Source organism: Carcharhinus amblyrhynchos, chromosome 9 (assembly GCF_965287045.1).
Source record: "Carcharhinus amblyrhynchos chromosome 9, sCarAmb.v2.hapA, whole genome shotgun sequence".
NCBI classification, from domain to species: Eukaryota; Metazoa; Chordata; class Chondrichthyes; order Carcharhiniformes; family Carcharhinidae; genus Carcharhinus; species Carcharhinus amblyrhynchos.
The window spans coordinates 73,150,642-73,272,537 of record NC_137332.1 but is presented as its reverse complement, the minus strand read 5'-3'; the positions used below and the strand labels follow the sequence as shown (position 1 = coordinate 73,272,537).

The 121,896-nt window shown below is 42.4% G+C and overlaps 1 protein-coding gene and 1 long non-coding RNA gene across 3 annotated transcripts; both read right to left on the bottom strand.

The window, feature by feature from the left end:
* Positions 1-775: 775 nt before the first annotated feature.
* Positions 776-91,199, bottom strand: LOC145347939 (ral guanine nucleotide dissociation stimulator-like 1). Of its 2 annotated transcripts, none has more exons than XM_080195926.1 (26): positions 91,072-91,199; positions 77,514-77,627; positions 66,182-66,390; positions 63,089-63,166; positions 56,897-56,968; positions 54,178-54,252; positions 53,302-53,376; positions 52,867-52,938; positions 48,959-49,030; positions 48,010-48,084; positions 45,896-45,979; positions 45,231-45,308; positions 40,824-41,017; positions 36,362-36,495; positions 33,656-33,871; positions 31,438-31,541; positions 30,402-30,486; positions 26,239-26,328; positions 24,786-24,872; positions 22,055-22,087; positions 21,361-21,482; positions 19,010-19,099; positions 11,299-11,488; positions 9,402-9,803; positions 4,106-4,220; positions 776-3,385 (listed from the first exon to the last, which is right to left on the bottom strand). In XM_080195926.1, exons 1-26 carry the CDS (start codon positions 91,183-91,185, stop codon positions 3,291-3,293), a joined length of 3,075 nt encoding a protein of 1,024 aa, XP_080052052.1. In that variant the 5' UTR covers positions 91,186-91,199; the 3' UTR covers positions 776-3,290. The 2 variants fall into 2 exon arrangements, with proteins under 2 accessions (XP_080052052.1, XP_080052053.1); XM_080195927.1 differs by lacking the exon at positions 91,072-91,199 and adding an exon at positions 78,591-78,680.
* An 8,109-nt stretch (positions 91,200-99,308) lies between these two features.
* LOC145348414 (uncharacterized) lies at positions 99,309-109,191 on the bottom strand. Its single transcript, XR_013887937.1, has 5 exons — positions 109,141-109,191; positions 104,661-104,710; positions 103,155-103,250; positions 100,137-100,210; positions 99,309-99,382 (listed from the first exon to the last, which is right to left on the bottom strand). It is a non-coding gene; the product is annotated as an uncharacterized LOC145348414 (long non-coding RNA).
* Positions 109,192-121,896: the final 12,705 nt, after the last annotated feature.

Here is a 121,896-nt window from a genome sequence, read left to right as displayed (position 1 = left end):
GCATGTCTTTCAGGCCGTGGGAGGAAACCAGAGCATCCAGAAGAAACCTGCACAGACACAATGAGAACGTGCACGTTCCACACAGTGACCCAAGCCAGGAGTCGAACCCAGGACCCTGGTACTGTGAGGCAGCAATGCTAACTAACTGCTATGGATAGTCCGCTAAAAGTCAGTGCTTGCTTAATGTCTCTCTCCCCAAGTAACTTTATGTGCCAGATAGCCATCTTTGTGATTTTTCCCCTACACATGGCAACCCACTTTAAATCTGAACTACCTAGCAGTGATAAAAAGATGGAGCTGGGAAGGAGAGATTGAGAATATACCAAAGGCAACAACAAATCAAAAAGTTAAAGATTTCAGCACGGGATGGGGCAAGATATTAGAAAAATGGGAAATGCCGAAGCTGGCCATTCAGTGTTCACACCACAACTTGTACATGATTAATGCAGAAGGTTAGCCATTTTGCTTTTCAATCGACCACTGGATCATGATCGGCTGTTGCAAAAACATGAGAACACTGCAGTTATCAGTCATTGCCCTTGGTTTCTAGAATAGGACTGTCCATAATGCCAGATGGCATGGTTCACATTAAGGTAAACTCTCAACTGAAGTAGATACATAACATATCTGGTCTTATCAGGTCCTGCCTTCCATTTCAAAAGAAAGAAGCATGAAGGTTTTGAAATTTTAGAAACATTTTATTTAAAACAAATTATGTGAGGAATACAGAAAATATTTAAGTGTGCACTTAGAAAAATATACAAATAATGCAGATGATTTCCTCTAATACCTGTTGCTGGCACAGATGTTGAACCTTTTTAGTGACAAGTGGTCTTGTGTAATTGTGCCTGATTAGTGAATCCTATTTCAGGGCAGCAAGTGATTGATGGGAGGCAACAAGAAAAATACATGGACCTCCAAAAATTAAGTGGTGAGTTCCCTAAAGCCCCCCCTCACCACAACTCATAGGCACGTCAATTCATGTTGGGGGAAGGATACTGGAGCATCATGTGTGGAAGACGCTTGAAATGTTAAAGTGCTTCAGCACTTGCCTTTTCTGGTGGTTAATTTATACATGTGCAAATCTGAATTTGATAGAAACCCAAAGACTGTTAAGACATTCTTGGCATTTGTTGCTACTTTCAAGGGTTTTTTTTGGGGTAAATCTAATGAGTGAACATATATAGTCAGTGCTGTCCTATACCTGAGAAGTGATTACATAAAAATGAAGCGGTCAATGAATTAGTGTCTAATTTATGCTCTGACTACTAAGGTCTGTAGATTCACACAGAAAGGATATTGCTTATTCTTTTAGTATTGTAGGCTAGCCCACAAAATAATGGCAGTTCTAAGTAATTGAATACAAGATAAATGAGGGACAAAAAGAAACAAGTATTCATATCTCAGGTGATCTGGTCCCTTCTGCAGCTTTTAAAGATTTTTTCCCAAAAAGGTTTACATTTACAATTACATATACACAAAATAATAATTCAGTATAAATCTAGTATAAAGCTGAACATCAATTCAAAACAAGTGCAATATCATTGGTAGTACAAACAAAGAACAAAGAACAGTACAGCACAGGAAACAGGCCCTTCTCTGACAACCCTTTTGTTCCTACCGTATGAATAAAATACCTTGGGATTCTCCTTTATCCTGTCTGCCAAGAACATTTTGTGACCTCTTTTTGCCCTTCTAACTTCCCGTTTGAGTTCTTTCCTACTTTCTCTGTATTCCTTCAGCGCTCTGTCTGTTTTCAGTTGCCTGGACCTAACATACGCCTCTCTTTTCCTTTTGATCAGATCCTCAATTTCCCTGGTTATCCACGGCTCTCGAATCCTACCTTTCCTATCCTTCCTTTTTATAGGCGCGTGCCTGTTCTGCACCCTTATCAACTGTTCCTTAAAAGACTCCCACATGCCCGACGTGGACTTACCCTTGAACAGCCTCTCCCAATCAACGGCCACTAATTCCTGCCTTATCCAGCTATAGTTAACCTTTCCCCAGTTTAGCACCCTACCCCAAAGGATAACACTCATCCTTGTCCATTACTTTCCTGAAGTCAACAGAATCGTGGTCACTATTTGCCACATGTTCCCCTACTGACCTGACCGGGCTCATTTCCCAGTACTAGATCCAGTATAGCCCCCTCTCTAGTTGGGCTATCTACATATTGTTCCAAAGAACTTCCCTGTGTGCATTTTACAAATTTCTCCCCATCCAGACCCTCAGCCCTAAGCACTTTCCAGTCTGTATCAGGGAAATTAAAGTCTCCCACTACAACAATCCTATTTTCTTCTGCACCTATCCAGAATCTCCTTGCATATCCGTTCCTCCACTTCCCGTGGGCTGTTGGGTGGCCTGTAGTATACCCCCAGCATAGTGATTGCACCCTTCCTGTTTCTGAGCTCCACCCGCAGTGACTCATTACATGACCCCTCTAAATTGTCCACCCTCTGCACCGCTGTAATATGCTCCCTAACTAATATTGCTACTCCCCCACCTCTTTTAGCCCCTCCTCTGGTTGGCACAACATCGAGGGCCGAGGGCATTTAACATTTACTGCGCTGTAATGTTCTATGTTCTATGTTCTAATACCCTGGCACCAGGGAGGCAGACTACCATCCTGGAGTCTCATTAATAATAAACTATTCCATAATTTCTTGCAGTTGTCTTCGTTGAAGGCAAGTTGATGCTGTATATTCCAGAAGGTGGATAAGCTGCTGGAAAAATAAAGAGGGAAGGCAGGAAACGTGTGCTGAAGAGCTCAAGGGCCAATCCAACTACTTTCATTGAAGTAGTCATCATTCGGCCAATTAACTAGATGGCAGTTGGTTCACTGGTTACAAAGTGATTGTGGAGGAACCCCAGGCCAGCTCATTTGCAAATAGTCACACAATTCATATATAACAAAAACATTTTCCTCTTCCACCAATTCCAACAAGCATATGATCTTCATCAAGTCTGTAGCTCTCCAACAGACTCTGGTGACAGGATCCAATCTGACAGTCTTCTTTCAAAAGGGCTGATGTACAAAATGTTTCAAAAGCAGACAAGCATGCGTTCAAGTGTTTGGACAATGCTATCCATAGTGTCCAATAATTTAAGTAAAATACTGTCAGGTAATTTATTCACATATATTGCAGGGTTTTTCAGTACTAAGTGGTGTTTTGTTTAAGCTTCGACAGGTATAGCTGTGTGAAAAGTGGCACTCCTTACAGAGTAACCTTGCTTAGTCTATGCGCTGATTTGGGTAGTGTCAAGCATGACTGGATTTGTAGCTTAACCTGTTATCTGCAGGAGTACCGGTTTCTCAGAATAAAGTAAAATTTCCCAGAAGGGTCCAGAGCAGAAAACACATTGGCAGTGTCTGGAATCACAAGCTCTGAAAAGCAAAGGAAATGTATAAGGTTATTTACACATGCATTTTGATAGTGCTGATTGGCTCAGTAGAAAACTAGAAGAAACCCCATTCAATTTTCTTGTTTCATTGCTAAATTGCCAGAGGGCCAAGAAAAGGCAGGTAAAAAGGCTTTCAGTTTCAAAATAATGATTCTTGCATCTTTTCTCCCCCCACAGAATACAAAGCTTGAATTAGAATGAATAAACCAGAATAATGTCGACTATTTGCAACCAACTCCAGCTGTGCATCCTTCAACACAATATTGCTTTCAGAGAATTGGTTGATATTCGTTGCTTTCATTAGGTCCAGGCAATTGTTACTTATTGAGGAATGTAAAGTCAAATTCCTCCAAGTTGGATAGAAAGCAAAATACTGCAGATGCCGTAAGTCTGAAATAGAAACACAAAATGCTGGAAAAAACTCAGCAAGTTCGGCAGAATCTGTGGAGAAAGAAAAAGAGTCAACATCAAGTCTGTATCACTTTAACTCATTTTTCTCTCTCTACAGATGCTGCCAGACCTGCTGAGTTTTTCAAGCACTATTTTTGTTTCTCCAAGTTGGATCCAGCTGAGTGAAACTGGATCTATTCAATAATAGGAATATGGTTTTTCCAAGCTTTTTGGTGAAACATAAAGAAAACACCAATCTGCTGCCAAAAGGTGGCTACTTATCATAAATTGAGATACAATTCCCATCTCTCACCTTCATCTTTTGAGATGATCTGTACGAGCTGATAATCATCCATCAGTTCTGGTTCAAGGTTGTGCTTGGACATGGCTCTCTGGATAATCACAGGTGTCCTATCTCCATTTGTCACCTAAATAGAAAAAATATTTACTTTTCTTTAGGAATAATGAAAAAAGTGCAAGCCCTTAAAAAATGGCTGTTTTCACTCAGTAGATATATAGTGGCATTGTATTGAATACTGTACAAATTACAGAGAAATAATATCCATCTCTACAACTGTAATGTCTTAGGACTGGTATTGCAAAAACTTGCCTTCAATGCACCAAAATCCATTTGTGAGGAAACATGCTTAAATATCTAAGAGAAACAGAGCCCAGTGTTTCACCACAAAGATTCCTGGGCAAACTTACCTATATTTGTAGTTTAAAGCAAATAAATTTGTCCAAAACAAAATCAATTTAAATGCTCCATTCTTTTCCCCTATACCATTTGCTTACTTTTGACATTTATTGCTCATAGAGCTAAAAGCTCAATACTCAATCTGACATATAATATTAGTTCATGTTTATCTAAAAGTGATTCATAAAAATGATTGCGACATTAAGCAACATTTAGTCCCTGAATGGAGTTCAGAAACTTAATATTCACCTCAAATTTTGAATCACTGGACTTGCGTAGGTAAACAGGATATTGAAGTGACCAAAATGTACCGCAGTGTTATTTTTTTAAAAACAACCTCCTTTCGGTTTTTGTTCAGTCCTATGTTACATCTGGAGCTCATTTCTCCCAGCTCAAGTTTGAGCAGTCCAGCAAATGGCTGATCCCATGAGATGAAGTACACTGGCAGATCTGGGTATTTGTTTGAGAGAATTGGGGAGTTTTCCCAATTGAGAGACTGTGCACGCTTTTCTTCTTTTAAGCTGCAGGCCATGGTTTACAAATTCAATTTTTCCAGCCCCTCAGAAACAAAGCTCTTCGTAAACATATAAAAGAGCAACAATGTTACAGTACAAGATCCCATCAATTTGCAGTTGTCGATACCAAGGTTGACTTATCCGAGAATTACAACCTTTTGTATCTCTTAATCTGCAGATTCAGTGGAATCATTAAAGATCCTCCCATTCCGGGATGAATTGCAAGACATTCAAGATATTGTAAATTGACAAACTTGCACTTCTGATTCATGATAATATCCTCTAGCATAAGAAAGGGATGATCTACCATTCATAAGAATGAATTTCATGCTGTCATTTAGTAGCAGAACTCTTGGGGATGGTCAGTTGCCCAAGGGCAAGTCCAGTGACTGGTGCAGACTTTGATCTCACGCACCACTCTGATTAACCTGTCAGGATGCATATCAGTGAAGATGTGCTTGGTCTCCTGAGATTGCTCCATATCTACCTTAGCAGCTCCATCCTCATGACAGACTATCAATTTGAACACTGAAAAGAATTTACTTGTGTCAGTTTCAAACATGGCAATGTTATGTTATGAATTCACAAGCTGGATCTCTGTCAGTTGGCATCACACTTACAGCATAGTCAGAGTGTAATCTGGTGAAGACAGATAGAACAGAGAAACATATGTTTCATACATTCCAAGATTCCTGTTATTCTTGGTGGGATTGGTACCTTATGATAGAAAAGTTTCTGCATACATCTTTGGAATCAGAAAGCCTCTCCCCCATTATGAAAGACTATCACAATATATTCTGAATGCTTCTGTAGAAAATGATTAAACTTGTGTGGATCTTTCTGATGCAGTTGGAGGATGAGAAAGTAGGATCCTGAACCTGTGTCCTCTGTTTGAACAGAGGGGAGCATGATAGGATGAGAGCAAAATTGGCGAATGTAGATTGGGGGTGCAGATCGGCTGGTAGGACGGCTGAAGAACAGTGGAGGATTTTTAAGGAGATCTTTTTCGGTACTCAGCAGAAATATATTCCAATGGTCAAGAAGGACTGTAGGAGAAGGGATAACCAGCCGTGGTTATCGAAGGAAATAAAGGAGAGTATTAAATTAAAAGCTGATGTGTTCAGAGTGGCTAAAAATAGTGGGCGATTAGACGATTGGGAAAGATTTAAAAATCAACAAAGAATGACTAAGTAGGTGATAAAGAAAGGAAAGATAGAGTATGAAGCTAAACTGGCACTAAATATAAAAAATGACAGTAAAAGTTTTTACAAATATATAAAGAAGAGGAGGCTGGCTAGAGTGACTGTTGGACCCTTGGAGGACGAGAGGGGGGATTTAGCGGTGGGCAATGAGGAAATGGCTGAGGCTTTAAATAAGTTTTTTGCCTCGGTCTTCACGGAGGAGGACACGAATAGTTTGCCGGATATTAAAGATAGAAGGATGAGGAGTTGAGGGCCTGAATGCAATTACTATCACTAGAGAGGTAGTGCTTGATAGACTAATGGGACTGAAGGTGGACAAGTCCCCAGGACCGGATGGAATGCATCCCAGGGTCCTGAAAGAAATGGCAGAGGTGATAATGGATGCCTTAGTAATTATTTATCAAAATTCGCGGGACTCCGGGAAAGTGCCGGAAGATTGGAAAATGGCTCATGATACTCAGTTGTTTAAAAAAGGTAGCAGACAAAAGGCAGGGAATTATAGGCTGTTAGTTTAACATCTATGGTTGGAAAAATGCTAGAATCTGTCATCAAAGAAGAAATAGTGAGGCACCTAGAAAATAATGGTTTGATCAAGCAGACGCAGCATGGATTCGTTAAGGGGAAGTCGTGTTTGACGAATTTGTTGGATTTCTATGCGGACGTGACTAGTGTGGTAGACAGAGGGGAACTGGTGGATGTGGTGTTTTTAGATTTCCAAAAGATGTTTGATAATGTGCCCCACAAAAGGTTGCTACAGAAGGTTAAGGTGCACGGAGTTGGGGGTAAGGTGTTAGTGTGGATAGAAGATTGGCTGTCTAATAGGAAGCAGAGAGTTGGTATCAATGGGTGCTATTCTGGTTGGCAGTTGGTGACTAGTGGAGTGCCATAGGGATCGGTGCTGGGGCCTCAACTATTTACCATTTATATAGATGATCAGGAGGAGGGGGCTGAGTGTAGGGTGACAAAATTTGCTGATGACACAAAGATGAGTGGAAAAGCAAATTGCGTGGAGGGTGTGGAAAGTCTGCAGAGGGATCTGGATAGGCTGAGCGAGTGGGCGAGGACCTGGCAGATGGAGTATAATGTTAGCAAGTGTGAGGTTATCCACTTTGGCAGAAATAATAGTAGAAGGGATTATTATTTAAAATGTGAAAAGCTGCAGCATGCTACGGTGCAGAGGGACCTGGGGGTCCTTGTGCACGAGTCGCAAAAACCCAGTCTGCAGGTGCAGCAGGTGATCAAGAAGGCGAATGGAATGTTGGCCTTTATACGGAGGGGGCTAGAATATAAAAGTAGGGAGGTCTTGCTGCAACTGTACAGGGTACTGGTGAGGCCGCAGCTGGAGTACTGTGCGCAGTTTTGGTCGCCGCACTTGTGCAAGGATATATTGGCCTTGGAGGGAGTGCAGAGGAGGTTCACTAGGCTGATAACAGAGATGAGGGGGTTGGCCTATGTAGAGAGACGAAATAGACTGGGTCTGTACTCGTTGGAGTTTAGAAGGCTGAGGGGGGATTTTATAGAGATGAATAAGATAATGAAGGGGATGGATAGGGTAGAGGTAGAGAGATTCTTCCCGCTTAGAAAGGATAACAGGACTAGAGGACCTCAAGATAAGGGGGGGAGCAGTTTAGATCAGAGTTGAGGAGGAACTTCTTCACTCAAAGGGCGGTGAATCTCTGGAATTCTCTGCCCGTTGAAGTGGTGGAGGCTACCTTGCTAAATATATTTAAGTCACGGGTAGATAGGTTTCTGATAGACAGGGGAATTAAGGGTTATGGGGAGAAAGCAGGAAAGTGGAACTGATCCACTTCAGATCAGCCGTGATCTTATTGAATGGCGGGGCAGGCTTGAAGGGCGAGATGGCCTACTCCTGCTCCTATTTCTTATGTTCTTATGTTCTTTCTCAAAGGAAGTAGATTTTAACTAACCCAGTCTCTGTACATTTATGGCAATACTGATTACAAGTCCAATCTAGTAAACCTTAAATGGGGCAATTCCTTTCAGCATTCATGAGGCATGCTGCATTGCAAATTTTCAGTTTGAAACAATAATTTAATTTGTTGACTTTATTCAATCTCAAGTGAAAAATAATTTCTACAATAGCTCAACCAAACTGGGTCAGGAAGACTGCCCTGAACAGCAGCAGAATTGAAATAGTTTCAACTTCTAATGGTTGTCTCGTCTTGGGTGCAATATCAGACACGAGGTATGTCTACAACTAATATGTATAATTAATTGTTTGTACACACCCGAAATGTCTCAGTCCAAATGAAGATGATAGGCTAAATTCCTCCAATCAGATCTGGAGATTGCATATCTGTTTGATATAGTTAATTGCCATCTTCATCGTTTAGGAAAAAATGTGTCAAATGACAGCTGCATGTATCTGTTTGACTAACTTCACTAAATTATTTGAGTGACTAGAGGATTAGTACAAAGATAGGTGAGGTACTTAAGATTTTCAAAAAGATGTTTGCTAAAGTACTGCACAGTACAAGCAACATTGAAGCCACTGGGATGAAAGAAGCAGTGGCAACATGGATACAAAATCGGTTAAGAGATAAAAGCAGTGTGATTAAACAATTATCATTGGTAATTAAATTGTACCCTTTCACCACCTCCATTTTTGCTTTGCTCTCTTCTATTCTCTATCCTTTTAAATTCCATGCAAGCCCCAAAGGAATGCCTGGCAAAAATTAGTCAATTAGCCAACAGGAGGACCAGAGCTACCCATAGTTAGTCATGCGGTAATCAAGTGACTTAGATTTCAATTTGTATCTCTTAACTGCATTGTTGCACAAGGGGTGAGGAAATAGTACAAATTAATCACAGCTCACCCCTTAAATAAACATATTAAAGTGCTACATCTTGTTGTGTTCTGTATTGTTAATGAATAAGGACATTTAAAAAAAGGCTCCAAACTCACACAAAATGCGACAACATTCTATGAAAAAGCTGAAATGGTCAGAGCGCACAGGAATCAAAAGCTTCAGTGACATGGAAAGTAGACAGTGAAGTAGCACTGGTCACAGTCACACAAGTCATCTTGAGTATGACTGTGCAGTAACAAATGGTTCCGAGGCCAGTTTTTGCCCTCAAAGATAAATGTCCTTTTGCATTTCTGTCTATACTGGCAGAAATTAACAACCTTTATACAGCATGAACATGAATAAAGAAAACAATCCACATACTTACCAAAACGCTTTTGTATAGATTTCCATCGTCATTCTCTAGGCTGACCCAGATGATACAGCTGTCTTCATTCGGCTTGTCGAGCATGGGACCTGCATTGTAGGAAGTGACTGAGGCAAAATGGTTGTGAACCATGGTAGGGTTGGGAAGTGGCGGTGATACTGAGGACCATGCTACTGGTAGCCACAATCCTGGCGGCCACGATCCTGGCAGCCGCCATCCTGGTAGCCACAATCCTGGCAGCCGCGATCCTGGTAGCTGTAATACTGCCGGCAGCGATTCCGGCGATGGCGATACTGACGATGCTGGCGATGGTGGCGGCGGCGATACTGGCGGCGGCGATACTCGGAATGTAATTCCCGAGGAGGAGGAGGTGTCCGCAGAAGAGAGGGATTCAGATGATTGCTGAATTATTTTAGAAAAAAATTGCCAATGATTATATTTCAGACAGGTCCTTCTTCCCCGTTACATCTATTTGGACACAAACTTTCTGCCATTCCCTCAGAAGAGGGGGCATTGCGGACACAACAGTTTGGCCTTGAGGAATGCACAATTTCGAGGTAGTTATACTGAAATCCTTGTGATTCTTCCCAGCTAAAAATCAATGCTGATGAATGATACCATCTAATGTCTACTAGTCGCCAAGCCAACATTGGCAGTTATCATTTAGCACATATGTATAAGTGCCCGGTGGGCCATTACATTCAGATATTTAAGCTATGCTTAAATCGTCAAATAGTCCCTTTGGGATTTTGGTTTACACACTGTTGAGCACTCCCATACTCACAGGAATGTTATCCTGCCTGCCTCACCTGGTTCCTCACTTGCAGCACCCACTGACACTGATTGAAATGAAATACATCCAGTGGTGATGCTTTGTGCAGGTGGGGCAAAGCACCAGAAAAGGAGACAAGAAGGCACAGAAAGATAGAAGGGAATTAAAAGCCAAATCACTCTAATGCAGATCTTGAGATGCAGGGTACTGGCAATGCAGTAACATTATTGGAGAGATGGAATACAAGGACTGAAAAAGGAGAATCTATAAAGAGGGAGGGTATTTTAAAACTTCTGAATTACTGAAATTTCCAAGGAACAAGTCATCAACATATTCTACTAAAAGTGACGATCCAGGTCATTGATAATCTCCCAAGAAATATCACTCACCATTGGAGAATATGCTGAAGAATAACTAAAGGTCAAGTGCAGAAAAGAAACAAAGCAGGCAGTCAGGAGGGACTCTGATGTACAAGCAGAGCTGCATTGCTTTGTTGCTATTGGTGGAGTAGTTTGTTAGATTTTGATCCAAAGTGCTGTTTTTGTGGACTACACACTTGAAGTTGTTATGGTCACAACAGCCCGTGTGTTAACTTTACCATAAAAATCAGCCTGCGCTATCAAAGATGTTTCAAACTTAAATTCATGATATTGGTTATTACTGTGACGTGGATCTGCCTCTGTACATATTTAATAAAATCAATGCAAAAGAAGCTCGTATTTCATATGAACAAAATCAGTTTGCATTCCATGCAGTTAATTATAAATCTTCTGGCATCTGATGGCTTTATAAACAACATGGGTTGAATTTTGTTGAGACTGAAGTCTCACCTGCAGATCTGAAACTTTGACCAGTGCTGTAATCTGGGGTTGCATATTGCAGGCAGAAGCCAATTATGAGGCTGTCACCTTAAATACATTCAAATTAAGGACAATAGCTTGTTCCCAAGAGGTGTGTTAGCTCAATCAGATATTATGTGCCCATGAAGAAAGGCATGCTGCGTTTGGGCAGGCAGAACCAGTGATCAGGTTAGGTGTTGGTGAGCACCCTTGTATCCCATTGATAATCAAAGTACAAAGTACAAAGAACTCCCACAATATGTTTTGTGAGAAATGCCTCTGTCACCTTTTTCTGGGGTCCTTCTTGAGCGTAAGCGTACGAAGTGCAGGGCTCTTCACTTTCCAAACTGCTGGAATCTGATGAAACGCTGACCGACTTGATGCTCTCTGCTGAATTCCCACTCTCGGGGGGTTTAGGCTGGTCGGAGCACTTAGTTGAAGTGCCATTCTCATTAACATCTCCTCCTAGAAATAGGCTGCACAAAGGAAAAGGATCGGTCAGTAAAAATACTAAAAGACTATTAAAAGTCATTGCATTCTACAGAAAGAGTTTACAGCTGATTAAAGTGGCACTTGGTTACCCAACAATGGCCCAATACATGGACATATTTTGAAGTAGTGGTACATACTCTTTCCCACCCCATGGTTGATTATGCAACTTATTGAAATAAGAACAGATGAATGGCATGTTGCAGTGGTCACTGCTGCCTCAGCACTGTTGACACTGACAGTGGTGGCAGGGCATACATCAGAGAATTCTGGCCTGAGTTGTCCTTTGAAACCTAGAAAAATTCTTCCAAACAGGGTTGACTTGTATGGTAAAGCTAAAGGTGAACAGTGCGGCCTCAGTGGTCGCCTTCTTTGTCATTAACCACATGGGGTCTACTACATTATAAACCCGCATAAAATCTTCACAACACAGCCCATATTGCCTGTCTGATTTCTTGTGCAGCACTATATGTATCGGAGGGAGAAAAAATGCATTTATGAGGTGAAAAATTGAGGCCACTAATATAAGCATAGCACAATAGGACTGAAAGTACAAGCGTTATGGAAAAACCATGACTTTTGAAGCCAGAAAATAGGGTTGTCTTATATGCAATGTACAGCAAAGGGCTTGTTTTGTCATATTTAAACAACAGATTTTGGATGGAGAGCAAAACAGAATCCAGTCACTGAAGCTGACAAATCTCAGTGTAGAATACCCAGGAATTGCCTGTCACCCTATGTTCTCCATTGGTTCTGCAAGATTGCAGTGTTATCTATATGCAAATTAGTGAACTTCATACTATTAGTCTGTGCAAAAACTCCGGAAAAGTTTATTTGTTGAATGAGTTTTTTTTAATGATAATCTCAATAATTACTGCTAAATATCCTCAGACCCCAAAAAGCTGGTTATTTTTTGCAGAATGTCTGGTTTCGTGTGGGGGGTGGTGGTGGTGGGGAGAGAGGAGTTTGCAGTGTGGATCTGATGCATAATTAATTCCTCACTGAGATGGAGGTAGGAGAATTGCTCCCTGAAGTCCCTGGGCAGTAATTGCTTCCTGCGGAGATCTTCCCTCTTTTGCTGGAAAAATCCATGAGGTTTTTTGTTTTGTGTGTTCAGATGACACTGCAGCCTAGACTTTTCAGTGTATTATTCCAACCCTGCTATTACTCTCTTGTGTGAAAATCTGGTATTAAATATTTAGTGCACAAAATTTCCCAATGTGTACTTAATAAAATTCATCTTTCAGAAAAAATTAAGGGCAAATCACTTACTTGATAGAAACTGCACAAAAAACTTTTACAAGGATGTACACAGGAACTTGCATTTACATCCCATCTTTATGGTGGTTAAATGTTTCAAAGCACTTCATTGTAGTCGGGCAGATGGCAGATAAGATTTCTGGAGGCTCATGGTGGGCACACACAGAACAATTTAGGATGAAGGATCTAACATGCCGAGGAGTCTTTTGCCAATTGTTATGTGGAGGGGAGGATGGAATTCAAAGATGATCAGAAACAAATCAGCAGAATCTCTGTACAGGTCCCCCAGGGCCAGAGAAAATTACAGAGCTAGGTATGGGCAAAGGAACAGAAGGATTCCGGGAAGTAGGATAGGAAACCAGTGGAGGTTGGTGAGAGTATGATTCAAAAGGAATCAGAAAACAAGCAACAGATTTTGAATGAGATAAAGTTCAGGGATCACATAGTACAAGGGGTTAAGGCATCTGAAAAAGTGACAAAAGCATGAATGAGGACTTCAGTGGTAGAGGAGGCACATTTTACATGTAATGTTGGTGACATAGAACATAGAACATTACAGCGCAGAACAGGCCCTTCGGCCCACGATGTTGCGCCGACCAGTTACAAAAACAATGACCCACTAGCCTATACCAATCCCTTTTCGTCCATAAACCTATCCAGAGATCTCTTAAACGCCCCCAAACTAGACGCATTTACAACTGCAGCAGGCAGGGCATTCCAATCCTTCACCACCCGCTGGGTAAAGAACCTACCCCTGACATCCGTCCTGTAGCTACCCCCCCTTAATTTAAAGCCATGCCCCCTCGTGCTAGCTTTCTCCATCCGAGGAAAAAGGCTATCACTATCCACCCTATCTAAACCTCTAATCATCTTATATGTTTCAATAAGATCCCCTCTTAGCCGCCTTCTTTCCAACGAAAACAACCCTAAATCCCTCAGTCTCTCCTCATAGGACCTCCCCACCATACCAGGCACCATCCTAGTAAACCTCCTCTGCACCCTCTCCAACGCCTCCACATCCTTCTTGTAATGCGGGGACCAGAACTGCACACAGTACTCCAAGTGTGGCCGCACTAGAGTAGTGTACAGTTGCAACATTACACTGCGACTCCTAAATTCAATCCCCCTACCAATAAACGCCAAGACACCGTACGCCTTCTTAACAACCTTATCTACTTGATTCCCAACTTTCAGGGATCTATGTACACACACACCTAGATCCCTCTGTTCATCCACACTATTCAAAGTCCTCCCGTTAGCCCTATACTCGACACATCTGTTGCTCCTACCAAAGTGAATTACCTCACACTTCTCCGCATTAAATTCCATCCGCCACCTCTCGGCCCAGCTCTGCAACCTATCTAAGTCTCCCTGCAGACTATGACACCCTTCCTCACAATCTACCACACCTCCAATTTTGGTGTCATCAGCAAATTTACTAATCCACCCAACTATACCCTCATCCAGATCATTAATAAAAATTACAAACAACAGTGGCCCCAAAACAGATCCCTGAGGCACACCACTCGTAACTGTACTCCATGATGAATATTTACCATCCACCACCACCCTCTGTCTCCTATCTGATAGCCAATTCCTGATCCAACTTCCTAGATTACCCACAATCCCATACATCTGCATTTTCTGCAGAAGCCTACCATGGTGAACCTTATCGAACGCCTTACTAAAATCCATGTATACCACGTCAACTGCCTTACCCCCATCCACCTCTTTGGTCACCTTCTCAAAAAACTCAATAAGGTTAGTAAGGCACGACCTACCCGCTACAAAACCATGTTGACTATTTCTAATCAATTCATTACACTCCAAATAACTATAAATCCTATCCCTAATAATTTTTTCTAAAACCTTGCCCACAACAGAAGTAAGACTCACCGGTCTATAATTCCCGGCAAAGTCTCTGTTCCCCTTCTTAAACAATGGGACAACATTCGCTATCCTCCAATCCTCCGGGACTACACCAGAGACCAATGACGACCTGAAGATCTGAGCCAGAGGCTCTGCAATCACCTCTCTAGCCTCCCAGAGAATCCTAGGGTAGATCCCATCCGGACCAGGGGACTTATCTATTTTCAGCCCCTCAAGAATTTCCAGCACATCCTCTTTATCAACCGTAATACTGTCTATTTTACACCCCTGCAACCCAATGTCCTCCTCAGCTATATTCATGTCCCCCTGCGTGAACACCGAAGAGAAATATTGGTTCAATACTTCTCCAATCTCCTCTGGTTCCACACACAACTTCCCCCTGCTGTCTGTAACTGGCCCTAATCTTGCCCTGACCAACCTTCTGTTCTTGACATACCTATAGAACGCCTTAGGATTCTCCTTAATCCTATCAGCCAAAGTCTTCTCATGTCCTCTTTTAGCCCTTCTCAACTCACTCTTCAACTCCCTCCTAGCCAATCTAAAGCTTTCTAGTGCACTATCTGAGCCCTCCAATCTCATCCTAACATAAGCCTCCTTTTTCTTTTTAACCATCGACTCAACTCTTTTAGTGCACCACGGTTCCCTAGATCTACCAAATCCACCATGCCTGACAGGGACATACCTATCAAGGACTCGCAGTAGCTGCTCCCTGAAAAAACTCCACATTTCAGACGTGACAGTTGTAGTGATGCAAACATGTGTAAATATAAAACTTGGAACAGACTCAAGCCAAATGGTCTCCTTCTGTACCATAAGTGGCTAACTCAAAATGAGCCTTAATGCCTGGTGTCCTCATATTTGCAATTATAAAAACCAGGGCTATATTTCCTTGTATTTAGACAATCAAATGATTTGATCAAAGTTTAAAGGGGAACTGTGAGGTAGACAAAGTAGTATTTTTGTTGGCTGAAGAAGTTCAGACTGCCTAAAAATTAGAGTCAGATCTGTCAGGAGTGAAATTAGGAAACACTTTCATATGGAAAGGAAGACAAAATTTGGAAATCTCATTCAAACAGAGACATAGAAGATAGGAGCAGGAAGAGGCCATTTGGCCCTTCATGCCTGCTCTGCCATTCATCACAATCATGGCTGATCAACCTAATCCTTTTTTCTCCCCATAAGCTTTGACCCCACTCATCTCAAAATGAGGGTTGATGCTGGATCATGCCAAAGGTGAGGGGGGTGGGGGAGGGAAGAGTTTGATCACAAATCAGCAATGACCTTACTAAACAGCAGAACTCAGGCTCAAGTAGTTAATTGCTTAATTGTAGCGGATCCTATAGTTTAATGTCTAGGAGGTGAAACTGGGTTCTGTGATATTGTGGATCTGAGTTCAACCTGAATTAGCAGTGGATCAGCATGATGGGAGTCACAGTTGAAGTGCAGGATGTAGACAGTCAGATGTAGTCAAGCTTTAAGAGGCTCTCTCTCATCTGTGAACTCATGTCAAATAAGCAATTAGACTGTATAGTCAGTGTCACACTGTGCAAAACATGGCAGTGTACAGGATCCCAAGGACATCAATTAATATCGTTTATGTTGGAGGAAGGATATATGTTGATAAAAAGTCCTCAGCTGCTCTTTGAAGAGTACCATTGGATCCTTCACATTTGAGAGAGTAGATGGGGACCTCCTGTGGAAAAGTCTCATCTGAAACTGCACTTCTGACAGAGCAGCACCTTGTCGAGCATTGCACTGAGAAAAATCAGCGAGATTATACGCTTAAATCTTTTGAATGAAACTTGAATTTAGTTCTCTGACTGGGCTGAGTCAAGGCTAACAAATAAGCCACATGAATGCAATTAATTTTAATAGGAATCAATGCCATCTGCCATTAGACAATCAGAGAAATAAAATTGTCACTATAAGTAGCATGTTCTTACTAGAGCCAGATGAAGCAGAACAAAAATGAGACCCATTCCTAAAAGGTTCCAAATGCAATATTGTGAAAAGCTCAACGACAACAGTTATGGCAGTGTTCTGGCATGATAGGACCAAATAGGCAAAACACAAAACATCTAACTGACAGTTAATGCTGTTGCACAAAACTGTTGGCAAATGTAGTGGGCCATGTTCAGTATGTCATTAGTTAAAGAAAGCAACAGCCAAAATTGTTCAGAACTTCTGAACAGGCACTCACAGCATTAGTCAATAATTTGCTTCAAGGATCTGCAACAGTGGGAATGACTGAATATGCCCACTGGCTGCTCCAATTTTTCATTCCCTGCAGCTTGGTCCATGGAAATAAGTATAAATACCAAAATAGCTGCTGTGTGACACAGATGGCTGGATGCAAACAAAAATGATTTAGCACTACAGGTGCCTGGAGTTGACAATAGGCATTAAGTATTATAGGGGAAGCAAGAAAAGACAGTTTAGAACCTGTGACATCAAATAAAGAGTGTTCATTCTGGTTCTTGGAGCGTGACAACAACTAAGCTACAATAACCAACATAATACAGGCATCAAAAACTCAATAGCCGAATTTGCAGATGACACAAAAATAGGTGTGACAGTAAATTGCAATGAGGAAGAAAGAACCTTAAATGGTTACAGATGGGTTAGGAGAGTGGGCTAAAATGTGGCACATGGAGTTGAATGTGTACAAGTGCGAGGTCGTGCATTTTGGTCAGAAAAACAGGAAGGTAACTTATGACCTAAATGGGGAGAGACTTCAGGATGCTCTGATGCAGAGAGATCTGGGATATCCCATTCATGAATCACAGAAAATTAGCATGCAGGTACAGCAGATAATAAAGAAAGCAAATGGAATGTTGCCATTTATAGCTAAAGGAATAGAATAAAGACAAGGAAGTGTTGTTGCAACTATACAAGGCATTGGTGAAACTGCACCTGGAGTACTCTGCACTGTTTTGGTCTCCTTATTGGAGGAAAGATGTAGTGGCATTGGAGGCAGTTCAGAGGTTGTTCACTAGATCGATTCTAGAGACGAGAGGCTTGCTGAATGAAGAGAGATTAAACAGTTTAGGCCTATACTCTCTGGAATTTAGAAGAATGAGGAGAGGTTGAGAGGAATGAGGGGAGGTCAAGAGGAAGGGCTAGATGGCCTACTCCTGCTCCTATTTCTTATGTTCTTATGTATACAAGATGATAAAAGGTTTGGATAAAGTAGATATGGAAGAGATGCTTCCTCTTGTGGGGCATTCTAGGATGAGAGGTTACAGTCTTAGGATAAGAGGTAGCAAATTTAAAACAGTTGAAGAGAAACTACTTCTCACAAAGGGTTGTGAATCTGTGGAATTTGCTACCCCAAAGTGCAGTGAATGCTGGGACAGTGAGTAAATTTGAGGAGTTAGACAGATTTTTAATTGGCGATGGGTTGAAGGGTGATTGAATGGCGGAGCAGACTCAATGGGCCGAAGAGTCTAATTCTGCTCTGATATCTTATGAACTTATAACATGCAACTAAAGCCAACCCAATTATATAGAAAGATGATATACCAGGCAATCAATATATGTTTCTCTGCCTTGACTTCAATATTCTCTATGACCAAAACAATCACAATTTGCAATACAGACAATTTGCAAGGTACAACACAGTAGGAAGGAATGATTCTCCCTCAACCTCCACATTGTTTAGTCCTTGCCCATGTGGAGATAAATAAAAGATGGTGCTTTACTGCGACAGGGACAATCTGAGAACAAAATATCTTTGTAATCTTGATGCACACACACTTGCATGTTAATTTGTACATTTGATCTTCAAACATGAATCACCAGTGATAGAGTTGCAGATTGATTTGTTTTGCTGTTTGCTGATCCGCATAACAGTAAACTTTAAAGAACATGGAATGTAGATTGGATTTGCATTCAAATAATCAACTAAATTCAGTTTTTATTATGTAGGCATACAACTATGCTCAAAGCCGTTTCATTTTAATCCATTTTTGAGATTCCTCCTCTCAGTGCAAATTTGAAAAGGTCTAGCCATTTATACACTGGCTATCATTTGATACATAGGAATTGCTAGGCAAGACTATCTGGTCCAATCAAATGATACAATGATAATGAAGTCATTGATTAGTCATTAGCAATCAGCCTATGTCAATTAATCGACAACAGATATAGGCTCGAGGCGAAAACAACCCCCAACGGTTATCACATTATCTCAAACTAAATTTTATCAACCACCGAATCTTCACACTCCAGTAAAACAATATTGGCCACAAATTAAAATATACATTCATGGTGTAGCTGATGCACATCATGTCTGTCTATTGGTGCTTATTTCAAAGAAAGCAACCAGATGAGATACCTTCTCTGTTTATGATACTTACAGGCTGAGGCATTTCGCTATACGCTTTCTGAGTTTTGGTGATGTGGATCTAACATCAGGAGTTGCCTCTGGCTCACAGGACACACGATAGCTGCAGGATGGCAGATAAACATATTTCACACAAGGTCCATTTAAAAAAAGTGATGTCTTTGCTTAATATTCAATATTCATTAACTTAATATTTTGAAAAACTCATTTGTACAAACAAAATAATTGCACAAATGATTAATTTGCTTCCAAAAGGCACTTATTTTCAGGCAGGAGAACACTGCACTTTGATTAATGATTAACTGCTGGTTCTCGCTACTGGAACTGCAGTCTTTTGTACTGCATGAAATGCAGATGGAAATGAATTTAACTTCATGTGTCAGACATTCTTAGAAGACAGCCACCATTACCATCGTAGCCTTTTTGTGGGACACACTGAAGGGAACAAAATCTTCCAACCTGAACATGAGGTACAGGAAAATAAAGCAATAGTAAGTGCACTAGTTAGCATTAGGCTGCAAAATCGCCAGCAGTTCCTGGCCTTATCTGTATTTTCACATGAAGGTAAAGTCGACATAGTCCCAGATGACCAAAGACTACTTTCCCCTTGGATGGAGAGTATTGAGTGGTGGTGATTTAACCAGAGGATTACCACACCTTGGGCAACAGGCAAGGTTGAGAAGGCAAGGACTTCATTACTGACCTCAGCTAATATCGGAATTGGACCTGATCTGTTGCTGTTGCTCTGCATCACTAACCAGCCATCTAGCCAACTGAGTTAAACTGACCCATGAGTGCACACAGCTGATGGTGGGCAGCTACCCATTGTTAATGCAAGGAGTTGGTCCATCATTCACTGAGTGACTAACACTCATGTGCTAGGAGTACAGATACCAAAATGAGGAGCAGATCTTGTTGACTGGCAATGATGGGAACAGACAAAACATTAAAAGGGCAAAAGTTTGTGCTGCCAATGTTTCGAGTGCAATCTTCCCAAAATCAACCAATCCATTCCAAAAAGGAAAATAGTAAAAGCTTCCCCCACCCACAAAATGGCCATACTCCCAGCTCAAATGAATCATTCCAGGTAATGGCTCAGCAGGTCTGTCTGCAGCCTGAGGTGGTGTAAAAGGTGCAAGAATATTTAAGCTCATTTTTTGTTCATTTACTAAGAAGCCAACTGTTGCAATTCAATGCAACTATATAAAAGCTTTCTACAAGTCCATTTCAATTATTTCAAATCCCAGGAAGAGGATGAGATATTGATTAAACTTTGGGGTTTTTGAGATAATTAATAAAACAGCAGTACATCAAGGAATACTTTGAGGCAAATATTTTGTATAAATTTAAACAAAAAAATCACTTTCCAAAATGCTGGCCAATTGTGTGCGATAAAAGTCAGTGGTGCACAAACATGTTTGAGCAGAAACTTCAGAAAGTAGCACAGTTTACATCTGGACCAGCAGATGTGTTCAAAGTAGAAACTCAAAACATGGTTTCTGAATCAGGGTCTCATTTTTTCCTATAACTATTGGCTTATTCGTTTGGTGCATGTTACTATATACTGATATAAAGACATGAATATGATAGCAGTGTTTGTGCATCTACCCAAAATGATTTGGTTGAGTGAGTGGAAAAACTGGCAAATGGAATTGAACCTGAAGTGCAAGTTGATGCAAGGGAATAGGAAATAAACGGGAGGGGTAGATGAAATGCAATACCTCGGAGTCCATCCCACGGGTCGCTGAAGGTGGCAATACAGATGGTTATGATACAGAAGGCATATGGAATATTTCTGTTATTGGACAAGATATAGATTGCAAAAGCAGGGATGTAATGCTGGAACCTATATAAAACACCAGTTAGGCCACAACTCGAATTATGTACCGTCCTGGCTGCCATGTTACAGGAACAACATAATTCCTCTGGAGTAGAGGAAATTTACAAGAATGTTGTCAGAGCTTGAAAATTGAGGCTATGAGGAAAGCCCAGCTCCCCCTAACGGAGAGGTCAATTACCAGGGGGCACAGATTTAAGGTGATTGATAGATGGACTTCTCCACCCAGAGCATGGTGAGTGTCTGAATTCTTTTTGGTAGAGGCAGATACTTTCAGGTTATAAGCCTGGTACCTTTTTAAATTAGTTAGGCTACGGACCAGTTGCTAAAATGTGGGATTAGAACAGGCGGCTATTTTTTTAAAAAATCTTTGAGCAGGCACAAACAAGATGGGCTGAATGAACTTGTGTGCTGTATGGTTCCCATCACAAAAATATTTATAACAGGGAACTGTCAAGCTCACTAATGGTGGAAGATTATACAATCATTGATGGTTTGATCAGCACATGCTTGCAATACCCTCTTACCTTTCTTTGTCAGTCAAGTATTGTTGACCGTGAAAGCATTTTAAAAACTTCTGGACTGGATTGATGCTGTAATTGTTGCAAGCAGACTGCAACAGTTTAATTTGTGATATTACCTCAAATTCCTAAAAAGAACATGGAAAGAAACATTGGAAGTTGAGATTTAAAACTACTATAATTGCTGCTGCTTTACCGGAGTCATTGATTTTAGAATAGTGCCAAAACTATTTTAAAACATTTTGTTTGCTAGATTTGATGCATAGTGAAACTGTGCGTGCCTTTTATATGCTCTGTTTGAGACCAGTACTTTCTACTCACCTGACGAAGGGGCAAACCCCAAAAACTTGTGGGTTTACTGTCAAATAAACTGGTTGGACTTTAACCTGGTGTTGTGAGACTTCTTACTCAAATTAACAGCACAGACATAGGCTATTTGGCCCAACTGGTTGTGCGCTGGCATTTATGCCTCTCCTGTCTTCATCAGACTGCAAACATTCTCTTATTCCTTTTCCATGCATTTAGCTTTCTCGGAAAGACAACCATGTCAAGTTCCTCCTTCATCCAATTTTTAGTGACTTTTATGTTTCAGACCTGGAGTTTTGGATTTCTGCTTCCAAACCCAATAACAGAGGCATGCTCCCCATCCCCCCCAAATACAACTGTCGAAGTTTTGCTTGGTGCAATAATTTATACTAACCTTCCGTCTCTTCTCAAAGTTGATCAAACCATTCTATATGAGACAAACAAGAACAGCAAAAATTAATTTGACTTGTCGAACAGTCAGATCACACTACAAGATTGTGAACTTGAAAGGATACTTAGGAGTGAAATCCAAGTCCTGTAAACCTGGCTCCAAATTAAAATGTAGCTGTGTACAACACAAATAAATGCATTGCACTGACAGGTCATTATTTTGCAAAATTATACAGAATTCTCTACTGCAGTCAAATTTGTAAACACCAAGTTTATTATACAAGTAGGCAAGCTAGGGGAGATAGTGGCAAGCGCTGCTGTCTCATAGCAACAGGGACCTGGGTTTAATTCCCGGCTTGGGTCACTGTGGGGAGTCTGCATGTTCTCCCCCTCTCTGCATGGGTCTCCTCCAGGTGCTCTGGTTTTCTCCCAGAGTCTGAAAGACATGCTGGTTAGCTGCTTGGGTCAAGTTAAATTCTCCCTCAGTGGAACCGAACAGGTGCCAGAGTGTGGCGATTGGGGGATTTTCACAGTAACTTTATTGCCGTATTATCGTAAGCCTATTTGTGACATTAATAAACTTAAAGTTTAGAATGCAATGGAAAACAATGTCCAATTAACAGAATCTTACCTGCGCAAATAAAAAGTGTGCAATTTATATAACATTTTTAGGCTACAAAATAAATCGGGCTACACACAACTGGCTGCTTTGTGAATAAGCTGCATGCAAATCACCAAGTGATTGATCCATAGTACAAAGCATCAAATCAAAGCCGTGCATGTACTGTCTTTAATGTGCTTCATTCATTCGTCTCATTAATTCTTTCATTGTCTTTTTGATTCCCATCTCCAAGCAACTTGCACTACAACTGTAATCATAGCAAAGAAAAAATCTCAACATGTTGTAAAGGAGGCTGGCTAGAGTGAATGTTCGACCCTTAGAGGATGAGAGGGGGGACTTAGTGGTGGGAGATGAGGAAATGGCTGAGGCCTTAAATAAGTTTTTTGCCTCGGTCTTCACGGAGGAGGACGCGAATAGTTTGCCGGATATTAAAGATAGAAGGATGGTAGGAGTTAAGGCCTGAATGCGATTACTGTCACTAGAGAGATAGTGCTTGATAGACTAACGGGACTGATGGTGGACAAGTCCCCAGGACTGGATGGAATGCATCCCAAAGTTCTGAAGGAAATGGCAGAGGTGATAGTGGGTGCCTTAGTGATTATTTACCAAAATTTGCTGGATTCCGGGGAAGTGCTGGAAGATTGGAAAACGGCGAATGTTACGCCGCTATTTAAAAAAGGTAGCAGACAAAAGGCAGGGAATTATAGGCCGGTTAGTTTAACGTCTGTAATTGGAAAAATGCTTGAATCCGTCATCAAAGAAGAAATAGCAAGGCACCTGGAAAGGAGTGGTTTGATAGAGCAGACGCAGCACGGATTCGTTAAGGGAAAGTCATGTTTGACGAGTTTATTGGATTTCTATGAGGATGTGACTAGTGAGGTAGACAGAGGGTAACCAGTGGATGTGGTGTTTCAAAAGGCGTTTGATAAGGTGCCTCACAAAAAGTTGCTTCAGAAGGTTAGGGTGCATGGAGTTGGGGGTAAGGTGTTAGCGTGGATAGAGGATTGGTTGTCTAATAGGAGGCAGAGAGTTGGTATCAATGGGTGCTATTCTGATTGGCGGTTGGTGACTAGTGCAGTGCCGCAGGGATCGGTGCTGGGGCCTCAGCTATTTACCATTTATATAGATGATCTGGAGGAGGGGGCTGAGTGTAGGGTGACGAAATTTGCTGATGACATGAAGATGAGTGGAAAAGCAAATTGCGCGGAGGGTGTGGAAAGGCTGCAGAGGGATCTGGATAGGCTGAGCGAGTGGGCAAGGACCTGGCAGATGGAGTACAATGTTAGCAAGTGTGAGGTTATCCACTTTGGCAGAAATAATAGTAGGAGGGATTACTATTTAAAGGGTGAAAAGCTGCAGCATGCTATGGTGCAGAGGGACCTGGGGGTCCTTGTGCATGAGTCACAAAAACCCAGTCTGCAGGTGCAGCAGGTGATCAAAGAGGCAGATGGAATGCTGGCCTTTATAGCGAGGGGGATAGAATATAAAAGCAGGGAGGTCTTGCTGCAACTGTACAGGGCACTGGTGAGGCCGCAGCTGGAGTACAGTGTGCAGTTTTGGTCGCCGCATTTGCGCAAGGATACTTTGGCCTTGGAGAGAGTGCAGAGGAGGTTCACTAGGCTGATACCGGAGATGAAGGGGTTGGACTATGAAGAGAGACTAAATACACTGGGTCTGTACTCGTTGGAGTTTAGAAGGATGAAGGGGGATCTTACAGAGACGTATAAGATAATGAAGGGGATGGATAGGGTAGAGGTAGAGAGATTCTTCCCGCTTAGAAAGGATAGCAGGACTAGAGGGCACAGCCTCAAGATAAGTGGGGGGGAGCAGTTTAGATCAGAGTTGAGGAGGAACTTCTTCACTCAAAGGGTGGTGAATCTCTGGAATTCTCTGCCCGTTGAAGTGGTGGAGGCTACCTCGCTAAATATATTTAAGACACGGGAAGATAGGTTTTTGACAGACAAGGGAATTAAGGGTTATGGGAAGAGAGCGGGAAAGTGGAACTGATCCACTTCAGATCAGCCATGATCTTATTGAATGGCGGGGCAGGCTCGAGGGGCTAGATGGCCTACTCCTGCTCCTATTTCTTATGTTCTTATGTAAAGAGACTTACATCAATATAATCTGGAAGAGCAGTGTCCAACATAATTAGATCAGTTAAGAAAGTCCCCAGGTAGGGCACAGTTCCCTGCATCACACCCTATAAAAGAGGAGCAAAATTGTTTAATCCATTTTAAATGCATGTCACATTTCCTAAACATACTATCCATACTTAAAACCGCTCCCTTTTGTATGTAACTAAATCAGTTTGCAACCTGAACACTTGAGTCTATTTAATTACAGATCATACCATGGGATGGAAAGCTAGAGCTGGATCTCCCATGTTGAGTTGATCAATATCAATCACTTGAAGGTTGGGAATTCTCTCACATATCAGGGGTTATAAATAGATTACCCATTCTTGCTAATGGTGAATATTTAAGTGATAAGTAATTATGTACAAAACAATAATAAAAATGTAAACAGCGTTGGTCAAATACAACATTTGCCAATATTAACCCCAAATTACCACTTAATTGTAAGTGCAGGCAAAACATTATATTATCCTCCATCACTTTAGTTTCTTTTTCTCCTTTGTTACCAGAAATTCATGGCTGGAACTTCTCTTCATATGGTGATCTCGAGGATAACCTTTGGTATCTTATTCTATCAAAAGGCACTGCAGTCCTTAAATAATGATCAGATATGCAGCTTTCCAGAAGGAGCTAATGGTCAGCTATCAGCAGTGCCAACTAGTTGTGTTATTTTATAGCAGAAAGAACACAAGTAACAACTAGAGTAGACCCTACAGCTCCCACCATTCAATAAGTTAATAAGTGACTGTCTTCAACTCCACTTTTTGGCTTGATTCTTATCTCCCTTGATTTCCTGAGTTCAAATCTATTGATCTTCAACCAAGTGTCCACAGCTCTTCCGTGTATAGATTTCCTGCCAAATCCTCAACCTTGCATTTCACTGAGATTCCATCTCATTCTTCCAATCCAGTGCATTGACCTGCAAAATCTTTCACAGGATTATACATCCATCCCCAGAACTAATCCATTCAGCCTAACAGACTTGAGCTGACACTAATTACCTATTTCTGTACGGAATTTAGTTCTTTCTTCCTTATCCTAAAATAGGTGACCAAATGGGAGCCCCAATTTCTACCCTTGTGAACATCAGTATACTCAGCAGTGATTGAGTCAGAATACTGCCTTTACCCTTTAGACCATGACGAAGATTCTGCCCATACTAGCTTTGGATCATCTTAAATGTGGAACAATTTAGATCTCAAATGATACATTGGTTGTCAATACATGATTATATTTATAAACATCAGCACCGTCCCAATAATTATAGCTTTTAAAATGCAACCAGTCAAACAGCAACAGTGGCGTCCTCATTGGAAATAGAAAGGAGAAATGGTTAATAGCCTCATTTAGAGCAAAGAATTACGTAAAGATGAATCACTACTTGAATTCAATCTGAGAACTGTTAAGTCTTGGAATGACTAGATGACACACCATTTGTTTCTGCATCTGTAGCCATTTCTGACCCCGCTTTTGGTTATCTTTCACACGGCTGTCAAGGTTTGCAAACTTTAAAGTTTCTTCCTGAAGATTTAGGAAAAAAATCAATTATGAACTCTGGCCAATGTGACACCAAGTGAGATCTTAACCCCAAAGCCTCGTGTTTTTATAAATTACATAGCAAATCTGAAGGCTTGTGCTAACATGTTGGGCAAATTCCAATTTCAACCTGCGATATTTTGAAGTGAAACTGCAATTTATCCCATATTGAGAACCAAATGAACACAAAAGCTGATCATTAATGCCAGTCTCAGATTAGAACACAAATGAGAACACTTTCTGGGTGATGCACTCGAGACTGGATCGCCTGTCGACGGCAGAATTAATTGCTCTAATTTTGCGGCGTGATGTAATTGAGGGCATTTGAATCGCAAATTCTGTTTGTGATTTTGTTAGAAAGGTCTGTTTCTGATTGCCCTCGAGGTGGTGGCAAGCCATTCTCTTGACAGCTGCTAGGCCATTTCAGAGGGCAGTTGAGTTAACTATATTGCTGTGGATCTGGAGTCACATGTAGGGCAGACAAGATAAGGATAACCAATTTTCTACCCTCAAGGACATTTGTGAATAAGATGGGTTTTTACAACAATCTGATAAATTCAAATCAATAGGCATGAAACTAAATCCCTAGTTTCTGTGGTCGGATTTGAACTCATTTCTTATATTTGCAGGTGCCACAGGCAGAGAGTTGGAGAGAAAGGAAAACCACACCTTCTTTTACAGCTCTAGTTGTCATAAAGCAGGCAAGTTTAAAAGGTCCAGCCACATTGGGAAAGACATGGAGAAGGTAAGTTTGTAAGACAAGTGGGTAGAATTGGGGAGCAGCAGGATGGGGGTTGGGTTGTCGATGGTGGGGCTCAGAGTGAATATTGTACTTTATAGTTATCCAGAAGTTAGAAGTGGTTTTAATTCTGACTTCTTCTGGGAAACGATTATAAGACAGTTGGAACCAAAGTTTGCTATTTATATTGTACTTTTGGATGGCTCCCATTGCAGGGTAATTGCAGTTTGAAATTTTTACCTAGGGTTTCTGGGTGGGGCTGGGGGGTGGGGGAATTCCCCAGCAGACAGTTATGAATCTGTGGCATTCCCTGCCCAGTGAAGCAGTTGGGGCTACCTTGTTGAATGTTTGTCTTTAAGGCAAGCATAGATAGATAGATTTTTGAACAGTAAAGGAATTAAGGATTATGGGGAGGTGGAGCTGAGCCCATAAAAACATGAACCATGATTTTATTGAATGGCAGCTCAGGTTCAAGAGGCCAAATGACCTACTGCTGCTCCTTTTCAAATGTGCTTATGGATCAGGGTGCCTGACAGATTAGTCCTAACAAAAATATTACACAGTCCTCTTCGAATTCAGAAGACAAATGCTTTGACTACCTCCAAAATTGATTAGGAATTAAGCAACAACCCATGCTTGATTATTTTCTGCTCTGTACACAATGAAGCATGTGGGATAATTTGGCACCTCGAAATTTATAATGTAACTAATCACTTTATCAGTTGGAGAAATTAAGCATATTAATCTATGAGCACAAACCATGAGCGCAAACATTAGGAGAGTTTGCTGAAATTTTGATTCAAAATAAAGCTTTTCAGAACATTCCTCAAGTTAGAGAGAAGCAGGGAGAAACAAGTCAAGGATGAGGTACAAAGTTGGACTTAAGGCTAGTCAGAAGTGGGGTGTTGGAAGTATCCAATCAAATGTAAAGATTAAAAATTGCAAGGACACTGGGACTAAGTTGATGTGGGACACAAGATGCTGCAAAGAAACAAGTGGTCTTGGTGATGGAGTTCATGTAGGATATAGGTCTAGATAAAACAGAAAGCCAAAGTTTTTCCACTGTCCAGTTCAGTCTGAGCAAAGGAGGGAGCTTACGGCAGGAGTGAGAAACAATGGCTTCCTGATACCCAAGTGATGATAAATATGCCAGGATGTACTATTGTATGTACAGATGACATTGGAGTGCCTTAATATTTTTTAAAACAGCACGAGACAAACTGAACACTTCCTGCAACCCACAAGTTACGAATTTTGGGATTGTACCTTCTTCTTGACTAATATGTTGACCATTCAGCCCAATTATTCAACTGAAAATATGCAGGAAAATATACAGGGAGAAGCAAAATCAGGTTTAGGCCTCCTGCATGTCATTTACTAGGCCAATCAGCTTAATCAAGTAAAAAACAACTTTGGAAGCACTTCAAGATAAAATCTGTATCTAATTTGGGGGGTACAGTCCCCCAGAGATGGACAAATGCTTTATGAGATCACCATTTTCTTCAAAACACAAGTATCAGTGTTGATTGTTACAATATTAGCATAGATTTACTGCCTCCCATCCTATTGGACACTAATTCAAATCAAAGAAGACATGTTTGAAAGGGAGTGCCTGAGAGTGGGGAAATAAAAATGCTCCTCACGGAGCCAAGCACTAAAAACAGGCACGGTGGTGAAAAGGGTAGAAGGAGAAGAATGTAGCTGCAATTCCTAGAAGTGCAACAACATGTGCTTGAGCTGAATCATGTTCTTTTAGAAAAGGCAAAATCCATTCAGATGAACTGAATTATTGTCACACTGCCAAAATCTAGCAAGCCAATAAATAGTCACATCAACTTTGTACAACCACAGCATGGCATTGCAAAATCATGTCAAACACATATTAAAACAGGCAATCCTGTCAAACCCCTCAATTTGACCGAATGCATTTTGGTCCTTCTCAGATACCGAGAGTTAGGTGTTGCAAGCCCTATCCAAAACATGGTGAGTGTGCATTCCTAGTTGGGCTTGTTTTTTTCTGGTGGAGGACTCTGCTATACTTGGCTGTCCACTAGAACTTTCAAAAATATCCTGGCAAAATCATTAACAATCATCCAATATTCTTGATAAGCACATCAGAGAAAAGGAGTTGTTATTCAACTGGTCTTAGCTCTCAATGGGAGGCAGGCAAGGAAGAGATAACAAGAGTTTAGGTCAAATATGTCCCTCAAAAAAACTGGACTAACAAATCCAGAGCCACTGGCTGTCAAGAGGCTTAGGAGAAAGAAAGAAAAGGAAGCTCTTGACAGATACCAAAGGCTCAGTGCTATGAAGAATCTAGGAGGAGTAAAAAAAAAGTGTACAGGTGACCTTAAAAAGAAATTAGGAAAGTAAAGAGAGGGCATCAAGATATTGGTAAGTAAATCAAAGAAACCCAAAGACTTTTTCAGAATACATTAAGAACTAGTGCAGATAAAAGAGCAGGACTCACTCGAAACCACAAGGGTGTGGAATAGTGGGGGTGGATATTCCTATGGTTCTAATAATAGTGGCAGGGTTTGGGAACTCACTGGTATTGACAAGCGATCCTCTAACTACTTGCATGTACACCTATCAAAATTACAGATCAAGAGCTGGAAAGTGGGATTAGACTGATGGCTACAAATCAGCCAGTATGGACACAATGGGACGAGTGGCCCCTTCATCACTGTAAATTTCTATGTGTTAATATTTCAGTAATTCAGTATTCCTGGAGTACGTGGCTCTCTTAAAACAAAATAAAAGCACAATGTTTCCAGATGCTGTGATTGGTGTCTGTTTTGATACAAACTATATGAAATTAGGTCACTATAATTTGAAATATAACAAATAAAGCAATCGGATTACAAATTTGCCCCAGTTCTCATGCAACAACTAATCCTTATTATAGAGGACAAACAAGAAAAACAGGTAAAAATTTAACAAATAAATACTTAAGGGAACCAATCGAATCTGTAACTCTTCCACTTTGGGTTTTAATTACATGCCCTCAGTGCACAAAGCAAAAATCCATTGGCACAAGTCTCACTTTATCCTTCAAGTTCAAATTTCTAAGATATACTTAGGTTGTATTCTTGGCAGCATACCCACATTAAATGTTTATTAAAAAAGTTAGCATCCGACAGGCTTTAAATGCTTAAGCCAAGCCAGACCACCTAGTACACTTATTGCTTCATTGGTTGACAACATTCACATGCAGTCAGCCACTAGTTTAACTCATTATAGATACTATTTATTACTTACTTTAAAACATTGAACAGCTCACTAAAATAGATCCATTGAGCCACATGCAACATCTTACCTTCATTAGCAGGTCTCTACTTGTCACAGAATTATTTTCATTGAAGGATATATCTGAAAGCTCATGAAACATTGATGTACTGTGCCTAGTCAAGAGAATGAGACAAATTACTCATGAGGGAATAGAAGGAGATTAACTAATGGCTGCCAAGGACTCCAACATCTACAAACAGGTAACAAATACAATGGAGGATGATGAGCATTTTGGGAGTTTTACAGAATTTAATGTTAATGAATCGGATTAGCTATCCTTTGGCAAATATTATTGGCAGCAAGAGAAACTGCCAAGAAACTCAAAAATGCAAACAGGATTAAATTGTCTGCAGCACAGAGATAAAAATTACATGTGTATGCTCTCAAGGGTTTATTGCACTTCCTCAGGAGATAAAAGACTGACTTTTCTGTACTTCCAGCATTCTAAATGAAATCAATAAAGAGAAAAATGCTGGAAAATCTCAGCAGGTCTGGCAGCATCTGTAAGGGGAGAAAAGAGCTGACGTTTTGAGTCCAGATGACCCTTTGAATGTTCAGCTCTTTTCAGATTCCAGCATCCACAGGAATTTGCTTTTATCCACCGTCTTATATGGCTGGCACAGCATCATTCTAGGCGAATTGTGGCAGGTTTTATCTAAGAGCAGATCAGTTTGGGAGCACAATAATTTAAAGTTCAAGCTGAACAGCTTTATTAAGAATCGGAATTCCTACAGTGCAGAAGGAGGCCATTCAGCCCATCCAACCTGCACCAATAACAATCTAATCTAGGTCCTAACTCCATGGATTTATCCTGCTAGTCGCACCGGACACCAAGGAGAAAAACCACGCAGCCACAGAATGTGCAAACGCCACAGTCACTCAAGGCCTAAATTGAACCCAGGTCCCTGGCACTAGCCAAAGGAAGATCAATTCTGACAATTAGCTAATTATTAGGAGTGCACAGCAAGTACCTCTGGTAGTCTTACTGACACACGTAGAACTTGCTATCCAGTACTGTATGTTTATCAGAAATATTTCACAGCTACTGTGGAAAAGGAACTTACTTTGATATGAATGCCCAAGTCTTCTTCAACTTGAATATTTGAGTTGACTGCATTGCAGACACAATCGCATACAGAGATGAAAAATTCTTCAAGATCCTACATTCCTGTTGGAAAACAAAGGAGTTCTGTGTAAGTAACAGCAGCTCCCATTTGCTGACAAGAACAGAAGTTCGGCTGTGAAAATAACAGCAGCAAAAACAAATTACAGAAAAACATTGTCACATTTCACGCTCGTTACTCCCTTATTTTTCCTCTACCACACTCTCTTCAGCTGTGGTCAGATGGTGTGTTTCAGAGGAAGAGGGGGAAGGGGGGAAGAGGAGAGGGGAAGGGGGAGTGGGGAAGCGGGGAGGGGAGAGGGGAAGAGGGTATGAGAGGGGGAGGGGAAGAGGGGAGGGAAGAGAAGAAGAGAGGGGAAGCCTCTGCCCATTTTGTTAGGCTGATGAATTGGTGACAAATATTGTAATTTCTAACAAAGAGTAAAAAGGGTAGTACAGGCAGCACAAGATAATCTTTTAAAAAAAACATATAAATCAGAAAATTGAGTACATTTTTATTGACTACATTTTGACTAAAATAAAACTGTTGATATCCAAGTTAGCTGATCTCAACTAGGATAGCAGCAGCAGTGCCCACCATACACTTGACTCTACAAAAGGAAGCGGGAGAAATTAAATCAGTCATAATTCCTGCTCCCGAGGGCAGGAAACAGGATCTGGGACTGTTGCCAGGTTCCAAAACCACCTGGTTGAGAGGCTGGGTGAGGGTTTGTGAAAATGTGTGATTTTTATGGAAGTACCCACTTGAAAAAGGCATGGAGACAGGGATCCCAGGCAGGCTTTCAAACCTAGAGGGGCATCAGCCTTCCAGCTCGAGGGGAACAGCCAGCTGTTGCCAAGGATAAGTAATAGAAGGTGTTTCAAAATGGAAAAAAAAACAAAAAATCCGATTTCATTATAGATAAAGCAGCAAAGGCCACCAACAGGATGGGACTGCCTCTACAGGGTGGCCTTTGGTTGTGCTAGTACCCAGTTAGGCAGGGAGGACCTGTCTGCCTACCTGGAGTATACATGCGAGACTGCCACTGGGTGTCTGCCAGGCTGCAGCCAATTGAACTGTACCTGTCATGTTGTGAAACTGGAGACCGAGTGGAAAATCTCATTTAACCTCCTGTCAATGATCTTAAAGAGCGCAACCAAGGTGGGCACCCTTGCTGAGCCTCAAACCCACCTTCCCCAAAATGAGCAGGAAAACAGAATACCAAACTGGCACTGATAATTTTAGACCCAGTCTGCCTCTATTGCTGACCTAAAAGAGGACCTGCTCCCAATCTCTTTTAATCCCCCCATCCCCTGCCTCTGCGTGTGATGAACAGCCAATTTGGAAGATGCTGGAGGGAAGTCACTCAGGCATGGGGTCATTCACCAGCAAGAATTGATGGAAAGGAAGAATAAAATATAAACATTAATTACAGCCAGAAGGGGAAGGGATGCAAAGTACAAACTGTAATACTCAACTTCATTGCGGAAATGCAATTAATAACCTGAAATCAGTTTGCATTGTTTCTTCACGTGACTTGTTAATATTCAAATACAAGCATTAGCAGAGGCATGACCTGTTAGGTACATAACACCAACCTCTTCCTCTTTAGACATCCTGCAGCTTTATTAACTATTTGATTTCGTTGAGGAAAAATAAAGCCTAGGTTGAAAACTGGGCAGAGGTCTTGACCCAGAGCTCAACCAACAGTGGCTTTAGATCTTTAAAAACGCAGGGCAGTCACATGGCCGCCATACATTTCATATAATTAAATGATGCCAGATTGTGATATGACTACAGGATCTCTAATGCACAGGAGCTGGCAAACAGCTTCTGTAATAGGTACTGCAAATTAAGAAGGGGCTGCTTACTCAGCTTACTCTGTTATTTGCAGCCAAAGGATACAATGTTCAGCACATACTGGGTTTTGTTTACAAAAGCAAATTATACTGATTTCACCTTCCAAACTCACTGTGGGAATTATGATTGCCATAATTCAACATTCTACAGAAGCAATCAACTTTTCTTTGTCAAAAACCTACCTCACTGCTCCTCCCTCACCCACTATCCATGAGGTTTTCTGTACTTGTTAACACCCAACCCAAATTGCTTGCATGCGGCCTTCCACATCCCTGTGGGATTTTGCCTTTTGCATAGAGATCGATAGACAATGTCATACCTGAGCAATGTGAATCCACTTGTCAATTATTTTAGCCCTCTGCTGTGGTTTCGACTGGAGGTCCTTTAATATGGTACCAATGACACACTTAGTGACGAGATTGAATTGAGTGATGGTAGCCTGGACTGTAGGTGCTAGATGTTTTATTTCCTTTTTGTCCCGTTGGGACCAGATGTATCCCAGGCAATGATGGGGGACCACCTTTTTGAACAGGTACTGATCAAAAATAAAAATGAATACTAAAGATGTTTTTACTACCATAGACCTTTTGAACACTAAAGTGCAAACAAAACTTGCCCAGGTAATGGTCAACCAGCTTCACTGCTTTGTACATTTAAAACTAAAATACAAAGGTTAGACAGTGACAGTGTATAATTCTCACAGATATAGGCATTAGTGGAGTGAAACATGCAGGATCTGTTCAGCTGCCTGCTAACATTGGATGGTGTATATATGAGTGGCTAATCCAATACCACATAATTTGCACCACCACCTGAGACAAATTTCTACCCCATAAGTGAGTGACGGATTATTTTTGACCAGATTATCTACTTTACAAGAGCCTCTCACACACCAATTAAAATATTTGGTAACACTTAATGAGATCTTCAAATTAAAAGGTGAGAGTGAACCACAACAGCTACAACTATATTACTCAATCATATGGAGATGGGATTCAAGACATAGCCAGAAACAAGGGGCAATATTAGGAAGGTTTACTAAAACCTTAGTCAAAGATGTATGTTTTAAGAAAGGCCATAGCAGGAAGAGGCAGAAGAGATTTGGGGAGGAAATGCAAGCATGGAATATAGGCAGAAAATACTAGAGTTGGAGAAGTAGTGAATTTGTGCTGATAGGATACAGTGTCAAGAGTTTTGGAGGAGCTCGTGAAGAGTTTTGGATATGGAAATGAAAGGCATGAACAATGGCTTCAGTGGAAGATTGGTTGTACTATGACCAAAAGCAGGCAGTATTAGAATTGAACTGAATTCTTTGTGCAATGGGGTTAAAAGTGACACTTCTGCATGCTGTAGACAGTTTGTTTTTAATCAGAGATAGTGACTGGGAAAGCATGCAGTTTCTAGTGCCAGCTGAAGATGGACTATGCCTCCATTCTCCTCCATGATCAATGCTGGGAAATTTATGGCTTGTTCATGCACAACTGAATGAACTGCCAGTCTAACAATGCAAGTGACAAGGCGAAAGGTCAAGAAAAATGGCAGAGAGGTAGAGTTAGGCATCAAAGTGCCTGTCGAAGCTAACTCCCATGTCTGCAGATCATATTGCCAGAGGCAGCATGTAGTTGAAGTAGGTGAGTGGGTTCAGGGTGCTAAAGCAGCATGTACTTTATTACCTGGATCCAGTGATGTTTGGAGAGGAGAATAGCTGATCTGGACTAAAGGAAGCCAATTTATAGAATGTGTTACTGTTAAACAGCTGCCCTCTCCCAATATTCTAAAAAAGTAAGATGTCCTGCATAGACTAGGCATTTCAATTAAACAGATTTCTAAAACATTTTATTTTGAGACAACCATAGGTTGCAATTTTAACGTAACTTGTCAAGATGGGATTGGGCAAAAGACTCATTTTACAGCCTATTTGCACCCTCCATTAGCATATGTTAAATTGGTCTCATCATAAATGAGAACATTGAATACAGCAGTTGGGACGTGTACATGACATTGGTAAGGCCATACTTGGAATACTATGTACCATTCTGGTCACCCTATTATTATAGAAAGGATATTATTAAACTAGGAAAAAAGTGTAGAAAAGATTGACTGGGGTGGTACTGGGACATTATGGTTTGAATTACAAGGAGAGGCTGGGACTTTGTTTACCTGGAGCAGAGGAGGCTAAGGGAGATCTTAGCGGTCTATAAAACAGGGGGGCACAGATCAGGTAGATAGTCAACATCTTTTCCCAAAGTTGGGAAGTCTAAAACTAGAGGGCATAGGTTCAAGGTGAGAAGGGAGAGATACAAATGGGTCTAAAGGGGCAATTTCCCTCCCCCTCCCACTCCCCCAAAGTGTGGTGGGCATCTGGAACGAGTTGCCAGAGGTAGTTACATGGGTAAGACTGGTCGAGTGGGATATGGGCCAAACATGGGCAATTGGGACTAGCTTAATGGTTAAAAGCTGAGTGGCATGGACAAATTGGGCTGAAGGGCCTGTTTCCATGCTGTAACTCTCTAGGTTACTCAAGCGGACTGGTTGCACTTTGACTGCTATACACCATGAAAAATTTGCCAAGCTTTTTCCATGCAAGCCTGACTTGTATCAGTGTTTATCTGAAAACTAAAAAGGAAACTACACTGGTCTGCTCATATTTGTTACCATTTTTATGTCAGCTGTGAACATTGCAGCTTTAATCCTGCAATACCATTACACAATGCAGAGAAGTTTAACAGGAGATGTTAATAATAAAGGGGTTTTCAGTCACCCCCAAGGCTACTTGTTTCACATGACTTTCACCTTCAGAGAAACAAAGTTGAAGTTTTCATTGAAAGATATTCCAATCTTGTTACTGAGGTCACATGTCAAACATGCTCTGGTGTCTTAGACACTGCATTGTGTGTGAACTCAGTTATAGTGACTGCTAATTATGTGAAGAGAAATTGGATCACTGACTGCCATCCAAAACATCACACGCAGCATAGTGGGCAACTGGTCCCTACAGAATGGCCCCAAGTCCACGTTTACTCACAGCATCCATGTATGTCAGCTGCTCTGCAACAATGTCTGACGGGAAGGAGAGGATGTCCTGTTTCTCATCAACTCCCCCTATCTCTACATCCCCTTCCTCTCCCAGTCGGAAAGTGATGGTTCCATAGTTACTATCTGTACAATTGAAAGGAGACATTTATTTTGTGCCCAAAGTTCATGGCACTTAACTAAAATTTCTAAAAACAATACACTTCTCAAATATGCACAATTAGAAATCTAGCACTGGTTTAAAATGTTCTTACAGCTGTATTTTTTCAATCTAGATTCAGTGAAATTAATCTTCAACAATGTTACAGTCAAAGTCTCTTAATGGAGAGCACTTGAGTAGCAAGAAAATATTTATTGATGTGTTCTCATTCAGCAGTCCTGATAGATGGGAAGCTAATCTGTGTCTGAGTAAATCTTCCACCACACTTAGTATGTTCTTATTTCAAAACTTTGTCATAGAGCAAGTCACAGAATGTAATAAAGATACCATTGATAGCAACAGCTAGAAGAAATTGCCAATAGGTCGTAATAAATGCTGCCAGGCAAAAATCAGATCATAGTGCATCTTCCTCTTCAGGTTGCATGATGTATATCTTGCACTTGTGTATTCTGTAATCATAACGCCTCAAATTGGTAGTGCAAGGAGGGGGCAGGAAAAGATTGGGGTTAGAGAAGGAGAGGGAAACATTTCAGAGTCCTTTCCAGAAACACTGAAAGTTCTGGAAAAGCCTTTCTGATACTTTGACAGATACAGGCTTTACAAAAGGTCAAGACTGAAATGGAAAATAAGTATCTGGCACCACAACAAAAAAAAAGACCCTCTTCCAGTCAATGTCAGCACAACACTCAACTCTGATTCATTTTTAAACAAGCTTAGCTTAATTATAAATTCAGAATTCAGAAACAATTTCAAAAAAATGAGAAAGGAAACCCAAATGAATTTCAAAACCACTGGGCATAACTCTGCATGAACCTATGGTCAGCGGATGTTCTGAATTAGTTTACTTAAGAATGCCAGTAATGTGAAAAGCTTTACACAATACACATAAATAAACTAATTCACAACACCACACCATTCGGAAATGATTCTTCCAACCTGGCAGAATACTCAATTGGAGTATATGTGGGTAAAACGGTGTTCCTGTAACAACATGTATTGCATGTTGGTGATTACAATTTGTCAATAGTGTTTTTTTTAAGATCTGGTAATCTTTAAAATATCATTGTACCAAGTTCATTAATTCCATTACAATCCAGTGTATAACTAAACCTTTTTATCTTTCAGAGAGACTGAAAACCTTTATCTTTTGAGTTACCATTGAGTTGTAGAGTAGTTTAACTGGCAGTTATCAAAGTATGTTCATGTAGATGTTTCAAAGTGAAACACAGGTCAACCATTTGGCCAAAGGTGACGGTGCTGGTTCCAACTCTCAAATGGATCCATTAGCTGCAATCTCATTTCTCAGCACTTCTCCGCCCAGCAAATTGTAATAATCCATGCACCAATGGTTTTCTAACTCCTTCAGTGTTTAAACGTTGCACAAAAAGCTGACTGGAGTATTTCCAACATAACAAATAAAACTGATTCTTTTGAATGGAGGTTCGAAGTGAAAGTGGCTCTGGTGCAATGTTAAAAAGACAAATGCTAGAATGCTCAGCAAGACTGGCAGTGTGTGGAGAGACTGCTTCAGATCAATGACTTATCGTCGGAATTAAGATTTTTCAGGGAGGAACAAAAGGAAAGGGTGGCGAGGAGAAATAAACAAAAGATTTTGATGCAATAGCGAGAGTGATAATGTGTAGAATAAAGAAACAAAAGCTGTGTCCAAGTGAGGGATGAATGATATAGCAGTCATCCAATTGCAACATAATCAAAAACAATTCAGCAAAAAAAAGGAGTCACAGGCTATTATCCAAGTTGTGTGTTGAGTGCTATATTGTGTGGAGATGTGTGGAGATCAGGTGTTGTTCCTTAACCTGTATCAGTCTTCATTGGAACATCACAGCATGCTATGGACAGAAAGGTGGGAGCAAGGTGGTGAATTGAAATGACAATTGACAGGATACTCACGGTCATGTTTCTGCAAAGTCATCACCCAGTTTGGCCCTCTCTACTGAGCAGCAAACAGTGTTGGTAGAACACTGATTAATAGGATCACCCTGCCCATGCCTTCCACTGGATCATTTTTTTTTGCCAGCTTGATACCACCACCAAGTACATCTTCCCCTGCCCTCCTCTCTCAGAGTAAAAGTAATATCATTGTTTCACCTGGTAAGAATGGCTGGGGTCTTGGATGTGGAGAAAGGAAAAGGTCAAAGTACAGGTGTAGCATCTCCTGTGAATACACAAAAGTGCTGGACATGTGTTAGTGGTGACTGGAATACTGAAAGGGGAGGGCAGGGGAAGATGTACTTTGTGGTAGTATTAAGCTGGAGCTGGCAAAAAAAATGAGAACGATCCGGAGGAAGGCAAGGGCAAGGTGACCCTATTAATTACTGCTCTGGAAGGAGGGAAAGGGGTGAGAACAAAAAAAATGTGTGAAGTTGACTGGGCACAGTGAAGTGGTCGATCAACCACTCTGGATGGCAATCCTGATTTATGTCAGAAGCACTGATGTGGAAGGTTGCATCAGCAGAACAGATGTAACGGAGTCAAAGAAACTGGGAGAATGGAATGAGTCCTTACAGGAAATTGGAAAATTTTCAGACTGGAGGCCAATTACCAGCAGTGTACCACAGGGATCAGTGTTGGCTCCTCTGCTATTTGTGATCTTTATTAATGACTTTGAGGAGTGGGCTGAGGGTGGGTCAGTAAATTTGCTGATGACACCAAGATTGGTGGAGTAGTGGATGAGGTGGAGGGCTGTTATAGGCTGCAAAGAGACATTGATAGGATGCAGAGCTGGGCCGAAGAATGGCAGATGGAGTTTAATCCTGAGAAGTGTGAGGTGATTCAATTTGGTGGGGTAAATTTGAATGCAGATTACAGGGTCAACAGCAGGATTCTGAGGAATGTGGAAGAACAGAGATCTTGGGGTTCATATCCGTAGATCTCTGAAAGTTGCCACTCAAGTGGATAGAGCCGTGAAGAAGGCCTATAGTGTGTTAGCGTTTATTAACAGGGGTTAGAATTTAAGAATCGTGGGGTTATGCTACAACTGTACAGGACCTTGGTGAGACTGCATTTGGAAAATTGTGTGCAGTTCTGGTCACCTCACTATGAGGATGTGGAAGCATTGGAGAGACTACAGGATGCTATCTGGTTTGGAGGGTAGGTCTTATGAGGAAAGGTTGAGGGAGGTGAGGCTTTTCTCTTTAAAGCAGAGGAGGATGGGAGGCGACTTAAGAGGTTTATAAGATGATGAGGGGGATAGATAGAGTGGACATTTAGAGACTATTTCCTTGAGTGGATGTAACTGTTATTAGGGGGCATAACTATAAAAGGTTCTTGGTGGGAGATATAGGAGGGATGCCCGAGCTAAGTTCTTTACTCAGGGGTTGGGGTGTGGAATGGGACTGCCTGCTGTGATAGTGGAGTTGGACACTTCAGGAACTTGCAAACAGCTATTGGATAGGCACATGGAGCACACCAGAACTCTTGGGAGTGGGATAGCTTGATCTTGGTTTCGGACAAAGCTCAGTACAACATTAAGGGCTAAAGGGCCTGTACCGTGCTGTACTGTTCTATGTTCTATGTAGAAAGCAGTGCAAAAAATGTAGTCAATGTAGTTGTGGCAAATATTAATTGACAGGCTGAATCCAGAAACTGGATTCATCTCTGATTCTTCCTTCCCTTGATTTTTCTCAGAGATGAACCTGGTGAAGGTGAGAGAAGGGTGGAATTCAAAAACAAGGTCCATTAAATTTCCCAGATCATGGCTGGAGCAGTCATCAACATACAGGAAAAATGAGATAAGGGAGGGGCCCCATGTAGGACTGGAAAAATGAATGATCCACTTGGTCCTGCAAAAACAAAAATGCAGTCATAACTAGGACTCACGCAGTTAATTATTTGGAGAAAGTGAATGGAGTTGACGGAGAAGTTGTTCAGAATTAGGACAGGCTTGCTCAGGTATGGTAAGGTAGTGGATGGGTCTCCATTCGAGGAAGGAGCAGAGAGCTCTGATATTGTTCTGGTTTTGGCACAGTGGGAAGGAAAACGGGGTCGTAGAAGGATTGGAGGTCCATAATTCTGATGTTATTTCATGTGTATGGCATAAATAAGTTTTGAAAGATGAAATTAAAATAAGCTTCACACTAGTATTTGCAATCACGATAAAATATTTGCAACCATCACCCACCCACCCCAGTAGAATTTCCTGGCCTTGCTGAAGTCAGTGGACTTTTGAACAGTTCATCCTATTTTCTGGCCCCCAAGACAGTAAAATTCCATTCTACCTCTGTTGTTTTGACAAGCAGTTTTTATCTTTGCAATGCAAAAATTAATATCTTACTGTCAAGCTCCTGTTCTCCTGATTCTTCCTTCTGAAACTGATCAAGGAGGTTCTGTGCCTGTTGCTCAAGCTCAGATCCTGGCATCATCTGCCTCAAGTAGGCAATAACCTTCCAGAGGCGTGTGTAATTTGGAACTTGGCGGAAGTCTTCTGAGCACTGGTCTAGCCAGGCTCGTAGAATTGAGACTGTAGTACTGGAAATAATTATACAAGTGAGTAACTGTCCATCAAGCAAAAATTAAGTTAGTAATCTGCAACTTTAAACTTTGTAGATCAAACCTGTTTTTGAATGTATTCTTCCGACATGGGTCATACCAGCATTTCTTTGTACCTCTCTAGTTAACTGACAGCAAGTGGTGATGAGCCACCTTCTTGAACTGCTGCTGTGTGCTTGCTGATGGTACTCCCATGGTGTCATCAGGCTGCAAGCTGCTGAATTTTAACCCAGTGACACTCCAGGATTGAAGGTACGTCAGGATGTGACATGTCTTTGAACAGAACTTTGAGGGCTGCTGTTTCCAAGGTATTTCTTCTTTGGGGAATTTCACTGATTCAACCTCCTGAGGCTCATCAAACAAAGCCAGACAAACCAAAGGAGACAATTTTTCGAAGAGCTTCTTAAAAAGAGAAAGATGGAGATATTTAAGGGGAAGGATTTATTCAGCTGAGATACACAACAGACCATACTTAGTGGAACATGGAGCTCCAGAAGAATTTTAGGGATTCACAAGGATGAGAGAGAAAGGAGGCCTTGGAGAAATCAGAATTATTCAAAAAATCAAATTCAGGCATTGGTGAAGCAGAAAACATTTGGGTCAGCAAATAGAGATGGACTGAATTCCAGATGAGATTAAGTTTACAAAGGGGAGTTTAAAGTAGGAGTTGTTTTTTTGTAAAGACTAAAGTGAACCATTCTTCTTAAAATAACATACAATTTATACTGAAGTCATCAGTTTTTCATTAGGAAACTCTCCTACAAGTCTGCACTGTTTGCTACATCTGAGTGGAGGTTGGTTTAGCTCAGTTAGCTGGACAGCTGTTTCAATGCCAACAGCACAGGTTCATTTCCCGTACTGGCTGAGGTTATGCACAAAAGCCCCACCTTCTCAATCTTGTCCCTTGCCTTAGGATCTTCAGGTTAAATGTTTGAGAGGGAGAGCAGCCTATAGTCATTTTGGACTATGACACATTACCTTTTTTGCTCCATTAATTGAAACAGAAGGACATGCCTTTAAAAGTTGCACGCATCTGTTCTCAGTAACTCCATATTGTGTGGACTACACGCATGCACAGACTCTACTAAGACTAACCAATTTCATTCTTATTAAAATGGGGGTGGATGGGGGAGGTGGCAGTGGCTTGCTGTGTCACATGCAGTAATAGTCTTATGCTGTTCGATAATGAGATGACTCATTCTTAGAAATATTTTGCACTGCAGGGACAATTTTTACTTCATCTGTATTCAGTATGATAGCGTTCAGATCACAAATTAAATCCAGGGATAACTGTTCTTTCAAATCAGTCCCACAACTGGTGGCCTAAATTTTTAAGGATACGGAATCAATTTAAAGTGAAGTACTGGAATTTTTGGAAATATCAGTAAATTCCGTCAGTGAAGTCAGCTGCATGACCTGAACCTTGATAAATGATAGTTTTTAAACATTTGCATAGGAATTCCAGAGTTAAGGGTCAAAACAGCTGAAAGCACAGCAAGACAAAGGAAATCCAAGATGCACAAGAGGATCAGAAATCTCAGTATTAGGTTCAAGAAAAATATCAGAGATAGAGAGGGGAAGAATGCCATGGAAAAGTTACATATATTTCAGGTAGTTACCTTCACTAGAGGAAACAATGGCTTTACAACTGAAATTAGACCACAGGAGGAAACCAGGATGATTTATTGCACCAAGAAATTCTTGCCTGGTATTGCTCAAATCAAGTAGTGTAGGCATTAAAAACACCTAACCAGTAATCCTCAAAAGATATAAGAAAGAAACTCAAAAGATCACAACCATAAAATTTTATTCCAGCAACAAAATACCCAGTTGGGAATAAGTTAGAGCTAAAGAGGCTCTACCCTGCTGACTCATTATGGTATAATTTAATCAGTACCTGCAGCTGAGAAAATTTGGCCCAAAGCACTAATCTGTGATCCCACTGGAATAAAACCCCTGTTCACAACACATAATTAACAAGGGAGTATATTGCCACTGAGTCATCTGAAACTTCTGTTAAGATTCAATTACTCAACAGCATTCCTTTCAGTACCCAGAATGGTCGCTTCTGAAAGCCAACACTGAAAATACTCAAGACTGTGGTGACACTGGAGAAAAATGCAAGGACACAATAGGACTGGAAATAATTGTAATCTTAGGTAATATTTCAAATAATTATACACACAGTATCACAGAACTCTGCATATTTTTCTAAGTAATCATCCAGTGCCCTCTTGAATGCCTCGATTAAACCTGCCTCCACCACCCTGCTAGGCAGTGCATCCCAAATCAATGTGAAGGTGTTTTCTTCCTCACATCACATGCTTCATTTGCAAATCACCAAGTTTGTGGACTTTGTGCACTTTCCTCCAGTTCTGTGTTTTGAGGCATCTGAGTTTTATTGCACTTTCAATGTCAACTCCATCACAAACCTCTGCCTCTCCCTCCTCTTGAAAGACCTTCCTTAAAACACCTGTTTTCAAACATGCTTTTAGTCATTTTTGCAACTTTGTTCAACAGTGTTCCTATGAAGTATCTTGGATGTTTCACCACATTAATGTCATTTAAATACAAATTGTTCTTGGTATTTGCTTAACTAAACACAATGCCAACAGTTCAAAAATCATGGTACTGTGGAAAACAAAGGCAAGAGTTTCATACTGCCCTCACTCTACCCAAAAAGGGTTGTAGAGATCAACTTCCTAAGTAACTGGCCAGCTAGCACATTATCTTAATGTGATTTACGCTTTCCTCAATGAGGAATCAGCAATATTTTGGCCCCTTCCTGTTTCATTATTGTGTATGCACATCCTGGTACAATAAATAGGACTCACATAACATTCATCCAGAACAGATGTAGTCTCCTGTATTAGTTTCCCCAATCTAAAATGAGTTAGTTAGGGGGTTGGAGGATTTCTCCCTCCCTCATGCCTCAGATTTTGATAAACTTTTTTTTTGCTCATTCCAAGAGGTCACAGATCTCTTGGTGGGGTTGGCATGGTAGGTACTGCAACAGTTAGGTTGAGTATAGGGTTTTCTTCTGCGTACCATTTTCAAACATGTACAGAGATTGATGAGTGGTTTCTTTTGTGTCAGTGCATTCCTGTTGGAATTGCTTGCTATTTCATTGCAAGAGAAAGCATTCCTAGAAAACTGTCTTTCCTCCAAACTGACTATTTCTCTTTATAATACAACACAAACATGCTTTTCAATTTGATCACAAGCAGATTTGTTTTTTGCTCCTTGGTCTTTCAGGTCATTCTCACTAACCAAAGTGACAAAAGACAATATTTCCACTCAGAAAAAAAACAAATTAGTGAGCAAGCCATAAACCGAGAAAAGAACCACTGCCTGAGTACAGAAACCAAACTCCAAGTCCACTACTCAATCTTTTTTGATGCCTTTTCTTTCTTTCCTGTTAAATAGCTCAGAGTTTAATTGAAAAGTTGTATTGATCAGAATACCCATGGGTTTAATCCCAGGTCTCAACTCAGTTAACAGATGACTTGGTCCACTGCCATAAAATGACCTCAGCAAAAATCGGTATAGGTCAAATTTTTTTAATATATACAGCATTCCCACCAATCGCCAATGTATTCTGCAGCATTGTATGTGATACTGCCTACAGTCAAATACCCTTGGCAGGTCTCAACTAACATGATTCAAACAATTGGAAAAAGTACTTGACAGCATTAATTTAGAAACCAGCTGGACAAATGAAAACTTAGTGAGAAGTCTACCAAGGTAGGATACCAGGAACAAGTGACAGTTCAGATGAATGATTTCACCAGATGGGCAATTTATTTTCTATTAGAACATTCACAAGAAGTTTGAAGTATATTGTAGAGAAGCCAAGGTTAAAGAGGGAAACCAACTTAATTATACCCTTAATGCAAGGTCCAAAAATGTCAATCCAAGATAAAGTCACTCAAGACCTTGATATTGTCAGCCAATCAACCCAACTCGAGAGTTTCAGACATTTTGTGCTGATGTATATATTTTTTAAACTCTCTCCACCAGTTTTTCTAATGTGACTGCTATGGTCTGGAATGGTGCTCACTTCACTGCAATGAGATGTCCACATGGGAGAAGTTTCCACATAATCTTACAGAAACTGCTGGCTCTCCAGTAATTTCACTTCATCGCATTCTGAATGAGGCATTTGGTGATTACATATTAGTTCAAAACTTACTTTTTGAGCCCTGCTGTCGGTTCTGGAAAACTTGTCTGGAAAATTTTATCATCGTTTGAAGTGCCAAAGTTTTCGCATCTGCAATTGATCACAAAATAAATCTTTAAAACGTTGCACGCATCTACAGTGGTGGTTAGTTGTTCAAAGCAACCCAAACAATCAATTATGCATTTTGGGACTTGGATCAGCTCATTTTGTTGAACAGGTTGCACTGCAGATGTATCGCTGTAATGGATGGTGATTTCCTTTTTCCCCTTCAACCTTTCGCAGGAAGTTTATAGGGCATTGCCACAAGGCTGGAGGGCCAAGGCAATTGGGACTGGGGATGGGTGCAATGGGGAGAGAGGGGAGAGAAGGTGGGGGGCATCCATTTCCCCAATATTTCATCCTTGCTGCATAGTCCATGAATATTAAACTGAGGCAAACAACTCAAGACTTTGGTCATTAAAATTGCTTACTATTTAATAAACACGTTTTGCACTGACAGTTTTCTCGCATCTCTTGAAATGGTGCAAGTATTATGTGATTGCTGTTGTCAGTTAATACACTGCAATGGAATGTCTTCAAGGAAATTCCTACGTTATCTTACAGGAATCGTCAGCAATTTCCCTTCACATTACATTCCGGATGAAGCAGAATTGAGTCACACATCAAATGCAACTTACTTGCTGATTATTTCGCTCATTCCTGGTGGACTTAGATTTCCATCTTCCTCACAGTTTGGACTGTCATAGTTTCCGTGACTGCAACTGGTTTTAAAGCACAAAATGAACAAGACTTTCATTCACAATTAAATCCAAATCTGAAGATTCAGTATTTCAAGCTTGGCTCAGTGGGTTTTAAATAGATCACGCTCCAAATATATAATTAAACTAACATGGTGATAAAATCTTAATTGTTCAAAATTAAATCACATTTTTCGAAGTAACTGTTACCTTTAGCCCAGAATATCATTTCTAAGTGCTTTCCCACTAACTAGGTTTATCTTCACACCTTTCTAACAAGGTTGTAACTTCTGCAATTCTCAGGTGCTCTGGCGTTATTGCTGTAATTAGGATTGGACAGTTATGGACAAGTTATTCACGTTCCACTTGCACTTGTTCCACTTGTTGTGGACAATTTTGCAGGTTCCACTTGCACTTTAACTATCCTTGGATGTCTGGTAAATCATGAAGACTAGATCATTGTTAAATAGCCAATCTTTCTAATACTTCTCCAACCAAACCCAGTTCATCTAGTGCCTCAATTACCTTCTCTTTCATTTGGACAGCATTTTCTTTGGTATAGACTAATGCAAAGTGCTCATTTAACGGCCATGTCCTTTGCCTCCATGTATAGATTCCCCATTTGATCCCTAAATCACTCTTTTACCATTCACATGCCTGTCAAGGACTGATTCCTCTCTGTTTGTCACCAATTTCTTGCTCTCATTTCCTTTAATCAAAGGAAATTCAAGTCCAGAGACAACATCCCATTCTCTCAACTCTAACAAAAAAAAACTCAAGCTCTAAACGGACCATTCCCAATTCAACCCTCAAACATAAGCTTCCAACTCAACATTTGACCTGGAGCTTCAGTGTATATAGTATTGTCCGTGATATACACTACTCAGATTCAAAGCTTAATTCCACATTATTGCTTATGGGCTGTTTAAAAGCTTTTGCTAATAACTTTGTTTTCTGTTGTATGATGAGTTTAGAGCTTAGGTAAAGAGCTACATAGATCAGAATAATCCTGGGTTTAGGTCTCCAGTGAGTTAATCGAAGTGATCCAGGGAATTAAAATGACCCCAACAATCTTGAAAAGAAAAAATAGGTACCTATGGTTTTTATTCATCTATGAATTATTCATTATTACATGAGAGATGCAATCTGCTAATAAATGATTACATTTGAAAGTGTTTTTTCTTAACACAAAGAATCATCAGTTTGGACTATCAAGGCTTCCCTACCTGCAATTTGCCACAAAGCCCAAGTCAAGTCATTTTAAGCATCTAGACACCATTGCTTGCTCACCATGAAAAAACACTATTTAAAGTTTTGATCAGCTGGTTTTGTTAACGGCCACTCTCCAGGTGCATGACTGCATTAGATGGCGGTTTTTGAAACTTTCACAAGTAGTGTGGCCGGGGATGGGGGTTAGAAATAGTTGAGGTAAACAGAATTCTGGATATTTATGTTGATGCAATTTTATCATGCATACGCCATTGAACATCTTCACAGTTGGACTGTTCTCCTTGGCGTGGCAGCGGCTAAGAGGAGATCGAATAGTTACGTCCAAAATCATGAGGGGGCTGGATAGATTAGATAAGAAACTGTTTCTGTTCATGAAGGGATCAAGAATGAGAGGGCAAGAATTTAAAATGATTTGCAAAAGAAACAAATGTGATGCAAGGAAAGAATATCACACAACGGGTGGTTTGGATCTGGAATACACCATCTGGAATTGTGATGGAGGCAGGTTCAAACGAAGTGTTCAATGATTACATTATAAACAATGTGCAGGGAAATAGGGAAAAGGCAAGACAATGGCACTAAGTCATAATGTTCTCTTGGAGAGCCAGGGCAGTCACAATGGGCTTCTGCTGCAGTAACAACTTTTAGAGGCAATCCAGCAGTTTAACATGATAGATATGGTCTGGAATGGTGTTTGCTGCACTGTTATGGGAGGCCTCCATGAGAAAGTTTCTATCTAATTTTTTTTAAATATAGGGATGGCAACAGTTCACAATCTTGTATTCCAAATGAAGTAGAATTTAGTCACATCAAATTAAACTTACTCTCTGATTAGTGCACTTGGTTCTGGTGAACTTAGATTCCCATCACAGTTTGATTCGTCAAATTTTCCATCGCTACTATTGATTATAAAGCACATGTTAAGTCATTTCAAACAAAGAACTTGCAGCCAGGTCAAATGATTTGAAACAAAAAGCTCTTCAGTCTTGCCACATCTAATTGTGAATAGTGGTGGCCAATTAAACAACTCACTGGAGGAAGTGAGTTCACAATTATCCCCATGCTCAAAAATGGGGACTCCCAGCACATCTGTGTAAAAGACAAAGCAGAGGAAGCATTTGCAATAACCTTTGCCCAGAAGGGGTATAGACAAGCTAGGTAGTCAATATCTTTTCCAAAAGGTATGGGAGTCTAAGGTTTAAGGTGAGAGGGGAGAGATGCAAAAATGTCCAAAGGGGCAGCATTTTCACACAGTGGGTGGTGAAGTGTTTTCTTACTCACAAGCTGCCAGAGGTAGTAGTAGAGGCAGGTAAAATTTTATCTTTTAAAAAGCATTCAGATAGTCCCAAGTAAAGCTTACATTAACACTACAATTAAGTTACTGTGAAATTCCCCTAGCCACCATAGTCTGGCACTTGTTCAGGTCAATGCACCTAACCAGTACATCTTTCAGAATGTGGGAGGAAACCCATGCAGATACAGGGAGAAGGTGCAAACTCCACACAGACAGTGAGTGACCCAAGCCAGGAATCGAACTGGGTGCCTGGTGATGTGAAGCAGCAGCAGTGCTAACCACTGTGCTACCGTGCCAGGACCTCAGTCAGTTCCTTTCATGTGATTGCTATGGTCTAGATGGTGTTTGCTGCATTATTATGTGCCTTTATGAGTAAGTTTCTACATTAGGTACAGGAACTGCTTGCTCCCCAACCATTCACATTTACATTGCTGTGTTCTGAAAGAAGGAATTGCTGTCACACATCAGATTAAGCTTACTTTCTGATTACTGCAATGGTTCCTGGAGAAACACGATTTCCATTTCCCTCACCATTTGGACTGTCACAGTTTCTGCAGGTGCAAATGGTCACAAAGAAAAGTGATTTTAAACAAACGCTTTCATCCACAAGTGGCCATCATTTAAAAAACAGGAGACTCTGGGATACAATATTTCAACCTTTGATCAGCTGGTTTGCACTAACGCATCACCTTTTATTTTGTACCAATGTATTTTTCATTTAGAAATGTCAAGGAATAAGACAAATGCAGAGAGAGTCAGTAATGTGATTGTTGTGGTCTGGAATGGTTTTCACTACACTATTATATGAAGCTGTTCCTACATGATTCTTACAGGAAGCGCCAGCAATTCTCTTTTACACAGATTCTGAATGAAGCAGAGTTTAGTCAGAGATTGGATCAAACTTACTTCTTGACTGAGTTAATTTCTGATGAACATGGCTTACTATCTTCCTTGGAGTTTGGACTGTCAAAGTTTTCATAGCTGTGGTCATAAAGCATATCATTTTATGGAAGTATTTGCATTCAAAATTAAACCTATTAAACACCTCCCACACCCTTAAACTGAAGATGCAGTATTTCAAGCCTTCATCACCTGGGTTTATCAAATATCCTTCATGGCCTGGCAAATTCCTCACTATTATAATCAAGCTGGGGAATCAACCCTAGTTGAATGAAGTGTGCAGGAGGACAAGTCAGGAGGAACACCAGACTGACCTAAGTATATGTCGTAAGCCTGGTGAAACCACAACATAGGACTTTTTGCTGCCCAACAGTATAAAGAGCAAAATGATATACTATGGATCAGAGACAAGCTCTGCAGTCTTACCATATCTAATCGTGAATGGTCATGGACAATTAAACAGGCGGAGGCGGGTCCACAATTTCCCCCATTCTCAGCGCATCTGTGCAAAGCTGAAGCAGTATTTGCAATAACCTTTGTCCAGAAGTGCTGAGTGGATGATTCATTTTGCCCTCCCCAGTGACCCAAGCATCATCTGTGCCTGTCTTCAGCAAATTTGATTCACTTCATGTAAAGAAACATCTGAAGTCACTGGATACCTCAAAGGTAAGGACCTCAAAAACATTACACCAATAGAATTGAGGATTTGTGCTTGAGAATTTGTTGTGCCCCTATCCAAGCTGTTCCAATCGAACTACAACACTGGAATCCACCCCATGTGGAAACGTGCCCAGGTAGGTTTTGCACTCAAGCAGCAGCCCAGCAAATCAACCAGCATAACCTGCGCACAATGTTCAGTTTGGATTCAGTCATGGCATCAAACTTACTACTTGACTGAGTTGTTTTCTGAAGAACATGGCTTCCCATCTTCCTCGCAGTTTGGACTGTCAAAGTCTTCACGGCTGTGGTCATAAAGCACGTCATTTTAAGCAAGTATTTGCATCCAAATTAGACCGATTGAACCACCCCCCGCCCCCTGTTAAACTGAAGGTGTCATATTTCAAGCTTTCATTACCTAGGTTTGTCGAACACCCTTCATGGCCTGGCAAATTCCTCACTTTTTTAATCAAGCTGGGGGTCAACCTTGTTGAATGAAGTGTACAAGAGAACAAGGAACACCAGACTGGCCTAAAAATGTGAGCAAGCCTGATGAAACTACAACACAGGGCTATTTGCTGTTGAACAGCATAAACAGCAAGGTGATTGACTGTGGATCAGAGCCAAGCTCTGCAGTCTTGCCATGTCTAATTGTGACTGGTGGTGGACAAGTAAACAACTCACTGGAGAAATGAGTCCACAATTATCCCCACCCCCAGCACATCTGTGCAAAAGACAAAGCTGAAGAACCATTTGCAAAAACCTTTGCCCAGAAGTGCCAAGTGGATGATCCATTTTGGCTTCCCTGGTGACCTAAGCATCATCAATGCCAGTCTTCAGAAAATTTGATTCACTTCATGTAATAAAGAAACATCTGAAGTCATTGGCATCCTCAAAGTAAGGACCCCAAAAACATTGCACCAATAATACTGAAGCTTTGTGCTTGAGAATTTGCTGTCCCAGTCCAACTACAACACTGGTATCTACCCAAAAATGTGGAAATGTGCCCAGGTAGATTCTGCACACTAAATGCAGCCCAGCATATCACCATCCCATCAGTCTACTTTCAATCAGGGAAGTGATGGAAGGGGCCATCAGCAGTGCTATCACACAGCAGAACCTGCACACAAATGTTCAGTTTGGATTCAGTCAGGCTCACTTAGCATCTGGCCACATCACAACTTTAGTTCAAACAGGCACAAAGAATGAAGATCAAGGGGCAAGGTCAGAGTGATTGCCATCGACATCAAGGAACCAAGGCAATACTGGAATCAATGGGAAATCAGGGGTAAAACTCTCCTCTGGCTGGATTTGCAACCAGCAGAAAGGGGTGATTTCAACCATCACCCCTTGAAATTCAATTGCATCATTGCTGATTCCCAACTACCTCTACCATGGGGGTTACAATTCATCAGAAACAAAACTGGACCAGCCTTATAGATATTGCAGCTATAACAGCAGGTCACAGGCTGAGAATTCCGCAGCGGGTAACTTGCCTCCCGACTCTCCAAAACCTATTCAGGATATACAAGTCACAAGCCGGGAGTGGTATGGAATACTCTCCCCATTGATGAGTGCAGTTCCAATAACACTAGAAGCTCAACACCAAGACAAAACAGCCTGCTTGATTGGTACCATATCTATCACCTTCAATATTTACTTTCTCCATCAGTGACAGCAGTGTACATCAGTGGCAAGATGCACTGCAGCAACTCACCAAGGCCCGCTTCAACAATCTTATTCACCCATGACCTCTACCATCTAGAAGGACAAAGAGTTAAACAGATGGAACACCACCACCTTTCGAGTTTCCTCCAGGTCATTCACCATCCTGACTTGGAAATATATCATCATTCCTTCACTGTTGCTGGGTCAAAGTCCTGGAATTCCCTCTCTAAGAGCATCATGGATGTACGCACACTTCAGGGACAAAAGCAATTCATAGCGGCAGCTCACCACCATCTTCTGGAGGGCCAATAGGGATGGGCAATAAATGCTGGCCCAGCTACTGATGCCCACGTCCAATGTATGGATCAAAAAGTAGCCAATTACTTGCTATCTACACAGGCAAAATGCCCACCACTTGTGGAAATCAGCAGGTAAATCCTGCCTATTCTGGAGGCAACCTCAGCTGCAAGAGATGGTTACTGAGGTGACATCCCAGTGATTGGACAGGCAGCTCTGGTGACCAGGCAACACCATTTATTGGTCAGGTCCATGGCAGCAGGCGACCACCAGCAACATGTTGCCCTGGGTCCAATGCCACTTCAGAACCAGCAGCAGGACTTTGCCATCACCCACAAAACCTCCCCTTTTCTCTCTTTCCTCCCCACGTCCCCTCCCCCCAAACACCCATGAAAAGTTAAAAACTACTTCTAGGAGTAATGCAAACATTAGACAAAAATAAATATTAGTCACAAGTAAAGCTTATATTAACACTGCAATTAAGTTACTGTAAAATTTCCCTCATCACCAGAGTCCGGCACCTGTTCAGGTACATCTAACCAGTACATCTTTCAGAATGTGGAAGAAAACCCACACAGACACAGAGAGAAGGTACAAACTCCACACAGTGACCCAAGCCAGGAATCAAACTGGGTCCTTGGCACTGTGAAGCAGCAGTGCTAACACTGTGCTACCGTGCCAGGACCTCAGTCAGTTCCTTTCATGTGATTGCCATAGTCTAGATGATGTTTGTTGCACTATTACATGTTTTTATGAGCAAGTTCCTACATTATCTACAGGAACTGCTAGCTCCCCAACCATTCACATTTACATTGTGGTGTTCTGAATGAAATGGAATTGCTGTCACACATCAGATTAAACTTACTTTCCGATTACTGTAATGGTTCCTGGAGAAACATGATTTCCGTTTTCCTCACCATTTGGACTGTCACAGTTTCTGCAGGTGCAATTGGTCACAAAGTAAAGTGATTTTAAACAAATGCGTGCATCCACAAGTGGCCATCATTTAAAAAACAGGAGACTCTGGGATTCAATATTTCAACTTTTCATCAGCTGGTTTGCTTTAATGCATCATCTTTTGTTCTGTACGAATGTATTTTTCATTTAGAAATGTTGAGGAATAAGACAAATGCAGAGAGACTCAGTAATGTGACTGTTGTGGTCCGGAATGGTTTTCACTACACTATTATATGAAGCCCTTCCTGAATGATTCTTACAGGTAGAGCCAGCACCCCAGCAATTCCCTTATACACAGATTCTGAATGAAGCAGAGTTTAGTCAGACATTGGATCAAACTTACTTCTCGACTGAGTTAGTTTCTGAAGAACATGACTTTCTATCTTCCTCGCACTTTGGACTGTCAAAGTTTTCGTGGCTGTGGTCATAAAGCAGGTCATTTTAAGCGAGTATTTGCATTCAAAATTCAACCCATTAAACCCCACTCCGTCCCCTTAAGCTAAAGGTGCAGCATTTCAAGCCCTCATCACCTGGTGTTGTCGAACACCCTTCATGGCCTGGCAAATTCCTCACTTTTATAAGCAAGCTAGGGGTCAACCCTAGTTGAATGAAGTGTACAAGAGGACAAGGAGTACCAGGCTGGCCTAAAAATGTGATGCAAGCCTGGTGAAACTACAACACAGGGCTATTTGCTGCTGAACAGCATAAACAGCAAGGTGATAGACTGTAGATCAGAGCCAAGCTCTGCAGTCTTGCCACATCTAATCATGAATGGTAGTGGACAATTAAACAGGTGGAGGCGGGTCCACAATTTTCCCCATTCTTGGCACATCTGTGCAAAGCTGAAGCAGCATTTGCAATAACCTTTGCCCAGAAGTGCCAAGTGGATGATCCATTTTGGCCTCCCTGATGACCCAAGGAGCATTGATGCCAGTCTTCAGCAAATTTGATTCACTTCATGTGATAAAGAAACATCTGAAGTCACTGGATACCTCAAAGGTAAGGAACCCAACAAGATTACACCAATAGTATTGAGGATTTGTGCTTGAGAATTTGCTGTGCCCCTATTCAAGTTGTTCCAGTGCAACTACAACACTGGAGTCTACCCAACAATGTGGGAATATGCCCAGGTAGGTTCTGCACACAAGCAGCAGCCTAGCAAATCACACAGAATAACCTGCACACATCAGTTTGGATTCAGTCATTGCATCAAACTTACTTCTTGACCGAGTTGGTTTCTGAAGAACATGGCTTCCTATCTTCCTCACACTTCGGACTGTCAAAGTTTTCAGGGCTGTGGTCATAAAGTAGGTAATTTTAAGCAAGCATTTGCATTCAAAATTAAACCCATTACCTCCCCCCCCCCGCCTTTAAACTGAAGGTGCAATCTTTCAAACCTTGATCAGCTGGTTTTGTTGAACAGGGCACACCCTTCATGGCCTGGCAAATTCCTCACTATTATAAATCAAGCTGCGGGACCAACCCTAGTTGAAAGAAGTGTACAAGAGGACAAGCCAAGGCTGATGTAAAAATGCGGTGTTCAACTTGATGAAACTACAACATGGCTATTTGCTGCCCAGCTGCATAAACAGCAAGGTGATAGACTGTGGATCAGACCCAAGCTCTGCCGTCTTGCCACATCTAATTGTGAATGATAGTGGACAATTAAACAACTCACTGGAGGAAGCAAGTCCACATTTATTCCCACTCCCAGCACATCTGTGCAGAAGACAAAGCTGAAGAAGCATTTGCAAAAACCTTTGTCCAGAAGTGCCGAGTGGATGATCCATTTTGGCCTCCCCGGTGACCCAAGCATCATCGATACCAGTCTTCAGCAAATTTGACTCACTTCATGAAATAAAGAAACATCTGAAGTCACTGGATACCTCAAAGATAAGGAACCCAATAACATTACACCAATAGTATTGACGATTTGAGATTGAGAATTTCTGTGCCGCTATCCAAGCTGTTCTAGTCCAACTACAACACTGGAATCTACCCAACAATGTGGAAATATGCCCAGGTAGGTTTTGCACACAAGCAGCAACTCAGCAAACCACACAGCATAACCTGCGCACAACTGTTCAGTTTGGATTCAGTCAAGTCACTTAGCTCCTGGTCACATTACAGCTTTAGTTCAAACAGGCACAAAAGAAATTGAAATCAAGAGGCAAGGTCAGAGTGACTGCCATCAGCATCAAGGAACACAGGCAATATTGGAGTCAATGGGAAATCAGCGGAAAAACTCTCCAGTGACTGCAAATGTACCCAGCAGAAATGAAGATGGTTGCACTTGTTAAGTCTGTCAGTTCACCCCAGAACATGTCTGCATGAGTTCCTCAGGTGAGTGTGTCCTTGGCCAGCCATCTGCAACTGCTTCTTTCAATGACCTTTCCCCATAAAGTCATAAGGTCAGAAGTGGGCATTTTGCTGATGACTGCACATGATTCAGCACCATTTGTGACTTGAATCCAACCTTGAAATTCAATTGTATTATCATTGCTGATTCCCAACTCTCTCTATCCTGGGGTTACAATTCATCAGAAACTAAATTGGACCAGTCTTGTAGATATTGCAGCTCTAACAGCAGGTCAGAGGCTGGGAATTCTGCAACAGGTAACTTGCCTCCTGACTCTTCAAAACCTGTTCAGTTTCTACAGTCACAAGTCAGGAGTGGTATGCAATACTCTTCTCCCCATTGATGACTGCAGTTCCAACAAGAAACTCGACACCATCCAAGACAAAGCAGCCATATCCATCACCTTCAATATTCATTTCCTCCACCAGTGACAGCAGTGTACATCAGCTACAAAATGCACTGCAGGAACTCACCAAGACCTACTTCAACAATCTTGTTAGCCCATGTTCTCTACCACCTAGGAGGACAAAGAGTAAACACATGGAGCGCCACCACCTCCCAGGTTTCCTCCAGGTCATTAACCATCCTGACTTGGAAATATATCACCGTTCCTTCACTGTTGCTGGGTCAAAGTCCTGGCATTGCCTCCCTAACAGCACCATTGATGTACCTACACTTCAGGGACAATAGCAATTCAAGAAGATAACTCACCACCATCTTCTCAAGGCAATTAGGTACAGGCAATAAATGCTGGCCCAGCTAGGAACACCCACATCCCATGTATGGATCAAAAAGTAGTCAATTACTCACTACTTCTGCAGGTATTTTGCTCATGCCAACCATGCTCACCACTTGGGGAAAACACCAGATAAATCCTGGCCTATTCTGGAGGCAACCTCAGCAATGGCCACCAGTAGCACTGAACGTGTGTTTGCTGAAACATCCCAGTGATTGGACAGGCAGTTCTGGAGACCAGGCAACACTATTTATTGGATCAGGTCCATGGCAGCAGGCGACTACCGGCAACATGCTGCCCTGGGTCCAATGCCACTTTAAAACCAGCAGGAGGGCTTTGCTTTCACCCACAAAACCTCCTTCTCCCTCTCCCAAAACACACGGATAAAAAAAGTTAACTGCCTCTAGGAATAATGAAAACATTAGACAAAAAAATTATTTGTCAGAAGTATAGCTTACATAAACACTACAATTAAATTACTGTGAAACTCTGCTAGTCACCATAATCCGGCACCTGTTAAAGTCAACGTACCTCCTAACTTGCACATCTTTCAGAATGTGGGAGGAAACCCACACAGACACAGGGGGAATGTGCAAAGTCCAGTGATCCAAGCCGGAAATTGAACCAGGTTCTTGGCATTGTGAAACAGAAGTGCTAACCACTGTGCGACCGTGCCAGGGTCTCACATTCCTCTCACATGGTTGCTATGGTGTTTGCTGCACTATTACATGCCTTTATGAGCAAGTTCCTACATTATCTACAGGAACTGCTAGCTCTCCAGCCATTTACATTTACGTTGTCATGTTCTGAATGAATTGCTGTCACACATCAGATTAAACTTACTTTATGACCACTGTAATGTTTCCTGGAGAAACCCGATTTCCATTTTCCTCACCATTTGCGCTGTCACAGTTTCTGCAGGTGCAATTGGTCACAAAGAAAAGTGATTTTAAACAAATGCTTGCATCCACAAGTGGCCATCATTTAAAAAACAGGAGATTCTGGGATTCAATATTTCAAACTTTCATCAGCTGGTTTGTTTTAATGCACCATCTTTTGTTCTGTACCAATGTATTTTTTATTTAGCAATATTGAGGAATAAGACAAATGCAGAGAGACTCAGTAATGTGACTGTTGTGGTCTGGAATGGTTTTCACTATGCTATTATTTGAAGCTCTTCCTAAATGATTCTTACAGGTAGAACCAGCACCCCAGCAATTCCCTTTTACACAGATTCTGAATGAAGCAGAGTTTAGTCAGACATTGGATCAAACTTACTTCTCGACTGAGTTAGTTTCTGAAGAACATGACTTTCTATCTTCCTCGCACTTTGGACTGTCAAAGTTTTCATGGCTGTGGTCATAAAGCAGGTATTTGCATTCAAAATTCAACCCATTAAACTGCACCACCCCCCCCCGCAACCCCCAAGCTGAAGGGGCAATATTTCAAGCCCTCATCACCTGGTGTTGTCGAACACCCTTCATGGCCTGGCAAATTCCTCACTTTTATAAGCAAGCTAGGGGTCAACCCTAGTTGAATGAAGTGTACAAGAGGACAAGGAGTACCAGGCTGGCCTAAAAATGTGACGCAAGCCTGGTGAAACTACAACACAGGGCTATTTGCTGCTGAACAGCATAAACAGCAAGGTGATAGACTGTAGATCAGAGCCAAGCTCTGCAGTCTTGCCACATCTAATCATGAATGGTAGTGGACAATTAAACAGGTGGAGGCGGGTCCACAATTTTCCCCATTCTTGGCACATCTGTGCAAAGCTGAAGCAGCATTTGCAATAACCTTTGCCCAGAAGTGCCAAGTGGATGATCCATTTTGGCCTCCCTGATGACCCAAGGAGCATTGATGCCAGTCTTCAGCAAATTTGATTCACTTCATGTGATAAAGAAACATCTGAAGTCACTGGATACCTCAAAGGTAAGGAACCCAACAAGATTACACCAATAGTATTGAGGATTTGTGCTTGAGAATTTGCTGTGCCCCTTTTCAAGTTGTTCCAGTGCAACTACAACACTGGAGTCTACCCAACAATGTGGGAATATGCCCAGGTAGGTTCTGCACACAAGCAGCAGCCCAGCAAATCACACAGAATAACCTGTGCACAAGTGTTCAGTTTGGATTCAGTCAATGGATCAAACTTACTTCTTGATTGAATTGGTTTCTGAAGAACATGGCTTCCTATCTTCCTCACACTTTGGACTGTCAAAGTTTTCAGGGCTGTGGTCATAAAGTAGGTAATTTTAAGCAAGTATTTGCATTCAAAATTAAACCCATTACCCCCTCCCCCCACTTTTAAACTGAAGGTGCAATCTTTCAAACCTTGATCAGCTGGTTTTGTTGATCAGGGCACACCCTTCATGGCCTGGCAAATTCCTCACTTTTATAAATCAAGTTGCAGGATCAACCCTAGTTGAATGAAGTGTACAAGAGGACAAGCCAGAAGCAATGTCAGGCTGACCTAAAAATGCATCTTCAACTTGGTGAAATGACAACACAGGGGTATTTGCTGCCCAACAGTATAAACAGCAAGGTGATGGACACATCCCATGTATGGATCAAAAAGTAGCCAATCACTTCCTACCTCCACAGGCATTTTGCTCATGCCAACCATGGCCACCACTTGGGGAAGTCACCAGATAGATCCTGGCCTATTCTGGAGGCAACCTCAGCAATGGCCACCAGTAGCACTGAAGAGGTGGTTGCTGAAACATCCTAGTGATTGGACAGGCAGTTCTGGATACCAGGCAACACCATTTATTGGTCAGGCCCATGGCAGCAGGCAACCACCAGCAACATGCTGCCCTGGGTCCAATGCCAGTTCAGGACCAGCAGCAGGACTTTGCCATCACCCAAAAAAACTCCCCTTTTCTCTCTTTCCTCCCCCCAAACACCCACAAAAAAGTTAAAAACTACCTCTAGGAATAATGCAAACATTAGACAAAAATAAATATTTGTCGCAAGTAAAGCTTACATTAACACTGCAATTAAGTTACTGGGGAATTCCCCTCGTCACGTCAATGCACCAAACCAGTACATCTTTCCGAATGTGGGAGGGAACCCACGCAGATACAGGGAGAAGGTACAAACTTCACACTGACAGTGATCCAAGCCAGGAATCAAACTAGGTACCTGGCACTGTGAAGCAGCAGTGCTAACCATTGTGCTAGTGTGCCAGGACCTCAGTCAGTTCCTTTCATGTGATTTTTATGGCTGAGGTGGCATTTGCTGCACTATTACATGTTTTTATGGGCAAGTTCTTACATTATCTACAGGAACTGCTAGCCCCCCAACCATTCACATTTACATTGTAGTGTTCTGAATGAACTGGAATTGCTGTCACACATCAGATTAAACTTACTTTCCGATTACTGCAATGATTCCTGGAGAACCACGATCTCCATTTTCCTCACCATTTGGACTGTCACAGTTTCTGCAGGTGCAATTGGTCACAAAGAAAAGTGATTTTAAACAAACGCTTGAATCCACAAGTGGCCATCATTTAAAAAACAGGAGACTCTGGGATTCAATATTTCAACCTTTCATTAGCTGGTTTGCATCAATGCATCATCTTTTGTTCTGTACCAATGTATTTTTCATTTAGCAATGTCAAGGAATAAGGCAAAAGCAGGGAGAGGCAGTAATGTGATTGTTGTAGTCTGGAATTGTTTTCACTACACTATTATATGAAGCTGTTCCTACATGATTCTTACAGGAAGCGCCAGCAATTCCCTTTTACACAGATTCTGAATGAAGCAGAGTTTAGTCTGAGATTGGATCAAACTTACTTCTTGACTGAGTTGGTTTCTGAAGAACATGACTTTTTATCTTCCTCGCACTTTGGACTGTCAAAGTTTTCATGGCTGTGGTCATAAAGCAGGTCATTTTAAGCAAGTATTTGCATTCAAAATTCAACCCATTAAAACCCCCATCCCCCCTTAAACACCACCTGTGTTTTGTCGAACAGGGCACACACTTCATGGTGTGGCAACTTCCTCACTATTATAATCAAGCTGGGGGTCAACCCTAGTTGAATGAAGTGTACAAGAGGACAAGCCAGGAGCAACATCAGGATGACCTAAAAATGTGGCGTCAGCCTGGTGAGACTACAACACAGGGCTATTTGCTGCCCAACAGTATAAGCAGCAGGTGATAGACTGTGGATCAGAGCCAAGCTCTGCCGTCTTGCCACATCTCTTGATGAATGGTGGCGGACAGTTAAGCAACTCACTGGAGAGGTGAGTCCACAATTATCTCCACTCCCAGCACATCTGAGCAAAAGACAAAGCTGAAGCAGTATTTGCAAAAATCTTTGCCCAGAAGTGCCAAGTAGATGATCCGTTTTGGCCTCCATGACCGAAGCATAATCAATGCCTGTTTTCAGCAAATTTGATTCACTTCATGTCATAAAGAAACATCTGAAGTCACTGGATACCTCAAAGCAAGGACCCCAGAAACATTACACCAATAGTATTGAAGATTTCTGCTTGAGAATTTGCTGTCCCAGTCCAACGACAACACTGGTATTTACCCAAAAACGTGGAAATGTGCCCAGGTAGGTTCTGCACACAAAATGCAGCCCAGCAAATCACCACCCCATCAGTTTACTTTCAATCAGGGAAGTGATGGAAGGGGCCATCAACAGTGCTATCATACAGCATAACCTGTGCTCAAGTGTTCAGTTTGGATTCAGTCAGGGTCACTTAGCACCTGGCCACATCACAGACACAGAGAATGGAGATCAAGAGACAAGTTCAAAGTGATTGCCATCGACATCAAGGAACCCAGGCAATACTGGAATCAATGGGAAATCAGGGGTAAAACTCTCCCCTGGCTGAAGTTGCAAGCAGCAGAAAGGAAGATGGTTGTGCTTGTTAGAGGTCTGTCAATTCAGACCCAGGACATCACTGCGCGAGTTCCTCAGAAGAGTGCGTGTCTTCGGCCCAGCCATCTTCAACTACTTCATTCAATGACCTTCCCTCCATAAGATCAGAAGTGGGCATGTTAGCTGATGACCTTACATGATTCAGCACCATTTGTAACTTGATTTCAACTATCGCCCTTGAAATTCAATTGCATCATCATTGCCGATTCCCAACAATCTCTACCTGGGAGTTACAATTCATCAGAAACTAAATTGGACCAGCCTTATAGATATTGCAGCTATAACAGCAGGTCAGAGGCTGGGAATTCCACAGCAGATACAGGGAGAAGGTGCAAACTCCACACAGACAGTAACCCAAGCTGAATCAAACCAGGGACTGTGAAGCAGCAATGCTAACCATTGTGCTACTGTGCCAGACCTCAGTCACTTCCTTTCATGTAATTGCTATGGTCTAGATGATGTTTGCTGCACTATTACATGCCTTTATGAGCAAGTTCCTACATTATCTGTAGGAACTGCTAGCTCCACAGCCATTCACATTTACATTATGGTGTTCTGAAAGAAGGAATTGTTGTCACACATCAGATTAAGTTCACTTTCCAATTACTGCAATGGTTCCTGCAGATACACGATTTCCATTTTCCTCACCATTTGGACTGTCACAGTTTCTGCAGGTGCAATTGGTCACAAAGAAAAGTGGTTTTAAACAAACGCTTGCATCCACAAGTGGTCTTCATATCAAAAACAGGAGACTCCGGGATTCAATATTTCAACCTTTGATCAGCTGATTTGCATCAATGCATCATCTTTTATTCTGTACTAATGTATTTTTCATTTAGAAATGCCGAGGAATAAGGCAAATGCAGAGAGAGGCAGTAATGTCAGTGTTGTGGTCTGGAATGGTTTTCACTACATTATTATATGAAGCTGTTCCTACATGATTCTTACAGGAAGAGCCAGCAATTCCCTTTTACACAGATTCTGAATGAAATAGAGTTTAGTCAGATATTGGATCAGGCTTACTTCTTGACTGAGTTAGCTTCTGAAGAACGTGGCATTGAAACTAACTCACAGTTTGGCATGTCAAAGTCCTCATCGCTGTAGTCATACAGCACATCAGTTTAAGCATGTATTTGCATTCAAAATTTAACCCATTAAACATTGCTGCCGCGCCCGCCACCACCACCCCCCCCCCCCTCCCCCGCGCCTCCGTGACACCTCTTTGAACTGAAGATGCAGTATTTCAAATCTTGATCTGCAGGGTTTATAAAACAAATCACACTCAAGATACTCATAAATGCATGAGATGGTGACTTTTTCTTAAATCTTCGAAATTTCAAATGGAACTTTGTGGTATAACCAGACACTGGAAGTGAACAATGCCTGAAGGGCAAATCATTTTCCAATTACTCGTTGAAGAGTTTTGATGCTGTGTCGATAGTGTTGCACTTTCCTGGATAATTGGTGATGGGCCAGGGGGTATGAATCTTGGCAAAATACTGGGAGTAATCAGGAGTCTAGCCTAATCATTATCCAGTGCTATGCCATATTTGCCAAAAGTGTGGCACTTGGGCAGCTTGGCAAAACCACTGGGCAGCCAATTACAATACCAACTGAGGACCACTTCCTGCCTTGAGGGGCTGCTGCACCAGTTTCTGTTGTCATATAAATGCAGCTTCTAAACCCCACCAATCTCTCAAGTTTCTGGCACCCCCCCAACCCATCATTGAGATGCCCTATCCTCAGCAGCCACTGGAGGAGAGGCTGTTAATTTGCCATCCATCTGATTGGACCAGAAGCTCTTGAGACTAGACTGCATCCTAAATTGGATAGTAGGCCCAGCTGCAGTCTCTTAACTGGTCACTATTGGTAGCGTGCAGCCTTGGGTCCCATTGCCTGAAGGAAGATCAGCTCCCACTTAACAGTCTCAATAAGACTTGATCAGATGTTCATAAAATTTCAATCACAAATTACAGATTTTTTTCCTGTATCAAGCAGTCTCTAATTCAGTTGATATTGTTCAGAATGGCACTTCCATGAGATGCATTCAGAAAGTTGCTGCCACATAATCTTACAAGAATTTCTGTCTCTCCAGCAATTCTGTTTTTGCATTGTTTGGGATGAAGCAGAATTTAACTTACTCTCTGATCACTGCAATTGTTCCTGGAGAAGTACAATTTCCATCTGCAATATAGTTGGGGCTGTGGGGGTTTCCATACCTGCAATTCATCAAAACGCACAAATTAAATCATTTCCAAAAAGCATATGCATCTGGCCATTTAAAATGAACCCTTGCAGACTAAGGATTTGGTATTTAAACCCTTGATAAGCTGATCTGCCACACTCCAGATGGATAACAGCAACTGGGAAGAGACAGAGCGTGCAAGGGAGATGTGGAAGGAAGCGGCAAACTCATTTCTTTAATATTTTATAATTTCTGAATGTGGTTACACATTGGATTGAACTTGCCGTCTGATGACTGCAAGTGCCCCTGGAAAACACTTATGATTTTCCTCATAGTTTAGACTATCACAGTTTCTGCACCAGCAATTGGTCAGGAAAAAAGTTATGAAAACAGTTGCATTGACATTTGGCTGTTATTAAAAGTGTCAGAGTAAACAAATGGAGGTTACAGGAATAGTTCTTAGGGCAGGCCTGATGGGCCAAATGGCCTCCTTCTGCACTGCAGGGATTCTATAATTGCAAGTCACTCTAGATGTATGACTGCAATGAATAATTTCCTTTAAAACCTTCATAGGAAGTTTACAGGACACCAAAAATGAGGCCGCAGCGGGTGCAGCAGAGATGATCCATTTTTTCAATATATTTATCCTTGTTTCATTGTCCAACAGTGCCAGATCAACCTTAACTCCAAGACCTAAATAATCATTCCATTGAAAGTATTGTGACGTTGCAATTTTTAAAATAGAAGCTTTCAAATCTCTAGGAATGATACAAATATTAAAGGCAACTAATAGCTTCTTTAATGTGACTGCTATAGTCAGGAAAAGTGTCCACTTTTGAAGATTCAAAACATTTTAAAAAATTCATTTTACAGGTTGTGAGCATTGCTGGGCCAGCATTTATTGCCCAGCTGTAACTGCCCTCCATTTCAGAGGCCATTTGAAAGTCAACCACAATCGCTGTGGATCCGGAGTCATGTAGGGCTCATCATATAAAGACAGGAGATTTCCTTCCCTAAAGGACATTGATGACCATGAAACCATTGTAGTAAAACCCATCTGGTTCACTAGATCATTCATTCCAGATTTTTACTGAATTCAAATTTCACCATCTGCTGTGGTGGGATTTAAACCAGGATTCCCAGATTTTGTTCTGACTCTCTGGATTACTAACCAGTGATATCCACTGTGCCACTACCTCTCATATTTTATACATGATCCACCACCTCTCCTGCATTCTGATTGAAGCAGACTTGTTAGATTGAACTTACTGTCTGTTTACTGCATTCGTTTCTGAAGAATTTAGAATTCCATTTGAAGGGTCAAAGTTTCCGTACTTGTGATTTCTTACAAAGCATAAATCAAGTCATTTTAAACAAGCACTTGCATCTAGGATTGTCTTCCAACCATGGAAAAGCCCTGAAGACTCAGGATTCAAAACTTCAAGCCTTGGTCTTGTTCATTGAAGCTCTTTCTATTAATTCCTATTTAACATTTTATAGCTTAGTGTTGAACTATTATCTTTGCTCAATATTCACATATGTGCCTTTGCTGCATTCACCTGTTTAACAGTGCCCAAATATTCATGAAAACATGTTTGGGGAAACAGAGGGAAGAGATGAGAAATGTCACCATTTTTAACATAGTGACATTTTCTATCTTAAAATCATAGACTCCACCGGTTAAGGACATTCGGGCTGTTATAGACCTGTGTAAGCTCTTGAAACTGCTATACGTAAACTCCACTCCTTCTACACGGCCATGCAATACTTTCCTTTTCAAGCATATTGTTACTAATACTTCCAACACCCTTGCAGACAGTGCAAACCAGATCACAAGCTCGTAGCTTTCAAGAAAAATCTTCTGTGGTTGTTTTGCCAATTTTAAGCTTTCCTAACCATAGCACATTTGGTAAACTCTTCTTCCCCAAATGCAGTTTGTTTCTCTAAAGTCAGAACACAAAGGTCATCAACTCAGTTGGGGCACACTGGCTAGCACCACTACTGAGTTGTGCGCAGTGACCCCAACTGACCACTTGTGAAGCACAGTAAGTGTGGGGAACAGGACAAGGAGAAACCAGTCTTATCTCTGATGGCACTTAAAAAGTATTTTATGTGCCATTGCTGCAGAATGATTGTGATATCTTGCATATTTCAGTAATAAACAGATTTGACCAACATCTCAGATTTTCTAATCAGGATTAGTTTTAAATATTCAATTTAGAAACTTTACATTGGGCACAACAACAAATTATTTTTTAATCCTCCAACCCTTCCAGACATTTACACATTCAGAATATTACCTGTTGCAGGTAGCTATAACCTACAAACAACAAGTCTCAGGAATGGTAATAAACTTTTAATACAGGTGTCTGGTCATCATGGCAAGCTCTGGTTGGACCACATTTGGAATATTGAAAGCAATTGTGGGCCCTACATCCAAGGAAGGATATACTGACCTTGAGGAGAGGGTCCAGAGGAGGTTCATGAGGATTATTTTGTGAATGAAAAGCTTGATGAATGAGAAACATTTACGACTCTGGGTCTGTACTCAAATGGAACTTATAAGGATGAGGGGGGAATCTCATTGAAACTTACAGAATTCTGAAAGGCCTGAATAGAGTGGATGAGAAGATGTTTCTATTTGTAAGAGACTGGGATCTGAGAGCACAGACTTAGGGCTGACCCTTTAGAACCAAGAAGAAGAGGAATTTCTTCTGCTAGAGGGTGGTGAATCTATGAAATTCGTTACCACAGAAGACCAGGTGTATTTAAGGCAAAGAATGATGGGTTTGGATTGGTAAGGAGATTAAAGGGGAAATGTGGTCGAGGAACATATCAGACATGATTGAAATGTGGGGCTGATTCAGTGGACTTAATGGTCTAATTTTGTTCCCATACCTCATGGTCAGGATGCTCAGTCCATGACCAGTGACTGTTGATATTTCCAGAAGATGAGCTTCAGATTAACAACATGAAAAATAACAACCTGACCAAAAAAATCCTTTCTACCACTGCCATTAAACAAGAGATGCCACTTAATTGTTCTCACCTGTCCAGCAAGAGTTCCAACACACGATCAGCAGTAGTGAAAGCTCTGTATGTTGAGAGGAATATGCTGATATAGCTGAAATCGTTGTTATCAAAAGCTGTAAATATATTTCCTACAAGCTTCCCTAAGGTCCCAGCCTTAATTGTGCGGACTCTACGTGTTTCAAACTGACTGACGGTGTGACCTGGAGGCACCTCGTTTCCTTCCACCTACAAGATGCAAAGATAAAAAAGGTCAATGCCACGCAAAAGTACAGCAACAAGAACATTCATTTCCATAACATTTTGCACTGTAGAGACATTACAAGATGCCTCACAGAAACATTATTAAATGAAATTGAGACCAAGTCTTGAAGAGAAATACTTGATCAGAAATATACATTTTTAAAGAGGAGTCTTTTACCAGTAGAGGTAAGGAAAACATGAGTTTTAGGAAGGAATTCCAGAGTTTAAGGATTTGGCATTTGAAGGCCTGGTCACCAATCACAGAATGAAACAAAATCAGGGATAAACAATAAGAGTGCATGCATTGCAAGGTCGGAAGTGGTTACAATGAAAGGGAGGCTGATTTTGTTCAATCTTATTTGACATTGACTGGTCATTTCATGTACTATGGAAACCATTTCATACAAAATAGTTAAAGCCAAAACATTATGTGCATGTGACTAGTTCACTGATAATTGGAGGAATTAGTGTACTGGAGCATGAAAAAATGCAGAGGGTAATCCCCAGTAGATGACAAAAGAGAAAGCTTCCCAACGGAACCAAACAAGAATGTTCCAAGTTCCAAAGCTGTCCAGCTGGAGCAGGACAAAGGGGTTCCACAATTAAACTCATGAGTGGGGAGGAGAAGAAAAAAGCCTCAGTTGGGCAGCAAGGTGTCAGGGAGGGGTAATACCTTTGGTGGGGGAACACATCGCGTCCTTTCAGGGCTGTTTGTCCATCCTTTGTCCCCACCTGGCATGCAGCTCTCACCTGTGGGCTCCCCGTAGCTGTTTGCATGCGACAGCAGCCACACCCCGGGCAACGGCCTCGACAAGCCGGTAGCCGACGGGTCTCAACTCTCAGTGAGACAGGGAGATGTCTATCCCAGTATGTGAAGACAGAGTCCGGCGGATTGATCGGAAGAGACCAATGGAAGGTCCAACGGTCAAGAGGCGGTCTGTGCAAGCATCGTGGAACGCGAAGAGCAGGACAAGACACAGAAGACGTCCTGGTCATCCACTGTGCCTAGTCCCACCTCCAGATGTCTTGAGTCTTGTCTCGCCACTGGATCTTGATGGGAATTCGGAAGAGAGAGTGAGGCTGACACTGCACAACTCTCCCTCACTTTAATCAAAATCAAACGCTTGTTTCGACACCACCATCATCATGTTTAACCCTTGAAGTCCTGTAGCGATGGGCAAGCGATGAAGCAGCAGGTATGGATACACTGGGAGCTGTAGTCACAGATCCGCACGCAGGCGGCTCAGGTCTAATGGTCGTTTTCTGCTGACCGAAGCAGCAGTGGAACTCGGCGACTACGTGGGCGGCTGAGCAGTCCTCTTCAGGAACGCACTACTCACCTCTGTAGGATGAGGAAGGGGCTAGAAAAGGTGCCCTAAACATTTCCTGCTTCACTACACGCTGGCCAGTTTATCGCGGCTGGCGGGGATCCCATCTTGAGGTTGAACACACAAAATAAAATACAAGGTGACACCGCTCACCATTGGCTCTTGGGACATGTGCACGCTTTTGGACAACCCTACAGCAGACAGACCAGAGAGATGAACAGCCTTAGTTGCCAGAGAGCTTGCAAGGTACAACATTGACATTGCAGCCCTGAGCGAAACTCGTCTTGCCAACGTAGGTCAGTTGACTGAAACTGGAGGTGGATACACATTTTTCTGGAGTGGTCGCAGCAGTGATGAGCGTTGTGATGCTGGAGTTGGATTCGCCGTGAGGAGTCACCTTGTTTGGAAACTTGATAGTCTACCAAAGGGTGCGAACGACCGGCTTATGACATTACAGCTTCTGCTACAGAACAGAAGTCAAGCCACCCTGATCAGCACCTATGCCCCCACAATGAACAACCCGGACGAGATGAAAGACAAGTTCTACGAAGAACTAGACGCCCTACTATCAGCAGTGAGCAGTACCGACAAGCTGATCTTGCTTGGCGATTTCAATGCAAGAGTAGGGTGTGACTCTGCAATCTGGCAGGGAGTCATTGGGAGGCATGGAGTGGGCAAGTGTAACAGTAACGGCCTACTCTTACTGAAGACCTGTGCAGCACACGACCTCCTCATCACCAACACAACCTTCCGTCTGCCTATCCGTAACAAGGCCTTCTGGATGCACTCCCCCACTCTAAGCATTGGCATCTTATCGACTATGTCATTGTCAGGAGAAAAGACAGGCAGGGTGTCAGACTAACGAAGGCCATGTGTGGTGCTGACTGCTGGACAGATCACAGGCTCATCGTCTCCAAAATGAGGCTCCGCATCAGACGCAAGAGGCGACCACAAGGAAGCAAGGTAATGAAAAGAGTCAACGCGGCCAAGCTAAAGAACCCCAGCATAGCTTCAGCACTGGCTGAAGACTTAGAAATCAAGCTTGCTGACCTACACCTCGCAGGCAGCGCTGGGGACGACTGGGAACACTTCAGGGATGATATCCATACATCTGCACTGAAGATGCTCAGACTGTCTACCCGCAAACAGCACGATTGGTTTGATGAGAATGATGAGGAGATACAGGCTCTACTTGTTGAAAAGCACTATCTTCATAGGGTTTGTCAGAACGACCCATCTTCAGCTGCCAAGAAAAATGCTTTTACCAGTGCTTGCAGGACAGTCCAGAATAAACTGTGTAAAATGTAGGATGCCTGGCTGAGCGCCAAGGGAGATAACATACAGGGATACGCTGACAGAAACGACTTGAAGCATTTCTATGAAGCCCTCAACACTCTCTATGGATCTCAATCTCTCGGGAGTTCCCCCCCTCCTCTGTACAGATGGTACATCTCTCATTACGGAGAAGGCTCAGATCCTGCAGAGATGGGCTGAACACTTTGAAGCCATCCTCAACTACCGTCATCTGTTAACGATAAGGAAATAGACAGGGTTCTCCAGGTTGATATCAACAGTGCCATGGATGACCCACCGGTAGTAGCTGAAGTCTCAAAAGCTGTCAGCCAGCTATCCAGCAGCAAAGCCCCAGGGGCAGATGTCATACCCGCAGAGATCTATAAAGCTGGTCCTGCACTTATCGAGAAGCTCACCGAGTTGTTCCTGTCCTTTTGGAAGCAAGGATCCATTCCTCAGGAACTTAAAGATGCTTCCATCATACACCTCTACAAGAGGAAGGGCAATCGGCAAGTATGCGACAACCACTGAAGAATCTCGCTGCTCTCCATCACAGGGAAAACCCTTGCAAGAGTCGTGCTAAATCGTCTGGTCACTCATTTGGAGCTGGGCCTGCTTCCAGAGTCACAGTGTGGCTTCCACAAAGGTTGTGGGACTACTGACATGATTTTTGCTGCGTGCCAACTTCAGGAGAAGTGTCAGGAGCAGAATCGCGAGCTCTACACAATCTTTGTTGACCTCCACCTGGTAAAATGGCCTGCTGGAACTCTATTTAAGCTCACACCTGTATGAGCTAACCATAGATATCTGGCTTGCTGTACCACATCCAGGAAGGGGAAATTTAAATAAAATTTAAATAAAATAAAAACATACTTTCCATGATTTACAATCATCTCCAGAATCCTTTTCACTTATTACATGCCCTTCATAACCCTTAAGGAAATTAGTTTGGAGGGGTGGGATTGAAGTGATGAGATGGAATGGAATAACAAGTCATCCAACTAACCAGCCACCTGCAAGTTTCAACATTAAATGTCCTTGATTAGTTCATCTCTCCATTTTCTATCAACTCTTCCTGGCTGGTTTTCAATTCAACAATTAACAAAAGAAGAACAATTCTAAATTTGAAATTTATTCTATATTTACTGTGCACTCCTAGAAGAGCTAGTACTGAAAGCCCTTTGGAGATGTTGTACATGCAGAGAGCAGTACTACTAACTTTCCTCATGGTCAAAACCAACTTTAGCCAGAATCGCACCAATTTCTTCAATTAGTAAATACTTTGCACCACCAGGTTAACCACAGATCAATTTGCCAGGAGTCAGCACATGTTCATTTCTGTAATGTGTACTATTCTGTTGTAAATCAATCTTGTACTTCATGGTGGCCCTGCAATCAGTCACTGTCTCACCGCTTGCGCCTCTCAGAAATGCAGGATCATACAACTTTTATTCCAATGAGCCACTTAGCTCCCAGCTGGTATTTATCCCACAAATGGATGTCAAGTTCTCAGTGGAAGACTAGAGACAATGGTGATGAACAGTCTCACCAACATGGAAAAAGAAACTAATTGAAGAGGATGTTCTGGTCAACGGTGTCAAAGGGTTGAAGATGGGTCAAGAAACAAACTGTGGCAGGGAGAACGAATGCAGTGTCACAGCAGTGTGGAAGCATCACCCGTTTTAAGTACATTCTAACACATGCATTTGAGTGAGTTTGTCAAATTAGAGGATGTTCCAATTGTGCTCTTTCATTTTAACAGGGACACAGTTTATTGCTAGGCATCTCCCTTTGTGACTGTTCTGCTTGCCACCTCCCACCCTGACATTCCCCATGTGCCTTGACACTTGCAGCTCATTTTGCTCCCTTGCTCTCACCATCCATGTCCCAAGCCCTTGCTTACAGTAGCAAAGGGAAGCATTGAGCAGGAGAATCAGGAGTGGCAGTGAGCTGACAGTGGGAAGCAGCAAGGAGGTAATTGAATTGTATTGAGAATCAAGAGTTGAGGATTTTTGAGCCAGTTAGGTTCAAGGCAGCCAATAGGCTTTTGAATGTACGTATTCCCGGTCAGGAACATAACCCACCCTTATTACATGTTTTCTTTTGGGGGATGGGGGGTGGGTGAAGAGCATGGAGGGAATGGTGGCAGTGTCAATGTCATTGGATTACTAATCCAGAGGCCTAGACGCATGCTGTAACGAACATGGGTTCCAATCCCATCAGAGCAGCTGATGGAATTTGAATTCACTTAAATCTAGGAGAGGAAAATCACCAATTGTATAGAAAACAATCTGGTTCATTATGTCCTTTAGGGAAGGAACTCTGCTACCCTCACCAGGTCTGACCTACATGAAACTTCAGGCCCACAGCAATGTGGTTCACTCATGACTATCCTGTCTAGCAAGCCTCTCGGGTCATCCATTTAAAATGGAGCAGAGGTTTGGAGAGTTTGCTTTTGATTTGTCACATGAGCGTACAGTGAAAAATATTATTTCTTGTGCACTACACAGACAAAGCATACTACACAAAGTAGTAAGAAACTTACTGAAACGGGACTGATTGTGGACAAGTCCCCAGGACCGGATGAAATGCATCCCAGGGATCTGAAGGAAATGGCAGAGGTGATAGTAGATGCCTTAGTGATTATATACCAAACTTCGCTGAATTCCGGGGAAGTGCCGGAAGATTGGAAAACGGCTAATGTTACGCCGCTGTTTAAAAAAGGTAGCAGGCAAAAGGCAGGGTATTATAGGCCGGCTAGTTTAACGTCTGTAGTTGGAAAAATGCTTGAATCCATCATCAAAGAAGAATTAGTGAGGCACCTAGAAAAGAATGGTTTGATAGAGCAGACGTAGTACAGATTTGTTAAGGGGAAGTCGTGTTTGATGAATTTATTGGATTTCTATGAGGACGTGACTAGTGCGGTAGACAGAGGGGAACTGGTAATCAAAGGGGTGAAAGATTACCAGGGGGTAAACATGGTACAGGAACCAAATGCCATCAGGCTTGAGGAGCTGAATACAGCTGTTGTGAAGTTGTACGAATGAAGTAATAGCATGATGGGAAAATTGGTCGAATATTTGGTACAAAATAAGGAAAACTGACTCCGTATAACCCTAGACATGAATAAGATTGGAGAAGGTCAAGACCTGATAAGACTGACTCCGCATAACCTAGGGCTGTATGACTACGACAAGATAAGGTTAGGGATGAAGGAGTCACCAAGTTTCTTCTGTTCTATCAAAGGACAAGATAAAGGTATGACTGATGAGACAAAGAGTTCTAGGAGGTCAGCAAGTTGTACCATGATTTATGATATTGCTGATGATGCTACTACTGATTGAATTCCTGAATAAACTCTGGTCACACAAACTGATAATGATTTTGTCTAAATACTGAACTGATTCTATATATAAGTGAGGACTTGAAAAGGAATTAGCAAGTCATAACAACGGCTCTCCAAACTCATGTTACTGCCACTACTGCATGCAGTCTTTTGTAAATAAAGACTAGTTATTTGGTCGGAATGAATTTTGTTGAGCCCCTTTCTCTATCACAGTCAAGAAGCAGAAAAATTTCCACTTCAACACCGGGGTAGGCCAAAGTGATTTTCATTTGGCGCACTATTTTCAGGATTACATTGGGAGTTGTAAATGAGGAATAGCTCTATTGTTCATGGCTATTTCAGAGGAGCAGGACCCTGGAGTGCAAGGTAAAATCCAAGTGCTTTAAAGGAAACTACAATGGGATGAGGGAGGAGTTGGCCAAGGTAGACTGGGAGCAATAGCTTTATGATAGGACAAAGGAGGACTTTCAAAGTGCTCAGCAAAAGTATATATCAGTGATAAGGAAGGACTGTAGAAAAAGGGATAATCAGCCATGGATATCAAATGCAAAGAAAATGCATAAAGAGGAGCAAAGACTACTGGGAAACTAGAGGATTGGGAAATCTTTAAAACTCAACAGAAAGACAATGAAAAAAGCTACATAGAGGAGGGTAAACGAGCTCAGAATATAAAAACAGATAACAAAAGTTTCTACAAGGATACAAATGAAAAGGTAAACATTTGCACTTTAGAAGACAAGAACAAGAATTTAATAATTGGAAATGGCCAAGGCATTGAACATTTTGATGTTTTGTGTCAGTCTTCACAGTGGAAGACAGAAATAACATGCCAAAAATTGATGAAAAAGATTATGACAGGTGAGGACTTAGAAATGGTCATTATCACTAAATAAGCAGTGTTGGGCAAGCTAATGGGGTTAAAGGGAAACAAGTCTCCTGGCCCTGATGGAATACATCCCGGGGTACTGCAAGAGATGGCAGGGAAAAATAGCAAATGCATTTGTGGTAATTTACCAAATTTGCTGACTCTGTTTTCCAATCTACTGGCACTGCCCCAAACGTGATGCCACAGCTTGTAAATAAGAAGTAGACAAAAGGTGGCTACAGGCCAGTTAGTTTAACTTCTGCAGTGAGACAAAATGCTTGAATCAAGGAAGAACTAGCAAGAGATCTGGATAGAAATTGTCCCACCAGGAAGACGCAGCATGGATTTATGAAAGGCAAATCATGTTTGACTAAGTTACTGATTCTTTGAGGACATTAGAAGCACTGTGGAACCAGTGGATGTGGTGTATCTGGATTTCCAGAAGGCATTTGATAAGGTGTCACAGAAAAGGCTGCTACACAAGATAAAGGTGCATGGTATTATGGATACCAAATTAGCATGGATAGAAGATTGGTTAACTAACAGAAAGCAAAGAGTGGGAGTAAATGGTGTTTTTCTGGTTGGCAATCAGTGACTAGTGGTGTGCCTCAGGGATCAGTATAGGGATCACAATTGTTTACAATTTTTATCGATGATTTGGAGTTGGGGACCAAGTGAATGTCTAAGTTCACAGATGACACGAAGATGACTGGTGGAGCAAAGTGTGCAAGAACATCTGCAAAGGGATATAGATACTTTGTGGGTAGGGCATGAAGTACAAATATTGTTAAATATGAAGTCATCCATTTTGGTAGGAATAGCAGCAAAATGGGCTATTACTTAAATGGTAAAAAATTGCAGCATGCTGCTGTGCAGAGGAGCCTGGTGTCCTTGTGCATGAATCACAGTAAGTTGGTTCGCAGGTGCAGCAGATAATAAAAACAAATGGAATTGTGTCCTTCATTGCTGGAGGGAGGGAGGGAGTTTAGAAACGGGGAGGTTATGTTGCAGCTGTATAAGGTGCTGGTGAAGTCACACCTGGAATACTGTGTACAGTTTTGGTTTCCTTACTTAAGGATATAATGGCACTTGAGGGGATGCAGAGGAGATTCATGAGGTTGATTCTGGAGTTGAGGGTTGGGTTGTGATGAGACTGAGACCATACTCACTGGAATGAAGAATGAGGTGGGAATCTTACAAACATAAAATTAAGAGAATTTAAGAGAGAGGCAGAGAAGTTGTTTCCACTGGCAGGGGAAACTAGAACTCAAGGGACATAGTCTCAAAATAAGGGGAAACAGATTTAGGAATGAGTTGAAGAGTAACTTCTTCACCCAAAGTGTTGTGAATCTAATTTACTCTTGTCACATGTATATGAACAGTGAAAAGTGTTGTTTCTTGTGCACTATACAAACAAAACACTTCAGAAAAGGAAGCAAGAGTGCAGGATGTAGTGAAACAGTCATAGCTAGAAAAATCAACTTAATGCAGGGTAAGTCCATTCAATAGTTTGACAGCAACAGGAAAGAAGTTGTTCGGTTGGTATGTGACCTCAGACTTTTGGATCTTTTTCCCGAAGGAAGGTGGTGGAAGAGAGAATGTCCAGGGTGCATGGAGTCCTTAATTATGCTGGCTACTTTGCCAAGGCAGCAGGAAGTGGAGACAGAGTAAACGGGTGGGAGGTCTGGTTTGCGAGATGGATTGGGCTACATTCACAACTTTTTGAAGATCCCTGCCGTCATGGGCAGAGCAGGAGCCATACCAAACTGTCCAGAAAGAATGCTTTCTATAGTGCATCTGTAAAAGTTGGAGAGTGTTGGAGCTGACATACCAAATTTCCTTAGTCTTGAGAAAGTAGAGGCGTTGGTGGGCTTTCTTAATGACAGTGTCGGCATTGGGGGGACCAGGACAGGTTGTTGATGATCTGGATACCTAAAAACATGAAGCTGTCGACCTTTATACTTCATCCCTGTTGATGTAGACGGGGGCATGTTTTCCTTTACGCTCCCTGAAGTAGATGACATTCTCCTTTGTTTTGTTGACATTGAGGTAGAGATTATTGTTGCCGCATCAGTTCAGATTCTCTTTGTGTCCTGTACTTTGTCTCGTCATTGTTTGAGACCCGACTCACTACAGTGGCGTCGTCAGCAAACTTGAAAATTGAATTGAAGGAGAAATTAGTCACAGTTATAGGCATATAACGAATATAGCAGGGGGCTGAGAACACAGCTTTGTGGGGCACCGGTGTTGAGGATGCTTGTGGAGGTGGTGCTGTTGCCTATCCTTACTGATCGTGGTCTGAGAGTTAGTAAGTTCAGAATCCAGTCGCAGAGGGAGGTGCCGAGGCCTAGGCCATGGAGTTCAGAGATGAGTATATTCCTTAGACACTTATGACTGTGCAGCCAAATCCCCCTCCAATTTGATTTTCAAGTTTGCTGAAGACACCACCATAGTGGGTCAGACCTCAAACAATGACGAGACAGAGTACAGGAATGAGTGTTGAAGGCTGAGGTGTAGTCAATAAATAGGAGTCTGAAATAGGTATTCTTGTTATCTCGGTGGAATCTGGTGAAGCAGTTGAGGCTACCTCATTGAAGGTTTGTAAGGCTAAGATAGACAGATTTTAAAATCAGTAAAGGAATCGAGGGTTGTGAATAGGCAGGCAAGGAGAGCTGAGTCCACAAAAGGATCAGCCTTGATCTTATTGAGTGACGGTCAAATTCAAGGAGCCAAATGGCCTACTCCTGCTCCTAGTTCTTATGCTCTTATGTTCTGGAGCTGGCCAGGGTTAGGCAGGTGCTGTTAGTACTATGATGACAATGTCAAAAGGACAATATTAAGTGAGATAATGCATCTAAGGAAGGGGTTAAGCAAACTGCAGCTCCATGCAAATAGAGTTTTCTTTAAAAAAGTCACAAAGTACGGGCTATGGACAAAATAAGCTTCTCAAACAATATGAAGTGACCTGTACGACAAAATCTTTCCAAGTGAGTATTCATCCTCAAGCCTCTGTATTAGTGATCAACTCTATTCAGAAAAATGAGCTGAAACTCCTACATCCCAAGTACCAAATTTGTCACAAGAGTAACTTGGATTTCCATGGTTGTACATTAGATCCAACATCAGCGATCAGGACTGCTGATTCAGCTCCAGGGACCCAGATTCAATTCAGGCCTTGGGTGACAGTATGGAGTTTGCGCATTCTTCCTGTGTTTGTATGGGCTCTCTGGATGCTCCAGTTTCTTCCCATGGTTCAAAGATGTGCAGGTTTGGTGGATTGGCCATGGTAAGTGTGTGGGCTTGCAGGAAAAGGGCAAGGGAAAGGGCCTGGATAAAATGCTCTGTCAGAGTTGATGCAAATGTCATGGGCTAAATGGCTTCTTTCTGCGCTCTAGGGATTCTAAAGAAGATACCGTGTTTGAAAGCATTAAATGCACCACAAAGTAAGAGAACAATCGATAAACAAAATCAGATTGCTCCTTCTATATCAGGTTATAATCCCACATGCCACCACATTAACTCACTACCCTATCAAGTTGCAAAGATCCTAGCTCTGTTCCAGTGTTGGTTCAGTTTTATAAACAGCTGTGCTATTTGGAAATTAAAAACAGCATGGTATCAAACTTATTTGCAAAGAAGTACTGTAAATAAGGATCTGAGCTGAACATCCACAATTGCAATCAGCCATCAAATGTACAAGCTACTTTTGTGGGGGGAAATCCCTCATGGAACACCAGAATTCTCAGTTTCAGGTCAAACTAATGAGGTAACAAAGAAAGTATTTTCTTGGTAAGAAGGGTGAGCATCTCTAGTCCCTGTAAATGCTCAAGTAGTTTTTCCACAATGGTATAGGAATATTTCATGCACACCCATAGAATGACTTGGTCAAGCGCAAGCACTCACTGGATATATCTGAAGTTTGCTTTAGAAGATTAACTAGGAAAGCACATGGCTAAATTTGACCAAGTAATGGGAACAACCAGATTAATCTAGATGAAGCACATTTGCCAAAGATTTAATTTCATCAAATTTAATTGCTAACGTTTGATGCTATATCGCTTCATTTTTGTTTCCACTTCTTTAGTGCTTGATCAGCTATTAACCTCAATACACAGGATTTTAGATAAATGTATTCCTGATGAAATGGACAATTCCCATTCAACCTTTTGAGCATGTAATAAAGCCAGAGTTTAACCCCAATATAAGCATTTAAATATACATGCATTGTTTTGAAAAAAAGGAGGAAAGGTAGAAGGGAAGATTAAGCTATACTCACCCCCGGCCATCTTGGACTCTTGCTGGCCGCTTGTTGTATTTGGATTTTCTTCAAGCTCACATTATAAACAGCCCCGTCTTCTATCTCTTCATCACAGTCTTCAACTGAATTGTGCTGTGGAGAAGTCAAACCAAAAATAGAGTAAATCCCTCTGGAGAAGCTCCTGAAATTTTGTATCCAGAATGCAGACAGTATTATATCTAATTATAGACTCCTGTAGAGTTGAGGAAACTTTGTCTACTTCACATATTGCTCTCAAAACGATATTAAAATATTCACAATGCTCACGGGACTTCCTGAGCACTTTAGCGAGACTTTCCAACATTAATTAAATTAACAAGGGATGCAAATTACCCCTGTTTCAAAGTCTATACTAAAGATCCTTCACACACTTGTCACTCCCCATTGTGCTGTTATTTTCCTGACATCCACAGTGCAGAATGTCTTCACACAGTATAATAGGGGTTTAAAAAGCAGCTTCCAATTTTACTTTACAAACTGCAGAGTTGTATTAATAATCACAATAGTGTTAATTTTGCTCATTGATTCATGAACATTGTAAATGTAGTGCAATGTACAACTTACTAATGAGGAAAAAAACCCTCTATACCTCTTCCCACACATGTCCCAGCATTTTCCTAACAACATCCTGGAAAATCTGGGCACCAATCTTAATATAAAATTTTGGTACCAAACGGATGATACTGAAACAGCAGCATTTCACTGAGCAAACATGTTGCAAATCCTTTGCTTTAGTTTCCCCTTTGGCCATAATAAAATTAAGTCTAATTGATGTTGGCACAGTAGGAATCAATTAAAAACTGAAACCAAACTTTAGCAAGGATCCCATGGGATCACAATGGATTTTTACAGAAGCTCAAGCATGAAAAAAGATCTTGTGGAATATCAAATTGCATTTATGTTTACTAGGCAGCAAAAAAGGACAACACAATATATTTCAGACACTGCATTACAAGACCAACATATTCAGTGACAAGGAAAAACTAACTACAAGAGCTTTGGCTCTGGTTCTCTCAGATCCATTTAAATGAAACATAGAAAAATAACTAACTGTACCACTTTATACTTCCAAGGTAACCACATTCGTTTTTTCTCTTCATGACAATTACTCCAGAGATCCTTGAGCACTTTGAACTGAAGTTTTAGAAATCCTGTCACATACTCCACTGAGTTCCAAAGCTAAGCAGCACAGTAATAAATCCATTTCTGACACAGAATTCAGCTGCAACTCCTCCCACGCTGTGTGTGACGCAACACTTACCTCTATGGATCCCTTGACTTAAACCTTTACTTCCAATATCTCTTCCCCACCCCCCAAAAAAAAAGATTGCAGCCACTGATATTAGATGTTGTGGACTGAAGGATCAGATTGTGGCAACGTGCACATTATGAAACTTGTGAATAAGAAAAGCAGTCACAAGTTCCAAGACACTACAGTGCCCAAAGACTCTATCCTGTCCATACTTCTTTTGGGTGAGATAAGCACTTCTCAATGCAGAAAGTAGCCCTGCAGCAAGAGGCTGGAAATACGGGGAGAATGGGAGAGAAAAGGAACTTATCTAACAAATCATAGAATGACACAGAAGTTACACTGAAAAGCTTTTCCAGTCACAGCCACTTTTGAATTAACGCAGTTTTACTGTGGAATAAAGACAGACGCAGTTATCACGGGGGATAATCACTGGAGGCATCGAGCCGGCTTAAGAAGCTGTTACCCAATTCCATTTGTTTTTATTTCAGTGATTAAATCCACTTTCAGCACTGGCACAGCTCGTGAAGAATAAGAGACAATGCTCTGTGACTGACTGGTGTCTCAAAAAAACAACATTCCCCACTGTCTGTGTTGTTCTTGGCAGAGCTTCAGAGGCTGGTCTGTGTTGTAGGGAGTGAAAATAGAGGTGACTGCTGCACTCTTTTAACCAGTGCTGTTTTGGACAGAAAAAAAAGTTATCAAAATACAGCGGGGGAGGACTGGGAGGCGCAGAGACCAGTCACATGTTAAAATGACAGACCATTCTGTTTAATTCAAAATAAGGTCGATCAACCCTAAAAATGGAACACTTCAGATGCTGTTGTTCTGGAGACATGGGTTCAAAACTCATTATGGCAACTGTTCGAATTTTAATTTGATTAATAAATCTAGAATGAAAAATCAATAATGGTGACCATGACTACCATCTAGTTCACTAAGGAAACTTGCCATGCTTACCACTGGTCCGCCTACATGTCACCGCAGGCCCACAGCAATGCAGTTCACTCTTAAATGGCTAGCAAGTGATTTAGTTCAAGGGCAATGAGGAACGGGCAAAAATGCTGGCCCTGCCAGTGATGCCCACATCCCAGGACAGAATAAAGAATTCAGCTCAGTATCACCCATCAGATTAAACATCTTCTCCATATGGAAACTCAGGACCAGAGGGAATTATCTAACAGTGAGAGACAGACACGAGGAGAAATTTCTTCTTTCGGAGGGTAGTGAATCTGCGGAATTCTTTATTGCAGAGAGCTGAAAAGGCTGGGTCATTATGTTCAAGACTGAGGTAGATTGTTAAATGGAAAGGGAATCAAGATTTTTGGGGTAAGACAGGAGAATGAAGTTGAGAATTATCATATCAATCATGATTTTATTGAATGCTGGAGCAAACTCAATGGGCCGAATGGCCTACTTCTGCTCCTATAGATGTAAGTACATAATTTACTGCAACATGCATGAGAAATGAGAAGAAGCAAGCTGAGACTAAGCATGAAGCTGTCAGAAATTGTCCAGTCTTATGCATCACGCTACCGCTGCCAGTGAGAATGAAGAATGTGTGCTCAGTCAAAACTCCAGCCACTGCAGCGGGACTGAAGAATCCCAGCCATGGGCGAGGTTGGGAATTTCCAGCCATGAATGGAAAAATTTGTTACAAGATTACAGGTGAGCTGCTTCCCAACTTGCATGTTCTTCTGAGTTAAAATTCTACTAAGAAGCTTGAGACTAAGTCATTATGAGAAATCAGGGGCTAAACTTGTCATTCCACTTTTGATCACCCTGAAGTGGTACCCACCATTACATCTCCAACATCACTCCCCAACCAGCATTCTGGATTACTGTTCCCATCCAACCCAGTTTTCCAAGGCAAGCACAACTTCAAAAACTGACAAAATTGGGCAAAATTTTAAGTTTAGATCCATCTGCCTTGCTCAAATAAACATAGGATTCAATGAAACTGTTCAGAGAAACGGAAGGGACTCTCTCACTCATCAGGCCAACATTCATCCCTCAACCTAACCCAATAAAAATTTAAAAAGGAGACACGTTAAGTAGTCATTCATCGCGATTACTGTATGTGAGATCTTCCTACAAGCAAATTTGTTATCACATTGTGTACAGAGCAACAATGATCGCACTTCAACCAAAGTAGCTCACTATGAAGCATGTTGAGCTGTCCCTGGGATAGTACACATTTCCTAGAATCATAGATTCCCTACAATGCAGAAGGAGCCTATTCGTCCCATCAAGGCTGCATCGACCAAATCCCACCCAGGCCCTACTCCTGTAACTCCATATATTTACCCTGCTAATCTCCCTGACACTAGGGTCAATTTAGCATGGCCAATCAACCTAACCTGTGGGGAGAATATGCAAACTCCAGTCAGACAGTGACCTGAGGCTGGAATTGAATCCAGGTCCCTGGAGGCAGCAATGCTAATCAGTGTGACACCATGCCACCATGTAAGTGCATATAGTAGTGCAGTGATTAAGCAACTGAATTAGCGATCCTGAGGCCTAGACTAATAACAATCGTTTAAAAATTTGATTTCAATCTTAAAAAGCTGGCATCAGTGTGTCATAAATCCACCAGAAGGTCATAACAACACAATGCTTCACTGGTGTTCTTCAGGGAAGGAAGTCTGTTGTCATTGCCTGATCTGGCCTTTGACATTGTGACTGATTCTGAACTGCCCTCTTAGTTAAGACGCTGAACAAGTTGCTTAGTTATCTTATTACTGCCAAGGACAATTAGGGATGGGCAATAAATGCCAGGAACACCCAGCTCCACATAATGAACACAACAAAACAAATCCAAGTAACCTGTTCAGATTTCATGTTTGAGGATAAACAAAAATACAATGAAAGCACAGCCAAGATGGATTCAAACATCCATGCTGGGCAGTAAAGGCAATAAATGGGGAATATGCTAATAACATATTTCATACACATCTATTGTAAAACAGTGGAGATTCAAGTGTGCTGCCTCTTTAGGGCGGGGGATCTTACACAAATCATTTATAATAAAGCCTTAGAACAATTGGGACCTTGGTTTTCTTAGGTCATTAAAGCGAGGAGGAAGGTGCTGTCTCCACAAAGCAAGTGCCTTTCTCACTATGTGAGAGCTAGAGGGGTGTGAAGTATACATATATGTTGTACATTGAAGTTTGGAGTGCGAACGGCCCTTTAAAAATGCAGGTCGGGTAACCCCAGCTCCTCCCAGTATGGAACCCTGTTGGGCAGTCTTAGACTTGACTGTGAATGAGTGTACACCTCTAATAAAGAGGTCCCACTGTTCAAGTTGCCAGGCCTACCTCGTGATATGTACCCTTAGCTCATAGGGGCATACATAATAACTGGATCTCACTATCCTTATTGCCAGTTATGTTAGAAATTCTGCTATTAAAGTTTGACAGATCCTTCATGCCCCAACTTTCAGTCAGTCTCAGCTTCCTGAATCTTACTCATCTTTCTGTAAATATTATGGTCTCAGATCTGACATCAATCAAAAATCCTCATTTGAATTTTAAAGTTATTTTGTTATTTTACTTTTCTTTTCATGGGCTTGGGTGTCAGAGATTAGGCCAGCATTTATTGTCCATCCCTAATTGGCCTTGAGAAGACAGTGGTGAGCTGCCTTCTTCAACTGCTGCAGGCCATGTGGTGTAGATACAGCCCCAATGTTGTTAGGGAGGGAATTCCAGAATTTGACCTAGTGACAGTGAAGGAATGGGGCTCTATTTCCAAATTAGGATGGTGAGTGGCTTGGTGAGTGCAGGTGGTGGCATTCCTATGTGTCTGCTGTCCTGGACCTTCTAAAGGTAGATGCCACAGATTTGCAAGGTTCCATTGGAGGAGCCTTGTGAGGTGCTGCTGTGCACCTTGTAGATAGTCCACACTGCTGCCACTGTGCATCTATGGAGGAGAGAGTGAATGTTTATGGAAGGGGTAACAATCCAAAGGGTTGTTTTGTCCTGGATAGTGCTGAGCTTCTTGAGTGCTGTTGGAGCTGCACCATCCAGGCAAGGGGAAAGTATTCCATCACACTCCTGACTCGTGCCTTGTAGAAGTTGGACAGGCTTTGTTTGGGGAGTCAGGAGATGAGTTACTCACACAGCATTTCCAGCCTCTGACCTGCTTTTGCAGCCATAGCATTTATGTGGCTAGTCCAAGTCAGTTTCTGGTCAATGGTAACTTCCAGGATGCTGATAATGATTTTAACAGCTGGTTTTGACAAGAAGAATTAAGCCCAATTAATTTTGGTCTCCCAACGTAACTAGGTATCAAAACTTAATTTTACCATTGTGGCTGAAATCAGTAATTATAATTTTATGTGTGCTGCATTGTTTTATAAGCTCAATCCAGGAAGAAAGGGCCACGTATCATTCACTTTGATGTTCAGGCAAAACACTGCTAGATACAATGCTCTTGTTGATTATATACCATCACATTTCAATCTAGTAAGACAAATTATAGTAAAATAAATTGGCGGTTTTCAACCACTTTGACAATCTGAATGAAGGAGATTGTGGGAAGTCCATGCTTCAGCAAAAGAACTATTAAGTGGTTGCAATAAATTTCTAAAATAAAGGCTACCAGCTGTCAATACATTCCCTTTGACTTTTACAATGCATGAAGTATTTTGCTCTCTCCTGTTCCTTCCTCTTTCACTCTATTCATCATTCTTTCCATCTGTTCTGCCATGGAGGTAGCAGGCTGTCAACTCTCGCTCAGCTTTCCTTCTTCATAATCACCTTTTAATTAGTTTTAAATCAGTGTGTTTGATATCAATGCTTAGTTTTCTAAATAACTCAGCTTTATGGCATCCTCCTTGATAATCACAGGCTTTCTATAGAGAAGTCCAGAAACCTTGGTCTATGCAGCATTTGGGGAGGGGGTGGTAGTGGGGGCGGGGGTGGGGGGGCGGTGGGGTGATGGTGGAGATGGTGTTCTCACTCGACACTCTTGGCTTCTTCCCACACCACATGGAGTTCATTATCATTTCCTCACTCTCTGAGCTCCTCCTCAATCCTTCCTTCCCATTCATTGCATGGCGCAACAGAAGAAGAGTCATTTTGTAAGTTTGTTTATTAGTGTCATACATAGGCTTACATTAACACTGCAATGGAGTTACTGTGAAAATCCCCTAGTCACCAAGCTCCAGTGCCTATTTGGGTTCACTGAGTGAGAATTTAGCATGGCCAATGCACCTAAGCAGCATGTCTTTCAGACTGCGGGAGGAAACTGGAGCACCCGGAGGAAACCCACGCAGACATGGGAAGAACGTGCAAACACCACACAGACAGTGACCCAAGTCAAGAATCGAACCGAGGTCCCTGGCAGTGTACACCCCAGTGTACACTATGGGTATTTCTGACCTCCAGTATCTCAAAACCCTTTAAATGCTCACAGAGCCAGCAAAATAACATACATAATCCAACACAAGTATACACAGTCATAAATCAAAACTGCTGTGTTTTTTTACAGCACATTGAATAGATGGAGTAATTAAGCAATCAACGGGGATGGAAGAAATCTTTGAAGCTTAATAATATTCAAAGCAAAACCTGATGGGGGTGTTGAAGTTAAATATGCAGAGGAGAACATCAATTCTGGTGCAATCATTCAGGTAAAAAACTTAGAAAGTATATATGCACAGGAACACTGTTTTCCTTGTTTTGGCAGTCATAATACCACAATATGCTTACAGTGAACAGAAGGATTGCCGAGCAGATGACATGTTATTTTCCTGTATCGGGTCCAGGAAGTAGTTTGAAAATCTGGTTTGAATTTGGAATCTCTTTACTGCAGGGAGAACACGTGGGAGAGCAGATGGAAGGTGGCCAACACATGCAGCACCATCCATCATTAACCCCAAATAAAAGGTGAAAACAGTCCTCTGCAGCTTGTGATTCAGAAGTAATTTCATTTAAAGCATTTTCTTTTGTTTATACAAATTGAAGAGGTGCCAAAACCAGAATAGTCATCTCCACTGACCCCAGCATTTTACATCATGGAGCTCAATTATGTTGTAATAAATACATATAATTGAGGTATATTGTCTTCAAGGTAGATGGAACTTAGACCAGTATTAAATTAAAGTATCCTATTACCTACAACACTACTTAATTTAACATTAAGCAGCAAAGTTTGCAGCAATCTGTATTCCAGCACCCTCAATAAGAACATAAGAACATAAGAACATAAGAAATAGGAGCAGGAGTAGGCCATCTAGCCCTTCGAGCCTGCCCCGCCATTCAATAAGATCATGGCTGATCTGTCGTGGCTCAGTTCCACTTTCCCGCCCTCTCCCCATAACCCTTAATCCCTTCTCTTATCAAAAACCCATCAACCCGCTTCTTAAAAATATTTAGCGAGGCAGCCTCCACCACTTCAACGGGCAGAGAATTCCAGAGATTCACCACCCTTTGAGTGAAGAAGTTCCTCCTCAACTCCGTTCTAAACCGCCTCCCCTTTATCTTGAGGCTGTGCCCCCTAGTCCTACTGTCTTTTTTGAGCGGGAAGAGTCTCTCCACCTCTATCCTATCCATCCCATTCATCATCTTATACGTCTCAATGAGATCTCCCCTCATTCTTCTAAACTCTAACGAGTACAAGCCTAGTTTATTCAGCCTCTCCTCATAGCTCAATCCCCTCAACTCCAGTATCAGCCTAGTAAACCTCCTCTGCACTCCCTCCAAGGCCAAAATATCCTTGCGCAGGTGCGGCGCCCAAAACTGCGCACAGTACTCCAGCTGCGGCCTCACCAATGCCCTATACAGCTGCAGCAAGACCTCCCTACTTTTATATTCAATCCCCCTCGCTATGAAGGCCAGCATCCCATTCGCCTTCCTGACCACCTGCTGCACCTGCAAGCTGGGTTTTTGCGACTCATGCACAAGGACCCCGAGGTCCCTCTGCACCGTCGCCTGCTGCAGTTTTTCGCCACGTAAGTAATAGTCCTTCCTACCATTCTTCCTACCAAAGTGGACCACCTCACACTTGCCAACATTAAATTCCATTTGCCATTTCCTGGCCCATTCGCCCAGCCTATCTAGATCCTTCTGCAGACTCTCCACACCCTCCGCACAATTTGCCGTTCCCCCAATCTTGGTGTCATCAGCAAATTTCGACACCCTGCACTCGGTTCCCTCTTCCAGATCATCTATATAAATGGTAAATAGCTGAGGCCCCAGCACCGACCCCTGGGGCACTCCACTAGTCACCATCCGCCAATCCGAATAGCACCCATTGACCCCCACTCTCTGCCTCCTATTTGACAACCAATCCTCTATCCACGCTAACACCCTACCCCCAACTCCATGTCCCCTGACCTTCTGCAATAACCTCTTGTGAGGTACCTTGTCAAACGCCTTCTGAAAATCCAGAAAGACCACATCCACCGGCTCTCCTCTATCCACTGCCCTAGACACATCCTCATAGAACTCCAGTAAATTTGTCAGACACGACTTCCCTTTAATGAAACCGTGTTGCGTCCGCCCTATCAAGCAATTCCCTTCAAGATGCCTCGCAATTTCCTGCTTAATGATGGATTCTAACATTTTACCTACCACAGACGTTAAACTAACCGGCCTATAATTCCTATAATTCCCCGCCTTTTGCCTGGCACCCAACGGCGTAACATTAGCCGTTTCCCAATCTTCCGGCACTTCCCCAGAATCCAGCGACGTCTGGAAAATAACCACCAAGGCATCCACTATCACCTCCGCCATTTCTTTCAGAACCCTCGGATGCATTCCATCCGGTCCTGGGGACTTGTCCACAATCAGCCCCTCCAGTCTGTCTAGCACCACCTCTCTAGTAACAGTAATGTCATTAAGACCCTCCATTCCTACCACCTTTCCATCGCTAACACCCGGCAAATTATTCACGTCCTCCTCCGTGAAGACAGAAACAAAAAAGTTATTCAAGACCTTCGCCATATTATATATATGCCCTTTTTCTCCAATATTCTGTCTGCTGCAAATCTCAAGATTTAAACCATTCTATTTGCATTCATGAGACTAGGAGGCCTTTTGAATGTGTTCTAATCAATCAGATCATGACTAATTTCTCTATCAACTCCACCTACCCATCATTTATCCATATTCCTCAATGCCCTGACAAAATAAACATTTACCTATCTCCCTTTCTATCTGGTCTTGGAATTTTGAATTAGCCCAACATTTGTAGTCTGACAAAAGTTTCCATATGTCCAAGACATGTCTATGTCATGTGTACAAACACTGAAGTAACTTGGCTCAAGTTTAAAAATAACATAGGTATTCCCTTAACTGCATCATTAGTGAGCACCACAAAAATTCAACCAGTTCATTCCAGCCTGACCTACCATTCACAGATGCACAGAAAGGTCTGCCGGAGGCCAGGATTCAGCTGTCCTCAGGTCAGCTGCTGGGCCTCTGGGTTTGTTCCTCCCAAGGCTGGTGGAGATACATCAGGATACCTGGGGAGTTGTGGAAGGGCTGTCAGCAACCATGCTGCAACTGCAAGGCTGTTCAGGGAGTCAAACAAAGTGCTGTTGCAGGAGGTGGTGCTGATTCAGCGTGAGACCCAGACCAACACTGCAAGGGTGGCAACTGCAGTGGAAAGTCTGGCTCAGGGGTCTGTCCTCATGGGTGCTAGGGTCCAGGTTATCCTGGAGACACTCTGGGCCAAAGGCAAGTATGTTTCCGTCATCCAGGTGGCACAGGGTTCTTTGGCCGTGGGTGTCGGGGATATGTGGGAGATACTGTTGGCCACGGCTGGGACTCTTGCTGGCATTCTGGAGACGCAGCAGGCAGTGGCTGTGAGACTCGACAACTTAGCCCAGGCTCAGAGGGCTACTGCTGAGAGGCTCCAGAGCCTGGCTTGCTTACAGAATGCTGAAGCAGAGGAACAGGGCTGAGGGATCACAAATCATGGGGCAGACACATCTTGGTCTCCAAGACTGGCAGAGCCAGGTGATGCCAGAGGTTGAAGCTCAGTCCAGCTACCCTGGCATCCCATGGAGTGTCCCTGGAGCCTCTGGGCACCCCAAGGGAGGAAGAAGGGTTAAGCCTATGCTGGGGCCTTACACCCAGGAGATCCCGGATGTCCCGAGACCTTCCAATTCCCCCCTTCCTCACACCAGAACATCTTAAGAGCAGTGAGATGAACAGGGTGGCACGAAACCTTGCCATCCGCAAATCAGCCGGAGCCCTCCAGATCTAGAAGAAGCAGTAGACCACACAAAATTAGAAAGTTATAGTTCACTAGAGGGCACAGGTGATGGTCACCAGTAGTCAGGATTTATTAATCAATAATGTTAAGAACATAATAAACTGTTAATTGCACCTCACAGCTGTGACTAATGTGTTTCTGATTCCCCCCTCATCCCCCACAGAGCTGAGTGTTCCTGAGTCCCAAACATAGAGGTGCTGTCTGCTGAGCCTGAAGACTCAGCCAATGTTTCAGAGTGCCTGCCCTACCTTCCCCAACATCCACCAGATCCTTGGTGCAAGTGCCCCCCCCACCCCCAACATTGGCCAAAATGCATGTGTCCCCAACCCTTATGGCTATGTGACAGTGTGCATTCCAAGTACAGACTTGAGTGGCACCAGGGGCAGGATCCCAGTGTGCACAGCAGCGAGTCGTCATCATCCTCCAGCCTCCAGTCAAGACTCACAACCACTGCCAGTCCAGGCAGATTAATAGGGTTGGAAGATTCTGGGGGACAGGGTAGTAGGATGACAGGAGCATGGGAAGGATGATGTGGTTTGGGGGTCCAGGTGGTTTGGAGGGGGAATAGTGGCTGCACTTGCTCCTGGGGAGTGGTGGACATGTGTTGGTTGCACCCGCTTCACTGCACAGCACCAGCTGCAATCAAGGCTGCCGAGACCTGCCATTGCCGCCTGCCTTGTTTCCTGCGGCTATTCATGTGGTGGGGTGCACACCTGGCCCCTTCGCTGCTCGTCCTCCTCCTCCTTTCCAATTGTGAAAAGAGCAGCAAATGATAACGATGCATGAAGCATGCACAGGGTCACACTGGAGGGCCCCTCAGAACGGTCCAAGCAGTGAAACCGCAGTTTCAGCAAGCCAATGTACCGCTCAACGATGGACCGGGTGGCTGCATGGGCCTTGTTGTAGTGGGTCTCTGCCTCGGTCTGGGGCCTCTGCACAGGCATCATCAGCCATGACCTTAGTGGGTACCCCTTGTCACCCAGTAGACATCCCAAGAGCCTGGGCTGGTCTTCAAAGAGCCCAGGGATGTCTGACTGCCTGAGCACAAAGCTGTCATGAACACTCCCCGGGGGACATCCATTGACCTGCATGATCCTCATTAGATGGTCGCAGACGATTTAGATGTTCAGGGAATGGAATCCCTTCTTGTTCACAAATTGCTGGGGCCCTGTATATGGGGCCTGCAAGGCGATGTGTGTCCCGGTCACTGCTCTCTGGATGGGGAATCCCAGCAATAGAAGCAGAGCCGAGAGCCCAGGTATCCTGCTGTGCACGGTCCACATCAGACCCATATCATGACCCATATCTGTGTCACAGGTGCCTGAAGTGAGCCAGAGTCATTAAACTTTGGGGCAGCCATAACATTCCCATCAACAGGGAACGAGTGGCCGCCCCTCCCCTGAAGTGGCAGGTGTGAGTGCACCTCACAAAGGTGTCTCACGGTGGTCTTGGACAGGCACAGCCGGCAACAGCACATCTCCTTCGAGAGAGCCTGGAAGGAATTGTGGGGCCTGTACCTCCTTAGCCTCAGCATCCTCCATTTTCTGTGCATCCTCTCGGGAGATGCTCACCCACCTCCTGGCCCTGAGCAGCAGCCCCATGTCCTCCTTCCTGAGGGTCTGGTGGTGGCTGCTCTTGTGGTTGTCTCTCCATACCCACCACCTCTAAGCTGCCTGTTCCTCCTCCTCCTCTACCCCTGGATCCACCATAATGGCCAGCTCTAAATTGAGCAAACTGCGATCCATCTACACAGTGGGGTTTGGAAAGAGCATGGAATGACTGGCAACACCACACAATCCATGGTGCCACGAGTGGCCCGATTAGTATTGTGTGAGATTTCCATCATGCCAAATGCTGGCACAGATTATGCAGGTCGGTGTGCAACTGTGGGCAATGTGTACCCTTGAGCCATTGCTACATGTGCAACTGCAACATCTGTTTGCAGGCATGTGTTGCTGGTCCGTGTCACAGGGCAGGGACAGACTGTAAATCAGCACCAGATGTGAGCCCAGTGACAGCAGATTCCATGCAGTCCATGTCTGAACCTCTGGAGCAGCAGCTGCTTCATCTGGTTAGGCCTCAGTCAGCACATGGTACACTTGTCCCCGACCCTGTAATACCAGCACTTAGTACAACACCTGACCACACCCCACGGCAAGATAATGTCACTGCAAAGTGCCCTGGAGGGGAGGGCTGAGCAGAACTCTTTCATGGAACCTCGCTCAGAGAGCTCTGATAAAATAGAAGCGTTCTGTGCCCCCCCCACCCCAGATATCACTGGTCAATGGGCCAACACTTGAAGACAGCAGAACGAAGGCCACCAGGCATCTCCAGGGCCTGCCTGCAACATCCCTCATGCTCCGTTAGCAGCAGTTACCTCCTCACACCAGTTCAAGGCTGCCACGCCAGGTTGAGACTTTTATATACCTACTCTGATTCGCGCCAAAGTGACATCACGCCAAAGAGGTGGGAGATGGAAATGTGGCTGGAGATTGCCATGTCGATCCCGATAATGGCATGCTGGGGTATGGTAAGACATGCAAATCAGCGGCACACCAGTTTTCCGTGCGGTCCCTGTGGTGCCATTTCTTTCCGGTTGGGAGATGCAAGTGAGTCGTAAACGCTCATGGGAAACCTGTGAAATGGCCTACACGCGCATCTCCCAACCCGACTGACCAGAAAATTTAAGGGTTGTGATGGGAGAATCACCCCCAAAGTTTCCTGGGTTTCTCTCACCCTTCTTAAATGATAAATAACGGAGTGACATTCCTATTTTACAATCTAACCACATAATTCCACAATATAGAGCATGTTGGAAATTATATCCAGGATGCCTGCAATTATCCCACCAGTTCCTTAAAATTACCCAGTAGGACTACCGAACTGAAATTCTAGTATTTTCTCCATTATTATTTTACTCCTTATATTAGATTCAATAGGTTTCCCACTTTGATGTACTTATAGGTTTCTCTGTACTATTGATATTTTATCAGCATCTTTTATGAAAACTGATAGAATACCCCTCAACAAATCTATAATTTCCTTCTAGCTCCATTGTCTACTCACCCATTTGCGTCTGCTTTTAACACTCCCAGATTGGGAGAGATTTGTCAACTGTTGCCTGTGGTTGCGCTTCGATTTTGGCAACGATAGGTTTAAATAACCAAATTCGTTGCTCATAGTGTCAGGTTCTTCCAATGGTGGGGGGCCTCCACTGATGCAGCGGCAGAGCTTACTGCAGAAAGTCTTGCCCATTCTCTCTTCAGCCTTCACTGTCTAAATGAATTGATAAGACATTTCTCATGTCATGATGATGAAGAAAATCAAATATTACGTATGAACATAATGAACTTTTCAATAAGTCCTGTGATTTTAAAAATAGACACAAAAGTCAACGATGGCTGAGGATGTAAATTCAATCACTGGCTAAATTGCTGGTGTATGATACAAAGAGAAAAACAATGGATTCACACTCTGTTTTAAGACAAGGACACATCAAAAGCATAAAAGTCATAGACACTAACTACTATCTCTTGCGGAGATCATAGAAGATGATTATCATCTCAGCAGGAGTGATATCCTGTCATTAATGTCCCAGACCAGTTTGCGGATTTTCACCTTCCAGGAAGATATGAAGATTGGGATAAAAACTAGCTAAAAATCAGTTAGTGTGGACTAGTGCTGGACATGTCAGAGTGTCACACTTGCCAGTCTTTTTGTTCCACGTTTTATTACTTTGAAAGAAGACAATTGCAAATTTCACAACATTAGAGTGTTTCAAAGGAGAAATGAATTTGAGGCCTTTGAAGTATAGTCACTGTGATAATACAGGGAAGTAGGGAAATCAATTTGCACACAACAAGCTCCCACAAACAGCAATGTGATGATGACCAGATAATCTGTTTAAGTAGTGTTGCCTGAGAATAAATAAATGTTGGTCAGAACACCACTAAAACCTGCCTTACTCTTTTCTTAGAATAATACCATGGAATCAAATGACTGCTGGAGTGGGCAGATGAAGCTTGGTTTAAATGTCTCTTCTGAAAGATGGTGCGTCTGGCAGCGCAGCACATGCCCAGTACTGGACACATGTGTCAGCCCAGATTATGTGCACAAATCTCAGCAACCTACAAATGTCAGATTGAGTGGCAAGACTGACACCTACTTCTTGCAGCATTGTCATGGTGCAGCACTAATATTATTATTTTACTCCTTATATTAGATTCAATAGGTTTCCCACTTTGATGTACTTATAGGTTTCTCTGTACTATTGATATTTTATCAGCATCTAATATGAAAACTGATAGAATACCCCTCAACAAATCTATAATTTCCTTCTAGCTCCATTGTCTACTCACCCATTTGCGTCTGCTTTTAACACTCCCAGATTGGGAGAGATTTGTCAACTGTTCCCTGTGGTTGCGCTTCGATTTTGGCAACGATAGGTTTAAATAACCAAATTCGTTGCTCATAGTGTCAGGTTCTTCCAATGGCGGGGGGCCTCCACTGATGCAGCGGCAGAGCTTACTGCAGAAAGTCTTGTCCATTCTCTCTTCAGCCTTCTCTGTCTAAATGAATTGATAAGACATTTCTCATGTCATGATGATGAAGAAAATCAAATATTACGTATGAACATAATGAACTTTTCAATAAGTCCTGTGATTTTAAAAATAGACACAAAAGTCAACGATGGCTGAGGATGTAAATTCAATCACTGGCTAAATTGCTGGTGTATGATACAAAGAGAAAAACAATGGATTCACACTCTGTTTTAAGACAAGGACACATCAAAAGCATAAAAGTCATAGACACTAACTACTATCTCTTGCGGAGATCATAGAAGATGATTATCATCTCAGCAGGAGTGATATCCTGTCATCAATGTCCCAGACCAGTTTGCGGATTTTCACCTTCCAGGAAGATATGAAGATTGGGATAAAAACTAGCTAAAAATCAGTTAGTGTGGACTAGTGCTGGACATGTCAGAGTGTCACACTTGCCAGTCTTTTTGTTCCACGTTTTATTACTTTGAAAGAAGACAATTGCAAATTTCACAACATTAGAGTGTTTCAAAGGAGAAATGAATTTGAGGCCTTTGAAGTATAGTCACTGTGATAATACAGGGAAGTAGGGAAATCAATTTGCACACAACAAGCTCCCACAAACAGCAATGTGATGATGACCAGATAATCTGTTTAAGTAGTGTTGCCTGAGAATAAATAAATGTTGGTCAGAACACCACTAAAACCTGCCTTACTCTTTTCTTAGAATAATACCATGGAATCAAATGACTGCTGGAGTGGGCAGATGAAGCTTGGTTTAAATGTCTCTTCTGAAAGATGGTGCGTCTGGCAGCGCAGCACATGCCCAGTACTGGACACATGTGTCAGCCCAGATTATGTGCACAAATCTCAGCAACCTACAAATGTCAGATTGAGTGGCAAGACTGACACCTACTTCTTGCAGCGTTGTCATGGTGCAGCACTAATAATGTGGAGTTGCCGGCGTTGGACTGGGTAAACACAGTAAGAAGTCTCACAACACCAGGCTAAAGTCCAACAGATTTATTTGATAGCAAATGCCATTAGCTTTCGGAGCGCTGCTCCTTCGTCAGGTGAATGGGGAGTTCTGATCACAAACAGGGCATATAAAGACACACACTCAGTTTACAGAATACTGATTAGGATGCAATTCTTTACAACTAATCAAGTCTTAAAGGAGCAGACAATGTGAGTGGAGATAGCATTAAGCATAGCTTAAAGAGATTTAGCATAGGTTGAAGAGATAGGTTAAAGATCTCTCTTTTAAAGACACTAAAACATAATACTCCAAAGGTGGCCTCACCAACACCCGAGAGTGGGATCGAGGAACTTAGCAGTCATGATTGAATGGTAGCGTAGACTTGATGTGCCAAACAGCCGAATTCTGCTCCCATATCTTATGGCCTTAAAGGTCAGCAAGAAGGAGACATCAGTCTGAACCTGGAAATGGGATGATAGGGGTGGTGTGATTGAATAGCCAGAATGGGGAGGGGTTCTCCAGGAAGGGCTGGGCCTGGCTGCTGGGATGGGTAGCTCATTGGCCACAATGAGATTTTGGCCCTGTCCCTCACATAAAATATGAGCTGCAGCTGAGGAAGAAAACCACTTAATAGTTTATCAATTGATCTCAAGTGGTCTAAAGGATGGCAAGGTACCTGCCAACGATCCTACCACCATGGTAACATACCAGTGGAGTCAAGTAGACAACGGTCACAAGCATCCCCTGCCAACTGACTCAATGTAATTGTGTCTACTCCCTGCCAACCTGCTCCCTGTGACGAGGGATTGTAAAATTCCGGCCGATTTTTCGAAAAGTTTTTCTAAGAAACAATGATTCCGAGTGATCTTTGCCTCGTGTCATTGATCTCACTACGGTCTGACGACTGCAGTATAAATCTGTGACCATGAAATGTGTTTCAACCATGACAACATAAATGAAGAAATGAAAATAGTTATTTACCTTTCTGCTTCTAAAAAGCAGCACGGACGTGGATTGCTTCCACGTGTGACTTGAAAGATGATGTGCAGTCAAATCTAAGATATAAATGAGACAAACATCAGACTGGAGTCAAACCTAAATTAAACATGGAAGGCGGAAGATAGCAGTCAGACATAAATCGATGTGAAAAGCTGACTTCATGTACATTGCCTGTTTAATGTTCACTTTGTCTGAATAAGAAAATTTCAACTTTAATGTGACGAGTGAGCCAGCCTGGGATATAATCCATTTGGCACCTCAGTACATTGCCCAAAATAGAACCTCAAAACGTCAAGAAGTGTGATTTGACTGATATGCTGAGGATGATAATGAACTGGTTGTGGGTGGTCACCATTTTGGTCATTCAGCACTAGGCGCATTTGCTTTGTGTGGCAATATCTTAAACTCCCACACATTGTCACAACACAGCTTGCTGGATCGCTTGCACCTAGTTATTGCATACCGGTAAGTTAAACCTCTACCTGTGGGGTGAAAGATTGAAGTTGACTATCAATGTGAATATGGCATGTTCTGGCTGACAAGCTGCAAGTGGAGTGGTGATGGGGGAGGTGGGGGGCTGCGTGGGGTGGGGGTGGGGTGCTGGGTTTGACTTATTCACCTGCCGACGTGGGGTGACATCAATGACAGCAGCAGGAGCAGAGACTCCTGCCACAAGCAAACAACGTCCTACCTCCCACTGGAGGGAAACATACAGCTGGGAGGCTGGATAATCTCGTCAATGATTGGGGCTGAAAACGGGGTTGTCTTCCACACCCGGTCAATTTAAACACTGTGATCTGTGGTAAAATATTTTAGTTCTGACAGTGTAGTAACCAAATGAGGATAAACAATCACCTGTTTTCTTTCAAAACACCTGCACAAAACTTGGATTATTTTATACAAGCAGAATTCAAAGATAATATCCAATCAAATCTAAAATATAAAGGAGAACACATCAGATTTACATCAAAATTAAATTAAAAACTACAGGTTGAAGACTGCATCCAAACTTAAATACTGGGTGATAAATGTCACAGTTTTCATATGCCACCATTTTTTTGCTCTTTCAGTGTCTGCTAAGTCTTCCTCAGAAACATAATACTTTAATTTGTGCAGTCAACATTTTTCAATATATTTATTCAAATTCAATCTCCCCTCACCCAATTGTGTTGCCTCTCTGTGGCCCTTCATTCTCTCCACATGCTTCTGAGATTTATCACAGTTCTCTTTACTCTGGTGTACAAAAAAAATCTTTCTTTATCTTTACTTTTTACCTTCTCAGCCAGCTAGCATGGGCTTCTAAAATGTCACATTCATGCCATTCCCTCAAGATCTGAATGCCCTCTTAAATTGTCACAGGAGAAACCAACACATGTCGGCCGAGACAACCTGGGATTGAATCCTTCAGATACCTCAGTGGGCCACTCAAAATGGGATTTTTGATTTATATAGCACCTTGCACAACTGGAAGGATGTCCAAAGAGCCTCATACCAGAAGTCCTTCATTGGCTTTCATGCAGGAAATGCTATTGACAATTTGCAGTCAGCGAGTTCCCACAAGCAGTTTGAAAAAATTACCAGATAATCTACTTTAATGTTGTTTGTGGCATGCATGTTAGCAGCAATACCAGGGAGAAGTCCAGTGTTCTTCATCAAATAGTACCATGGAATCTTACAGCCAATCAGGCAGACAGACAGGAGCTCAGGTTAACATTTGAAAAATGGCACTTCTGACAATGTGACACCTGCTCGGTACCGAACACCTTTGTCAGCCTAGATTTTCTGCTCAGATGACTATAATCCAGTCAGAGAGCTGCTATTGATGCAAGTCTGAAGTTACTTCTGGCAGCATTGTCATGGTGCAGCAATCATGGATGGGAATGGAAGCAGAAAAGGCCAGAAGGCAAAGAAGCTCACCATTGCCTTCTGCCTCTTCAGGAATTGTTTTTTCTCCTGCCCCTTTTTCCACAATTCACTGTGGTGGCTTTAGAATTACACACAAGTAGTTACATACATGCTAAATTAGTGCAAAGTTAACTGATAAATCCAGGTGAATTCAACCATTTATTAATTGTGATAATAAATGCTTAAATCTATCATGTGCCACCCAGTGTAACAATTTTAAGTTCATATACACTGTGGAGTATATATGTAAGTTTGTATGTCACTGCGGCAATAGGAGAGAGTTGCATTCATTGACTTATTTGGCTTTTGACAATTATAATAGTAATCCAGGTAGCATTGCATGTCATTGTCTAGTAAATGGTAAGGTCCTTTAAGAGGACTTTTTCACAGAGTTCCTGACTGGTATAATCAATGATGGAGACTCTCCACAAGTGAAGTATTCCACCAGCATTTACAATATATGGTTATTAAAGTATACTCCTTTCAGTGTTTGCAAGGAGCTTTTGTAAAAGTAATAATTCTTTAATATACTTTGTACATTGTGCTGGTGTAATATTCAGACTGACTATTACATCACTAAACAATTCAGCTATGACAGTATAGCGAACAATTGAGGATAGCTAATCACCTGTCTGCTTAAAAACAACGGCACGGAATTACTCCCACAAGTTGAATTCTATGATGATATACAGTCAAATCTAAAGGGTAAATGAGAACAGCATCAGATTGGAGCCAATCCTAAATTAAACATAAGATGTGGAAAAAACATGGAAACATAGAAACTAGAAGCAAGAGTAGGCCATTCAGCCCTTTAAGCCTGCTCCAGCATTCATTTTGATCATGGCTGATCACAGAATTCAATATCCTGATTCTCTCCTTGCCCGCCATATGCCTTGATCCTGTTAGCACCAAGAGCTACCCAATTTCTTCTTGAAAACACACAACGTTTTGGCCTCAATGACATTCTGCGGTAGTGAATTCCACACATTCACCACCCTGTGGGTGAAGAAATTTCTCCTCACCTTAGTTCTAACCGGCTTACCCCTTATCCTCAATCTATAACCCGTACTTCTGGACTCCCCCACCGTTGGGAACATTCTTCCTGAATCTACCCTGTCTAACCCTGTTAGAATTTTGTAAGTTTCTATGACATCCCCTCTCACTCTTCTAAAATCCGGTGAATATAATCCTAACCAACTTAATCTCTCCTCAGATGACAGATCTGCCAACCCAGGAATCAGCCTGGTGAAGTTTTTCTGTACTCCCTCTATAGAAAGGACATCCTTCCTCATTTAAGGATACTAAAACTGTGCAGAATACTCCAGAGGTGGTATCACCAACACCCGAGTGTGGGATTGAGGAACTTAGCAGTCATGATTGAATGGTAGCATAGACTTGATGTGCCAAAGAGCCTAATTCTGCTCCCATATCTTATAGTCTTAAAGGTAAGTGAGAAGGAGACATCAGTCTGAACCTGGAAGGGGGATGATTGGGGGTGGTGTGATTGAGTGGCCAGAATAGGAACGGGTTCTCCAGGAAGGGGTGGGCCTTGCTGCTGGGATGGGTTGCTCATTGGCCACAATGAGATTTTGGCCCTGTCCCTCACATAAAATATGAGCTGCGGCTGAGGAAGAAAACCACTTAATAGTTTATCAATTGATCTCAAGTGGTCTAAAAGAGGGCGAGGTACCTGCCTGCCAACGGTCCTAACACCATGGTAACATACCAGCGGAGTCAAGTAGACAACGGACACAAGCATCCCCTGCCAATTGACTCAATGTAATTGTGTCTACTGCCTGCCAACCTGTTCCCTGTGACGAGGGATTGTAAAATTCCAGCTGATTTTTCGAAAAGTTTTTCTAAGAAGCAATGATTCCAAGTGATCTTTGCCTCGTGTCATTGATCTCACTACGGTCTGATGACTGCAGCATAAATCTGTAACCGTGAAATGTGTTTCAACCATGACAACATAAATGAAGAAGTGAAAATAGTTAATCACCTTTCTGCTTCTAAAAAGCAGCACGGATGTGGATTGCTTCCACTTGTGATTTGAAAGATGATTTGCAGTCAAATCTAAGATATAAATGAGACAAACATCAGACTGGAGTCAAGCCTAAATTAAACATGGAAGGTAGAAGATGACAGTCAGACATAAATAAATGCGAAAAGCAGACTTCATGTCCATTGCCTGTTTAATGTTCGCTTTGTCTGAATAAGAAAATTTCAACTTTAATGTTGAGCCAGCCTGGGATATAATCCATGAGGCACCTCAGTACATCACCCAAAGTAGAACTTCAGAAAATCAAAATGTGTGATTTGACTTACGTGCTGAGGATGATAATGAACTGGTTGTGGGTGGTCACCATTTTGGTCATTCAGCACTAGGCGTATTTGCTTTGTGTGGCAATATCTTAAACTCCCACACATTGTCAAAACACAGCCCATATCGTTTGCTGGATCGCTTGCACCAAGTTATTGCAAACCGGTAAGTTAAACCTCTATCTGTGGGGTGAAAGATTGAGGTTGCCTATCAATGTGAATATGGCATGTTGTGGCTGAAAAGCTGCAGCTGAAGTGGTGATAGGGGAGGTGGGGGGCTGCGTGGGGTGGGGGTGGGGTGTTGGGTTTGACTTATTCACCTGCCGACGTGGGGTGACATCAATGACAGCAGCAGGAGCAGAGACTCCTGCCACTAGCAAACAACGTCCTACCTCCCGCTGGCGGGAAACATACAGCAGGGAGGCCGGATAATCTCGTCAATGATTGGGGCTGAAAACGGGGTTGTCTTACACACCCAGTCAATTTAAACACTGTGATCTGTGGTAAAATATTTTAGTTCTGACAATATAGTGACCAACTGAGGATAAACAATCACCTGTTTTCTTTCAAAACACCTGCACAAAACTTGGATTATTTTATACAAGTAGACTTTGAAGATGATATCCAGTCAAATCTAAAATATAAAGGAGAACACATCAGATTTACATCAAAATTAAATTAAAAACTACTGGTTGAAGACTGCATGCAAACTTAAATACTGGGTGATAAATGCCACAGTTTTCATCTGCCACCATTTTTTTGCCCTTTCAGGGTCTGCTAAGAAACGTAATACTTTAATTTGTGCAGTCAACATTTTTCAATGCATTTATTCAAATTCAATCTCCCTTCACCCAATTGTGTTGCCTCTCTGGGGCGCTCCATGGTCTCCACGTGCTTCTGAGATTTTGCACAGTTCTCTTTACTCTGGTGTACAAAAAAAATCTTTCTTTCGCTTTACTTTTTACGCTCTCAGCCAGCTAGCATGGCCTTCAATAATGTCACATTCATGCCATTCCCTCAGGAATTGAATACCCTGTTAAATTGTCACAGGAGAAACCAACACATGTCGGCCGAGACAACCTGGGATTGAATCCTTCAGATACCTCAGTGGGCCACTCAAAATGGGATTTTTGATTTATATAGCACCTCGCACAACTGGAAGGATGTCCAAAGAGCTTCATACCAGAAGTAGAGAATTGGCCTTAATGAGTGATTCTAAAATTGCAGCCGATTTTTCGAAAATTTTTCCTAAGAAGCAATGATTCCAAGTGATCTTTGCCTCGTGTCACTGATCTCACTACGCTCTGACGACTGCAGCATAAATCTGTAACCATGAATTGTGTTTCAACCATGACAACATAAATGAAGAAGTGAAAATAGTTAATCACCTTTCTGCTTCTAAGCAGCAGCACGGACGTGGATTGCTTGCAAGTGTGACTTCAAAGATGACGTGCAGTCAAATCTAAGATATAAATGAGACAAATATCAGACTCGAGTCAAACCTAAATTGAACATCGAAGGTAGAAGATGGCAGTTAGACTTAAGTAGATGCCAAAAGCACACTTCATGTCCATTGCGTTTTTAATGTTCATATTGTTTCAATAAGAAAATTTCAACTTTAACATGACCACTGAGCCAGCCGGGATATAATCCATCAGGTACCTCAATACATCATCCAAAATAGAACCTCAAAGGATATCCCAAAACATTTCTCACTTTCCAGACGCTTCATTGGTTGCCGTCTATTACAGAAAAGACACCATACAATTTGCATACAGCAATTGTCACACGCAGCGATGTGATACCGAATAAATCATCTATTTTAGTAAACTTGTTTTGAGATAGATATTGGCCAGAACAGGAGTGATAACTCTGCTATTGTTTTTTGAATAGTGTCATGGGATCATATGACCACCTAAGGGACAGAGACTTGATAAAGTGTTTCATCCTGAAGGTGGCACCTCTGACAGAAGAAACATTTTCAATTTGCCCCATTGCCAATTGCCACAATGCAGACAGGATCACTCTCACTGGCATTCATGTTTCCATTTCTCCCACATCTGAATTTGGCCTAACATTCCAACTTTGACAAATTCTGTTCAACTCAGAGTGATTTCAAAATACCTGAAAGCGCTTCACGCAAAACCTGCGTGATGCTCCCGCAGTGGTTGTTCTTTCACTCCACTTGAAATAACACTTTCCCAATAACTCTAAAAAATACTGTGAAAGAAAAAGGCAAGAAATACGCTAAACAGCATAAAGATCAACAGTGTTCGCAACACGTTGACCCAAGCGGAAGTGAAGTGCACAGCTGTTTTTGTTGACTATTCGTCATACCTGGAAAAGCTTCCATGGTTATGGAATTTTGCTGTTATAGTCAGAGTATTGTGAGGTCTGATCAATTTTAAAGGAAAACCTTGTTAAGAATCAAAGTCTGTTTGAACAGTTAAGGCTCACGTAATATTTCACTTGTGGAACCCTTCATCACTAACAACAGTTGTGGGGGGGGGTGGTGATTGTCAGTTGGTGGGAGGTTTGGTAAATTGGGCTCCGTGCTATGAGTGCGTGCAGCTTTATCTGTCCCCATGTCACTGCTATTTTACTAGCAGTGCAGGAAGATGTTGGGAGGATCACCCACTCATCCGCAGGTTAGTTATGACCTCAGCCTCTTCCCCCATTATCGCTCAGATTTTACCTGTGGCAGGAAAGGCCGGAGCCATGTCTACAGATTTCACTGGTTGGGCTGGTGGGCTGTCCAGAGATGGGGTGCCACAATTTACAGGACTCCTGTTGCCAATTCAGAGGTTTTCGCAAAGGTCATCTTACCTTTGCTTTCCTCCAATCGCTCTGCTGTGTCCACACCATCGAATACTTCCACACCCATTCAATTGGCTGGCCTCTCTGGGGCTTGGTAAGATTCCACACTTGCCTTAAATCCTTGCCTTCATTTCTGAATGCCTACTTCAGGACTGGCAGCGGTTCCACCTGTAGCGCTGCTGTGTTTTAATTGTCCTGCAGTCTTGGAGACGAGACTACTGCCCCTGATGCGGGTCCACAGCATGGTAATAGTCATTAGTCATTAAATGGCTGCCAAGTGAGCTGGCCAAGCAGGGGCATACCTTGTCCCTGAATTTATACTGAGTGGAAAACTGACTAGGCCATTTCCGAGGGCAGTAAGACTCAACCACACTGCTTTGGACCTGTAGGCCAGTCCATGAAAGGATGGCAGATTGGTTGCCCATTGGTCACAAAGAGACTTGGGCCCTGTCCCTCACATAAAATATGAGCAGCAGCTGAGGAAGATAACCTCTTAAGAGCTTATCAATTTAGCTCAATTAGTCTAAAGGAGGTCGAGGTACTTGTCAACTATCCTACCACCATGCTAACATACCAGTGGAGCCAAATAGATAATGGACACTAGCATCCCCTGCCAACTGACTCAATATCATTGTGTCCACTGCCTGCCCACCTGTTCCTGTGATGAAGGATTTTAAAATTCTGGCTTATTTTTCCAAGAGTATTCTTTTCAAAGCATTGATCTGACAAAGGTCTGCAGCATAAATCTGTAACCATGAAATGTGTTCCAACCATGACAAAATAAATGAACAAGGGAGAATAGTTAATCACATTTCTGCTTCTAAGCAGCAGCACGGAAGCTGGATTGCTTCCAAGTGTGACTTCTAAGATGATATGCAGTCAAATCTAAGATATAAATAAGACAAACATCAGGCCTAAATTAAAACATGGAAGGTAGAAGACTGCAGTCAGACTTAAATAGATGGCAAAAGCAGACTTCATGTCCATTGCCTTTTCAATGTTCACTTTGTTTCAATAAGAAATTTTGAACTTTAACGTGATCACTGAGCTAGCCTGGGATAGAAACCATCAGGCATTCAATACATCACCCAAAATAGAACCTCAAAGGATATCCCAAAACACTTCACACTTTCCAGGTGCTTCATTGGTTGCCATCACGGCTATTAGACAGAAAAGACACCATACAGTTTGCATACAGCAATTGTCATAGAACCCAATGTGATACTGAATAAATCATCTATTTTGATCAACTTGTTTTGAGATCAATATTGGCCAGAACAGGAGTGATAACTCTGTTATTGTTTTTTGAATAGCATCATGGATCTTATGACCACCTAAGGAACAGAGACTTGATAAAGTGTTTCATCCTGAAAGTGGCACCTCTGACAGAAGAAACATTTTCCATTTGCCCCAAATCAGACACAAAAGTGGCCAATTTATTTTTGGTTGTGCGGAGCCATTGCCAATTGCCACAATGCAGACAGGATCACTCTCACTGGCATTCATGTTTCCATTTCTCCCACATCTGCATTTGGCCTAACATTCTAACTTTGACAAATTCTGCTCAACTCACAGTGATTTCAAAATACCTGAAAGTGCTTCACGCAAAACCTGCGTGATGCTCCTGCAGTGGTTGTTCTTTCACTCCACTTCAAATAATGCTTTCCCAACAACTCTAAAAACTACTGAGAAAGAAAAAAGCAAGAAATCACTAAGCAGCACTAAGGTCGACAGTGTTCGCAACACATTGACCCAAATGGAAATGAAGGTGCATATCTGGTATTGTTGACTATGTCGTCATAGCTGGAAAAGCATCCATCGTTACGGAATTTTGCTGTAATAGTCAGAGTATTGTGAGGTCCCATCAATTTTAAAGGAAAACATTATTAAGAATCAAAGTCTGTTTCAACAGTTAAGGCTGATGGAATATTTCACTTCTAGAAGCCTTCATCGCTAAGAACATCGGCGGGGGGGTTGATGTGGTGATTGTCAGTTGGTGGGAGGTTTGGTAAATTGGGCTCCGTGCTTTGAGTGCCTGCGGCCACTTATCTGTCCCCACGTCACCGCTATTATACCAGCAGTGCGGGAAGATGTTGGGAGGATCACCCGCAGGTTTGTTGTGACCTCAGCCTCTTCCCCCATTATCGCTTAGATTTTACCTGTGGAAGGAAAGGCCGAAGCCAAGTCTACAGATTTCACTGGTTGGGCTGGTGGGCTGTCCAGAGGTGGGGTGCCACCATTTACAGGACTCCTGTTGCCAATTCAGAGGTTCCCACAAAGGCCATCTTCCACTTGCTTTTCCCCAATCGCTCTGCTGTGTCCATACCATCAAATACTTCCACACCCATGCAACTGTCTGGCGTCTCAGGGGCTTGGTAAGATCCCACACTTGCCTTAAATCCCTGTCTTCATTTCTGAATGCCTACTTCAGAAATGGCTGCAGTCCCACTAGTAGCGCTGCTGTGTTTTAATTGTCCTGCAGTCTTGGAAACGAGACTACCGCCCCTGGTGCGGGCCCACAGCATGCTAACAACTACCCAATAGTTATTAAATGGCTGCCAAGTGAGCTGGCCAAGCAGGGGCACACCTTGTCCCTGAATTTATACTGAGTGGAAAACTGACTAGGCCATTTCAGAGGGCAGGAGGACTCAACCACACTGCTGTGGACCTGTAGGCCATTCCATGAAAGAACGGCAGTTTGGTTGCCCATTAGTCACAAAGAGACTTGGGCCCTGTCCCTCACATAAAATATGAGCAGCAGCTGAGGAAAATAACCTCTTAAGAGGTTATCAATTTAGCTCAAGTGGTCAAAAGGAGGTCAAGGTACTTGCCAACTATCCTACCACCATGGTAACATACCAGTGGAGTCAAATAGACAATGGACACTAGCATCCCCTGCCAACTGACTGAATATAGTTGTGTCCACTGCCTGCCAACCTGTTCCTGTGATGAAGGATTTTAAAATTCTGGTCCAATTCCCGATGAGTAATTTCTTAAAAGCATTGATCTGACAAAGGTCTGCAGCATAAATCTGTAAGCATGAAATGTGTTCCAACCATGACAAAATAAATGAACAAGTGAGAATAGTTAATCACCTTTCTGCTTCGAAGCAGCAGCACGGAAGTTATTTGCTTCCAAGTGTGATCTAAGATATAAATAAGACAAACATCAGGCCTAAATTAAAACATGGAAGGTAGAAGACTGCAGTCAGACTTAACTAGATGGCAAAAGCTGACTTCATGTCCATTGCCTTTTTAATGCTCACGTTGTCTCAATGAGAAAATTTGAAAATTAACGTGATCACTGAGCTAGCCTGGGATATAATCCATCAGGCACTTCAATGCATCACCCAAAATAGAACCTCAAAGGATATCCCAAAACACTTCCCACTTTCCAGGTGCTTCATTGGTTGCCATCATTGCGAATAGATAGAAAAGACACCATACATTTTGCATACAGCAATTGTCATACACAGCGATGTGATACCGAATAAATCATCTATTTTGATAAACTTGTTTTGAGATCGATATTGGCCAGAACAGGAGTGCTAACTCTGCTATTGTTTTTTGAATAGTATCATGGAATCTTATGACCACCTAAGGGACAGAGACTTGATAAAGTGTTTCATCCTGAAGGTGGCACCTCTGACAGAAGAAACATTTTCCTTTTGCCCCAATTCAGACACAAAAGTGGCCAATTTATTTTTGGTTGAGAGGAGTCACTACCAATTGCCACAATGCAGACAGGATCACTCTCACTGGCATTCATGTTTCCATTTCTCCCACATCTGAATTTGACCTAACATTCCAACTTTGTCAAATTCCGCTCAACTCTGAGTGATTTCAAAATACCTGAAAGCGTTTCACGCAAAACCTGCGTGACGCTTCCGCAGTGGTTGTTCTTTCACTCCATTTCAAATAACGCTTTTCCAATAACTCTAAAAACTACTGAGAAAGAAAAAGGCAAGAAATACACTAAACAGCACTAAGATCGACAGTGTTCGCAACCCATTGACCCAAGCGGAAATGAAGGTGCATATCTGTTTTTGTTGACTATGTCGTCATAGCTGGAAAAGCTTCCATGGTTACGGAATTTTCCTGTAATAGTCAGAGTATTGTGAGGTCTGATCAATTTTACAGGAAAACATTGTTAAGAATCAAAGTCTGTTTGAACAGTTAAGGCTGATGGAATATTTCACTTGAGGAACCCTTCATCGCCAGCAACAGTGGCGGGGGGGTTGTGATTGTCAGTTGGTAGGAGCATTGGTAAATTGGGCTCCATGCTATGAGTGCCTGCGGCCACTTATCTGTCCCCACATCACTGCTATTTTACCAGCAGTGCGGGAAGATGTTGGGAGGATCATCCACTCATCCACAGGTTATTTGTGACCTCAGCCTCTTCCCCCATTATCGCTCAGATTTTACCTGTGGCAGGAAAGGCCGGAGCCATGTCTACAGATTTCACTGGTTGGGCTGGTGGGCTGTCCAGAGATGGGGTGCCACAATTTACAGGACTCCTGTTGCCAACGTTGAGGTTCCCGCAAAGGTCATCTTACCCTTGCTTTTCCCCAATCGCTCTGCTGTGTCCACACCATCAAATACTTCCACACCCATGCAATTGGCTGCCCTCTCTGGGGCTTGGTAAGATCCTAGACTTGCCTTAAATCCCTGCCTTCATTGCTGAATGCCTACTTCAGGACTGGCTGTGGTCCCACTGGTAGCGCTGCTGGGATTTAATTGTCCTGCAATCTTGGAGACGAGACAACACCCCTGATGCGGGTCCACAGCATGCTAACCACTACCCAATAGTTGTTAAATGGCTGCCAACTGAGCTGGCCAAGCAGGGGCAGACCTTGTCCCCAAATCTTACACTGAGTGGTAAACTGACTAGGCCATTTCAGAGGGCAGTAAGACTCAACCACACTGCTGTGGACCTGTAGGCCAGCCCATGAAAGGACGGCAGATTGGTTGCCCATTGGCCACAAAGTGACTTGAGCCATGTCCCTCACATAAAATATGAGCAGCAGCAGAGGAAAATAACCTCTTAAGAGGTTATGAATTTAGCTCAAGTGGTCTAAAGGAGGTCGCGGTACTTGCCAACAATCCTGCCACAAAGCTAACATACCAGTGGAGCCAAAGAGACAGTGGAGACAAGCATCCCCTGCCAACTGACTCAATATCATTGTGTCCACTGCCTGCCAACCTGTTCCTGTGATGAAGGATTTTACAATTCTGGTCTATTTTTCCAAGAGTATTCTTTTCAAAGCACTGATCTGACAAAGGTCTGCAGCATAAATCTGTAACCATGAAATGTGTTCCAACCATGACAACATAAATGAACAAGTGAGAATAGTTAATCACCTTTCCGCTTCTAAGCAGCAGCACGGAAGTTGGATTGCTTCCAAGTGTGACTTCTAAGATGATATGCAGTCAAATCTAAGATGTAAATTAGACAAACATCAGGCCTAAATTAAAACATGGAAGGTAGAAGACTGCAATCAGACTTAAGTAGATGCCAAAAGCAGACTTCATGTCCATTGCCTTTTTAATGTTCACTTTGTCTGAATAAGAATATTTAAACTTTAACAAGATCACTGAGCCAGCCTGGGATATCATCCATCAGGCACTTCAATACATCACCCAAAATAGAACCTCAAAGGATATCTCAAAACACTTCCCACTTTCCACGTGCTTCATTGGTTGCCATCGCTGTTATTAGATACAAAAGACACCGTACAATTTGCATACAGCAATTGTCACACACAGCGATGTGACACCGAATATATCATCTATTTTAATAAACTTGTTTTGAGGTAGATATTGGCCAGAACAGGAGTGCTAACTCTGCTATTGTTTTTTGAATAGTATCATGGAATCTTATGACCACCTAAGGGACAGAGACTTGATAAAGTGTTTCATCCTGAAGGTGGCACCCCTGACAGAAGAAACATTTTCTATTTGCCCCAATTCAGACACAAAATTGGCCAATTTATTTTTGGTTGTGAGGAGCCATTGCCAATTGCCACAATGCAGACAGGATCGCTCTCACTGGCATGCATGTTTCCATTTCTTCCAAAACTGAATTTGGCCTAACATTTCAACTTTGACAAATACTGCTCAACTCTGAGTGATTTCAAAATACCTGAAAGCGCTTCACGCAAACCCTGCGTGACGCTCCCGCAGTGGTTGTTCTTTCATTTCGCTTCAAATAACGCTTTCCCAATAACTCTAAAAACTACTGAGAAAGGAAAAGGCAAGAAATACGCTAAACAGCACTAAGATCAACAGTGTTCGCAACACATTGACCCAAGCGGAAATGAAGTGCATATCTGTTTTTGTTGACTATGTCGTCATAGCTGGAAAAGCTTCCATGGTTACGGAATTTTCCTGTAATAGTCAGAGTATTGTAAGGTCTGATCAATTTTACAGGAAAACATTGTTAAGAATCAAAGTCTGTTTGAACAGTTAAGGCTGATGGAATATTTCACTTGAGGAACCCTTCATCGCCAGCAACAGTGGCGGGGGGGTTGTGATTGTCAGTTGGTAGGTGGTTTGGTAAATTGGTCTCCATGCTATGAGTGCGTGTGGCCATTTATTTGTCTCCACATCACTGCCATTTTTCCAGCAGTGCGGGAAGATGTTGGGAGGATCACCCACTCATCCACAGGTTAGTTATGACCTCAGCCTCTTCCCCCATTATCGCTCAGATTTTACCTGTGGCAGGAAAGGCCGGAGCCACGTCTACAGATTTCACTGGTTGGGCTAGTGGGCTGTCCTGAGATGGGGTGCCACAATTTACAGGACTCCTGTTGCCAGTTTAGAGGTTCCCGCAAAGGTCATCTTACCCTTGCTTTTCCCCAAACGCTCTGAACACCATCAAATACTTCCACACCCATGCAATTGGCTGGCCTCGCTGGGTCTGGCTGCAGTCCCTCTGGTAGCGCTGCTGGGATTTAATTGTCCTGCAGTCTTGGAGACGAGACTACCACCCCGATGCGGGTCCACAGCTTGCTAACAACTACCCAATAGTTGTTCAATGGCTGCCAAGTGAGCTGGCCAAGCAGGGGCAGATCTTGTCTCCGAATCTTACACTGTGGAAAACTGACTAGGCCATTTCAGAGGGCAGTAAGACTCAACCACACTGCTGTGGACCTGTAGGCCAGCCCATGAAAGGACGGCAGATTGGTTGCCCATTGACCACAGAGATTTGGGCCCTATCCCTCACATAAAATATGAGCAGCAGCTGAGGAAGATAACCTCTTAAGAGATTATCAATTTAGCTCAAGTGGTCTAAAGGAGGTCGCGGTACTTGCCAACGATCTTGCCACAAAGCTAACATACAAGTGGTGCCAAAGAGACAATGGAGACAAGCATCCCCTGCCAACTGACTCAATATCAATGTGTCCACTGCCTGCCAACCTGTTCCTGTGATGAAGGATTTTACATTCTGGTCTATATTTCCAAGAGTATTTTCTTAAATACATTGATCTGACAAAAGTCTGCAGCATAAATCTGTAACCATGAAATGTGTTCCAACCATGACAACATAAATGAACAAGTGAGAATAGTTAATCACCTTTCTGCTTCTAAGCAGCAGCACGGAAGTTGGATTGCTTCCAAGTGTGACTTCTAAGATGATATGCAGTCAAATCTAAGATGTAAATAAGACAAACATCAGGCCTAAATTAAAACATGGAAGGTAGAAGAATGCAGTCAGACTTAAATAGATGCCAAAACAGACTTCATGTCCATTGCCTATTCAATGTTCACTTTGTCTCAGCAAGTAAATTTGAACTTTAACGTGACCACTAAGCCAGCCTGGGATATAATCTATTAGGCACCTCAATACATCACCCAAAATTGAACCTCAAAGGATAACTCAAAACACTTCCCACTTTCCAGGTGCTTCATTGGTTTCCATAACTGTTATTAGATAGAAAAGACACCATACAATTTGCATACAGTGATTGTCAAACACAGCGATGTGATACCGAACATGTCATTATTTTAATAAACTTGTTTTGATATCGATATTGGCCAGAACAGGAGTGATAACTCTGCTATTGTTTTTTGAATAGTATCATGGGATCTTATGACCACCTAAGGGACAAAGACGAGATAAAGTGTTTCATCCTGAAGGTGACACCTCTGACAGAAGAAACATTTTCCATTTGCCCCAATTCAGACACAAAAGTGGCCAATTTATTTTTGGTTGTGGGGAGCCATTGCCAATTGCCACAATGCAGACAGGATCACTCTCACTGGCATTCATGTTTCCATTTCTTCCACATCTGAATTTGACCTAACATTCCAACTTTGACAAATTCTGCACAACTCTGAGTGATTTCAAAATACCTGAAAGCGCTTCACGCAAAACCTGCGTGACACTCCTGCAGTGGTTGTTCTTTCACTCCACTTCAAATAACGCTTTTCCAATAACTCTAAAAACTACTGAGAAAGAAAAAGGCAAGAAATACACTAAACAGCACTAAGATCGACAGTGTTCGCAACACATTGACCCAAGCGGAAATGAAAGTGCATATCTGTTTTTGTTGACTACGTCGTCATAGCTGGGAAAGCTTCCATGGTTACGGAATTTTCCTGTAATAGTCAGAATATTGTGAGGTCTCATCAATTTTAAAGGAAAAAAATGTTAAGAATCAAAGTCTGTTTCAACAGTTAAGGCTGGTGGAATATTTCACTTGTGGAATCCTTCATCGCTAACAACAGTAGTCAGGGGCGTTGTGATTGTCAGTTGGTGGGTGGTTTGGTAAATTGGGCTCCATGCTACGAGTGCGTGCGGCCACTTATTTGTCCCCACATCACCGCTATTATACCAGCAGTGCGGGAAGATGTTGGGAGGATCACCCACTCATCTGCAGGTTAGTTATGACCTCAGCCTCTTCCCCCATTATCGCTCAGATTTTACCTGTGGCAGGAAAGGCCGGAGCCATGTCTACAGATTTCACTGGTTGGGCTGGTGGGCTGTCCAGAGATGGGGTGCCACAATTTACAGGACTCCTGTTGCCAGTTTAGAGGTTCCCGCAAAGGTCATCTTACCCTTGCTTTTCCCCAATCGCTCTGCTGTGTCCACACCATCAAATACTTCCACACCCATTCAATTAGTTAGCCTTGCTGGGGCTTGGTAAGATCCCAGACTTGCCTTACATCCCTGCCTTCATTGCCGAATGCCTACTTCAGACTGGCTGCGGTCCCACTGGTAGCGCTGCTGAGATTTAGTTCTCCTGCAGTCTTAGAGACGAGACAACACCCCTGATGCGGGCCCACAGCTTGCTAACAACTACCCAATAGTTGTTAAATGGCTGCCAACTGAGCTGGCCAAGCAGGGGCAGACCTTGTCCCCAAATCTTACACTGAGTGGAAAACTGACTAGGCCATTTCAAAGGACAGTAAGACTCAACCACACTGCTGTGGACCTGTAGGCCAGCCCGTGAAAGGACGGCAGATTGGTTGCCCATTGGCCACAAAGAGACTTTAGCCCTGTCCCTCACATAAAATATGAGCAGCAGCTGAGGAAAATAACCTCTTAAGAGGTTATCAATTTAGCTCAAGTGGTCTAAAGGAGGTCGTGGTACTTGCCAACGATCCTGCCACAAAGCTAACATACCAGTGGAGCCAAAGAGACAATGGAGACAAGCATCCCCTGCCAACTGACTCAATATCATTGTGTCCAGTGCCTGCCAACCTGTTCCTGTGATGAAGGATTTTACAATTCTGGTCTATTTTTCTAAGAGTATTCTTTTCAAAGCATTGATCTGACAAAGGTCTGCAGCATAAATCTGTAACCATGAAATGTGTTCCAACCATGACAACATAAATGAACAAGTGAGAATAGTTAATCACCTTTCTGCTTCTAAGCAGCAGCACGGAAGTTGGATTGCTTCCAAGTGTGACTTCTAAGATGATATGCAGTCAAATCTAAGATGTAAATAAGACAAACATCAGGCCTAAATTAAAACATGGAAGGTAGAAAACTGCAGTCAGGCTTAAATAGATGCCAAAAGCAGACTTCATGTCCATTGCCTTTTTAATGTTCACTTTGTCTCAATAACAAAATTTGAAAATTAACGTGATCACTGAGCCAGCCTGGGATATAATCCATCAGGCACTTCAATGCGTCACCTAAAATAGAACCTCAAAGGATATCTCAAAACACTTCCCAATTTCCTGGTGCTTCATTGGTTGCCATCACTGTTACTAGATACAAAAGACACCATACAATTTGCATACAGCAATTGTCAGACACAGCGATATGATACCGAATATATCATCTATTTTAATAAACTTGTTTTGAGATCGATATTGGCCAGAACAGGAGTGCTAACTCTGCTATTGTTTTTTGAATAGTATCATGGAATCTTATGACCACCTAAGGGGCAAAGACTTGATAAAGTGTTTCATCCTGAAGGTGACACCTCTGACAGAAGAAACATTTTCCATTTGCCCCAATTCAGACACAAAAGTGGCCAATTTATTTTTGGTTGTGGGGAGTCATTACCAATTGCCACAATGCAGACAGGATCACTCTCACTGGCATTCATGTTTCCATTTCTCCCACGTCTGAATTTGACCTAACATTCCAACTTTGTCAAATTCTGCTCCACTCTGAGTGATTTCAAAATACCTGAAAGCGCTTCACGCAATACATGTGTGACGCTCCCGCAGTGGTTGTTCTTTCACTCCACTTCAAATAACGCTTTTCCAATAACTCTAAAAACTACTGAGAAAGAAAAAGGCAAGAAATACGCTAAACAGCACTAAGATCGACAGTGTTCACAACACATTGACCCAAGCGGAAATGAAGTGCATATCTGTTTTTGTTGACTATGTCATCATAGCTGGAAAAGCTTCCATGGTTACAGAATTTTCCTGTAATAGTCAGAGTATTGTGAGGTCTGATCAATTTTACAGGAAAACATTGTTAAGAATCAAAGTCTGTTTGAACAGTTAAGGCTGACGGAATATTTCACTTGTGGAAGCCTTCATCGCTAACAACAAGTAGTGGGGGGGTGGTGATTGTCAGTTGGTGGGTGGTTTGGTAAATTGGGCTCCATGCTATGAGTGTGTGCGGCCACTTATCTGTCCCCACGTCACTGCTATTTTACCAGCAGTGGGGGAAGGTGTTGGGAGGATCACCCACTCATCTGCAGGTTAGTTATGACCTCAGCCTCTTCCCCCATTATCGCTCAGATTTTACCTGTGGCAGGAAAGGCCGGAGCCATGTCTACAGATTTCACTGGTTGGGCTGGTGGGCTGTCCAGAGGTGGGGTGCCACAATTTACAGGACTCCTGTTGCCAGTTTAGAGGTTCCTGCAAAGGTCATCTTACCCTTGCTTTTCCCCAATCGCTCTGCTGTGTCCACACCATCAAATACTTCCACACCCATTCAATTAGTTAGCCATGCTGGGGCTTGGTAAGATCCCAGACATGCCTTACATCCCTGCCTTCATTGCCGAATGCCTACTTCAGACTGGCTGCGGTCCCACTGGTAGCGCTGCTGAGATTTAGTTCTCCTGCAGTCTTAGAGACGAGACAACACCCCTGATGCGGGCCCACAGCTTGCTAACAACTACCCAATAGTTGTTAAATGGCTGCCAACTGAGCTGGCCAAGCAGGGGCAGACCTTGTCCCCAAATCTTACACTGAGTGGTAAACTGACTAGGCCATTTCAAAGGACAGTAAGACTCAACCACACTGCTGTGGACCTGTAGGCCAGCCCATGAAAGGACGGCAGATTGGTTGCCCATTGGCCACAAAGAAACTTTAGCCCTGTCCCTCACATAAAATATGAGCAGCAGCTGAGGAAAATAACCTCTTAAGAGGTTATCAATTTAGCTCAAGTGGTCTAAAGGAGGTCGCGGTACTTGCCAACGATCCTGCCACAAAGCTAACATACCAGTGGAGCCAAAGAGACAATGGAGACAAGCATCCCCTGCCAACTGACTCAATATCATTGTGTCCACTGCCTGCCAACCTGTTCCTGTGATGAAGGATTTTACAATTCTGGTCTATTTTTCTAAGAGTATTCTTTTCAAAGCATTGATCTGACAAAGGTCTGCAGCATAAATCTGTAACCATGAAATGTGTTCCAACCATGACAACATAAATGAACAAGTGAGAATAGTTAATCACCTTTCTGCTTCTAAGCAGCAGCACGGAAGTTGGATTGCTTCCAAGTGTGACTTCTAAGATGATATGCAGTCAAATCTAAGATATAAATAAGACAAACATCAGGCCTAAATTAAAACACGGAAGGTAGAAGACCGCAGTCAGACTTAAATAGATGCCAAAGCAGACTTCATGTCCATTGCCTTTTTAATGTTCACTTTGTCTCAATAAGAATGTTTAAACTTTAACAAGATCACTGAGCCAGCCTGGGATATCATCCATCAGGCACTTCAATACATCACCCAAAATAGAACCTCAAAGGATACCCCAAAACACTTTCCCACTTTCCAGGTGCTTCATTCGTTGCCATCATTGCTATTAGATAGAAAAGACACCATACAGTTTGCATGCAGCAATTGTCACACACAGCGATGTGATACCGACTAAATCATCTATTTTAATAAACTTTTTTTGAGATTGATATTGGCCAGAACAGGAGTGATAACTCTGCTATTGTTTTTTGAATAGTATCATGGGATCTTACGACCACCTAAGGGACAGAGACTTGATAAAGTGTTTCATCCTGAAAGTGGCACCTCTGACAGAAGAAACATTTTCCATTTGCCCCAATTCAGACACAAAAGTGGCCAATTTATTTTTGGTTGTGGGGAGCCATTACCAATTGCCACAATGCAGACAGGATCACTCTCACTGGCATTCATGTTTCCATTTCTCCCACATCTGAATTTGACCTAACATTCCAACTTTGACAAATTCTGCACAACTCTGAGTGATTTCAAAATACCTGAAAGCGCTTCACGCAAAACCTGCGTGAGGCTCCCGCAGTGGTTGTTCTTTCACTCCACTTCAAATAACGCTTTTCCAATAACTCTAAAAACTACTGAGAAAGAAAAAGGCAAGAAATACGCTAAACAGCACTAAGATCGACAGTGTTCGCAACACATTGACCCAAGCGGAAATGCAGTGCATATCTGTTTTTGTTGACTATGTCGTCATAGCTGGAGAAACTTCCATGGTTACGGAATTTTCCTATTATAGTCAGAGTATTGTGAGGTCTCATCAATTTTAAAGGAAAACATTGTTAAGAATCAAAGTCAGTTTGAACAGTTAAGGCTGATGGAATATTTCACTTGTGGAATCCTTCATCGCTAACAACAGTAGTCGGGGGGGTTGTGATTGTCAGTTGGTGGGTGGTTTGGTAAATTGGGCTCCATGCTATGAGTGCGTGTGGCCACTTATCTGTCCCCACGTCACTGCTATTTTACCAGCAGTGGGGGAAGGTGTTGGGAGGATCACCCACTCATCTGCAGGTTAGTTATGACCTCAGCCTCTTCCCCCATTATCGCTCAGATTTTACCTGTGGCAGGAAAGGCCGGAGCCATGTCTACAGATTTCACTGGTTGGGCTGGTGGGCTGTCCAGAGGTGGGGTGCCACGATTTACAGGACTCCTGTTGCCAGTTTAGAGGTTCCCGCAAAGGTCATCTTACCCTTGCTTTTCCCCAAACGCTCTGCTGTGTCCACACCATCAAATACTTCCACACCCATTCAATTAGTTAGCCATGCTGGGGCTTGGTAAGATCCCAGACATGCCTTACATCCCTGCCTTCATTGCCGAATGCCTACTTCAGACTGGCTGCGGTCCCACTGGTAGCGCTGCTGAGATTTAGTTCTCCTGCAGTCTTAGAGACGAGACAACACCCCTGATGCGGGCCCACAGCTTGCTAACAACTACCCAATAGTTGTTAAATGGCTGCCAACTGAGCTGGCCAAGCAGGGGCAGACCTTGTCCCCAAATCTTACACTGAGTGGTAAACTGACTAGGCCATTTCAAAGGACAGTAAGACTGAACCACACTGCTGTGGACCTGTAGGCCAGCCCATGAAAGGACGGCAGATTGGTTGCCCATTGGCCACAAAGAAACTTTAGCCCTGTCCCTCACATAAAATATGAGCAGCAGCTGAGGAAAATAACCTCTTAAGAGGTTATCAATTTAGCTCAAGTGGTCTAAAGGAGGTCGCGGTACTTGCCAACGATCCTGCCACAAAGCTAACATACCAGTGGAGCCAAAGAGACAATGGAGACAAGCATCCCCTGCCAACTGACTCAATATCATTGTGTCCAGTGCCTGCCAACCTGTTCCTGTGATGAAGGATTTTACAATTCTGGTCTATTTTTCTAAGAGTATTCTTTTCAAAGCATTGATCTGACAAAGGTCTGCAGCATAAATCTGTAACCATGAAATGTGTTCCAACCATGACAACATAAATGAACAAGTGAGAATAGTTAATCACCTTTCTGCTTCTAAGCAGCAGCACGGAAGTTGGATTGCTTCCAAGTGTGACTTCTAAGATGATATGCAGTCAAATCTAAGATGTAAATTAGACAAACATCAGGCCTAAATTAAAACATGGAAGGTAGAAAACTGCAGTCAGACTTAAATAGATGCCAAAAGCAGACTTCATGTCCATTGCCTTTTTAATGTTCACTTTGTCTCAATAACAAAATTTGAAAATTAACGTGATCACTGAGCCAGCCTGGGATATAATCCATCAGGCACTTTAATGCGTCACCCAAAATAGAACCTCAAAGGATATCTCATAACACTTCCCAATTTCCTGGTGCTTCATTGGTTGCCATCACTGTTACTAGATACAAAAGACACCATACAATTTGCATACAGCAATTGTCAGACACAGTGATATGATACCGAATATATCATCTATTTTAATAAACTTGTTTTGAGATCGATATTGGCCAGAACAGGAGTGCTAACTCTGCTATTGTTTTTTGAATAGTATCATGGAATCTTATGACCACCTAAGGGGCAAAGACTTGATAAAGTGTTTCATCCTGAAGGTGACACCTCTGACAGAAGAAACATTTTCCATTTGCCCCAATTCAGACACAAAAGTGGCCAATTTATTTTTGGTTGTGGGGAGTCATTACCAATTGCCACAATGCAGACAGGATCACTCTCACTGGCATTCATGTTTCCATTTCTCCCACATCTGAATTTGACCTAACATTCCAACTTTGTCAAATTCTGCTCCACTCTGAGTGATTTCAAAATACCTGAAAGCGCTTCACGCAATACATGCGTGACGCTCCCGCAGTGGTTGTTCTTTCACTCCATTTCAAATAACGCTTTTCCAATAACTCTAAAAACTACTGAGAAAGAAAAAGGCAAGCAATACGCTAAACAGCACTAAGATCGACAGTGTTCGCAACACATTGACCCAAGCGGAAATGAAGTGCATATCTGTTTTTGTTGACTATGTCGTCATAGCTGGAAAAGCTTCCATGGTTACAGAATTTTCCTGTAATAGTCAGAGTATTGTGAGGTCTGATCAATTTTATAGGAAAACATTGTAAAGAATCAAAGTCTGTTTGAACAGTAAAGGCTGATGGAATATTTCACTTGTGGAAGCCTTCATCGCTAACAACAAGTAGTGGGGGGGTGGTGATTGTCAGTTGGTGGGTGGTTTGGTAAATTGGGCTCCATGCTATGAGTGCGTGCGGCCACTTATCTGTCCCCACATCACTGCTATTTTACCAGCAGTGGGGGAAGGTGTTGGGAGGATCACCCACTCATCTGCAGGTTAGTTATGACCTCAGCCTCTTCCCCCATTATCGCTCAGATTTTACCTGTGGCAGGAAAGGCCGGAGCCATGTCTACAGATTTCACTGGTTGGGCTGGTGGGCTGTCCAGAGATGGGGTGCCACGATTTACAGGACTCCTGTTGCCAGTTTAGAGGTTCCCGCAAAGGTCATCTTACCCTTGCTTTTCCCCAAACGCTCTGCTGTGTCCACACCATCAAATACTTCCACACCCATTCAATTCGCTGGCCTATCTGGGGCCTGCTAAGATCCCAGGCTTGCCTTAAATCCCTGCCTTCATGAATGCCTACTTCAGGACTGGCTGTGGTCCCACTGGTAGTGCTGCTGGGATTTAATTGTCCTGCAGTCTTGGAGATGAGACTACCACCCCTGATGCGGGTCCACAGCATGCTAACAACTACCCAATAGTTGTTAAATGGCCAACAAGTGAGCTGGCCAAGCAGGGGCAAACCTTGTCCCTGAATCTTACACTGAGTGGAAAACTGACTAGACCATTTCATAGTCAACCACACTGCTGTGGACCTGCAGGCCAGCCCATGAAAGGATGGCAGATTGGTTGCCCATTGGTCACAAAGAGACTTTGGCCCTGTCCCTCACATAAAATATGAGCAGCAGCTGAGGAAGACATCCTCTTAAGAGGTGATCAATTTAGTTCAATTAGTCTAAAGGAAGGCGCGGTACTTGCCAACTATCCTTCCACCATGCTAACATACCAGTGGAGTCAAATAGATAATGGACACTAGCATCTCCTGCCAACTGACTCAATATAGTTGTGTCCAATGCCTGCCAACCTATTCCTGTGATGAAGGATTTTAAAATTCTGGTCGATATTTCCAAGAGCATTTTCTTAAATACATTGATCTGACAAAGGTCTGCAGCATAAATCTGTAACCATGAAATGAATTCCAACCATGACAACATAAATGAACAAGTGAGAATAGTTAATCACCTTTCTGCTTCTAAGCAGCAGCACGGAAGTTGGATTGCTTCCAAGTGTGACTTCTAAGATGATATGCAGTCAAATCTAAGATATAAATAAGACAAACATCAGGCCTAAATTAAAACACGGAAGGTAGAAGACCGCAGTCAAACTTAAATAGATGCCAAAAGCAGACTTCATGTCCATTGCCTTTTTAATGTTCACTTTGTCTCAATAAGAATGTTTAAACTTTAACAAGATCACTGAGCCAGCCTGGGATATCATCCATCAGGCACTTCAATACATCATCCAAAATAGAACCTCAAAGGATACCCCAAAACACTTTCCCACTTTCCAGGTGCTTCATTCGTTGCCATCATTGCTATTAGATAGAAAAGACACCATACAGTTTGCATGCAGCAATTGTCACACACAGCGATGTGATACCGACTAAATCATCTATTTTAATAAACTTTTTTTGAGATTGATATTGGCCAGAACAGGAGTGATAACTCTGCTATTGTTTTTTGAATAGTATCATGGGATCTTACGACCACCTAAGGGACAGAGACTTGATAAAGTGTTTCATCCTGAAGGTGGCACCCCTGACAGAAGAAACATTTTCCATTTGCCCCAATTCAGACACAAAAGTGGCCAATTTATTTTTGGTTGTGGGGAGCCAATACCAATTGCCACAATGCAGACAGGATCACTCTCACTGGCATTCATGTTTCCATTTCTCCCACATCTGAATTTGACCTAACATTCCAACTTTGACAAATTCTGCTCAACTCTGAGTGATTTCAAAATACCTGAAAGCTCTTCACGCAAAACCTGCGTGACGCTCCCGCAGTGGTTGTTCTTTCACTCCACTTCAATTAACGCTTTTCCAATAACTCTAAAAACTACTGAGAAAGAAAAAGGCAAGCAATACGCTAAACAGCACTAAGATCGACAGTGTTCGCAACACATTGACCCAAGCGGAAATGAAGTGCATATCTGCTTTTGTTGACTATGTCGTCATAGCTGGAAAAGCTTCCATGGTTACGGAATTTTCCTATTATAGTCAGAGTATTGTGAGGTCTCATCAATTTTAAAGGAAAACATTGTTAAGAATCAAAGTCAGTTTGAACAGTTAAGGCTGACGGAATATTTCACTTGTGGAATCCTTCATCGCTAACAACAGTAGTCGGGGGGGGTTGTGATTGTCAGTTGGTGGGTGGTTTGGTAAATTGGGCTCCATGCTATGAGTGCGTGCGGCCACTTATTTGTCCCCACATCACCGCTATTTTACCAGCAGTGTGGGAAGATGTTGGGAGGATCACCCACTCATCCGCAGGTCAGTTGTGACCTCAGCCTCTTCCCCCATTATCGCTCAGATTTTACCTGTGGCAGGAAAGGCCGAAGCCATGTCTACAGATTTCACTGGATGGGCTGGTTGGCTGTCCAGAGGTGGGGTGCCACCCTTTACAGGACTCCTGTTACCAATTTAGAGGTTCTCCCAACCCTCGCTTTTCCCCAATTGCTTTGCTGTGTTCACACCATCAAATACTTCCACACCTATTCAATTCGCTGCCCTCTCTGGGGCTTGGTTATATCCCAGACTTGCCTTAAATCCCTGCCTTCATTTCTGAATGCCTACTTCAGGACTGGCTGCAGTCCCACTAGTGGTGCTGCAGGGATTTATTTGTCTTGCAGTCTTGGAGACGAGACTACCATCCCTGATGTAGGCCCACAGCATGCCAATAACTACCCAATAGTTGTTAAATGGCTGCCAAGTGAGCTGGCCAAGCGGGGGCAGACCTTGTCCCCGAATCTTACACTGAGTGAAAAACTGGTTAGGCCATTTCAGAGGGCAGTAAGAGTCAACCACACTGCTGTGGATCTGTAGGCCAGATCATGAAAGGACAGCAGATTTTCTTCCCTTAGTGAACCAAATGGGCTAAGCCTACTGTGATACTTATAAATAAACGTAAAACTATATCCCAGCACAATCACGGTGCTTAGCAACCCTACACTCAGCACAGATGCTGCCTGATCATAACACCAGAAAATATAGGAGCAGAATTAGGCCATTTGGCCCATCAAGTCTGCTCTGTCATTCAAGCATGGCTGATATGTTTCTCACTCTCATTCTCCTGCCTTTTCTCTGTAACCTTTGATACTCTTACCAGTGAAGAACCACTTATCTATGTTTTAAAAACGCTCAATGACGTGGCCTCCAAAGCCTTCTGTGGCAATGAATTCCATAGATTGACCACCTGCTGCTGAAGAAATTCCTCTTCATCTTGGTTCTAAAGAGTTGTCCCTTTATTATGAGACTGTGCCCTCAGATCGTAGTCTCTCCTACTAATGGAAACATTCTCCCCACGTCCACTCTATCCAGGCCTTTCACTATTCTCTATGTTTCAAGGAGGTCGCCCTTCATCCTTCCAAACTCCATTGAGTACAGGCCCAGACACTGAAATGCTCCTTAAATGTCAAGCCTTTCATTCCTGGGATGTATTTCATGAACCCCTGCTCCTCTCCAAGGTCAGCACATCCTTCCTTAGATACAGGGCCCAAAATTGTTCACAATATTTCAAATGTGGTCTGACCAGAGCCCTGTAAAGCTTCAGCAGTACATCCCTTATTTTGCATTCTAGTTCTCTCAAAATGAAGGCTAACATTGCATTTGCTGTCCTAACTACCAACTCAACCTGCAACTCAAGCTTGAGAGAACCCTGGACTAGGGGTCCCAAGTCCCTTTGAACTCTGATTTCTGAATTTTCTCCACATTTAGAAAATAGTCTAGCCTCCATTCTTCCTACCAAGGTGCATAGCCTCATACTTTCCCACTTTGTATTCCATCTGCAACTACTTTGCCCACTCTCCTAATCTGTCCAAGTCCTTCTGCAACCTCCCCACTTCCTCAATACTACCTGTTCCTCTGCCTATCTTTGTATCATCTGCAAACATGGCCACAGTGTCGTCAGTTCCTTTTTCAAATCTTTGCTGTATAAAGAGAAAAATTGTGAACCAACACTGACTGCTATAGAACTCCACCAATCATCAGCTGTCATCTTGAAAAGGACCCCTTTATCCCCACTCTCTGTCTCCTACAAGATGACCATAGGGTTAGATAGGGTGGACAGTGAGAGCCTTTTCCTCAGATGGTGATGGCTAACACGAGGGGACATAGCTTTAAATTGAGGGGTGATAAATATAGGACAGATGTCAGAGGTAAATTCTTTACTCAGAGGGTAGTAAGGGCTTGGAATGCCCTGCCTACAGCAGTAGTGGACTCACCAACTTTAAGGGCATTCAAATGGTCAATGGATAGACATATGGATAATATTGGAATAGTTTAGGTTTGAGGATCATTAGATTGGTTCCACTGGTCGGTGCAACATCGAGGGCCGAAGGGCCTGTACTGTGCTGTAATGTTCTATGTTCTACTTGTTAACCAATCTTCTATCTATGCCAGCACCATGCCTCGAACACCATGGATTCTTATCTTATTCAGCAGCCTCCTGTATGGCACCTTATCAAATGCCCCTGGAAATCCAAATGGATAACATCCACTGGTTCTCCTTTGTCTAGCCTGCACATTACCTCCTCAACAAATTCTAATAGATTTATTAGATATGACCTCCCCTTAATGA

Bases quoted from the DNA above. Each gene is read 5' to 3' on its own strand.
- LOC145347939 (XM_080195926.1), bottom strand. From the start codon at position 91,185: ATGAGCAACGAATTTGGTTATTTAAACCTATCGTTGCCAAAATCGAAG. The intron at 66,391-77,513 runs GTGAGTATAGCT...TGCATCTTGTAG, and splicing joins AGAGTCCAAGATGGCCGGGG to GTGGAAGGAAACGAGGTGCC. The intron at 26,329-30,401 runs GTAAGATGTTGC...CTAAATCTTCAG, and splicing joins GTAGAGACCTGCTAATGAAG to GAAGAAACTTTAAAGTTTGC.